Source organism: Zootoca vivipara, chromosome Z1, assembly GCF_965207765.1.
Source record: "Zootoca vivipara chromosome Z1, rZooViv2.hap1.1, whole genome shotgun sequence".
Taxonomy (NCBI): Eukaryota; Metazoa; Chordata; class Lepidosauria; order Squamata; family Lacertidae; genus Zootoca; species Zootoca vivipara.
Window position 1 is genome coordinate 50,850,254 of NC_142583.1, and position 134,125 is coordinate 50,984,378.

Below are 134,125 nucleotides of genomic sequence, written 5' to 3' on the forward strand. Positions count from 1 at the left end.
TCCAAGTGAAATCACTGGGACTTAAACTTTGTTTAACTTTGCCTTATTTGTGCCGAATAACAACTGAATCAATAAAAGGCCAGATATCATCTTATCTCTCTCTCCATTGTCTGCTCCTACACCCCCCCTCATCTGTTCCTTTCTGAAGGTTAAAAACAAAACAAAACAACAGAAATCCTTTCCGTAAACCTGTACGGATCACCCCCAACCCTCCAGCAGAAACTGAGAAACCAGAGCCTGCTGTGTCTAAAAGCGCCGCCAACGCCTCGCGTCGAGCTCCTCCAGAGGAATCCGGGAGAGGGTCGCTGGTTCTGGAGCGCCTCCTTTCAGGAGGCTTGTCCTGCAATCTGTAGCCGAGAGGGGAAAGGTCGCGCTCTTTGTGTTGGGCGCGTAGAGATATTGACCCATTCATTCTCAAACTGCTTGTTCGCCAAACGATGCGGGATTATAGTTTTCCAAGTCTGCGGGCGGGGGAAGCAAATCAAGATGAATTACAGCGCGCGCCCGGAGCTGGCAGCAGCAGTAGAGAGGGAGAAGAGAGATGGTTTTAAAAGAGTGGAAAGGGTTCCTTAGGTGCGCGTCGCAGGAGTTAAGCTGCTGGCGACCCTCTTCCCCCCTCCCACTCGTTCCCCAAGTCTCTGTCTCTCTTCCTCCCCGCCCTGCTGTAATCTTACCAATAGGTAGAACACACAAATGCGCCTTTGTTTTCCCGGTTTCAAAACATAGATTCCAGATAATGCGTTTTATTTATGATTGCCAGGAGCTGCACATTAACTTTCCCCCCCTTTCCGTCCCTCTCCCTTTTCTGCTTTTGGGGGGCAGAGGGCGTTACACTAGATCCCTCAAGTCTACAAAAGGCCCCCACCCAATGGAGACTGCAGAGAAGAGAGAGGTGAGGGAAGGGAAGGGCGAAGAGGACTCGGAATAGCCTGTGCACCTGAATTCACTTACAGAATCATATAATCGTAGAGATGAAGGGGACTCCAAGGGTCATCTAGTCTAACCCCCTGCAATGCAGGAATCTCAACTAAAGCATCCAAGGCGACTACAAACATATTTATTTTGTGTTATTCATTCAAATCGCACTTTCTCTCCAAGCAGCTCAAGGTGGAGTTCCTGGTTCTCCTTCACCTCCATTTTATCCTCACAAAGACCCTATGAGGTAGGTTAGGGTGAGAGGGAGTGACTAGCCCACTCTTTCCACTGCACCACCACGCTGGTTGACTTGGAAGTTCAGTTCCACTGAAACCCAGCAGAAGTAAAGGGTGGTAGGCAACTAAGTTTTTCTCAGAGTAGGCCCATGACTAAATTAGGCATATTCATTTCCATGGGTTTAATCCGAGTAAGATTTAGCTGGAGACCACCCAAATTATCTGCCATCCTCTGAACCACACTCGGATATTAGCAATCTGTTATTCATGTCCCCTCCAAAAAAGGGGGCGGAGAAGGGAATAGATTCGTCTCCGTCTCCCTCTCCTTACTTCTTGGGAATACCCATTAGAGAGAGAAGCCCAAGGAGTCCCTCAAAATAAAGAATTTCCTGCAAGGCCCAAGAAACCCCTGTTCCCTCCTTTGCGAGGGCCGATGGACCTTCCGAATATGCCAAGGTCCTTGACCCAAGGCCAGGTTTTTCAATCGATCGTGCCTCTCTTCGGGTCAACACTCCGACCGGAGCGTGAGGAGCCTGGCCGGCATTTCTTCGTGTGTGTCTGTGCGTGCTTGTGCGCCTTTGTGTTTAAACGAATGGTAATTATTAAGCCAATTGTTCTCAACGACTACCAACTTGCATTTCATAACAGACGGAGATCTCGCCCTATCTTAGCCAATTGATTCCGTCCATGCATTCAAAAATATTTTCGTGACCACAGACTTCGTATCTCATTTCCGGGCGGGCAGATTGACGATGATAATCGGGTCGTCTCTGGAGCTACGAACGGAACTACTCGGAAGTAAGTTCCTTTAAATTGCTTCTGCTTTGGGAGTGGTGGGGGGACGGGGGACGACGACCATACCGAGGAGCCTCTGCATACGTTTACTTCGAAGTATGCCCCATTGAATCCCTAGGTAAGCTTGGCTAGAACCGCACCAGAATTATTTTCTGCCTCCCTCTTCATCCCCCCCCCCCGGTTTGACAGAAAGGGAAAATGCCCTCGTTCTCCACAACACCCTTTAGTTATTTCCCACCAAAAAAACCCACAACACCCATCAAGCGACATTTCCCCTCCCAGGAGCCTCTGGCAGCTCCTCAGCTCAGCCAGAAATAGGGGGAGAAAGTACCCATTGCCTATCCCAGAAAACCCCTGAATTAAATCCCTCCCCGAGAGGGAGTGGAATTTCTTCTCTTCTTTCTGCCCCGTCTAATAAGATAAAAGCCCGAGGGAAAGCGCGGAGGGGGTTCATTTTTTCCTGAGAAGGAAAATAATAATAATGAGATTATATTTGGAGTAGGCAGTAAATCACAGAGGGGCCTTGGACGTCCGGGGGGTTGTGTTTCTGACGTTTTAAAGCAAAAAAAAAATGCAAAAAAAATCCCACACAGAATCGCGGCCCTCCTTGGAAGGTAAGACAACACGGTGTGTGGGTATGTGTGTGTGTGTGTGTGTGTGTGTGTGTGTGTGTGAGAGAGAGAGAGAGAGAGAGAGAGAGAGAGAGAGAGAGAGAGAGAGAGAGAATATGCAAGGCCAGAGAAGAGAGCTGGCTCAAAAGAAGAAAAGATCGCTTTCCCAAGTTGCAGGTCTTAAAGCCCCAAAGCCATAAATTAACCGGCTGGACTTGTGGCATCTCTCTCTCTCTCTCTCTCTTGAGGACTCTATTAGAAGTGCCGGCGAGCGATTCGAGCGGCTGACCCCAAAGGCGGGTGCGAGCAAACAGGGCTGTCTGGGTAGGAATCCACATCGCAATCCACAAAAAAAGAAGCCCGACTCTTTCCCCCGCCCTTCCCGTCGAGGGGCGTCACTTTCCGCACTGCTCCCTACCCCGCCTGGTTTCCCTGTAGGCAGGCAGCGTTTGAAGAGATATCTTGGCACGCCCCCCCTCCCCGCGTGCGTGCGTGTGTGGATGGACAGAAGTGGGCCTGTAAGAAGAGCGGATGTTTTGAAAGTTTTATGAATATAGACGGGCTATTGATTGCCTTCAGGAGCTCTGCTCGGCTGAACCCAGCACGTTTCGTCGGGGAAGGAATTAAAAGCTGGAAGTAGAAGAAAGCCAAGAGACTTGGGCGGCTTCTTGAAGTTTCTGCAACGGCAAACGACGAGCCGCTGCCTATTCCTCCATCTTCCCGGGCATTCGCCTACTCCTGAGGACGGAAAGAAAGAAAGATCGCCTCTGCACCTTCTAGGATTACTGGATCAATAAACTAAGATCGCTATATTTTAAAGCTTGTATGTACACACACTTGGGTGGGGGGGGTGAGTGTTAACTTTGTTGAACACGGGGGGGGGGCTGATTCCCGAGGAAACGTGCTTAGGATCGGGGCACACTTCAGGCATCCAAAAGCACGAAGAGAATCCAGTTTTAGGTCTCTCTTTGTCCCTCGCCCGTAAAACTGTTAGGATTACGTTCCTGGAAATACACTTCACATTTTAGCGGTGTTATTGTTTGCTGTTTTACAGCTTCAGTTCTTCGGCATTTTAACAGTCTGCACTTAACGGAAGGTAAAACGTCAAAGTGAGCTTGAAGAGCTAACCGATAATAAAGGGAAGAAAAACCAGAGGAACAGAATCTGCGAATGCCAGGGAATTTATTTCACAAAGGACAAAACGTACTTGCAAGGATTAGGGGAGGGACAAGGATAACTTTTCATTGGGTTGTTAAATGGATTAAAAATGTAAATTGTGCATTGCATTCCCACTAGCACGATATACACATCCACCCACTGGGGGTTTCACCAGGCAACAACTTTAACTATATTTTATCCAGCTCTATCTACAAGACTTCCAAACTTTGGACACGGGAAATGAAGTACGTATATAATCTCTGAATTGTTCCCAAATTGTGTTATCTCATTGACGGTCAATGAATATCGCTGAAGAAGTGTGTGTGGTTTTTGTGAGAGTTTTATTACCTTTTCACGCCAGCTTTAACGGTGCATGGCACACACAATGTCTACAGACAGACATACAGGATGTATACCTTAATATCTCTCGAAATACAAATCTTAGCAGAACCCTCCCACCCCAATTTGAAATATATGTCCGGAGAAATATGTGTCCAATCTTTAATCCAATTTCTATTCACAACCGTGCAAACTGACTTTAAATGTGCATTTAATGCAGTGATAGTTAAATATTTTAAGGACATATGATTTGCCTTGCTAAATGCCTCGTGTGATACGCAGACTAGACAGATGTAGCTCTCAATAGCCGCCCCCGGTAGGCCGGGACAGTTAATCTTCTACGAACCTGGAAAGATTTACGCTTTTCAAGATCCGTATGAAGACTGGGCTAATTAGATTGCTGAACCTCCTCACCCTCCCACAGGGTGACACACTTACCGAACACACACGCACCATTCCTGTCCCACCAGTGAGTCTCAAAACACACACACACACACACACACACAGAGAGAGAGAGAGAGAGAGAGAGAGAGAGAGAGAGAGAGAGAGAGAGAGAGAGATTTAAAGCGAACTGAGACTCGTTAAAGTGAAAAGACACAAATCAACTTAGATCAGGGTTACCTATTCTCAGATGGAGCCCTCTATCGCAAGCCAGTGTACTAAGTCCTAAGTAAACAGGCGCATGATCGGATGAAAAAGGTTGGGGTGAGGAAAACCAGGAGTGGATTTTTGAGTGACAAGACTGGGAGCTTTCAGTTTTGGAAACTGATTCTGAGCACTGAGTTCCTTAATTCTAAGATTATGTTGCCCCCTCTCCTAAGATACTGTTTTATACCAGTGTCTATGGACTGTAGCTTAAGAGTTAGGGGATCTCTGGTGTGTGTGTGTTTAAAGTAGTTTCCACAAGCCTAAACTCTGCCTGGCCCTGATCCCCATCAGAAAATCTAATGTGACAATTGAAACAGAAAAACTTGAGGCCTACACCCTCCCCTTTCTCCTCTCTATTGTTCTCCCCAGTTGCTTTGCCTTGCCAGGAGGAGACCTTTGCCCTGCATGGCCTAAAGAACATTGTCCTGTTCATTGTGGCCCCTTGATCGCTTAGGGCCTCTGATGTGTACAAACAAGAAGATGTTCCTTCCTGGGTTCAATTGTACAAATGATGAGCATATCACTGAGTAACCAGTAGATAGAGTCTCCTTTGGCTAACCTGAAACCAAAGGGCAGAACAATGGCCCTGTAAACAAATCAGTGATCTTGATTATTGAAATAGGCTTTTGGAGAGTAAGTGGTGAGCTGAAGGGTGAAATGTTGAGTTTGGAGGAAGTAGGGATATTCAGAAACAATTCTGGATGGAATAGGAAACACCTAAGCCAGTCTAAACCACAGAGCCTAGGGCTTGCCAATCAGAAGGTCAGCAGTTCGAATCCCCGTGATGGGATGAGCTCCTGTTGCTTGGTCCCTGCTCCTGCCAACCTAGCAGTTCAAAAGCACTTCAAAGTGCAAGTAGTTAAATAAGTACTGCTTTGGCGTTTCTGTGTGCTGCTCTGGTTTGCCAGAAGCGGCTTAGTCATGCTGGCCACATGACCCGGAAGCTGTACACCGGCTCCCTCAGCCAGTAAAGCGAGATGAGCGCTGCAACTCCAGAGTCGTCTGCGACTGGACCTAATGGTCAGGGGTCCCTTTACCTTTACCTTTAAGCCATTTCTCAGGACCAATTTTCTCTTCCCACTCGACTTCACAACAGGAGTAAGACTGCTTCAAATCCGACGGCTAGTGCTGAGTCTGAGTCTTACTCTGTGTAAGTATAGACTACAGCTTTAAACATGCTTAGAACGGATTCTATGATATCTGCCTCTATTCCACATTGCTCAGGAGGGCCCCCACTGTCTGAAGAAGCTTTTCAGAGGCATAGGTGGCCACTGGGGTGGGAAGGGGTGGGAAACGTTATTCCCACGAACTTCCTAAAGTTAACTTATCTTAGGATCCAAGCCATTATATGCATGTTTTCTTATATCATGCTGCTTTAATTTAGTTAAATAGATAAATTTGGAGAATATCAATAGTGACCAAGCATGTGAGCATGATTTATGAGATCATTGTTAGGTTCTAATATGTTATGTACTACTCTATGTAAATGAGAAAAAAAGAGTTCTACAGTATTTAATTTTAACATTCTTGGGTTAACTGCAAAGTGAAAGTCGGTGTATTCCTTGCCCCTGAGATTTACATTGACTAATCTTGTGGTACTGTACAGTACTTGTGACTCTAGGACATTCAGTCATATATACACATGGGATTAAGTCCCATTGAATTTTGCAGGGAAAAACTACACAAAACTGCCTGCACATGGAACACACGTGGGAAATCGAGCACATTGCTAACATTTCTCCACTTTAACCTCACCTTGGGACTCAAGACACAAACATTCAATACAAAACTCTGTACCAACCTGCAGGCTTTTTTTGGGGGGGGGAGTAAATCTCTGAAAGGTGGGATTAGGCTAGTTACTTTCACATGAGGAAAATAGTGCCTGTACATTTTGCCTTGTATCTTAGGTTCTACAAATACTAGAAACTTCTCTTCCCAGTTGTTGTTGTTTAGTTGAAAGCTGGGAATCTGCGTCTAGACTAAACCAATTTGCTTTAATACCCTTTCCAACCCAGAAGTGGGGAGGAAGTATACATTTGGGTAGCCAACACAGTGCCTTTTAGATACTGTTAGAATCCAGGGCCGGCCCTACGGCCAGGCTGGGTGGCGCAGGGCACCATGGCGCCAGCCCGCCAGGGGGGCACCATGAGCTGTGCCCGCCCGCTGGCCGGCCAGTCCGCAGGTCCGCCGCGCAGCTGCGGCCACAGCAACCGTGCTGTGCCTGCCTGCCCGCTGCACAGCAGCGCCTGTGGCAGCCGCGCTGCGCCCGCCCACCGCGCTGGAAAACGGGGCGGGGGGGTACCGGAGGGATCCGGCGCACCACGGCGCCAGGGGCGCTTAAGACGGCCCTGTTAGAATCCAACTCTTATCAACCCTGGTCAGCATAGCCAATGGTCAAAGATGATGGGAAGTGGAGTCCAATAACATATGGAGGGCACCATGATGACTATCCTGCTATAACTAATAGCAAGCACTCTACTTCTCCTTCTCCTTTACCTTTTTACCTGAGGTCCTCTTGCAACCTCCCTCCCTCCCTCCACAAATTTCTCCCAAATCCCTCCCACTGCCATGCTTCCTTGCCCTCCTTTCTCCCATGGGTGTCTGTCCCTGAGACTTCAGTCATAAGAACAGAAGAAGAACCCTGCTAGATCAGGCCAAAGGTTCATAGTCCAACATCCTGCCCTCGCAGTGGCCAACCAGATGCCTATGGGAAACCATCAAGCAGAACCATGAGCACAACTGGACCCCCCCTTGTGATTCCCTGCTCCTTAACCCATATGTCAAGAGTATCCTCTTCCACTAATACATCTGTGACTGTTTTCTCCTCCAAGTTCTCAGGAGCAATCCCTTGAAGAAAGGCTTTCTTGAACAACTTCTGGATCACATTACTGTTAAGACACCATCTCTCTGCAGACCACAAACCTATACAGTGGTACCGCTACTTACAAATAACTCTACTTATGAATTTTTCTACTTACAAATGGAGCTCTGTCCGCCATCTTGGATGCGGTTTAGATAGGATTTTTTCTACTTACGAATTTTTAGATAGGGTTGCTTCGACTTACGATTTTTTTTCTCCCAATGCATTCCTATGGGATTCGACTTACAATTTTTTTCGACTTACAAATGTGTGTTCGGAACGCATTAAATTCGTAAGTAGAGGTACCACTGTACTAGGTTTATGCCACTTTGAGGAAGAACCCTGAATAATATGGATGAAAGTTTGGAGACTTCTCTGTTCCCTTATCATTTCCCCTTATAGAGCTATAGTTTCCATGATTACTTCTGGGCAGTGTTATGTCTATAGGTCCTAATTTTCTCTGCCCCACACTCCATTCACCTACTCCTGAGTATTCTCCAGTCTCTTATCTTAACCTCAGAGCAAGGACCACGGCATTTCTGCTGTCTACAGCAAACACCTGGCACCCAGATGGTGCAATCCTAATACCCCTTGCCTGGGAGTAAGTTCTACTGAATTCAATGGGACTTCCTTCTGCATAGAAATGTAAAAGATTGCATTGTTGCCGATGAGTTTGGGGCACTGCATGGGAGGGGAATGGAACCCACTGGCTGCATTGCTTCATGCTTAAAGGTAAAGGGACCCCTGACCATTAGGTCCAGTCCTGACCGACTCTGGGGTTGCGGTGCTCATGCCTCATGCTTGGGAGGAGGTAAATGCCAGCAGTGGGTGGGGCCAGAGGCAAAGTGGGTGGGGCAACAGATGTGCCTTTGTATCAATAGATTACATTCCAGCCATGCAAAAGTCTCTCTCTCTCTCTCTCTCTCTCTCTCTCTCTCTCTCTCTCTCTCTCTCTCTCTCTCTCTCTCTGTGTGTGTGTGTGTGTGTGTGTGTTTTACAAACACCTTTCTTCATCCAAGTAAACAAGAGGCTTTATCACAGTTCAAGGACACATTCCAGCCAGGCCAAAACACTCAAGGAACCTTGGGCTGTCTCTGCTGCTGCTGGGCTGCAGCAGGGAAAAACAAGTATGACCCGAATAACGGATGTGGCCTGAGAAGTGTCCCGAGGGCTGGCTAGAGAGGCTTGGAGGCTTATATTTAGCCAGAAGCCTGAGGTTGTCTGCTGGGGCTGTACTGGATTTGGGTCCCTGTCCAGACTCTGATAGTCGTTAGACTGGAGGGCTTTTACCAAGAAATCCCGTTGCTATGGTACATGGTGTGCTCTCCGATGCATTACATATCTGCTCTGAAGCAGGCCTTACTGCGTGTGCATAGGATTGCAACTCAAGTCCCCCCCCCCAAATGTGAGGTCTACACTTAGTTCTATTGCCCAGTAGAATTTAGGGGAAAGCCTTTGAAGAGAGAAAGAGACCCCGAGCGAGAGCTTGTTGCCTAAGGTGAAAGGAAGGGGGTGCCTAGCATTTCAAGCCAGAATTGCCCTAGTCTTGACAGCAGTCTTTCTTCCGCCAGAATCAAAACACCGAGTCCCATAGCAGAGATGACTTTTTGCCTCGATCTCTTGACCGCCCAAGAGGCGCGTCTGCGTTCCCGCCCTCCTTCTCTTCCAAACTGACAGGGTGATGTGGTTTTTTGGGTTTCTTTTTTAAGTTTCCAGAGGAGCAGACAGCTTATCAGCCGAATTCCCAATGCATGATTCACAGCCAGCAATCCTAAATGCACTTACCAAAGCGTAAAACTACTGTCCTATACAAACGTAGTCTCATCGTACTCGGACTTAATACTGAATAGCTATGCATAGGATTGCGACGTAAGTGTCCAGGGAGTTACTGGAATTTACTACGCAGTTAAGTTGCAATCCTATGGTGTTTTGTTGAACTTGCAAGTTGATGTTTCCATTGAGATCAACGTCCCCTGGATCTCACAAGTTCGGGATGTGATTATGGAAGAACTGAACTCGATTGCAATACATTGATTTAAACGGGCCCCCACCTCACCCCTTTTTCCACCCGGTTTGATATATGTGTACGGTCCAGCTGCGCCTTTTCATGGGGAAGGGAATCCATTAGAGCCGCGGAGATTTAAATGTTTGTATCGGGAGGCAAATGGGACTTCAGGTTTCCAACGCTCTGTCTGGAATAAATTAAAACTTTCCACATTATTTCTGTCTCTGCAGCCAGGTAAGCGGTGGACGCCACGTGTTGTCTAGCTGCCACTCAGCGAGCAGGATGCTGGACTAGATGGGCCATTGGCCCGATCCAGCAGGCTCTTCGTATGTGTGAACTTCTTGAGCAGTTCACGTGGACTTCAACGTGCCTTGCGCAGGAGACCTTCCCCGAGGATTATGCGCTATGTCTGTAGTTGCTCCATAGCCTTAGCAGCGGAATATAATGTTACTTCAGAGTTGTCTGATTTTGCCTAGGCTGCGATTTAATTCCAGAAAATCAATGTCTTATGTGCTCCAATAGTAGTAGCCGGAGACAAGGTTACTTTCTTCTGAACATTGTTTCCTGCGTGCACCTGGAGTGAAACGTTCGGCCAGATTTCTGTCATTTTTCTCGGGGGATGTAAATTTTCCCACTCCATTCCCATCCTCTGAGACAGGAAATGTACGCAGTCCTATCGAAGTCCTAACAACCAAATGAATCTAACGCACCGCTTTTGCTTGGTTAACCTAAGGCAGCGATTGTACGGACATTTGCCTATAAGTAAGTCTCTGAAGAAGTGTTCATGCACACGAAAGCTCATACCTATGACAAACTTAGTTGGTCTCTAAGGTGCTACTGGAAGGGTTTTTTTTATTTGTTTTGACTACGTCAGACCAACACGGCTACCTACCTGTAATTTGCCTATAAATAAGTCTCGTATACGCGGGTGGCGCTGTGGGTTAAACCACAGAGCCTAGGGCTTGCGAATCAGAAGGTCGGCGGTTCGAATCCCCGCGAAGGGGTGAGCTCCCGTTGCTTGGTCCCTGCTCCTGCCAACCTAGCAGTTTGAAAGCATGTCAAAGTGCAAGTACTGTAGATAAATAGGTACCGCTCCGGTGGGAAGGTAAACGGCGTTTCCGTGCGCTGCTCTGGTTCACCAGAAGCGGCTTAGTCATGACCTGGAAGCTGTATGCCAGCTCCCTCGGCCAATAAAGCGAGATGAGCGCCGTAACCCCAGAGTCGGTCACGACTGGGCCCAATGGTCAGGGGTCCCTTTACCTTTAAGTCTCGTCGAACACAAAGGGGTTTCTTCATACATAGGGTTGCGGTGGCAGGCTGTAGACCTACCCAAGCTGTCTTAGAAAGCAGTCCCGGAGTATTTATTGGAACTTACTTCCGAGTAAACATAGAATCGGGTTGCGTTGGGCAAGTAACTCCTAATGAAAATAACGAGGTTGGCTTCTGATTAGATAAATGTCTGTGCTTTCCTGGAAGTAAGCCTCACTGAACGCAGCGGGACTTACTTCCAAGTAAACATGCACCTGGAATCATATGATACAACCGGGTGGTGTCCGGCGCCCCATCCTAAAAGCGCATTTACCGGGATTTTAATGGATGCTGCTTCAGATTACGATTAGGTGCAGGCTGATTCTATGGCAAATCCAGAGTAGGCTATTTAATAGGACAGTCTCAAGAATGCACGCCAAGGATGGCGTTTCCCAATTAAGCTTGATCATAATCTGCTTACCCCTCCCCCCCGACATTAGTTTCAAAGAGGAATCGCTTAAAGTGGTTGGCAGCCGTCAGACCAATCCAGCCTTCAGAAATTAAGCCCTAGCACCTACAGAACTGGGTGGAGAGACTGACCTCTCATTTTGTACCCTGGCCGTGTTTCCTTGGGACGAAGCCACTTTAATTTCACTGGAACTTTCGAAGTTAGTTTATGTTACTTAGCGCCCTAACTTCGAAGTGCCCCCGCCTCCAATTGGACTTGAACCCCCGCAGAAGGGCACTCATAATTATAGCCGCTCGTTTGAGTGTCTACTCGGAAGTAAGCCCACTTGCGCTCACTACGGCTTACAACAGGCCTTTGAAAACCTATGCATGTCTACTCAGAAGTAAGTCCTGTTGAATGCAATGAGTAAACACGCAACGGTTGAAGCTGCAAAAAAGGCGTGCCCCGTTAATTTCACATTGCCGCGCAATGAGATCCTAGGCTTCTATATTTATTAGGAAGGAAATCTTCAGAGCCCGGTGGAACTCCCCAGTGGAACTCTTTTGCGCGCAGGGACCGCAGCCTTAGTATCAGCCTTCAGGCTTACAGGTGGAAACTATTTTCTTTTTCATAATTCCTCTTTGAGGGGACCCGCCAGCCATGTAAACACAGGGGGAGGAAAAGAAAAACACAGTCTTGCTAACCCCTTAACCCTTTCGTGGAGTCCGCTAGTTGAAATGGTTTCCAAGGCGAAATAAAAGCCGACCTGTAAAAAAAAAAGTGTGTGTGTGTGTGTGTAGGAGTTCTTCTCCTGCCCCCAAACTCTGTTGAACATTAACAGCCTGGGAGCTGCATTGCGGTGTAAAATGTTACATATAAAAATGAATCATCTCTCAGTTTCTCGTAAAAGGTCCCAATAAAACTAGCTCCATAAATCTTGGTATGCACTTAATCCTTTCGACTTGACTTCTTACGTTTCCACTAAATATTTGCACCCGAAAAACAAGAAAGCTGCTGTTGCTGCTCGCTATTAAACGACTGTCTGAGGTTGTTTTGTCCCACTAAGGCCACAAAAGCTGAACGACACCATCAGTATTACTAACACCACCACAGCTCCGTTTAGACGCACAAAAGTCTTACGGAGGCTTCTCAACAGTCAATAAATTGGAAAGAAAATTTAAAACCCCAGAGTACGGTACCATAGCGATGCTGACAGAGAATTGCATCGAAGTGATTATGGGCTAGCCGCGGCTAGAGGATCCTGGGGCTACTCTGGAGTAGGCAGACAGGGCAGTCCACATCGGATTACTCACCACCACTACTTTAGAAGGAGAGTGTCCTTCCTTTCCTCCAATCCGTTCCTCTGGAGTAATAGTAGTGGCTTCAGTTCTAGACAACTGCACCATAAGGTGTCAACTATTTCATTGTCTGCCCCCCCATTCATTTTGGAAAGTTCTCTCTGCTAACCCCCACCCCTTTTGTTTCGGGGTACTTCCATAAAATCCCGTACTCGCAATCCGGATTAACTGTGAACTCTTGTAACTGTTTACTCAGAAGCAAGTCCCACTCCGCTGATTGTGGCTTGCACTCCCGCAAGTGTGCACAACTCTATTGCACGGAATTCGGGGAAACTTTAATTCGGAATAAACCCGCACAGAATTGGCTTTCGCCTAACTCAGAAGAATTACTGCAGATTCGTCTGCAGGGACCTGGGCGGGGGAGAGGGAGAGAATCATTCCTTCATCTTCAGTGAATGAACGTAAAAAGCTTGGATTCAAATTATTGGTTCTCCTAGAGTAGCTAAACTGACTTTTGTTAAGACTGCTCACCTCTGAATATAGAGTTTAAGAACTGCATATTCCAGATGTCCTGCATGGAGCCAAACTTGGATTTTCTGAGGCTCTTCCATCTCTAAAAACTTGTGCTTCTAATCAGGCTGTTAGGGAATGGAGTCTTGCTGAAACCCACTCGCATCCTATGAATGCTTGCTCCCAAATCAGTGTGCATAGGATTGCAAACGGACACCAAGGGTGCGCTCCTGTGCAGATGTAAGTACCTGGTAGTAAATTCCATTCAAAACCATGAGGATTATTTTTGAGTTGCATAGGATTGCGTTGCGCGGAGGAATTCGGTTTTACTGCCAAGGCTCAGAAATCTGCTTTGCTCGCATCCTTTCCCTAAAAATGACCCACTCACGCCGAGGACCGCAATCCTATGCACACTTTATTTGGACAAAACGAGATTTACTGCACAACACTCAGCGGCAAAATTCCTCCCAGCTGTTTTCTCCCATCGCATCTGAGGAAAACAAACCTCTAACAAGCCCAAGGTTAGTTAGGGATGTACAGTAATCGGCGCTAACACGTTTGAAAAAGACTTTCATGAATTACAGGCTTTTAACGGCGCCATCCAATCCGAAACATGCCTACTCGAAAGTAAGTCCTGCGGATTTCCGACAGAGCTCATTCCCGAGTAAGTGAATATGGGGCTGTAGCCTAAGCAGGCAAAGGACAAAGCTAATTTCTCCAGCGATCCTGTCTGGCTGGAGCGCCAATCAACTGAACTTGGAAGGGCAGTTCCATTTCCTTAAGTTTCCTCTGCTCGCGCTGACTGCCGGGCGGCGCGTTCTTTTCATCATCCTTATTAATTATCCCCAGCGTTCTATTATGAGCTTGCCCACCCATTCATGATAAGGGGAACTCTGCGCCGGCGCGCGCACGCACACGCGAAAAAAGTTGCAGCGGCGAAACCGGCGGAAGATGGGGAACTTCTCCCTCTTTCTGCATCAGCTCGGACCGATCTTCCTTAAAACTGCTAGGATTACGAAAGTCTCCCTCCTCCACCCGCCCCCTGCACCTGCAAGGCCTGATCCTTCCAAGGGATCGCTCGACTAAACCTTTCCGCCAAGGATCTAGCCTGGTTCAAGGTAAGAGCTATCCGCGTGGTTGGTTCCACCGTGGAACCTTCCTTCCTTCCTTCGTAATACCCACACCATCATTCTTTTTTTTTTTTTTACAGAAGACGCATCTTCTGCAGATGACTCAATACCAACGGTGATAAAGGAATAGCAAGAAATAGAACCCAGCCACCTTTTATTATTTATTCCCCCCTTCAGTGAATAAATCTGGTTACATTCAACGCAAGAAAAGGAATTAGATTATTGGCCTGCCTGGCTCGGCAGCATCTATGCTGACTGGCAGCAGCTGGAGGAGGGGGACTTTCTTTACCCTACCCGGAGTGTAGATCTGGAGGGATTAAATCTGGGATCTTTGAAATGCAAGACATATGCTCTGCCACAGAGCTACACTACCTAACGCTCAGCGCTCTTGTTACTAGCAAATTAATAATGCTCTTAATTTAACAAAGAATAGTGAGGATAACACAGGAATCTGCTTGTGCGCATCCCTCTGTCAGGGCTCTCCTGCCTTTAAATAGGTGCTCGATAGTTAGATAATGGGAGACAGCTACCTGAATGCATGCCATTCTTGCTTTTCCTGAATTATCCCAATTTTAGTACAGTAGATGTATTGTAGAAGCGAGAACAATTTCACCCATTTTCGCATCATTTCTACCTGCCGCAGCGGCACAAACTCCTCATGGAAAGAAAAACAGACTTTGACAGCCTTGCCTCCTCTTACAGGAATGAAATCACAGAGGTGGAATACATATTAGCAGCATTGGTTTGTATATTTACCAACAATATAATAATTGGTATGTATATTTACCAGCAGTTTATTAGAGTTTCCCCCCTATATCTCATCATTCATCCAGATGATCCCACAGTGGTTAGTAATGAAAGACCCCCCCCCCAAAATAAATAAAATAAAATAAAAACAAAACAATGTCATAATGAAAAGAAAGGTATTATATAATCCTCCATGTACAAGGGGTTGATTCGCTCACTGAAACCAATGTGTATAAGAAACAGTAGTATTTTTTTAACAGACTATAATGGCTATGAATGAGTGCAGAGCTTGGTTGTATAAACACTCCTGACAGGAGAGTGTAGAATCTAATTAGTGGTTACTACCTCTGTTATAACTACAGACAATTGGTGTGTTTATTAGGTCTGGATGTACGGTCCTGGCTCTCTCCGGCATCCACCCCTGCTTTGGAATAAGCAGCAGTCATGTGGTGATGACCACCCACAGGTAGGAAAACCAGGAGGAGTTGTTTTGCTAGGAAGAGTAGGAATAAGAGCACTCTTTGTCCTCTTCCTTATAGAAAAGAGCATTTCTCCAGCAGCCGTTGCGAAAGAGGCTCTTATTTTGACCCCAAACAAGCAACCAAGCAGATTTTGCTTTTAAAGAACCCAAACAAATACTAGCTTCCTCCTCTGTATTTATATGGTCCAGTTTGAGTTACAGCCTCCATTGCTTTCCCACTCTAGGATTATTTTGAGCAAAGGTTAGGAGCTTAACTTTCTGAGCTCAGGAGGTTAATTAGCTCTGGTAGGTTAAGTAATGCCTATTTAATGCACATTTTAAGTTAATAATTAGAGGGTTTGTCTATAGGGAAGGTTTGCCCACCACCACGAGTAATTAAGCTATGTTAGCTAATCTAGGTTAGCTAGCCCATTTTAAGGCTATTCAGACCATTTTAGCACTGATCAAAAGTAATGTGAACATACTGCATTTGACTCTTATTCAAACAAGGTTAAGACTGGCTCAACCCAAAACAGGCTCTCTTAATCCATATTAAGTATATTTTACTTGACACCCTAGTAAGGGCTGATTAACCCTACAGATGAAAACTCCACGACACAGGTCAGTAGCCAGCATGGACTATCAAAATGCATTCTATGCATAACCCTTTATCCACACAGCACACAGAAGTCCTCTTCAGTAGTTTTATTCTTTGTTGCTAGAGTATACAGTGCCTAAAATGGTCTGAGATTTAAACAAACAATGCTACTGCAACCTTTCTGCAAAAGCAAACATGCTTTAGAAGGTATGTAGCCAGCATATGAAAAGAAAAGAATGGGTTGTTTTTATAAGTACTGTATAATGACAGCTTGAATAGAACTGCCCTGCCTGGGTGTAAGCCCCTTTCTTCAGAGCAGATATGTATCAGTGAATAAGTTTTGCATCCCACTGATTTACAGCAGCTATAGTCAGCTTATGCTGGCACTTTGCAATACTCCCCGCTCAGAAATACACATGTTGACAGCTCACTAACACTCATCCCAAATATGAGGCTAGGGTTATAGACCCAAATGTTCTTCTCCAACTCAGCTTTGAATCAGCTTTTCCACTTTTCTTCCTCTCATATGCCCATGTTGCTTCATTGCTGCTTTCTTGTGTATCTTGAATTTTGCAGCATTCAGCTTCATTGAATGTCCACAACTTTTAGTGTTAGTATGATATAATTTTGCTGTAAACAAGTAAAAAGAGCAAGCAATTGTATTGGCGAGGCGACAGCCAGACTGCTAATTTGTGAACCCATGGAGGTTTCCAAACAGAGGCAAGCCTACGTATAACACTTTGCAGTCATCAAGCCTGGATGTTGGCAAAGCACAAAGGCCAGATAATTATTTTCACCCATACAGGAGGCTGGATGCACTGTGGAGGTTATGCACATTTTATAATGGGAAAGGGACTGGGATATGTTTGCACACAGCAACCTGCACAATCAGAGAAAGTGAATACCTTCTGCTGTGGCCGTGGTCCAGCACTAGAGCTCCATCCATGCAAGTTGGATTTCCTCATTGTCAAGAGCAGTGGAAATGGACTCAACAGCATCTGTGGTAATGGTTATTAGTAGAGGCCCACTCCCCTAGCAATAAAAGTCTCATATGCACATAGACTAATGAATGAGACACAGAAGTTCCCGTGGAAATAAATGGGATCAAAATGCTCAGTTAACATTCTTTGGATTGTGCCTATTACAATAAATCCTACTGGTAGAACTGATAGCTTGGACTCATATTGACACTGGCAGTAGTGTCATGGTCCACAGTTCTAAAGGCATTGCAATCTGAATCAATGGAGCACCATGCATAATGCAGGTCTATAGCCAGAGATGTATGACATGACTTCTTCTAGATGCTTCCCAGGGGTTTGTTGTTGGGACCAACCATCTGAGAAAGGTGTCACTTCCTTGTCACTTTGTTTGGAGGGGGACATGCAAGGGTTCACTGCTGACAAAACCACAGTCCAGAAATGAGGAAAAGCATGGCAATTTTGAATAGGAAAGAGTGAAACCGCTTGCTTTTGGCAGCATTCCCAAATGACTCTTCCAAAACAACTGATCGCTCTCACACCAAAGGAGTCCATTTACGTGGTCTTGCAGTGAAGTATGATGCATTTGGGCACAATAATGAGTTATATTCACCAAATGTAAGGCTTGTGTTTTCAGTTGTTCCTTCGTGACTGGAACGCGCCTTGCCTATAATTTATGTTGTCTGATGTCTGTCCTTACTGAATAGTACCTCATCCAAGTCATAATTCAGATCTATCTGACATAAATATCATGCACAACATGATGGTTTGGTTTCCCCCAGAAAGCAGAAACTTCTTTGGGAGGCTCTTTGCTCAGAATAAGGATTTGATTCATTGGGAAAATCTGTGGATCCTAAATCCATTATTTTGAAATGTTATCTTTGGACATAGTCTCTTGCCACTTAGTTATGGGAAAGAGTGATTTGGTGGGGGGGGGACACACTGAATGATGTCAATAAATTGCACTTCTGAATTCTAATACGTATAGAGAAATCATAGCCCCTCTACCATAGCTTGCTAAAAAGCAGCTACCAGTATATTTTACTCAACCTCTTTGTGTGGGAAAGGTTGATAAAGGAGCAACTGTTTCTATCCACCCCATTTAGGGATGGTGGAAAGCCATGAATTTTCCAGTTTGCCATCAGTCCAGCATTTGTTCTGGGGTTGATTTTGCGGTCTTGGTTGGAGGGGCATTGTGCTCTATGGATCCTATTATCTGCATGCTTTTATTTTCCAAAATGGGAAATTTAGGGGCAAATCTTATGAAAAGATCTCCTGGGATGAGCAGTTTTGGATGCAACAGATCTCTGGCTCAGCTGGTGTTAAGCTCCTAACCAGTGGTGGCCTTTGGGCTTTAAAATTTCTGTAGCACCTTGTGTGATGCCAAAATTCAGCGCGCCCCTGCCTCTCACCTTCCATTGTTCATCATTGTTGCAGTGCCCTTGTGGTGCCCTCTTGGCTCGGCACCCAGTGCAGGTGAACCATTCACACTCCCTTAAATTTGCCTCTCCTAACTCTGGCTCAGCCCAAGATATACTAGCATAACTTGCTCAGCTGGGCTTTAGCTGAGTGGAAGCCAGTGGAAGCCTTCCAAAATGGGCATTCTGGGTGTGTGGCATGGATGTGACCAGAGTGGGGGTACTTAATCTAGATCCTAAACCCATTCAGCTTGATATTGTAACCTGGCAATTTGTCATAAGACTATTTTAAAGGCTTGTTTTCCCTCTGCCAGGTTTGGGCAGAATAGCAGCAGCTCTGCTGCTGAGCAGGGTTTAGATCAGGTGTAGCTTTAGCTTCATTTACACCAGCTTCTGGTGCATCAGGTTGCTTCCTTATCTGGGAGAGCGTAAATTGTAAGTTTTAGGACTAAACAAAAACAATGCTTCTTATAGCTCACTGATAAATTGTGTACTGTAAGGTTTTCTACTGATTTTGGTTGGTTGAAATGTAGCAAGTTTTGGTGTTTATAAAAGCTTCATTTCTCCAGCGTATGGGTGAAATCTCACATTACATGACTAGACTTCTGCTGGCTCAATGGGACCTCCCCTTCCTTTCCTTTCCCCTTCGGCTTCCTATCCTGCAACCTGCTCTGAAGTAGCCAGAGGAGTAGATTTTGAGGCATGTGAGAAGCAGAGGAAAAGAAGGGAAACTCCCATTGAATGCGTCATCATTTAAAGTTTTAAACAAACAAAAATGTTAGGTGGTATGTAGTATGATCACATCTAGAACACATGTCTCTAAACCTTCTTTGGGTTGCATTGTCATTACTCATCTTTTTATTGGAGGGTTTCTTTCTTTCTGACCAGCAAAAGACTCCAAAATTGAAACAAAGCATGGCATTTATGGCTCGCTTAGCATATGGCCTTCTAGTCTTTTTTTGTAGATAAATATTACAGAAGGAACTTACTAGAGATCAGATCTCACTCTCATGCCCAGATTTTGCATCTCTGCCCATTTGGAGCCCTTGCCAATAAGTACAAAAGATAGAACAGTGGCCTAGAATAGATGATGGACTTTAGCAAAATGTTGGTAAGATAAAACTGTTTTCCCTCCCCTCTGCATTATCTTCGTGGAAAATAAGCTTTTTTTCCAATCAGACTGCAAATCCACTGAAGCAGTGAAGCAGATAGCCCAGTTTTAACTTGAAGGTTTGAGCATCCCTTGAAATAACTTTGGTCCACATTCATATGCTTTCAACCAACCTTAGCAACTTCAGCAGCTGATGACAGTCCTCCCTAAAATGTTCTTCAATGGAGAAAAATGGGTTATTTACAGTATTTATTTGTTACTGCTGTCCATAAAAAAACCCAAGCAGGGTATAAATGTAACACATAAAAATAGTGAACATAACAAATAAAAATGAAAAATTAATTAAAGTATTTTTGTCTGCTCTAATCCGGTGTTATTGTCATCTGGCTTCCTTGTTTGTGAATTAAAACCTACAAGTTAAAAAAAAAAACTGGAAAGGAAAGAGCACAAACAAGGCTGCAAGATGACAATGAAACCAGAAAAGAGCAGATAAAAATAGCAGCTAGATAAAAACATAATTAAAATCAAATTAGATTCAAAATGCAGAGTAGCAGAACAACAACAACAACCCATTAGGCCAAAATGCCTGATTAAATAAAAGGGGTTTTTCTTGAGTAGTCCCCAAAGATGCATCTGATGCTGACAGGAGAGATAGATAGATAGATAGATAGATAGATGGGCCTCTCCTTAAGGTCTCAACACCTAGGCAGATGGAAGTAGTTCTTCAGATGGCCCAATCCTAAACCTAGATTTTCACAATTGTAGTCTGTAGACTGCCAGATGTCCATGAGTTTTGTGGAGGTGGTCTGCAGAATGTACACATTAAATACACAAATTCAATTTTAATTGTATTTTCACTGCTTCTTTTATTTCTTATATTGTATTATAATTTGGATTTTATGGAATGCAGATTGCAATCAATAAAATATGATATAAGAAAAAAAGCAGCAATTAAAATACAGTTAAAATTGTACAGCATCTAGCACATTCCAGTTGGCTTTTTCGGGGCCACGATCTTGTGCAGCATCCTAAAATGCACAGCCCTGAAAAAAGTGTGTCTTTGGGGCTCTGTGACCTCACATGGGTCATGTGACTTGCATGGGAGCATGGACGGGAAGACACATATTCCAATATTGGAACTCAACAGGTTGGAAGGTGTGCAGTCATTGTAAAACAGTGCTGAGCTAGATGAACCATTGGTCTGACTCAGTATGAAGCAGTGAGCTTCCTGTGTTTCTGCGACTGACTATGAGCTAATTCTAGGAGGCCACACTGGGCAGGACAAAAGGTTTAACACCAACTTTTTAAAGAATATAGACCCTCTAGGTGTCCCTATTTTCCAGGGACGGTTCTAGAATGACAGAAGCCGTCCTGGTTTCTGATTTGAACCTGGAATGTCCCGCTTTTCCTTAGGATGTCCCTATTTTCACCAGCGAAATGTTGGAGGGTATGGAGTTATGCAACCCCTGAGCCAAGGAGACACCTGAAGGCAGCCCTGTATAGGGAAGTTTTTCAATGTTTAATATTTTGTGTTTTTTTTTAAACGTTGGAAGCCGCTCAGAGTGGCTGGGGCAACCCAGTCAAATGGGCGGGGTATAAATATGATGATAGTGGAATTGGACGTCCCTATTTTCATCAGAGAAATGTTGGAGGGTATGATAGCGCCGTGTGCAATCTACACTGCAGCACTTTTCCAGATCATATCAACTAGCCAGGCATGTTTTTGTTTCCGCAGGGAAAGCCCACAGTAGTATTTGAACGGGCTTCTTAAGCGCAGGCTGCATTGGCAGAGGTGCCAACCTCAACTTTCATTGTGGGTGGTCCATTGTGAAATCCCCCAAAGGCTTGGGATTTTGAGCTTCCCTGGGCCTCACGGGTAAGATCAAGTGTTTAAAATATTTTACGTGTAATCCAAGACCCAAGACTCCGTTTTGCAGGGAAAGGCAGGTTGAGATTTAACTCTTGGTAGCTCAGATGTTTTCATGTGAACAATTTAAAGAGCCTTCAGCACTTTTGATTTTCACTGAACTCCATGGCAAGTGTTCCCCCACCCCAACAAGTATAAACTTTAATTCAGTCCTTCTCTTCTGTGAGGGGGGCAAAGGAAGGTGGCTGCAGCACCGCCTACTAACCTGTTTTTTGTGTGCTTGGAGGTAAATGCACGGAAGGAAGCTGTCAATTTATTTTCTCATCCTGGCCTTTGGGGTTTTATGAATCATTATCAATACAGTTTCATATGAATTTATGAAACTGCCTTGCACTGAGTCAAGCTAGTTATGCTGTCTAGACCTGAATTGCCAGGCAACCTCTCATATCCATTGTTTGTGTGAGGTATGCCTTAGTCCATCCTCTAGGTCAGCCTTAAGGCAAACCTAACTCTGTCCAGTGCGATTTCATACCGGTATGTTTTCTTTCATTGGTATTCATGACTTTGCTATTGTCAATTCACAAATTCCACTCAGGAAGCGTTTTAGCTATTACTGACTCAAGATCTGGGTGAGGTTATCCAATTGAAAATATATAAGGGATAATTTCCTGCGTATCTTGTTTGCATAACTATGAAGATGCGTATGTTGGCATTCATAGAAGATTACTTGTATTACACACTCAATAGTTTGAATGCATAGATGTCGGTGCATTGTCCATATACATGTTTTCATATTTCAGGCTTTGAATTTCATGTGCATTTGGGGGGAAGTGGGAGACAATGCTGAATGAAAAGTGGCATATATTATTATTATTGTTTAGCCAGTGTGATGTAGTATTGCACTAGAATCTGTGATATCCGGGTTCAAATCCCCACTTAGCCATGAAGCGCATGGGTGATCTTGGGCTAGTCACACATTCTCAGCCTAACCTACCTCATAGGGTTGTTGGGAGGACAAAAGGAGGAGGAAGGGGAGCCATGTGAACCACCTTGAGCTCCTTGGAGGAAAGATGGGACATAAAGGTATTAATTAATTAATTAATTATCATATCTATATATGGTTTATTTAATACTAAAATAGTCTCTAAATAGCTTACAAAAATAACAGTTTTTATACAAACACACACATAACTGCCGCTGCCGCCACCACCACCAGCTCATTCATTTTGGAAACTTTAGAAAACTCGCTGTAAACAATAGCCCAATCTGTAGTCCAGTTTAATCTGGATTAAAACAATTTAGCCTGGACTGACTTTGATGGCTCTCAATTGCCTCTAAGCCCCCATACTTCACCTGAACTGGATTGTAGACCAGACTATTAGCCTTGAAAATGTTGCCTCAAAACAAGCAGCCATTTAGGGTATTGAACAATAAAACCAACATATTACCTCAGCAGTGGCCTTGCTTCTTAAAAGGCAGTCCTCCTCGAATGTTTACAGTAGTCATAAATGCCTAACATTTGACTAGAGGTTATAAAGTAAATGTTGACACACTCTCAATCCCATTGTTACTTAAAAGGGGTGGTGGTGGAAATCACTATTTGTGAATTTATTTTGATTTCCAAATGAGTCTTTGAAAGAACAGGACAACCAAAGCTTAAAATGTCCTTTCAGACAAATTATTTTCTTACAGCAGCGTAAGTTGTGGGAAACACGCACTCATAAGCAAAATGTTAACAGCAGGAGTCTTAGGATGGCAGTCTAAGGCTGCATACATAGAATCCCTCTCCTCCCTAGGAGGTTTTTAAGCAGAGGTTAGACAGCCATCTTTCACTGATGCTTTAGTCAAGATTCCTGCATTGTGGGACGTTGGACTAGATCAGTGTTTCTCAACCTTTTTGGGGCCACGGCACACTTGTTCCGTGAAAAAAATCACGAGGCACACCACCATTAAAAAAGTTAAAATTTTTAGCTCTGTGCCACCCTATATTATAATTATGACTGTAAGAAACACTTGCCAAATATTGCTTTCCGGCGGGTCAGTGTTGTGTATTGGCGGCCGCCAGGCTCGTTTGCACTGAGCTTTGGGAAAGAGGAGGAGAAATATTGCTTTCTGGCGGGTCAGTGGTGTGTATTGGCGGCCCCCAGGCTCGTTTGCACTGGGCTTTGGGAAAGAGGAGGAGAAATATTGCTTTCCGGCGGGTGAGTGCTGCTTATTGGCGGCCGCCAGGCACGTGACAATGCAAATTGCCCTTCTCGTCGCCGCACGTCGCGGCACACCAGCCAGCGTCTCGCGGCACACTAGTGTGCCGCAGAACAGCGGTTGAGAAACGCTGGACTAGATGACCCTTGGGTTCCTTCCAGCTCTAAGATTTTATGATTCTACCTTGAAAGCACGTTTGAAGCTCCTTCTTTTCCTCAAAGAATTCTGGGTAGTATAGGTTACTGGGAACCATTGAGGAGTGAGCTACAGTGCCCAGGATTGTTTGAGGGAAAGAATGTGTTCCAAATGCACTTGAAAGGTGTAGAGTGTATATAGCCAAACTTAGAAAGAATCTTATTTACAACTGATTTTTCTGGAGCCAGGAAGATTTCAGAAGCTTTTGAATGAATGTCATTATATTTTCCTTTACTGTTGCGCTCATCTCCCCCCTTCTCTCTCCTGCCTCCTCCCGATACTTCATTGTTTGCTTCAGAAATGTCTTCTGAGTTTTGACTCACAAGAGCTTTGGCTAAGCGCTGAGCTAATATTGACTAATATTTCAAAATAAATTTCTCCTTCTAGTGAGGACACAACAGAACCGATGCCTGTTAGGTGTGACGGTACCACTCACTTCTGCTTTGTTTTTATGAACCCACAATTCCCTCCTGCATGAATTATATCCAGAGGTCTCTTGTGGGGTTAAGATTTCCATTGGTGTCTAATAGAACATTACCTGCTTCTACTTAAACTTATATCCTGCAGCTGAGATGCAAAGAATTGTGTTTCAAGCTCTTTTGAGTCAATGGGCTTTAGGTGAGAACCCCATACTTAATTGAAAGTAAGCAGCCCTCATTTAATTCAGCAGGACTTACTTGTGAGTAAGCATCCCTAGGATAGTGCTGATGGACTTCCCCAAATAGAATCCTGTATGCCTCATGAGAGACTGCTTTGGAAATTGAGGGGAAGGGGATATTGAAAGCAGTGGCGTAGCATGGGTTGCCAGTGCCCAGGGCCATATGGAGGATGGTGGTGGGAGGGAGGGAAATGGATGAAGTACAAATGTGCTTTCAACTCCCTAACAGCATCTGCGTCACCCAGGAGATTGCAACCATAGAGATAAGATAAAAAGAGTCATTCGTTGTCTGGAGAGGTCACTTTCTGGTTCGCATGTAGAAGCCCAGTGACAGCTGTATTGAGGCTGCACCAGATGTTGAAATGTTGTGTCCCTAACAATTTTGCACCCCAGGCAACCACCCAGGCAAACCACTATACCACTGATTCAAAGCAGTTTTTGTATCTTGTATGGAGGCCACAGCAGCCAAGGTTTAGACACAGTGGCTATACTATTTATTACTGTCTGTATTTGGGGGGGAGGAGGATCTAGCTTGTGCTAAGATTGATAAAACAGATGTAACGAATCCTTAGCCACCTATAACAACTTTGCTCTTGCTGCAAAATCTTTGAAATAATGCAGGGAGCAATGCTAGCTCTTAAGGTCACCATGGCAATCTGCCTTTGAAGTATGTAGGCTTGTTGCAGCCAGTGCTGTACAAGTTGCAGATGGCACTTGTTTTCTACTGTTGGAATCTGGAAGGTGCTATGAAATGATTTTGATGTAAGGCCTATTTCCCGTGACTTTATGGGGATGCAGCCATTGTGCCGTTACCTTTGTGATTTGATTGGGCAGGATTGTCTAACCCTTTTCAGGGCTGCATTCACCCAGGAGCCAAAGTGCAGATGCCTAATAATAATAGTAGTATTAGTAGTACCGTAGTAGTAGTAGTAGTAGTAGTAATAATAATAATAATAATTTTTTATTTATACCCCGCCCTTCCCAGTCAAAACCAGGCTCAGGGCGGCTAACACCAATAAAATTACAATAAGACATAAAAGAAAAGAAAACAATTAATTAAAATACAGATTAAAATACAATATTAAAATTTAGAACTTAAAATGCAGCCTCATTTTAAGTAGTCCATAAATCAAAACCAAGAGGGAGGAAAACACAGGGGTCAGACTGAATCCAACCCAAAGGCCAGGCAGAACAGCTCTGTCTTGCAGGACCTGCGGAAAGATGACAAATCCCGCAGGGCCCTGGTCTCCTGTGAAAGAGCGTTCCACCAAGTTGGGGCCAATACTGAAAAGGCCCTGGCCCTAGTGGAGGCCAATCTAACCACTAGTAGTAGTATTTTAAATACCCCCCCCCCCCCAGTTTGTATGTGTGCATTTGTGTTTTGGAATCACGAAAGCCCTTTGGTATCATGGAATCACAGCAGATGAACTATGGATGGAAGAAGATGCTTTATCACTACCCTAAGGAGTCTCAAAGCGGCTCACAATCTCCTTTCCCTTCCTCCCCAACAACAAACACTCTGTGAGGTGAGTGAGGCTGAGAGACTTCAGAGAGAAGTGTGACTAGCCCAAGGTCACCCAGCAGTTGCATGTGGAGGAGCAGGGAATGAAACCCAGTTCACCAGTTTATGAGTCCATCGCTCTTAACCACTACACCACACTGGCCCTCCACACTGGTGGAGTCAGTGTGTGTGTGTGTGTGTGTGTGTGTGTGTGTGTGTGTGAGAGAGAGAGAGAGAGAGAGAGAGAGAGAGAGAGAGAGAGAGAGAGAGCATACTACGGTAGGGTTGTCATATTTTGAATAGCAACAAAGATGACACAGCTGCCAACTTCTACTTTTAACTACGGATCTCTATGATGACTCTCATCATGAAAAAGGGGGCATGTCCTGGAAAAAGAGGGCACATGGCAACCCAATTTTTTTAAAAAGGAAAGTTTTTTCTCCGGGGGGGGGGCTTTGATGTCACCGGAAAACCTCTTGACATCATGACATCACAGCAGGAGACCCATATGATCACTCAGTATTTCTTTGATTTTTTTTTTAAAAAAACAAATTGGGGAGGGACTGGGGGAATCACAAAAACTTCTTGGGGGACATATGTGTTGATGAAGGGGGTACATTCTTAGTCACATTCAATTTGAGACAGCTTTTACCCTCCCCACCAAGAAAAAGCCCTCTTATCTAATTTGGTTTTTTCCTTTGTTTATGTTTTGATGAAGTAATGATGACCTGGTACATCTCTGATTACTAGTTGCTAAGAATGGGGAGATTTCTATTGTGCTCAGCTCCTCCTTGTGGGATTCCCTTAGGCACCTGGCTGGCTGCTGTGAGAACAGAGTGACGGACTAGGTGGGTCTTTTGGCCTGATCCAGCAGGCTCTTATGTCCATTTTCTACTACTGGCTGGTGAGAAGAATCATCAATGCTGGTTGACAGAGATCCTCTGTTAGGAAGCCCCCAGGGAAATCAACACTGACTTCCATCAGGAGTTTCATCTACCAAAATTCAGCTGCCTTTCCATAATCAAAGAAAGCAATGACTGGTAAGGGAATTGTTTACTTCCCTGTGTCGAAGGGTTTCTGTTGTGGGTTGAGACACCAGGCAAAAAGCCCCTTTATTTTTTCAGTTCTTGTGGCATCGCTGATGCCAATAGATTGGATGAGATCTGGGGAGCGGGTGAACCCGGCTTCATTTAGAAGTGTGACTATTTTGGGGGAATTTGCTGGATTGCAGGGAGTATTGGGCAATGTCTATTGGTCTGTCTTTGCCAATGCTATTTTTGGTGCACTCAGAAATAATAGACACTCAGGTCTGAACTTTCAAACAAGTGAGCAAACACAGGATTCTTTATTGTCACCAATATCTGTACAGGCATATATTTAACCAAATGAAGACCTGAAATGGATTGGTTTGATTGGGACATTCTGGAATTCTGGCAAGGATGAAATAATGGATCCATGATAAAACACTCTGATTAGTGACCTGTAGAAAACTGGGCAACAAATGGCCAAGACAGTTTCTAGTGCATAAATCGTATCTGATGAAGTGAGCATGCACACGAAAGCTCATACCAAAATAAAAACTTAGTTGGTCTTTAAGGTGCTACTGAAGGAATTTTTTTATTTTGTTTCGGCTCAGATGGCTACCTACCTGTAACTAGTGCATAAATAATTATTGAACGTTTATCTGTAATGACTCCTGTTTGCCACTAGGGGCTGCTCTTCCTACATCATGATGAAAACTGACTAGATATTTTGCATTCTTCACCCATGTTAGTTAATTCCTGCCTTTGTTTACTAATTTAATTTGTAATACTGCTCATTATGTTTCCCCCCCCTTCTAGCAAATTTGTGTACACAACATTGGCTTTGGACATTTAGAACCATGAGAGAGTTGGTTATAAGAATTATACCCCCAAGAGGCTTCCACACTAGCTGATTTTGATACCGGCGTTATTTTCTGGCTCGGGTTCTCCAGAAAATGCATAAGGTTTTGCAGCCAAAATGTTACATTTTCCTTGTTGACGTTCTCTCTCTCTCTCTCTCTCTCTCTCTCTCTCTCTCTCTCTCTCTCTCTCTCTGTGTGTGTGTGTGTGTGTGTGAATACTAAGGAGTTTATGGGTAATAAGCAGGCACACACAAGAGCCAGTACCATCAAGCATGAATTAGTTTAAGTGTCCCAAGTTGGGAACTTAGTGTGGGCACAGCAGCCACACTGCAGTGAGCCCCCTGCAGCCTCCCCCCTCCAAGTGGGCCTGGGATAGCTCAGTTGGTAGAGCACAGGACTTTTAATCTCAGGGTCGTGGGTTCGAGCCCCACATTGGGCAAATGATTACTGCATTACAGGGGGGTTGGACTCGATGGCCCTCATGGTCCCTTCCAACTCTATAATTCTATGACTCTCAGTAAGTGGCAGCAATGTGCAGAACTGGGACGCCAGGTAAGCAGCACCCCACTACCTGCGTTTCCCTGCTTGGTCACTACTGTTGCCAGCAGCATGGCCAGCCATCAGGGGGGATGGGAGACGCAGGCAAAGAACATCCGGAGGGCACAATGTTGGCTTGCCATGACTTAATACATAGCAGGCAGTCTATTTTTCCTTCATTGCTTAATTGGGTGAGGAAGCCGAATTCTCACTGTGAGGGCAACATGCAGAAAAGGGAGGTTTTCCTTTCCTGTACTGGACTGGAAATTTCAGAAATGCTTTCACTATCCTGGTGCCCTCCAGATGTTTGTTTGTTGAACAGGTAAATTATAAAATATAAAAAATGCCCTTAAAATTACTGATGCAACCAGATATGGGTTAGAACAGTCTAACTTTTTTAAAAAAACAAAAATTAAATGAACAGTTTTTCAAAGATGTACATTAGAAAATAAAATTACATGTTAAAATACATGCCAAATTTACAGTTCTGGATACGCTCATTTAAGCAAACAAAAGAAAGTTTTTAGCATGCACTGAAAGCAGTATGGTGAAAATGTTTGCCTAAGATCAATGGGCAGGGAGTTCCATCGCATAGGAGCCACCACACTGAAGGATCAACTCCTTGCAGGTGCAGAATGAACAATATGCGACACTTGCGCTCTCTGGACATGGCTATGTGGGTAGGATTGGAACCACCATAACACAGCGCTCATGCTGGCCGGGGCTGGTGGAAGTTCAAAATACCTGGAGGGCACAAGGTCAGTTAAGGCTGCCGTAGGGCAATTTTTTTTTTTTTTGCTTTTGGTACCTAAGCCTTGTGGGGAGGGGCGATCTCCATTCTAATCTTAGTAGGTTTGTGCATTAAGGGAGAAGCTACCCCTTGCCACACACTGCCTTTAGAGGACTCTCCCACACCTGTAACCATTTAAGGAAAAACAAGATAGATAGCTGTCTGCTACGTAATTTGACTGCATGTTACATTCGGGCCTGAAATTCTTGAATGTGAGACCTTCTGTATGCGGATCAGGTACCCTCCCAGGGAGCTATGGCTTCTCCAGGGTCACTTGGGCAGATTCCACAGTCTGCTTTGTAGTGTCGTTTCACTGCCCTGCTTTCATTACAAAACGCTGCAAATGATTGGAAATAATAGGCTACCTGTATATACAGTGGAGGATAATGTGTTTGAGGATGGTTTTACAATCCTTAGAAGGAGAGAGAGATTCTCATCTAATTTTCCTCAGGAGAGCCAGAGGCAAAAATTCTAGATTTGGAATGGATTGCTGTTAAGGTACGTTTGGAAGGGTGCCCTGAGTACATGGAATAATGTGGGTTTGGGATAAACAAAGGACTCGTTTTCAAAGGAGTGTGTGTCTATGTGTGGTAAGGACACACACCAGTGATCCTCACAAAGAGGACTAGGATAATCTAATGAGCTATGTGAGCATGATAATTTTTCACTCTATAAGTAGCCCCACTAAAAGGAGAACAAATGTATTAATGGACATTCAATGTTTTGAGGACCTAGCATTGCAGTCTGGCTTATTTGAATATACATTTCAATAAATTACTCTATCCCAGTGTTGTTTCCTTTGACAGAACCGGCAGCTTTAACAGGGTCTGAAAGCAGAATTTCTACAAATCCTCATTTTGCTGTACTTTGAAAGTCCTAAAGATTTTGTTTAAGGTACAAAGGATGATCAAGTCTAATTCGAAAACCATGCTGCGATCTCTTCTCGGTACCGCTTTAACCATTCAATGTTGCCCTTCACCGTTTCAATACTCTGAATCCTGGATGCTGCTCCAGCTCCAGCATTAGGATATTTCTCAAAGAAGTTTTCCATCTTAAGAAAAACAAAACAAAACCATGTGCATTAATTTGCATGATAAAACTAGTTTGCTAGAAGAGGAAAAATTGTCTAACTTATCTCGGGTCTGCATATCAGATACATGTGAATATACAGCTGCCTTGTGCAATTTGAAACTGGGCTTTGCAACCATTGGCTTGGGTGATATGCATCTGAGCCACAGAATGAGTGACAGAAGGACCTGGCTACACCTGCAGTGTGGATCAGAGCTATGGATCAGATCAGATCAGATCATTTTATCGTATTGTAACCCTCTTCCTGCCGCTGTGTCTGGGGACAAACGACACATTCCAAGGTGTTCAGTGACTGATTTGGAACTTCCTACTATTTTCTTTCTTGAAAGAAAGAAACACTGAAATGGGAGTCTCCAGTTGAGACAGGAGCTGCAGCATGAGGCAGAGGGGGGTGGGGGGACAGGACTCTTATAGCCTTTTCTCCCTATGCAACAGCCACAATCTAAATTGCTCCTTCCCCAAATATGCTAATAACAGCTTCAGGAGGGAATATAAATGGAAGAACTGGCATAAGGGCAAAGGATTAGACCTGCTACTCCTGCCTTGGCCCTGATCCAAACCGGCTGATTTTAAAGAATGGAGCTCCTGGCCTAAATGAGCTGACCTGTTCAGGAGCATCATGCTAAACCATGGCTTGGTGCTACATGAATGAACCTTCTTGGGCTAATGTGCTTCCCCTTCCCTCTCTTCTTGCAGCTTGTCCACGAGGAGAAACATTTGCTTCCTGTTTAAAACTAGCCAAAGTTCATAATTAAATCTGAACTGGTAGAAACTCTGGTTAGTTTAAACTCTGATTTTGTTTTAGAAAGCCAGAGTGGCGGGGGGGATCTGGCCAGATGGGTGGGGTATAAATAATAATAAGGGTGAAGCTGTGGTTTATGGGTCATGGCTTGTTAACAAACCATAGTTCAAACACGCCAGAGTTCCCTGCTGCTCGAGCATAACCATGAACTCCAGTTTGTTTATAACAAGAAGGAGATGCTTTCAGCCTCCCTCTCATGGTTGTGCCACAGGCGGAGAGTGTACGCATGTCACTTCTGTTCATGCATGTGGCACTAAACTATGCTTTAGTGTTATATTCAAAATGGGTCAGTGAAAAGAGAGCTGGTATAGACTGTTGTTCTGCTGGTCTATGTAATCAAGAGTAAGTGCAGAACTATGCCCTCATTCAAGGATAGCCACTGTAATGCCCTCCTGATTGGACTATAGTTCTCATCATCTCAGACTATTGGCTATGCTGAATGATGCTGATGGGGGCCCAAAAACATCCAGAGGCTACCATGCTGGTTGTTCTTGCAATAAGAGATTTCTGTGTGAATGCTGTTTTTTGGAAGCAGCTCTTATCTTTCTGGCCTAGACGGCAGATGGATCTTTTTGAAACTACCAAATCAGTGAGGCTCCAGATGTAATCCTACCAATTTAGTATATATGTGGCTCAAGAATGACCCCATTAATGTGGACGGTCTAAAGATTTTCCAAAGTCTTATTACTTGTCAGAAATGTTCAAATGAATTGGTTTCACTAAACAGAGGTTAGCTATTGTGTTCCTCGTGTCTGTGAAAGGCACTTTAGTTTTGCCCAGGCAGCCTTTAAGTGATTTATGATTGCAATATAGTTCTATCACAATATACACAGACATCCTGGAGCATTATGGCATTCTGGTTTAACACTGAGGTAGCCAATGTGATGCCTGCCAGATATTGTTGGACTCCCAACAGCCCCATCCAGTGTAACTAATGGTCTGGGATGATGGACATTGTAATCCAATAACCGTTGGGAAAGTTCCACATTGACTATCCTCATTTTAGCTGGAAAGCTGGAAGGTCAGACTGCTCCCTTACCTGCCAAAGCTGGAGGTCTGTGTTGAAGGTTTCTGTTATTCTTGACACTAGGCGGCCAAGGTTTCTGTCACTGAGGGTGTATCTGAAAAGATAACAAAAGCCTGTTATAGATGCATCTAGATAAAGCTGGCAGAGGTGACCCTCTGAATGTTGTTGCTCTACAACTCTTATCCCCCTCGATCATTGTCCTTGTTGGTTGGGAGCTGGGCTGCAACAATATATGGAAGGCCAGGGGTTTTGAATTTCTGGCACAAAGTATATCAGCTTTAATTTTTCAAGCTGCATGGAACAGTGCATGGAAAGGGAGCAATAAATAATATCAGTGCTCTGCTTTCTGGAATATTTCATTTCCAGCTGTTATTCCTACCGGTATTTGCATCCAGCCATTTCCCAAAGAGTAAAGATAGGCATACAAGGAAGTTATCCTATTGTTTCTTCACAAAAACCCACCTAATGTCTTTAGAGTGGTAGCTATGTGCAGAGTGTAGCCTAGTGCCTCTGGAGTGGTAGATCTTAAAAGTGTCATTATAAACCACATTTCTTGCTTAATAATAATAATGGCAGGTGTGTGTTGAGGGGTGGGGAGGTGAATTTTGTTAGGATCACAACACATTGTTTTGTGGAACTCTTAACAGCTAAGGTTGCAATCCTATGCACACATATATGGTGTTAAGTCCCATTGGATTGAGTAGGGCTTCTTTCTGAGTAGCCAGGTATAGCATTGCACTGTAAGAGATTGTGGCACACATGTTTCTGGACCCCTTTTGTGGTGTTCACAAAGTATTGTTCTCTGTTGTCATATATATTTCTCCAATTCAAGTCAGAGAGCAAAGGCTCCCGAGATTATGGAAGTTTTGTGCATCTTCTCACATTTGTGACCTAGGACAATTTTCACTTGGATATTAGAAGTTATTGCTAAGGCTCTGTACCTTTTATGAAACCAAGTCAGTACTTTTAGACAGATCTGCCCTACAAAACCATTCAGTGCCAGTCAGGTTTGGCACCAGCATGTAGCATCCTTGGGCAGCAGCCAGGGCTTCACCACTACTAATGCCTGCCCTGGCAAGCAGCCATTTAAATTTCCCATAATGCCCTTGCTGTAGTGTTGCTCCTGCCCATTAGAGGAAAGTTCATGGAGGGTGAGGTGATCAGTGGCAGCTAGGCACAGTGGCTGTGTTTTACCTCTACAGTTATTACATTTACACATATCAACTTTTCCCAAAGGAGTTCAAGGTTGGTTTGCTGGAATTTCAGCCACATCTGAAGAGCACGGTGTTGGCTATTTATGCTATTTCAATATGATATTTTGCAGTACAGATGAGGAACTGGATGTTGTTGAACTACAACTCCCATCTCCCTTGACCACTGCCCATGTTGGCTGAGGCTGATGGGAGTTGGAGTCCAAAAGCATCTGGAAGACTACAGGTTCTCCAACCTTGCTCCAAAATATATTCTACAGCTTCCACAGCAGAAGCACCAGTGATTCAGAAATCTGGAGGCAGTGTGAAGAATAGGAATGGAAAGCTATTCTGTTTGTACCCCTAGGATCTGGGTCTCCATTGCATGACCAGTTTGTTCCACCTGCTGTTCCAGTATGGCCTTTATTGGGCCCTAGACTTTGATGCATATGCTCAGAGGCTCCCTTAATTTGATTTGGCAGATTTAGGGAAGAGGAACTGGTTTGGTTGCACTGGGAATGGAGCTTTTGGGGCACCGCAGGGGATGCCACAACTATGATTTAGAATAGAGCGTGAGAGGTGGGGAGGATGTGGCAGATTTTGGCATTTCACAGGGTGTTGCTGAAATTTGAGACTCCAAGGTCCGCCACTGGCAGCTTCTTCCCAACATGGGTTTTGCTCTTTAGGCATGCCGTGTCTGTGGCATTGCAGATTCTGGGGCATGGCTCTTGGATCAGGCAACAAAAATGTCTTGGGAAGGTCCTGCATAAACACTATTCCTAGATTTATTGTGCAAATATCATTATTCTTAGGGTGTGTTTGTTTTCACAAGAAGGGAGAGCAAAGCAGCACTTTTCTAGCTTCAGTGGCAAGTGGATATGGTAAAATGGAAGCCATTGCACATATATATTTCCCCCACTCCCAGTGCAAAAAACCTCAACCATACAGAGACTAAAAGAGAGAATAAAGAGAGGCTATGCACTTACCTGCTAACCAAATATTCCCAGTTGAGACGTACCCAGTCCCAAGCCATTGTTTTGCCGTAGCTGTTATAGGAGATGTATCTCAAGACAGTGAACACATCTTGACTTTTAATGAGATTTGGATCCGTGATGTTCTTTAAAAATCTAGGAGCAATCAGATATGAAGCAATTACACATGATGATTAGTATCTCATTAGGGCTGCATGAGAAATGAGCTGCAAACTGCGTCTTGAGATATGCTTCCGCCAAGACGAATTTGTAAGAAAAACACAAGTTCTTTTAAAAAGAAGATGAGGAAGAAGAAGAAGAAGAGGAGCCTGTTGTGTTTACAAAGCCAGAATGCCCAATAAATTGATCTGGAGCAGAGTAATGGGCATAGTGAATGGCAGGCAGTGGACTAAATAGACTTTGATGTTGCACAAAGTCTGTGGCCACATTCATGCCATACATTGAAAACACTGTGATACACTTTAAATGGTTATGGCTCCCCCTCCTGAAATCTGGGCAGTTTTTTTAAGGGTGCTGAGAGTTGTTAGGAAGGCCTATTCCACTCAAAGACCTACAATTACTAGATTTCTTTGTAAAGAGGGATTGATTGTTAAACCAATCAGAGATTTGTAGCTCAGAGGGGACAACTCTCAGCTTTTATTTGCCCGGGTCTTTTAGTTTTGTTATGATGTTTATGCTGGGCTTAAAACTGATTAAATTTACTACTTAAAAAAATTATATCATATGTTTTTATATGGCTGGGGAAACCCAGCCAGATGGGCGGGGTGTAAATAAAATTATTATTATTAATTATTATTATTATTATTATTTGCTCCAGGAGCTAACAGTGAAGAGCACCTAATACAGGGGTCCCCAAACTACGGCCCCCGGGCCGGATGCGGCCCAATCGGCCTTCCAATCCGGCCCGCGACGACTCCCGCCGCCCGCTGCCGCCGCCCGCTCTCACAGCGCGCGGCGCAGCGACGGTCTAAAAAATCGCCAAAAAAAATCGCTGAAAATCCTTTGTGCGCATGCGTATGGGCCTCTCCCGACCCGGAAGAGGTCATTTCTGGTGCACTTCCGGGTCGGGGGAGGCCCATACGCATGCGCACAAGCGATTTTTGGCGATTTTTCCCCCGCCCGTGTGCGTGTGCGCATGCGCACGGGCGCGCACTCCCCCGCCCTCCGGCCCGCTGCGCGCGCACTCCCCTACCCTCCGGCCCACCGCGCGGTCGGCGCGGCGGGCACCGGCCCGCCGCGCAGAAAGTCTGGGGACCCCTGACCTAATAAAAGCTTTTATATGGGAAACAAGTAAGATTCCAAACAAACCTGTCCAACAGGGTGACATTTTTCACTGATGCCAGGCCATATAGCAACTTCTCTTTTTCTTGAGCTAATGTTGTATTTTGGTACTTCTGAAACATATAATTCCAGGCATCCTCGTTGCCAGAGGTCTGCATCCCATAGCGATATACCAAAAGGCGGAGGTTTACATCTGGGCTAACATTTAAGAAAACAATACTATTAGGGGAGGTGGTACTGTTAGGATCTCCAACAAGTACAGCTTTCAGCTTACTCTGCATGTGAGTGTCACGTGCTTCTTTGAATGAAGTTCATACATAGAAAGATATTCACCTTGTTCCTTGTTGCCAGTCATTAAATAGCTTAGATGCATTGTTCAAAGTCTCTTGGTCACCCATGCTGCATGCAAACTCTAAAACTGTCACACGGAGGAGACTGGGGAGTAAAGGAGAAATAAAGTCTGTTTTATTTGTTTTGAATATGATATATTAAGTACAGTAATGTAAAATAGCAGTACAAGTAGATCTGTGCACCCAATAGGATTTGGACCATAGGTTTCTCAAACAGCTGCTCTGTATACCACATTGGGACGTGGGTGGCACTGTGAGTTAAACCACAGAGCCTAGGGCTTGCCAATCAGAAGGTTGGCGGTTCGAATCCCTGCGATGGGGTGATCTCCCGTTGCTCGGTCCCTGCTCCTGCCAACCTAGCAGTTCAAAAGCACGTCAAAGTGCAAGTAGATAAATAGGTACCACTCTGACGGGAAGTTAAAAGGCATTTCTGTGCACTGCTCTGGTTCGCCAGATCATGCTGGCCACATGATCCGGAAGCTGTATGCCGGCTTTCTCCGCCAGTAAAGCGAGATGAGCGCCGCAACCTGAGAGTCGTCTGTGACTGGACCTAATGGTCAGGGGTTCCTTTACCTTTACCTTTATACCACATATATGAAAGTGAAGGGACTTGGAAAAACAGGCATCTATTGCTAAAGGGGGAAGGGGATATAACCCCCCCCCCAATAGGCATGCCAAAGCTTTCATGTGTACCGTATATTCCGGTGTATAAGACGACTGGGTGTATAAGACGACCCCCCAACTTTTCCAGTTAAAATATAGAGTTTGGGATATACTCGCCATATAAGAAATACGACCTGGCATATAAGACGACCCCCGACTTTTGAGAAGATTTTCCTGGGTTAAAAAGTAGTCTTGTACTGGTACTCAGGAATATACAGTACTTAAAATACTTATTTGTATCCTGGCTTTTTTGCCTATATATGCATTCTATACCGTGATTACACTATACAAGATGAAATTCCTAGAATTCTACATACCCTTTTGGAAACATACAAGTGGCCTCCTGAAAAGGAGCATTAGAAAGTTGGAAGATCTTAGCATTTGTTAAAGAGTTTTAGTATTAAAGAGATGATCATTTGCTTAGCACTGACTGTGCAATGCAAATACGTTTGGCTGCTTCCAATTGTATAGTCAGAATGTTAACATCCCATTACTATGCACAGGGCTCCCAACATTTATCTGCAACTTCTGTTCTTCAAACAGAGAAGGGGACCCATGAACTTGAGAGAAATGGGAGACATAAGGCACACTTGAAATACAGAAATACAAATGAATTCTCAAAGAACAAGACTGAAACAAATGATTTACCTATTGATGTGGACTCCATCGTTGCCCCATCCCAGTTGACTTGCAAGGGGTCTAACCAGCTCACGGAAATATTCCTGGAAAACAGACATAGCAGCAGTGACCACTGGACGCTTCGGGTCGGGCCACAACATTTTCATGGATTCACTGCTATTTGTTTTAAACATTTGAATAACAAAGGAGCAAACATGTTCTCAGATAAATTGCTTAACAAACCAGGCATGCCACAGAGCATTTGCAAGGCCCTGGTTGTAGTTTTAGAGCTCTGTCCCCTGGTAAACTCACTGAAACGGGTGGGACTGAGTGAGAGCAGACTACAATTCTATGATTCAGCAGCTTGAATCACTGGTCTCTCCACTACAATTTGAAAAAACCAAAAGCAATGCTTATTGCAGAGACTAACATAATAGTGAAAAGAAATTGACGTAAGGTGTTACTTTTTTGTGGACTAATTGGTGAGCACAACTTAAAGCCTTTGCATTCAACAGATCCTTCTTAGAGAGGGAATTTCACTCAGATGGGTGTGGGCGAGGCTATAGCACAATGAGCAAGCTATTTCTCATCCCACTGTCATTGCGTCTGGCCAAACAGTCTCCCCACCGCATGCATTCCAGCTTCACCCATTGTTATCACAAAAGTCTGCATTCTGTTGTGTCAACAGAACTTGTTCCAGAGAAGTATTGCCTGTGTCGTCCTATCCTTGAGGACTGCTGGTAAGGATTCTCTCTTACATCACTGCTCATAAAGAGACATTCAAATGATTTGATAAGCTCTGCATTTATCAGAGTGGTCCCATCTGCCAATTATGACAGATGGACAAATACAGGACCACAGAACTAAATCCCCTTGCAAAAACATTATGCTGGCATGTGCATTTCAGACAGTGCAAAAGTACTGTTGCACCAGAAGACTGCTGGGTCAGCGCAACCCCTATGCCAGCAGATCACTGCCAGCACAAGGAGAGCAGGTGGGTAGAGATCAGTAGTGGATGGCGTTGTGGGATGGCAGTGCTCAGCTGAGCTCCAAAATGCTGCTGCTTCCTGGGAGAGAGATGGAGATAGGCAAGGCAGCAGGGAGATCTGCCTGATGCCATCTGGCACTCCTTCCAGTGTATCAGCACCTGCTAACCTCTCTGCTGGCTTTCCCTTCCCTCTCTACTTCCCACTAAGCAGCAGTATCTCAGCTGTCAGGAGGTCAGGTGAGCACCACAATGTTGTCAACCACTGGTAGAAATGGAGGAGTTACAGAAGAGGAGCTTAGCCAGAATCACATGCTGGCCCAGAGGTCTGTCCTATCTGAAGGCTCCTGTTTCTGTGCTTCTCAAGATTTTAGTCTGTTGTTGGTTTTTATCGAATTGCTTTTTGCTTTTCATGAATTATGCCACTTTGAGGGTCCTTTCTGGGATGGAAAAGTGGCTTATACATAAATCAAGACTGCAACAGAAATAAAAAATACACAAATAACATTGTGCCTGCAGATGGGAGCACCCTGTTTACAGTTGCTCTTGAAATCCTGCCCAAATAATGTTGCCAATGCACTTTTCCACTGAACCCTGACAACCATAGTTCCTTGAGGATATTGGGATTACTCAGCACTAGTACCAAGTCACAGTTCCAAGAACCTTTGGATGGAAACCATGATTGTTAAACCTATGCAAATCCACAATTAATGTAAACCTGCAATTATTTTATAGTGTAAATATGCCCAATGCATTCCCCAAATCATATATACTAATGTTGAACTCCAAATGCTGATCTACGCAGGCTTGGGAAAACACCAATGTTTTCAGAGGTATGGGGGGGGGGGGGAGAAGCACATACCAATGAGGGCTGAGCACACTGAATGTCTATTGCGGAAAGGAATGGAAAACCAGGGGGATGGGATTTAGAGGACAGCATGGCTGGCTGGCTGGCTGGCATGCATGGGTCTTTTCTGTGGTAGCTTTCCATTTGTGGAATGCTCTCCCCAGAGGGGCTTGCCTGGCACCTTCATTACATCTCTTTAGGCACCAGGCAAAAACATTCCTTTTATCCCAGGCCTTTAGCTAATTAAACAATCTATGGCCTTTTCAATTTTGTGGGGATTCTTTTTTGTTTCATAGCATGTTATGTATTTTTGTGTTTTTATGTTGTAAACTGCCCCATCGTCCTCAGATGATGAGTGGTATAGAAAACAGACAAACCAACTCTGACCATTAACAGTTCACATTGCAACGTTCTGTTGCAGGTCTAGAAGATTCAGAAATGTATTAATACTTACCAGGGTCAGCCTTGGAAGAACATTAAATCTACAACCTTCAAGGGCAACCTTGACATTTGCTTAATTATACATAGAAAGCAGCTACATATTTTGTTTGTACTTAAATAATTACAGGCATCCTGGGAGGCAGAAAGCAATGCACATGGAGGAAAGACTTTTCTCTTTGCTCCCCTGCCTCCTAAGAACCAAAATGGAAAACTCCTCTGCTTGTAGCTAGGAGGAGAAAATGAAGGCCAGGGTTACAGCCTTATTTTTATTATTATTAAATATATTATTGTTGACATATAGTTCTTTACTTCATTGGCAACCTTACCTGAAATTTGGGATAGAGTGTATTATCATCTGCAAGCATGTCTCTAAGATAGGATACAGCTACTATGGCTCTTTGCCATGGTATATATTCTTCCTCGTTTTTTAGATAACGTGTTAAGTTCAAGGCATGACTATAATTCAGAAGTCCAGCCCTGAGAAATAAATAAAAAAATGAGAAGTTTCAACAACTGCTTTATTGTAGAACTGTCTGATTTAGTATGGCTTATAGTTGCAGCTGTATTCCCCTCCTCCAACAGGTGGCACCAGAGGGGGGCAGTGGCAACGCTCCCATTGCTGAAATCCTTTAACATATATTGTTATTTTTCTTTAACATGTGGGACACAACTTGCCCATGTAGAAATATACTTTGCCCCTTATGTGCCTAACCCCCATATATATATATTTTTCTGGTGCCATCACTGGCCCTTTCCCCCATGCAGGGCCGTCTTAAGCTTTTCTGGCGCAGTGGTGCACAGATCCCTCCGGCCCCACCCCACCCCCAAGTTTCCCTCTGGTGGCTCCTCTGGTGGGACGGAGGCTGCAGCCGCAGCATGGCGTGGGGGAGGTGGCCGAGGGCGGCGCTGCCGGTGGGGCTGGAGGGCGGCTCCTCCAGCAGGGAGGAGAGGAGACTCCGGGCGCAGCGCGGCATGGCAGAGGCGGACAAGGGCAGCAAGCTGATGCCGGGAGGCGCCGCGTTCAGCCTCTACCTCTTCCCTGATGCCCTCCAGAACTTGGCGCCGTGGTTCCCCGCGCCACTAGCCTCTATGGCTAAGACGCCCCGCTCCCATGTATTTGCATTCTAAATTTAGCACCGTTCTGAGCAGAAGTGTTTAGAATCAAGCAAAGGCACTAATTTGCCACAGTCTGTCACAGCCTTTGAGCAATTCGTTTGTGGATGGAAAAAGCAGGGTATTCATTTTAAAAGCAATTCATAATGAACAATATGTGAAAGTGGCCTGAAAAGCTTGTGAGGTGGGGGGGTGGGAAATGCCTTTAAACAAATTCTGGGGATCTCCAAATTCCTGTGCTTTACAGGGCTAAACTGCATAGGGATGGATAAAGTCTTACTCCCAGTGAAACTCTGCCAATGTCAACTGCAGAGGAAATTTAAGGCATGTATATTTTAGGCAATGTATCAAAATCCTTCAGTCTCCCAAATACCACAAAGAGGAAGTAAGGCAGACTTTAACTGTCTTAATTCCTCATTCATATGGCATTTTCAGCTTGGACATTTTCAGGCACTCATGAGAATTCAGTTTATGTTGACTGGCTTTAAGATTAAATTGAGGCACATCAAAAACAAGCAACAGATCAGCACTGTGTCTGTTGGAGAACTTGTAATAACACAGCGATTGCCCTCAAAGCCTGCTCTGGAGGCATGCCAAGTTTCATGACAAAGCAGACCAGCATATATTTGGGAGGTGGGAGGAGGGAAGAGAAATCTATCCTGCATGTATTCTGCATCTCCCATCCCTCCCTAAATGAGAAAAGTCAGACGTTACGACAGCAATAATTCATTGAGGTTTGCATCAATGTAATTTCAGAACGTTTTGTCCTTTAGATGTCACAACAGTAATGCTTGGTGATAAGTTCATCTCCTCCTGCAATAGCACTAGATGCTTAAAAGGCTCGTTTGTGTGCAGGATTTGGAATGCTGTCAACAAGGATGCAAAAAGGAATGAGGAAAGACACCAAGACCTGTGCTGCCTGTGAGATAGATATCCCTTAACAGCATCAATTGTGTTTTGTCCCATACCAAAAGTTACTTTTGGAAGGGAGGTGGGATGGCAATAAAAAGTCATTAGCATTTTAGTGTGAATTTCTCCTAATAAACACATGTGTAATATACATTTTTGACTGGTGTACACTTGTTTGCAAGTTGTTTTATGCACACTTTCTCCTAATACCTGCATTTTTTGCAAACATTGGTTAGAGAACTGTATCAAAAAATTTGGATAAGTGTAAATTCTGGATAGCAGTGTTTTGGTTTGTGTAGCGGCGTAGCGAGCTGCCACGACACCCGGGGTGGCAAATTGCCATGCACCCGGGGGGGAGGGGCGTCGTCGCTACGTAACAACACATGCAGCATTACGTGGCAGGGTATCGTTGCCCCCCTGCGCATCCGAAGCCACACGCCTCCAGCTCCAAACTCCAGGTAAAAAGTGCGCTTGAGCGGGTGCCGAACAGACTTTTTACCGGGAGGCTGGAGGCTTGGCTTGGGAGTCATTGGGGGGGGGTGCCAAGTGGCACCCCTCCCCGAGTGGAACCCGAGGCGGACCACCCCCATCGCCCCCTCATTGTGATGCCCCTGGGTTCATGCATTGTTTTGGAAAGTGCAAATGTGTTAGATTCGGCTTGAAATGCGTACTGAATCGAATTTCTCCTCCCTCTCTAATCCCCTGCTGCCCTGGCCTCTAGAAGTACAACTGAATCTGCTCTTACAACCTGAGAATGTGTCTCTGGGGAATGCTATTTCTTTCTCTTTTTTTGTGGTGGGGGATGGACAGCTATCTGAGTAGCTCCAAGCAACTTAGGAACAAAACTTTGATTCTGCCTTCATTTTGTTATTCCAGATCCATGCCTAACGGATTTAGCAACGAGTTTCAAGTTGCCTTTATGTTCTCTTGACTTTCTACAAGATTTCTATGAAGAGTCTCCCCAGTTGTCTGCATTTATCCTTTCTGTACACAGTTACTTAGTTCTACTCTTACAAGAGCTCTTCATCTTCATTCCCTAGCAAAAGCAATTGCCTGTACTGGGTCATAATAGACAGGAAGCTCCTCAAACTTTCATCACAGCGGCATGCAATATGATCCTGGGGTACTTCTGGATGGAAGCCCCCGCCCCACCTTGCAAGTGTCAGGAGTATTGATTCAATGTGTCTGATATTCACAAGCAAGATAGGAATTGAGATTATCCCCGTTAGATGGGAATCTAGCAAACCAGGGGAGGTGCTACGATTCAAGAGTCTTGTGCAAACCTGTTACAGTCGTCAGGCTCAGGGCTGCAGCTTTAAATCAATTATAAGTTAACCTCCTGCCTAGATCCAGTCATATAATAAAACCTGAGGAAAGAAGGCACTTGCCAGAGTTCTAAGGAACCATTATGGCTCTGTGGAGACAATATATCTGCTGCTATTGAAGCTGTGAAGGATCAGTGATCAGTGGTACCCACCATATGCTGTCAGATCCCAACTCTCACCAGTGGTCAGTTACTCCTGGCTTTGATTGTGAAATGTAAGAATGCCATGATTCTGGATCAGGGAAGAAAAACCTGTGGTGCTACAGATGTTGCCTCTGACCATTGGCCACTTGGCTGAGGCTGCTAGAAGTTGAAGTCCAACATCTGGAGGGCCACAGGTTCATCTCTCCTGTCCTAGATGCTACTTTGTCACTCCCTTCCTAGAACAGGTAAGCCTTCAATCACATGAAAGGGGTCCCTCAGTCATGCTGCCTGCTCCCCTGCATATCTATTCTGAAGTGAGTTCCACTGAAAAATGGGTTTTTGCTCCTAAGGAAGTAAGCCTGGGATTGCAGCCTTAAGACAGGGAGGACAAAAGTTACTGCAACAATATACTTATAAAACACAATTTCTATATTTTTCCTTCCGTTAAATAGAATGACGACTAACCAAATTTCAGTGTGGTGTGGTACAAATAATAAGATGACACGTCTACTTGAGTTCCTTTGATTATGACACTCACCTGGCCAATGAAAATGCATCCTCCAAAAAGCCAGCGCGATCCGCCAGACTAAATTGCTTATGGGAGAAAAAGGAAATAAGCAGGTGAGTTCTGGTGGCGAAACCAAAGGATGAAATAAAAACATAGCTGTTCAACACCACACTCTTCTGACCATCCCATCATTCCTTCTCCTCCCCCTGTGTGCCATTCTGGGTTCCCCCCCAATGCTCCAGAGTGGATTGGGGGGAAGTGCAGGGAGCACCCAACAGCACACAGCGGGAGGGGAGAAAGCATGACTGCAGTAGTGGAAGCTGTTGTGCTGGTTGCTACTAGGGCACTGGGTTAGTTGAATCTGGCCCTGAGTGATCATCTTTCTATACATCCCATAATAAAGCAACAGTTCAGCAGACTGACCTTGTGGCTGCCCACCATAATCCTGGCTAAGCCTTCCCAGGCTTGTGTTTCATAGTTGACACGATAGAACCCAACATGATCCTGGTTCACTTTCAAGAAAGAATTGGGACCAGGATTGTTGGGTCGCGTAATAGTAATTCCTGTGGTGGTTAAAAACAAACAAACAGTGGTGAAGGACTTCTGAACATGTGACTAGATGACATATCAACTCTCCAAATTATGTTAGTTTCAAACTGGAACAAGGAAGAACCACAATTATATGTGATGGACAAATTAGATGGGTCATTCAAAACATGTTTGCCTTTCTGTGCACATTTTTTTTAATGCAGGTGTTTATTATTAATGTTGGATGCAACCTTGGCATTATCAGCACCATGCTCTAACCAACTGAGCTATCCAGGTTCAATGTTGTGTGAGCAGTGTTAGACTATGCACCCTCAAAATCTGCTTCAGAGGGTATCACAACTCTGTGATCCTGATTTTGAGGATGCTTTAGAGCAGTGTTTCCCAACCTTGTGCCTCCAGCTGCTTTCGGACTACAATTCCCATCATTCCTGACCACTGGTCTTGCTAGCTAGGGATGATGGGAGTTGTAGTCCCAAAACATCTGGAGGCACAAGGTTGGGAAACACTGCTTTAGAGGGAGGGGACAGGAGAATGAAGTTTTATTGTGTGCATCAAAGTCCGTTGGGTGAACTTACATACTTCTCCTTTCAGGTGACTCTCACAATGCTTCTTTACATATAAATATTAAAACAACAAACATTAATTAAACCTATATAATCGAACAGCCAAGGCGGTGGTGGTGGAGGAGAGTACTTGAAAACTAGATCTGTTGGCAGGACAAAGATGGACCCAGAGCCAGTTAAAGGAGGAACATCTCGGCTGGAGATTCAGGAGCTGGGTGCTTGGGCATCTGCCTTCTCCATTTCTTTCCCACAGGAGAAAGCAGTCCTCTGATAACCTCTGATAAAGGCCAGGTGTGTGGTGCCGACCCTCCTCCCCGACCACTCCTGCTGCCAACATACATTTCAACCAGTCAGTTCCAGTCAATAGTCTGGCTGCCATGTTATGAACCAACCGAAGTTCCCAGGGCAGCTGCACACGCAACATATGGTAGTAATCAAGTCTGGATGTTATCAGCAGAATTAGGTATCAGTGGCAAGGCTACCTCTCTCCTTAACTTCCCCCAACATTCTTCCTGTTCTAGTACCTCCTGAAGACAACGCAAGTCCAACAGTTACACACTGTGTTCAGAAGAAATTTGAGCCAATTTAATTAAAATCAGTTTGGAAGGTTCTCTAGCTACGTAACCTTTGCCATCCCATCTTAGAAAGCATTTCATTGTGATAACAGGACTTTAAAAAAAAAAGCTGAAATGAACTTTACTGATTTAATGAAATGTAGTTTAATTGGCAATTTTCACATGCAGACAGGATGTTAATTGGAAGTATTTATCACCCCGTGATAAATGGGGCAGTGTTTTGTTTTGCTTTTTTGTTAACATTTATTATTGGTTTTAGGGGCTGCATGATTCTGTTTACTTGGAAGCCAGCTACACTGTGTTAAATAGGGATGTATCTGACTACTGTATTGAGTAGTCTACAGACTCACTAAGATCACTGGACTTTGGATTTTAGCTATTTACAAATCAGATTTCTCCCCTGTCTTTTGTCATATGTTGTTGTTGTTTAGTCGTTTAGTCGTGTCCGACTCTTCGTGACCCCATGGACCATAGCACGCCAGGCACTCCTGTCTTCCACTGCCTCCCGTAGTTTGGTCAAACTCATGTTCGTAGCTTCGAGAACACTGTCCAACCATCTTGTCCTCTGTCGTCCCCTTCTCCTAGTGCCCTCAATCTTTCCCAACATCAGGGTCTTTTCCAAGGATTCTTCTCTTCTCATGAGGTGGCCAAAGTATTGGAGCCTCAGCTTCACGATCTGTCCTTCCAGGGAGCACTCAGGGCTGATTTCCTTAAGAATGGATAGGTTTGATCTTCTAGCAGTCCATGGGACTCTCAAGAGTCTCCTCCAGCACCATAATTCAAAAGCATCAATTCTTCGGCGATCAGCCTTCTTTATGGTCCAGCTCTCACTTCCATACATCACTACTGGGAAAACCATAGCTTTAACTATACGGACCTTTGTCGGCAAGGTGATGTCTCTGCTTTTTAAGATGCTGTCTAGGTTTGTCATTGCTTTTCTCCCAAGAAGCAGGCGTCTTTTAATTTCGTGACTGCTGTCACCATCTGCAGTGATCAAGGAGCCCAAGAAAGTAAAATCTCTCACTGCCTCCATTTCTTCCCCTTCTATTTGCCAGGAGGTGATGGGACCAGTGGCCATGATCTTGGTTTTTTTGATGTTGAGCTTCAGACCATATTTTGCGCTCTCCTCTTTCACCCTCATTAAAAGGTTCTTTAATTCCTCCTCACTTTCTGCCATCAAGGTTGTGTCATCTGCATATCTGAGGTTGTTGATATTTCTTCCGGCAATCTTAATTCCTGCTTGGGATTCATCTAGTCCAGCCTTTCGCATGATGAATTCTGCATATAAGTTAAATAAGCAGGGAGACAATATACAACCTTGTCGTACTCCTTTCCCAATTTTGAACCAATCCGTTGTTCCATATCCAGTTCTAACTGTAGCTTCTTGTCCCACATAGAGATTTCTCAGGAGACAGATGAGGTGATCAGGCACTCCCATTTCTTTAAGAACTTGCCATAGTTTGCTGTGGTCGACACAGTCAAAGGCTTTTGCATAGTCAATGAAGCAGAAGTAGACGTTTTTCTGGAACTCTCTAGCTTTCTCCATAATCCAGCGCATGTTTGCTATTTGGTCTCTGGTTCCTCTGCCCTTTCGAAATCCAGCTTGCACTTCTGGGAGTTCTCGGTCCACATACTGCCTAAGCCTGCCTTGTAGAATTTTAAGCATAACCTTGCTAGCGTGTGAAATGAGGGCAATTGTGCGGTAGTTGGAGCATTCTTTGGCACTGCCCTTCTTTGGAATTGGGATGTAGACTGATCTTCTCCAATCCTCTGGCCATTGCTGAGTTTTCCAAACTTGCTGGCATATTGGGTGTAGCACCTTAACAGCATCATCTTTTAAAATTTTAAATAGTTCAGCTGGAATATCATCACTTCCACTGGCCTTGTTATTAGCAGTGCTTTCTAAGGCCCATTTGACTTCACTCTCCAAGATGTCTGGCTCAAGGTCAGCAACCACACTACCTGGGGTGTACGAGACCTCCATATCTTTCTGGTATAATTCCTCTGTGTATTCTTGCCACCTCTTCTTGATGTCTTCTGCTTCTGTTAGGTCCTTACCACTTTTGTCCTTGATTATGGTAATCTTTGTACGAAATGTTCCTTTCATATCTCCAATTTTCTTGAACAGATCTCTGGTTTTCCCCATTCTATTGTTTTCCTCTATTTCTTTGCATTGCTCATTTAAGAAGACCCTCTTGTCTCTCCTTGCTGTTTTTTGGAAATCTGCATTCAGTTTCCTGTATCTTTCCCTATCTCCCTTGCATTTTGCTTGCCTCCTCTCCTCCGCTATTTGTAAGGCCTCGTTGGACAGCCATTTTGCTTTCTTGCATTTCCTTTTCCTTGGGATGGTTTTCGTTGCTGCCTCCTGTATAATGTTACGAGCCTCCATCCATAGTTCTTCAGGCCCTCTGTCCACCAAATCTAAATCCTTAAACCTGTTCCTCACTTCCACTGTGTATTCATAAGGGATTTGATTCAGATTGTATCTTACTGGCCCAGTGGTTTTTCCTACTTTCTTCAGTTTAAGCTGGAATTTTGCTATAAGAAGCTGATGATCTGAGTTACAGTCAGCTCCAGGTCTTGTTTTTGCTGACTGTATAGAGCTTCTCCATCTTTGGCTGCAGAGAATATAATCAATCTGATTTCGATGCTGCCCATTTGGTGATATCCATGTGTAGAGTCGTCTCTTGTGTTGTTGGAAGAGAGTGTTTGTGATGACCAGCTTGTTCTCTTGACAGAACTCTATTAGCCTTTGCCCTGCTTCATTTTGAACTCCAAGGCCAAACTTGCCAGTTGTTCCTTTTATCTCTTGATTCCCTACTTTAGCATTCCAATCCCCTGTAATGAGAAGAACATCCTTCTTTGGTGTCATTTCTAGAAGGTGTTGTAGGTCTTCATAGAATTGGTCAATTTCACTTTCTTCAGCACCGGTAGTTGGTGCATAAACTTGGATTACTGTGATGTTAAAAGGTCTGCCTTGGATTCGTATCGAGATCATTCTGTCATTTTTGAGATTGCATCCCATCACAGCTTTTGCCACTCTTTTGTTGACTATGAGGGCCACTCCATTTCTTCCACAGGATTCTTGCCCACAGTAGTAGATATGATAGTCACCCGAACTGAATTCACCCATTCCCTTCCATTTTAGTTCACTGATGCCCAGCATGTCGATATTTATTCTTGTCATCTCATTTTTGACCACATCCAGCTTACCTCTATTCATGGTTCTTACATTCCAGGTTCCTATGCAATATTTTTCTTTACAGCATCGGACTTTCCTTTCGCTTCCAGGCATATCCGCAACTGAGCGTCCTTTCGGCTTTGGCCCAGCCACTTCATCAGCTCTGAATCTACTTGTACTTGTCCTCCGCTCTTCCTCAGTAGCATGTTGGACGCCTTCCGACCTGAGGGGCTCATCTTCCAGCGTCATAACTTTTATATGCCTTTTGTCATATACTTGATTGCAATACTCATTTATCACTCTTCTGTTGTCACATACTCAGCCACCAAGTCAAAAGCACTTCAGTCTTATGACAATGCCCTTATTATGGTGGCATTCAATGCTCCTGTGTGAGTGAACTGCTGGCAAATAATTATCTGATTGCTCCATTATAAATCTAGAACACATCTTATGTTCAGCAATGCACAACTTTCAGTCAGCTTCCTTGCAAGGTTTTTCAGAAGCACCTTCTGTGTTTGGGCCTCATGATGAAACATTCAAAAAATTTCTTGGCTGTGGTTTGACCCTAGATTTAGTGCTTATCACTTGTCCAGTTAGGGCCAATTTGATGGGATTTGGGCAGAATGATTTTGTGATTCCTCTGCTGTTTTACCTGCCTATAATCCAACATGTTATTATTGGTATTTCAGAGTACTTATGTCCCACTTTTCTACAAAAGTGCACAAGGCAGCTTACACAAAATTAGCACAACAAGAGAAGCACAACCTAAAAAGGAAACAAACAAGCAAACCCAACAGCAGTTAAGAATAAGCAGCAGATTTAAAAGCAGCATGCCACACAAAAAAAGACTGGGAGATGAGTTCAGCAAATCACATTTGTAGGACAGTACAGTAAACATTGCTGTTTTTTTACCCAGATCAAATACAGTATTTACTATGCCAGCTTGTGGAGCACAAAAGACTAATGTTTAACATGAAGCTTGATAAACTTTATTGCATAGAGAGCTATTGTCTGCTAATGAGGATTACCTGCTAAATTTGATTTATTGTAGAATATTGTATCATTGTCAGCTCCCTCATACCATTTCACTGGGATATTCCACCTATAGCTGAACATTTGGAAAAGAGAGAGATTTCACATTTTTTTAAAAACAAACACCACCACCAAAATATTTTTTAAAACAGCATCGATGAAATGTACTGTAGCAATGGCCCAAAGTTTGGCTAGATTAAATAAGTGACACCAACAAAAAAGATCAAGGCACACATCTGCTGTGGTGAGTTGAGTCCAGTGCTACCAAGGTGGCAGAGTACTTACATAGACCCAACTCCAATGCAGCTTAAAAAAAATTATGCACAGCTCTTCACAGGGGGTGGGGATTTGTTTTATTTAAACCCTTTGGAGAAGCAGAACATCTCCATTTGGACCCTGACCGGCACTGCAAAATGCATACTCATCTACTGGAGAAACTGTACCCGAATTCAGAAGCCGGCTGGGAAGGGTCTGCTGTGGGATCCAGGAGAAAGCGCTGTTGTGTGATCATTGAGTTTGGAAGAACATTCAGCACAGGGTAGCCCATCTGCCTGGTCCAGGTGTCCATCACTTCTTGGACAGGATAACCACTTACCTAAGAATAAGAGTGGGTGATCATGGTGAGAACGCCAAAAGGAGACTGAAGAAGGATGTTACTCTTCTGCTCAGGAGGTGAGAACCTACAGTTTTCTCTTCTAAATGCTGGCTTTAGAAAACGCATGGGCATAGCTGGTCTAAATAACAGTATTTATTGATTGTAAACAACAAGGAAAAGCCAGTCAGTCATTATACACTGTTTCCATAGATGGCAACCTTTTGGAGTTCCTGCAGAGGTGAATGCTCAAGGTATCACAAGCCACCTTAGGTGACAGCATTCAATATCTATCATATTTTCCTTCCATAAAAGTTGTGGGGGGGGGGAAGTATAGCAAATTCAATATGAAGATGTTTGCTATGATTGGTATAACGAAAGGAAAGAGAGGGATTTGGACATTGCCAGATACAGTACAAGAAGAAATCTCATCCCCACCCCACCCCCAAATAAAAGCTCTGGCTCTGGAAAAAAGTTCTGTAGGCAACAACCTCACCCACCCAAGTGTGCCACAGTGATGGGAGAAAGTGCCAAGGCTACTTGTCTGCATGCATTGTGGTTACGGAAGCCACAGGGAATTTGCCTGAGATGCTGTCTGACAGCTTCATTCTAAACACATGCACACATGATTAATGGTCCTAAAGGGGAAAAAATGGGTTTCAAAGGACCTGGGAATCCAACTGGGGTTGATAAGAAGAGAGTATCCTTGCTTAGCACTTTTAGTCAAACTGCTTCTATTCCCTCCCAAAAAGATAGAAGAATAAAATAATCTCAAGACTGCCAGCAGACATCCATTCCTAGTGATCTGTGCTCTTGATTCATTCATGTTCTCTTTTCTCCTCTCCATAATTTTGCAATCAGGACAGCAAGGACTGCACTGATAAAAGGCAATGGGCCAGAGGGGAGCAGTCTTCAGGCTCATTAGAACCAATTCACTGGAACCACTGGAGCTTCAAGACCAGAGCCAGGAGCAAAAATATATATGCGTGTTCACATGTTCCATTCAACAAATGTACAACTCTGTACACAAACAGTTGAGCTGAATACTTGCACAGTAACATCCAACAAGCGTACAGTCGGTGCATCTGTGCATACAACAGCTGAGCTGCACAAAACTGTACACTCTTTCACAAAAACACTTGTGTAATGTGTGAACAAGCTTATGGTCAGAACTAAAGAACAAGGTGCCTCTGAGCACATTCTGAACCCGGGAATTTGTTCTCAGAACCAGAACTGAGCTGGTACTTTCACAAAAGTACACTCCCGGTTAACCCAAGCTTTCTTCACTTCAGCAGTCTTATTTAAGAGGTGTAAGTTACTTGATGTTGCTCTTGCAGGAGAATTTCACATAGTGGGGTGGAGCTGCAGCATAAGCCTCCTGACAGTGGGGCAGTGCCACTTACTAGCAGGGACAAGGTGGCAGATGCACCAGCAGAGCCAATCCTGCAGGTTGTCTGTGGAGCTCTGACCTTGCCACCTCCTCACCCTTCCCACTAGGCGCTACTGCTGCAAAAGGCCTGTTGTGCACTTCCGCACCACCAGGTGAGCCACTTCCTTGTTTAAAAATAGCAGGGCAGATTATGGATGAAGCATGCTGAACAGATATGCCCAATACGTTGAAATTCTTTTGCAGTTTGTTTTCATTATGGCTTTATTCTTATCCACCTGCCTTGAGGCATTTTCTTACTGAAAAATGCTGTCGCGCTTAGTGGGAGTTTGTGTGAGCCAGAAGCAATACATTCAAGATGTATGGAGAGAAGTTGTTCTTAAGATTCGATTTCCTAGCCAAACAGAAAGTTGGGAGAAGTGGGACTAGGAGGCCGTCCCCCATAAAATAATACAAACATTTGAACTGATTCATAGTCATACAAACACATACCTCTCCCAGTGCTTTCCAGAAGTCACTTGTTTTTGCATTTTTGAATTCATAGTCTTTTAAATATTTCTGTTGGAGAAAATGGAAACAGTTACTCAATATTAGTATGAACACCCACCTCAACAGCTTTAATGGTCTGATCTTAGAAGTTCTGCAGTTGCCACCCTCCTGACTCTGTGGATCAGCAACTGCAACTTTGCAGTCTGCATTGGCTTCCTGTTGTTTCATGGGCGTGATTCAAAAATCTGAGGGTGGCTTTGAATAACGTAACTGAGGTGCCTCTTAATCTCCTTCCTTCTTGCTTATTCCAGCTATGCACCAACTTCATGCAGAGACCTTCTGAGCAGTGTGGCGTCATGTCTTTGGCCAGCGTGTGAGTGTCACTGTTGGTATATCTCACTTACGTACTGCTGCAGTCAGTTTAAGACCTGCATGCAACCAACAGGCAAGTTTCCAAAACACAGAGAGGGCTAAAGGAAATAACATTCCTGTTTTATTCTTATTCTTATGAAGATTTGTACACTGCCCTTCATCTGCAGATCTAAGGCAATTCACAATATAAAAATGAAACATAAAAGCACAAAATATGTGATAAAAGCAAAAGCAAAACCAAAAAACACAAACCAATAAACCCTGCTACCTTTAGTGCTCAATTGGAGAAAATGGCAATTTGGGTTTCCCCCGATTGCCATTTGTTCCAGTCTATTGCTAAAGAGCAGTTTTCCCTTGGTAAGGAGAGGGGCAAAGGGAAAACCGCTCAGAACCGTGCTTTCTAGACACAGCGGAAGTGTGAACCAACCCTTGACATCCAAGAAGTGTATACAATTCCAAGGCATGAAGAAAGTGGACAGAGAATGCTTTTCTCTCCTCTCCTAACGTTAGAACTCATGGGCACCCAATGAAGCTGGAGGTTTGTTGGAGGATACTGGACAGGCAAAAGAAAGTGCTTCTTCGCCGAGCGCAAAGTTAAACCATTTGCTCCCACAGGAGGCATTTGCGGCCCAAAACATGGATGACTTAAAAAGAGGATGAGACAAATTCACGGAGGAGAGGGCCCTTCGCCATGATGCCTATGCTCTGCCTCCCTGGTCAGAGGCAGCATGTGTCTCGGTACCAGCTGCTGGGAATGGCAGGAGGACTATTGCACTCAGGTTCTGCTTGAGGGGAGAACAGGATGCTTCCCTTGATGGGCCACTGGCCTGAATCATCAAGTTCTTTCTCACATAACATTGAACTGTATGGATGCTTCCTAAACATATTCAGTCAGATGTAAATTCCAATGAACAAACTGCTGCTGCAGGAGAGGGACTGTGCGCAACATCTCAGGAAGGGTGTTTCTAGGACTAAAGTGAAACTGTGCAACTCCCTCCCCCCCCCTTCTTGCGGAGGGAAAGCCAGCCAAACGCTTTGCGCGGCTCTGGGGCTTTCCCTCCACCCGCCCCACAGCCAGCCAGGGAGAAGGGAGACGGCACCGGGCGGCGGCGGGCAGCGGGGCAGGCTGGCCACCAGCGGCCCTGCTTCTGGGGGGGCAACTGCCCCCTCCTGCCCCTCCTGCCTACGCCCATGTTGAGCATTATTCTTTTGTGGAAATAACATGAATGACTGTGTGTGCCAAGCTGAAGAACTTGTGGCCCTCCAAATGTTGGAGCACAACACCCCTCAACCTCAGCAGCCACAGACGCTGGTTAAGTAGGATAGGATCAGGGACAGACTTTGGTAATATGGCACCCTGAATGAGGACAAAATGTTGGGCCTTCCCTAAATATTTCTCATGTTCATGCCCTCCTCCCTCTCACTTTCTATTCTGTGCATGCTCTCAAGTGCAGTACAGTGTATTTTCTACCCCCTTGGCTCAGAGCCTTGTGAGGAGGAACTTCCTGCCAGAGGTGTAGGAAGGGAGGGGCGATGGGGGCGCTCTGCCCCGGGTAGTGCAATCCCTAAATCTGGTGCTGATGAGAGTTGTAGTCCTCCAACATCTGGAGAGTTCTAAGTCCCCCAGCCTTGATGTGCAAGATCCAGGCGTAGGATACTGAACTTCCAAGATCACCGGGTGTAAGATGCTGGTCGTCCAAGTATTTCATCTGTGACCAAAATGATTATAGAAAAGTTGTCCAAGATGAATGAAAGGGATCTGAGATTTTTTGAGGTTTTTTTTTTAAATCTGTCCTTGATTAAACAGTTACAAATATAATTCTCATTGACCTTAATTATTCCCCCCAATTAAAAGCTATTTATGTAAGAGAGCAGATTGTTCTCATTATACCCTGGTTGAGCTCATATTCCCATTATTCGAGAACACATCTTAAAATAACACTCATCCATTTACCAAGACAGGAATTTATAATCCAGGTACACCATGTGGGCCTCAGTAAACAAGAGAGAACACAGCCAGAGTGTGTTCTCGTTTCCCCCCCCCCTCTCTCTCTCTCTCTCTCTCTTTCAGCTCCTGCCTAGTAAATGTATCAGGCTGGAAAATGCTGACTCTCAATGTCACTGCTGGATAAAAAATAGATCTGTCCTTTGAAGAGCGTTGAAACTTGCTTTCAGGGACCAAAGAATGGATCCTGCAGACATGCAAGATTGGAGCATGGAGAGAAGTTTATTTTTCACTCTAGATTGTATTGTCAGGGAACACAGCTGTGTTTCTGCTGAATTGTCTTTTTAAAATCACCCCCCTCCCCTGTGCTTTTGTTTTTAATTGAGATGGGTGTGTTTTCCCCCTCCTCTTCTAAATCGTATACCTGAGGTCAGGTTTAATGTGATGTTTGGAAGTGGAAGTGAGAGCTGGACCATAAAGAAGGCTGATCGCCGAAGGATTGATGCTTTTGAATCTGGTGCTGGAGGAGAGACTCTTGTGAGTCCCATGGACTGCAAGAAGATCAAACCTATCCATTCTGAAGGAAATCAGCCCTGAGTGCTCACTGGAAGGACAGATCCTGAAGCTGAGGCTCCAATACTTTGGCCACCTCATGAGAAGAGAAGACTCCCTGGAAAAGACCCTGATGTTGGGAAAGATGGAGGGCACAAGGAGAAGGGGACAGAGGACGAGATGGTTGGACAGTGTTCTTGAAGCTACCAACATGAGTCTGGCCAAACTGTGGGAGGCAGTGGAAGACAGGAGTGCCTGGCATGCTCTGGTCCATGGGGTCACAAAGAGTCGGACACGACGAGACGACTAAACAACCACAAGTTGATAAGGAGGATGTGTGGGAACCACTTTGTTGCATGATACATTTTTGGTGGCTATACTTACATGCGCAGCTTGCTATTATTACAGGGTGCTTGTAACCACATGGGCTGATGGCTGATCATATTTGCCAAGAGGCAAAGGAAATCTTGTCATGTCTTTGCTTCTTCAAGTTAATGATAAAGTGTAGGTGCTTTTGATGATGATGATGATGATGATAAAATAATCAGATTCTTACCACTTGGTAGGATGCCATAGCTGGCAAATATGTCAGGTGGTTACAGGAACACCATGGTAAGTCACCACTCATTGAACACCTAGCCTACTTCTGGGCTTCTCGTTCCCATGAGTTTGGCCACTGTGGGAGCAGAATGCTGGACTAGATGTGTCTGATCCAGCAGGGTTTATCTCATACTCCTGTGTTCTCCTTATGTGTTATACAAGCTCATATGCTTGGATAATAGCTATTTGTGGACTGTGCTCCCTAAATGTACGCCTGGTTGGCGTGGCTTCTGCAGTTGCTCCTGCATCACTCCCAGGAATGTGTATGAAAGCTTCTGCCCATGTAGTTGGTTGGTTTTTCTACCACGGAAGGTTAACTGCATGGAGGAGGGTTTTATTTAGAGATTCCTGAGAATCTCTACAGTAAGAGTGATGGTGTATTAGTGGCAGGGGAGAGCTAGAGAAACGCTGTCTTTCATATTTCTGTTTTGTGATTGTCTGAAGATGGCTTAGATGCTTCTGAAACTCTCTGGTATACTTATTTATTTCATTAAAAAGTTTTACGCTGCTTGATTGCAAGAACCCCCCCCCCCAAAAAAAACCCCAAACCCTCAAAGCAGTTTACAAAATAAAATAAAATTATTGGCATAAGCAGTTTAAAAACAGCTACTTAAAACATTCCAAGAAATCAGAAATAAACTAAAAGCATATTAAAACACACACCACCTTTCTACATATCTGGGTAGGCTTGTCTAAAGAAAAGCATTTTTAGTAGGTGCCAAAGAGAGAACATTGAATGTACCTGCCTGGTCAATAGGAAGAGAGTTCCTGTGTGTGTGTGTGTGTGTGTGTGTGTGTGTGTGTGTGTGTGTTTGTGTGTGGCAGCAGCACTGGATCTCTCTACCACTACTACCACCTCAGTTAATATGGATGACTTTGACTGAAAAAGTCATCCATTTCTCTACATTAGAATTGCTATTTGACAGATAGGCTACATTGGGTACCGATACAGTCAAACCTCAGTTTACGTGTATACAGTATACTGTAACATCATCCATTTCTTCCTGGTACCTTCCTGACTTAGCTGTAGTGGGACAGTAGATGGCGCTGTTTGTCTCACTCTCAGCTACTTCTGTACTTTCAGTGTATACATAGGACACAAACTTGCATTACGGCAGACTGCAAATTATACCGTGTTTCCCCCTTTTTAAGACACCGTCTTATAACTTTTTTTACTCAAAAAAACAGACGGTGTCTTATTTTCAGGGGATGCCTTGTACCTTAAGGCCTCCTCGGAAGGGCCAGGCCACTGGCTCGGGGTGCTGCTGGGCGCTCTGCGCGGCACCGAGGCGGCAGGCTGCTGGCTCGGCGCTCCGCCCAGCGCTGCTGGGCGCTCCGGGCGCTCGGCGCTGCAGACCGCTGGTTCCGGCGGCGGGGGGCAGGCCTCGGGCAGCTCTCCCCCCAAAAGAAGAGGCCAGGCGCTGCAGGGGGCTCCGAGCGCTCGGCGCTTCGGAGCGCTCCGCTCTGCAGCCGCCGGCCTCGGGCAGCCAAACAAAAAGAGAAGAGGCCAGGCGCTGCAGGGCGCTCCGAGCGCTCGGCGCTTCGGAGTGCTCCGCTCTGCAGCCGCCGGTTCCGGCGGCGGGGCGGCAGGCCTTGGGCAGCTCCTCCCCCCCCCCCAAAAAAAGAAGAGGCCAGGCGCTGCAGGGCGCTCCGAGCGCTCGGCGCTTCGGAGTGCTCCGCTCTGCAGCCGCCGGTTTCGGCGGCGGGGCGGCAGGCCTCGGGCAGCTCCTCCCCCCCAAAAAAAGAAGAGGCCAGGCGCTGCAGGGCGCTCCGAGCGCTCGGCGCTTCGGAGCGCTCTGCTCTGCAGCCGCCGGTTTCGGCGGCGGGGCGGCAGGCCTCGGGCAGCTCCTCCCCCCCAAAAAAAGAAGAGGCCAGGCGCTGCAGGGCGCTCCGAGCGCTCGGCGCTTCGGAGCGCTCTGCTCTGCAGCCGCCGGTTCCGGCGGCGGGGCGGCAGGCCTCGGGCAGCTCCCCCCCCCCGCAAAAGAAGAAGCCAGGTGCTGCAGGGCGCTCCGAGCGCTCGCTGTTTCGGAGCGCTCCGCTCTGCAGCCGCCGGTTCCGGTGGCGGGGCGGCAGGCCTCGGGCAGCCCAAAAAAAAGAAAAGAAAAAAAGAGGCCAGGTGCTGCAGGGCGCTCCATGCGTTCACTGCAGCAACAGCAGCCGGTTCCAGGCCCCTCTGGCTGGCTGGGGCGCTTGGCGGTCTCGCATGGAGGTATGTCTTATTTTCGGGGGGTGTCTTAGATTTCACTAATGATAAAAAATGCTGCCATGGCTTACTTTCTGACTACGTCTTAAAAAAGGGGAAACACGGTAAGTGCAAATGGATTGCAACCACGGTACAGAAATAAGGGTGGGAGGCTACCTTCATGCCAATGGTGACCTTTCTCTATTAGCATAAGAACCGTGATGGCAGAATGCAATATCCTAAAGGCTTGGATGCCTTTATCACTTTGATCTCAGTTCTGTCAGTGGGCACTAGATGCACCTGTGATATAACAGTGAGCAGTGATGCAATATAATGGATGCACAGAGAAGACCAAGACCTGTTTTGTGAACCAAAATGGATTGTGCCATCTGGCTTTACAGGGAAGTAAGTGAAATAATTCTCTAAAATTCTGACCAAAATTCCGTACAATGATCCACACCACAACCCTAAACAACTTTACTCAGAAGTAAGGCCCGTTGTTTTCAGTGGGACCTATTCTCTCAAGGAAGTGTGCCTAGGATTGCACACTAATCACTAAGCATTTCCCTATTTTCCTGTTCTACACCAATCTGAGTAGACCATACCTGACACCCAGCTTGGAATTTTTCTGGTGAGATCCAGTCTTCCAGCATTCTGAGAATCGATGCTCCCTAAGAAAGCAGAGATTGGGATCATCAGCAATTATCAGTTGATACTATACCAGTTTCAATCAAGCCATGTTCTTGAAACTTGAAAAAGTCTGACTGACTGAGCAAAATACATGGATAAAATATTGACTCCCTTATTTGTGCACAACCCAGCAACATATCATTCATATTTTAATGCCTTACATTTATGAACTGCTCTCCTTAGCCCATAGCCTCCCTCCTTACTGTGTGAGAGTCAACACAACCCAGAATGAAGCAACAACCACAGAACGCAAGAAGTAGGCACAAATCACCCAGTTTCAGCCATAAGCAATTCATAGCCTGCATCTTACCTTAAATGCCGCCTGTGTTAAGGCAGATGGCTTGGTAGCAAAGGAAGCCCTGCTCTGCCTGCCTCAAATAGCTCTGCCTGCGACTTTGTTTTCCATGGATTTAAGAGATCCTGCCTGCAGATGCTTTTCAAAATGTTTGGCCACTTCTGACAATACTAAGAAAAGCCAAAGTTCTCAGAAATCCTAGTCTGAAGAAGATTCTAGCCCCATACAACACTACATACCTACGTATACAAGGAAGCAGTGTAGGCACTTTAGTTTGCACATGAGGCTGTTGTTGTTGTTTTAAAAAAAGATTCCTGAGTTAAGACATTCTCTAGCAAACATGAGCCAGGCTCACATGGCATGCTGACCTTCTGCATTTGTGTTCAGGCAAGGTCCAGTTCACATAACCCTTTGGCTTATGGTCATTTGCTTGCTCTCCCCACCCTTGCTTGTGGCAATCTGATTGGGAAAGAGAGCTGTATGTCGGGAAGGACAGATCTGTCAATTTCAGGTACTTTCGGTTTCTCTCTCAGTTATAAGTTCAGTTTTCCACATTTCCACATCAGTTTGCATTTTTTAAAAACAACAACAACACACACAAATTCATTAGTGCAAATTTCTCCTAACATATACATTTGTGTATGACATTTTCCCCGAATGTACACACTTTCTACTCCAATTTTCTCCTACTACAGGTCTGTTAATGCAGCTGTAACTCCAGATTTCCCTGCTCTGGACCATCTGGATATTAAAGAAACCACCTTTTCCACTCGTCCCAGTGTCTTCTGCATTGAAGCCAAAGCACATGGTCATAAAATGCTATAAAACCCTCAACCCCCCCCCCCAACAAACAGGGACTCTTACAAGTTACTGAAAATACTAAAAAACAAGGGCCTCTATGACGTCTGGGGTGAACAAAACCCAGGAGACACCACCCATACATTCCAATCTGGACGCCATGGTACAAAGTCCAGACTGGTGGACAGCATTCTGCTCACACAGGGCCTGATCCCTTTAGTGGAATCAACAAACATAGGCAACATCAAAATCACAGATCACGCCCCAGTAGAAGCCACGGTTAGAATAGGAGAAGGAACGCAAACCACCCCATCATGGTCCTTCAGCCCCATCCTAACCACAAACAAACAAATTAGAGAGAGGCTCACAAAAACCCTCCAAAACTACTTCAAGGAAAACGACATAGACAATACCTCAACCCCCCTCTTATGGGACGCAATGAAAGCGGTCACCAGAGGAGTGTGCATAAAAGAAAAAGCACTCCTCAAAAAACAAATAAAATGCTATAAAAACCAACTTCTTCCAAGCTTCATCTCCTGACCTCTCCTAAAGAGCCACATATCAACTCAAACACTATTGACTTTGTGCCTGCCTTTTGACATTGTATCAAAGAGAAGACAAGTTCTTCCTTACTTTGCTGTAGGATATGCCATCAAACACAGAGGTTATTTCATCAGGAGAAGACACATTCACTACAATAGCATGGGAGGAGATCAAAGAGTCCTCCTTCAGAACAGGGAACAGATCCTCAATCAAAATTTGGTCCATCTGTAAAGAAAAAGGAAGGAAAAATGGAGCAAAATACACTGAATAAGATTACAAGAAATGATTATGCCTCTCTGTTTATTATTTCTACTCGTCTGTCATCATGTTGTGATGACAACCTCAAGGGGTGAAAGAGGCACACAGATTGAGCCAAGATTTGGAAAGTGGCTCTTGTAGGAATCTACCTCAGAGCCTGAATGGACCATCTTGGGAAGAAAAGGACAGGAAGGGGAGGTGCCTCCATAACCCCCCCAGAGCTCTCCTCCCTCCCTCCCTCCCTCCCTTTCTTTCTCCCTGGCACTGAGGGAAGCTTTTTCTGACTGGAGTGGGGGGAAATAGGGAGGGATATGAAGAGATATGTTGTTTTCCTTCTGCTGGAAAACTAGATTGGAGAGAGGATGGTCTGCAGGCTGGGGGAGGGTTTGTGACCCTTTGTGAAGAAGAAAGAACTCATAGTGGTCTTGGGGGAGGAAAAATGAAAAAGACATGGTCATAGTGGGTGGTTTGGTAGCACTCCATGGCTTTAAAAAAACATGCTTTATTCTACACCAGGGACGTCCAACTCCCAATAGACTGCAATCTACTCACATTATAAAAAACCTGGCAGAGATCTACCAGAGTTGTTGAGCATTTTTTTAAGGAATACAAGGTTGTTGAGCTTTTTTTTGGAAAAGCAAAGTTGTTGATCTTCTTTTGGAAAGGCAATGTTGTTGAGCTTTTAGGAAGCCAGGGATGCGGAGGTTTTTTTTGGAAGCCATAATTTTTGAGCTTTTTTGGGAAAGCTGAAGTTGTTGAGAATTTTTTGGGCGGAGGGGATCACTGAGGGGCCAGAAATCTACCAGGATCTTCCAGGAACATCCCACAATCTACCTGTTGGACATGCCTGTTCTACACTATACCTGTGGCTTGTTTTGAGTTTTTGATAAAATATTTTCCCCCATGTTATCAGTCCAAAAAACTACATAAATCAGTAATAATAATGCCTCTGCTCCACATCATAATATAAACATGTAATGTAATGTAACACATTAGTAACGTAACGTAACGTAGCGTAGCGTAGCGTAGCGTAACGTAACGTAACGTAACGTAACACATTAGTAATGTAATGTAATGTAATGCAATACGGTAACATAATGTTAGCATGTTAATATTTACCATTTGCCAATCTCCTTCTGTAGCATTTACCCCCAGAAATTCAAAGAAGCTGGCAAATCCTTCATTCAGCCACAAGTCTTCCCACCACTCCATGGTCACAATGTTCCCAAACCACTACAATGGGAAGCAGGGGGGAAATAGCAGCATTATTTATACAGGTTATAGCTCTATGGTAACTTAGCAAATATTTACATAATACAGCTATTGTGCAGATCTTTCTGTGTCAAAATTAATAGATGAAAGGGTTCCTTATATGGAGATATGCTGTCCACTTCACTGATGACTTTTAGGCGCCAACTTAAAACAGATATGTTAATGGAGGCATTGGGGTATTGGATATTTTTGAGACCGTTGCTGAACTGTTCTGTTGTGCTCTTTTTACTGGGTTTTAATCTAACTATGTCTATATTTTATCTTCTCTGTTTATATTTTGTTTGTTAGGACCCTGACGTCCTGTGGGATGAAGGGTGGTTGAGAAAAATAACTAATAAATAAATGACTAAATAAATGTTATTTTCACCAATGCATGCATTTTATGTACACTTTCCCCTAAATACATTTTTTGTACACATTAGTTCAAGAACTGTATCCAAAATTTGGAGAAGTGTGAATTTCACAGAATAGCTGTGTGACACTTCGCTTATTGGTTCTAGAAGTGTGAATTAGGCAATTGCTCATTAAAATGCAATCAAAATTGAATTCTGGCCCAACGTCCTTGCACAAAGCTCTGTCTACTATCTGCAGCCCCAGGACATGCCACCTGAGGTACCCAGATTCACTCTGCCTAATAGTAGGGCTGGCTCTGGGGTGAACTAAATCATCTGACAAGTGAGATGTTGCTCAAACCACAGTGGTATTGATTCCCAAAGGTTTCTCATGTTGTTTCCTTTCTCTTCCACTTTCCCATGGGAGAAGATTGCTCCTGCAATTTATCATTATTTGCAGCAGCGAAAAGGGGTGTGGGAAGCCATGGTCTCACTACAGCTTTGTGTTGTAGTAGCCCCCGACAGTAAATCTCCAGCAAATGAAGTGCTGTTGATACAGGATGAAAATGAGACAAAACCATTATCTGAAATATGTTTCAGTACTTCGAAGCTTTAAAACGAATCCACTTATTTTGCAGCTGAAAGGGAAGCAGAAAAATCTGACAGAATAAAATAGATGGGATAAATGAATCATTATTTCCTTGACTTAAATATTATCATTTGATGCCTTTGTGAGAAGATGCTTTGCAAGCTGTACCTGGTGAACAAGTTCATGGGCAACCACAGCCGCTACTCTTTGCTTGTTTGAAGCAGCAGACTCATTTGGATCATAAAGGAGATTAGTTTCTCTGTAAGTGATCAACCCCCAGTTCTCCATGGCCCCAGTGCCAAAATCTGGAATGGCAATTTTGTCTAGATAGAAAAAGAGAGATGTTTACCCTGAGTGTTCAAGCTCATTCATCTTATTCAAGTCACAGAACTGCTGCATCTAACAGAAATACTTCAGCTTGTTGCTTGTGCCCCCCTGCACCATTGAAATGCATAAGGTCCTGGAGTTCAACCCTCTGAGAGATGCTGCAAGTCAGTATAGGCAATGGTGAACCCTTGGTCTGACTCAGCAGAACATTCAACATGTGTCTGGACTGCTGAAATGCCAGGATGATGCTGGTGAACCAGGTTCTTCTGCTCCATGTTTCACATTCCCCCTTATGACAGCATGGGTGCAACTATGCTTAACATTTTGGAGAGCTTATGAAATTTAATAGGTGAGAGCATGTGGAGCTGGGTATGTGGACCTTGAGTCATGGTGTTTGCAGGGCAGCCCCTGGCTGTATGCACTTACATGTTCACCTTCCCACTGAAATGTTTCCAATGGGAAGAGCCAGGGAAGGAGAGACAATGAGATAAGGAGGCACTAACATCAGGAGGAAAGACGGCAAGAAGGTTAGGTGTCCTCCATTGACACCTATTGCCTAGGTACAGTATGTGTACAAATTGTTGCAATCATAGAACTGAAGAATTGGAAGGGATATTGGAGAACATTTAGTCCACCACCACCTTGATCAACACAGGATTCACACTGTAGGAGGCAGCTGTAGCATCCCTGGCAGATGGCTGTCCAACCTCTGCTGAAATATATTCAATGAAAGATGTACTCCTGAGGCGCCACCCAAAATTGAAGCTTGCCTGGTCAGTACAGAGTCCTGGATGAAAGTAAATATCTCAGTTGGCTTCCTCTAACTCCTTCAAACCTGTACCTATTTTCCTCAGTCAAACAAAGGGTGATGAAGAAGAGAAAGGAGCTATGCCAGGTACATGTCCTAACAGGAATGTAAGAAGACACCAGCTGGATGAAACCAATGACCCATCTAGTCCAACATTATGTACCATAAGTGGCCAACCAGATGCGTCTGGGAAGGCCATAGGCAGTAGAGGTGTGTAGTACCTCTCTCCCACAGAAAATAGGCTCCAGACACATATGGTTTCTGATATCAGAGGTAGTACACAGCCATCATGACTAGTAGCCATTGATAGTCTTATCCTCTGTGAATTTGTAAACACCATTTCAAGCCATTCAAGTTTGTGACCATCACTAGAGTCTGTGGTAGTAATATGTGCTGTGTGAAGTACTTCCTTTCATCTGCCCTGAATCTCCAACCATTTACAAGGTATATATTGGGTGAGCTTGGATCTGGGTACTATAAGAGAGGGGGAATATTCTCTCTCTCCACTTTCTCCATACCTTGCAAAGCAACTGAACCATGATTGCCATTTTAATGCCCATTCACCCAGTTTGGAGACACCCCTTTGGACCTCTTCCCAATGCCTCAATAGGGCACTTGGCAGGCTCTTCCCCTGCCAGAGGGGATGCTTTCTGCTGCCTGATTGGTAATGCCAAACTAATCTTTACAATGTCTTCCTGCAATTAGGTTGTAAAGGGATTTCGTAAATGGGACTAAGAAATATTTATTGGCAAATTAAGTAAACTAAATCCCCATGTAATGAAGAACATCTGCTTCTACTCCCCACAACATGGAGGGTCATGTCTTCACGGCTGGCAATCAATACCAGCTTAAATGAGAATTATGGACGCTAGGTTCCTCTGAGAGGCTGAACAGCCCCGCTACTTAGCCTCGCATAGAATTCAAATTGATTCTGAGATGGGCAATGCTAAAGCATGACCCACTGGTTCAAAAGCCAGAAACCACTGCTTTCTGTTTAATTTTGGTCAAAATGGGTTTCATTTGGGGACTGTGCAGGGCAGCATGTTTATAATTGCAGTTCAACCTTTCTGAACCGTACTTCACCTCTGAGTAGTTTACCACCTACCATTGTTCAGGTGGAATTGTATACACTGAGAAATAAACACACACACACACACACACACACACTTCAATCACTTCTGTATTTCAGGTGAGTATTAACAGATAGATCACAGCTCCTTTACTTGTGAACAGGAACATAGTAAGTTGCCTTATAATGGTTGGGACATGTGAGCATAAGAAGAGTCTAATGGATCAGGCCAATGGCCCACCTAGTCTAGCATCCTGTTCTCACAGTGCGCACCCAGATGCCTCAAAAGCAGGACCCGAGCATAAGAGCACTCTTCCCTTCTGTGGTTTCCTGCAGTTGGTGTTCAGAAGCATCACTGCCTCTAACCATGGAGGCAGAGCGCAGCCATTGTGCCCAGAAGCCTTTACTGAGTCAGATTCATCTAGCTCAGTAACTGTGTACATTGACTGGCAACAGCTCTCCAGGGTTTTCGGGGACGGTACATTGTCACTCCTACTTGGAGATGCTAGGAACTGATTCCGGGACCTTTTCCATGCAAAGCAGACACTCTATCCTAGAGCTCCTCCCTTAGGGCAGTGGCCTCCTGAAATAGCTGAAGCAGGGGGAAATTCCAGAGGGACCCATTGAAAATGCACATGTGATTTTGGCCTGTGTGTTGCTGTTGTATGCGCCGGTCTAGGCAATGTAGGTTTTGCAGTCATGTGTGTGCAATATCACGAATACCGTGATAGAGGGTCAGAGGGGATTTGAAGACTCTTGTGTGAAAACTGGGGCTATGCAGTCAAATCCCAGATTCTGACTTGAATTGGGCTCATTTGGGTCAACATAGGATTTGGCTAGGGTGGGTTGAGGCAACCCTGGATCCCCTTAGGTAGAATCAGATTAACCTGGAGTGATCTAGGGCTGCCTGGTGGCAAGGATTGGCAGGGGAGGAGATTCATGCAGGCAGTCTGGGCATGTCCCTTGCCCTCTCCTGACAGCATCTTTAATTAGGGGTTTTAACACTATTTATACACTGTGAAAGAACCCACCCCCAAATCACTTTGGGTCCTGGATCTGGGTGGTTCGGGGTCTCTCCAAAATGCTGTATCAGACCCCAAATTGGATTGAGCAGGGCTGTGCACGGGTCTAGTTAAAATGCCCTCAGTGAAGCAGCCATTGTCCTTCTCAGGACTGAACAGAACACATGCTCCAGGGATCTCTTAGGCAGGCTATTTGCAAGGTTTGGAGCCACAGTAGGTCTGTATTTTGCCTTTGGGCAAAACTTTGGAAATATGACATTTCTCAAAGTTCATGTGGGGAACGGCGCTACTCAGGCCAAAACCATCCTAAATAGGCACATCTGCTGCTCCCAACCAACCTTTCCATGTAGGGAAGCCACACAAATATAATCAAAATAGAAGAAATGCATCAACAGGAAAAGGACAACGGAGGGTACAGATTTGAATGAAATTTGCCTATTCTGATTAATATGTATAGAAGTAAATATAATAGAAATACAGCATAACTCAACCTGCTGCCTGGGTGCTGTTGGTGGGGCAACTTAAGACACTGGCACTCACTTCCTATGGTTTTTAAATTTTTAAACTAGACTTGGACTGGATGGCTTTTCAAATTGACACATTGCCAGTGTCAATTTGTGTTGTTTAGCCACTGATCATTGGTTTGTTATAAACCGCAGCCCCATATTTGTACATAACGCTAAGCCAAGGCTAATTGAAAGTAATATTCAACTGCAATCTTGACAATTTGGTTGGGTTTGTGGAAAGGCATTGACATAGTGCTAAACTATGGTTTAGCCTGATGTGTGTACAGTGGTACCTTGAGTTACAAACGCCTCAGGTTACAAACACCTCAGGTTACAAACTCCGTTAACCTGGAAGAGTTACCTCGAGTTGAGAACTTTGCCTCAGGATGAGAATGGAAATCATGTGCCAGCGGCGCAGCAGCACCAAGAGACCCCCATTAGCGAAAGCACGCCTCTAGTTAAGAACAGTTTCCGGTTAAGAATGGACCTCCGGAATGAATTAAGTTCGTAACTAGAGGTACCACTGTACATGCCCTTTATAAGGCAGCTTCATCTGCCCGTCAAAGCATGCTAATATACCGTTAAGGCGCAAGCACAGCAGCTAAACACCACAACTTCAAACATCATACTTCCTGTCAATTTTCAGGTGATTCAGTGACTGGCAACAAAATCCTGAAAGCAAATGAACATCAATGTTAATAATTTGTTACCGAGTTTAGGAAGAGAATAGTTCATGTTGAAGTATCCTTCAAAGAAATCAAATATCTCTTTAGTTATATTTGCTGCGTATTCTGCTGTGTGTATCTGCTGGGGCTGGGCATAAACACGGAGCTGTAAAACAGAGCAAAGTTATTATCAGAGGAGTTTCTTGCTGGACATAATTACCGTATATTCCGGCGTATAACACGGACCGGGCATATAAGACGACCCCCAACTTTTCCAGTTAAAATATAGAGTTTGGGATATACTCGCCGTATAAGAAATACGACCCGGCGTACAAGACAACCCCCGACTTTTGAGAAGATTTTCCTGGGTTAAAAAGTAGTCTTATAGGCAGGAATATACAGTATTGTTTAGCACCAGGATACATTTGGTTAATTCACAGAGCTAAAAGGATTAACTTGTCTTGCCCTGAAAGGCAGAAGCACCTTCTCATACATTTTACCCTATAGCACTTTGGCTTCATTGACTAGTTCTACACTTGTTCCATCAAACATTTAACTCCCTCCCCAACATATCTTAGGGGTGATTTATCCCAGATAAGATGTTCCCCAGCGCCTGTTAACTTTCCCCACCAATCCGTTGAAAAGTGCATTTCATGTGATCAGGCTGATGAAAGAGATGAATGATTTTGGCAGTGGAGTAGTAGATAGACATAAGGGGACCAACGTGAGAGGATGGAAGACCAGAGAGGAGAAACTCGCAGTAGTCTAGGTGAGAGATGAGCAGGGCATGCTGCAACGCTTTAGCCAATGGGACAGAAAGGCATGGCTATATTTTGCAATGTTCTAAGTAAAGAAGCAAAGTGAATTGGAACAAAGGAGAAAGGGGAGTCAAAGAGTAAGTCCAGGTCACATGTCTGTCCAACAAAGGGAAGGGTAATAATGTCAATGGAGAGAAGAGCTTTGGAGGAAAGAGGGCAAATTTGGTCTCTAGTCCTGAGGCAGGGCTTCCTTTCCAAGTATCTCACACTGGGGGCTTAAGGTGATCATGTTTCTTGGTTTACAGAAGACAGACCTCCATCTGTCAGAGGACAGTCCTGCATCTGAAATTATCCTCTGCTTGAGGATTATCCAGCCCAAAGTCTGGTTTAAAGAGAAGGAACCATACAAAGAGAGAACAGAAACCATACAAAGAGCCCATCCCTGGCCAGCAGACTGAGCTAGCTCCTAAGTTACCTGGTGTAATTGCTACTGTGGTGAGATGTATGTATTTCTATTTAAATTATAGTAATTTCTTTTAAAATTTGCATCTAGACATATACACTATCATATACAAATTGTATGCAAATATATGATGCAAATCCTCCCTTTTGGCAAAGCATAACTGGTCGCTCTAGGAGGGGTGTATCATGATGCTATGTTTCCTCTGTTCCAGCTGCTGTGGCTCACAGATGTACTCAGCTCCTTTTGAAGCATGGGCCATTGAGGATCAGACTTTCCCTTCACAAATGGGTGTCTCTGGGGATTCTTTCAATAGCCAATGCTCTCATTGTGGTACGTTTAGTATGAACAGCATCCAGGTGGTATTAAGTGGCCTTCTGAGTCCAAAGCCATTTAAACTCGGCAAGAGACTTTTCATTGCTGTAGATGACAGCGTGAAACCTATTCTGCCATAAAATCCCTCACCAAAATATCAAGCTTCCGAAAGTCAATGTTTAAGAAGGTGCTGTGGTCCCAGGATAGTAAAAATTAAAAGAAATATAATTCAAATACATTTTGCTGTACATTAACAGGGTGCTTTTAAATATACAGTGGTACCTCTACTTACGAATAACTCTACTTATGAATGTTTCTACTTACGAATGGAGCTCCATCCGCCATCTTGGATGCGGTTTAGATAGGATTTTTTCTACTTACGAATTTTTAGATAGGATTTTTTCTACTTACGAATTTTTTCTCTCAATGCATTCCTATGGGATTTGACTTACAATTTTTTTCTACTTACAAATGTGTGTTTGGAACGCATAAAATTCGTAAGTAGAGGTACCACTGTAGTGTTGTGGGTTTGTAGGAGGCAACTACTCCCTTAAATTCCTGGGTGCCAGACATTAGATTTGAAATTCAGGCTAAACCAGAAAATAGCCTGGGGAGAAGAGCCATCAGGGTGTAATGACCGGACAATGGCCAGTCATTGACCCTCTGCCTGAGCTATGGGTAAATAGCAGAGTTGGGAAGGAGGGAGTGTTACAGGAAGCATGACGTGAGAATAGGAAAGAAAGGTGTTCTTTTAAAAAATGAGGCTTGAAATAGCGGGAGATCAGAGGGGTGAGCAGGCAGATGGGGAGGAGTTATAATAATTTCTATATTAATTGTTATAAATATAAAAATATATACCCCCCTCTCATAGGCACATGCTTAACTTTTTGCAGTAGCACATTTGTGATTAGTGCTGAAAACCAGTGTGGTGTAGCAGTTGGAGTAGGACCTGGGAGAACAGGGTTCAAACCCCCACTCGGGCATGAGTAAGTAAGTAAAACCTTTATTGGCATCAAACAAACTCACAGACAAAATAATAACAGATTAAAACTGTCACTGTGGCAAACGCTGTGTTAAGAGAGAGAAGGGAATAATCCGCTATCCGCTTTCATGACAATGGGGCTTCTAATAATTCAGACGACTGCAGAGTACAACGACAAGAAAATAGTAAATTAAGATATTGAGCCATCATCTTGGTGAGGACCTGGTCCTTCCCCAGCAAAAGAAATTGTAAGATTTCCCGCTCTGGTCTCCTTCTGGGGATGCCGAGCCGGTCCAGGAATTGTTGACGAAGGTCAACGTAAAGATTACAATGAAAAACCATATGTAGAAGGCTTTTCACCTGAGGGTCATGACACGGACAGAACCTCTCGTCCTTCGCCCTGCCACTCGGGCATGAATAAGAGGGGGGAGAACTATGTATTAGGGTTGCCATATGTCCAGGGAAACCTGGACATGTCCTCTTTTAGGGCAGATTTTTAAATTTTTAAATTTTAAAGGAAATGTCTGGGTTTTGGAGGTTTGGGATACAAATGCAATAAATAATTGCCTTAACACCCACAGTGGTGCAAGGAACCATTTGCAAGAAACAGGCACAGATTACATATATATCCTGGTATTGGTGAACTAATTTAGTTCCAGAACTAAAACAAAGAACCCCAACGCAAAAATGTAATGTGAAATAGCTGGATTACAATTCATCAAAAAGTTCAATGCCATCACTTGTGGGTTAAACAGAAACAAAGATATTTATGCCACCCAACTGATGCCAGGGTATCCGCTAAAAGGTTAAAGGTGTGGCATGTTAACCTGCCCTGGCCCAAGAAATTTTAGCACTTGAGGCAAACCACAAAATGGGAAGAAGGAGTGAGTGAAGATCTCCATCAAGAACAAGGGGGGAATGAAAAGCTACATTGGGAATGAGGGGGTGAGTGAAGTTTTACATTGTGAACAAGGTGGGGGGGAAAATAAAATCAACCTTACCCAATGGTTGATGTGGGAATCAAAGACCATTATAGGGGGAAAGGGGTCTGCTCTGAATCACATCAGGTGCCAAGGAGGTGGCAGATCTAACCTCCAAGTACTGCAGCAACAGCCATTGCTGCTAGCACAGCAGCAGCGTGGGTGATACATTCCTTGTAGGCTGCCCCTGCTGCCCCTGTGGATCCTGCCACCCAAGGCAGTAGCCTCACCTTGTCTCATGGGTGGGTCGGCTCTGTAGTTGACACACTTAAGCTCCAATTATCACTGACTTTAATTTTTACATCTCACAGCCATTCAACTCCTACCTCGCATTCTTCTATTTTACATTCCTGCCAACTACTATTTCACTTCATACCTCCGATGAAGCAGGCTTGAGTCCATGAAAGCTTAGGCCATAATAAATGTGTTAGTCTTTAAGGCGACTATTAGAACATTATGCTAAAAGGCTAATTATTGGCTGAAGTTTCCGTCCAAGTTTTTCTCCGCCTATGTTTTCCATAAGCCCCAAAGACATTCTAATTTCACAGAGACTTTTTTCCAAAACTGTGTTTGGGCCAGATAATACTAATACTAAAAACATGAAGAATGAAGCATCTGACAGCTGCTATTAATCCCATGAATTGCCACCCCCCCCCCACTAATGACTGGGTGACCCTTTGCCTCTATTTTTAAATGAGCAATTAATACACAAACACCATGAGGAGGGGAATTAAGGCTATTTGATCACTATGCTCACTTCCTTGGATGAATGGCAGCTTGACTTCCACTATCTTTTTCAAAAATGTAGCATAAAAAACATTATAGAATGAAATGGTTTGAGAGCTATGAAATATTTATGTACTAAGTCTTCAGGGAGAGGTCCCTAGGGATGTGGAGGAAACTGCAGATCAGTGAAATGATGCAGTAAATAAAATGCCCTTATTTTCAGATAAGGAACCGGAGGCATACAAGTTTAGTAATTTGGTAGGGAAGCTTAGCTGGGAAGGAGCCAGCTATATTCCTGGCAGGAGAGCTAAACTAGTCAAATGAAACATTACAATTAACAAGAGTCTTGCCACAGGTTCATAGATTCTATGATACCATCTGAAGCAGTCATGGCATCCCCCCCAAAGAATTCTGGGAGTTGTGGTTTGTTAAGGGTATGGAGGATTAACAGGAGGCCCCTATTCCCTTCTCAGAACTACAATTTCCAAAGGTCTCTGTGAGGTGGGATTGAGAGCTAAACCTCTCTGAGAAAGCCATACCTGGAGATGCCAGGGATTGAACCTGGAACCTTCTGTATGGAAAACTGATGCTGTAACACTGAGCTATATCTTCCCCCTAAATTACCATCACCGTGGGACATCTGGCTTGGCTATTATCAGAGACAGAACATTGGACTATTGGAGATAGACCTTTGGTCTGGTCTAGTCAAGCATTTCTTTTGCTTTTCTGCATTTAATAATCCCCCCATGGGGGACTGACAATATGCAGACTGGCCAAGATTCAGCTAAATTTAGATCTGACCAAAATGTTTCTCAGATTTTCTCTTTCATGCCTAAACGTGAAGCTGCTGCATCCCGCTCATACCACCCATGATCTCTGCACACAGAGCCACACAAAGACCACCCGAGGTCTGACAAAGGGATGCCTGAAAAACCACAGCGAGCCGTGTGATCCTTCTCCCTTTTGCATGGATTCACTCTCCCTATGGAGGAGAATGTCTGAAAAGAGATCTTGGCTGCCATCCTATGAACACTTATCTGACAATATGTCCCGATTTCACATAGTAGAACTTACTCCCGAGTAGACATGTGCTACACTACTAAGACACATCAAATTCCGTGGCTCAGTTGATAACAACTAAGTTAAATCCCATTGATTTAGGCTGCATAAATGGCATACATTTGATGAATTCTGGGAACTGTCATTTATCCCCCACAGGGCTGTAATTCCCAGCACCCTTAACAAACTACAGTTCCCAGGATTCTTTGGATGAAAAATGTCCTTTAAAAGTATGGTATGTACACAGCATTAATTAAATTAATCCAGTTACATCCCATTGTTTCAATAAACTATAGCTAAAATAAGGCCAGCATGTTCAACCTAGACCAAAGGATTATGATTTTTATTTTTATTTTAAAAAAAGAGGCCTTCACAACATAAATTACTGGAGGGGGGTTTGTTTTCAGTGCACAAAGCAAAAAATCACCAAGAAACATTACGTAAATTTGATAAGAATTAGCATAGGACTTACAGGAATTCCTCGGTTTGATATTTTTTCTATAAACTTAAACTGGTGTACAGCCCAAGCCACTAAGTAAGTGCTCATTGGAACAGATTTTTGGAATGTCGTTACAGTCCAGCCGTTGCCCAGTGGACGTTTTTGCTGCGGGGAAAGTGAGGAAAAAATAATCACAATGATGCATTGTTTACAAGTAAAAAACTTTCCCAAGACAATTGTCTTTATGTACAGAATGGGAGCAGGAACGTTGTTGTTGCTGCTGCTGTTGTTGTTACTTTGGTTACACATATAATGTCCCCTTTTCAGTGTTAATGCATTATTACTATTATAATAAATATATAATACCACCTCTTTCTAAAGGCACACTTTCCTAATAGCAAAGAAGGCATAGTCACCGGTATGTCACTAGAAGGTAAATAATGTACTGCCCTCATGAAGTTACTTCTGAAGAAAACACAAGATGTCATAACAGTTATCAGCCCTGTTCACACTAGCGATGGGCAAATCTGTCAGTTTCAGTTCTCTCAGCTTCTCATTTCTCCAGTCTTAAATTCAGTTATCTGCATATCCAGAATAATTCTTTTTTAAAAATTACAAATAAGGACCTCATAAAAATTAATCAGCAGGTTAGTCGAAATTTCTCCCAATATACATATATTTGTATGCAGTTTTACCTAAAAATTTCTGCAAAGCAAATTTCCCTAATAGCACACAACATTTTTGTATGTTTCACTAATATGCATTTTTAACAACATTTCACCCCACTGTGTGCATTTTGGAACACATCATTTGGCTGAAGAATTGCATTGCAACATTCAGAGATGTGTGAATTTTGAAGGCTGGCTGTGCTCAGTCTGCATATTGTTTTGGAATGTGCGAATTTGGTAGGTTCACCTTGAAATGTGAACTGAATTGAATTTTTCTTCCCCACCCCTAATTCACACGTTACTCATGTGTCAGGCACTCCCAGTTTATAGCCAGGGGAGGCTATGCTTTTCACCCCCTGATTCTGCATCGCTGTGCTACCTCAACCTCTAATGACAACACACTGAGTAAGGTACATAGGGAACTCTTCATAAGAGAACCATGCTCAACATGCGGTCATTGGCAAGCAATAATAATAATAATAATAATAATAATAATAATAATAATAATAATAATTTATTATTTATACCCCGCCCATCTGGCTGGGTTTCCCCAGCCACTCTGGGCGGCTTCCAACAGAAATATTAAAATACACTAATTTCTTAAAGATTAAAAGCTTCCCTAAACAGGGCTGCCTTCAGATGTCCTCTAAAAGTCTGGTACCGGGTAGTAGGTTTTCTTTTTGACATCTGGTGGGAGGGCGTTCCACAGGGCGGGTGCCACTACCGAGAAGGCCCTCTGCCTGGCTCCCTGTAACTTGGCTTCTCACAGCGAGGGAACCGCCAGAAGGCCCTCGGCACTGGGCCTCAGTGTCCGGGCAGAGCGATGGAGGTGGAGACCCTCCTTCAGGTATACTGGACCGAGGCCGTTTAGGGCTTTAAAGGTCAGCACCAACAATTTGAGGGTTCACTGAAATTACTAGAAACTTATTGTGCAGTTTTACTTCAAACTTTCACATCTCTTCAACAGAAGCCACAACTTCAGTGTAGACAACTGCTGTTGAGGACTGGGTTTCACAGTTCAAATGTACTTATATTTTTAAAATTTTGGGTAGATTTGAGAGAAAACATTGCAATGAGTAACATTATTTCGAGACAATCACTGTCTCCCTTAAAACACAAAAAACGTAGTGTGGAGGAAATGTGGTAAGGTTATCTATAGTAGGGTTGCCATATTTCAAGAGGTGAAAATCTGGACACAAAAAGTTGTTGAGCTTTTTCAGGGCAATTTCACATTTGCTTAAAAATGTAAAATCCCCCCAGATTTGCATTTAGAACCCCACCAAAGAGGACATGTCCAGGAATTCCTGGATGTATGGCAACCCTAATCTATAGGCTAACTTTGGATATGTCAGATCAGTTATGTTTATTACTGTGTAGAAGAAAATACTGCAATAGCTACTGATTTTTCAACCACAAATTGAAACAGTGGGAGCTGTATGGCAATCATAAGTTGATGGGCAGAATCCAGTCCATAATTATGTCATAGCTGCCAAGTTTTCACTTTTCTCGCGAGGAAGCCTATTCAGCATAAGGGAAAATCCCTGTAAAAAAGGGATAACTTGGCAGCTATGAATTATGTGCTCTAAAATCCCAAGGAAATAAATGGGATGGATTCTGGGCATTTTCACTGTGGCATCTCAAAGCCCCATATCATAAAGAGGATATTTTACCTTAACAGAAATATTAAAAAGATATTGATATGGTATGATTTTTGCATATTTCATCTTTGACTTCTGTTAACAGTACTACAAAGTTTCTAGAACTTTGTACTAAAGCTGATGTTTAGGTGAACTAACTTGGGAAATGTCTTTAGCCAGAAGTTTGCTGGGCTGGAATTTGCATTTTAATTGTGCACTTAATTTGGAAATTTAGAAACTATTCATTCAAAGTTATGTGTTGGCTTTGACTTTCAACTAGGCTATTCACTGGACATTCTTTTGGCCAAGATCCATAAAATCATTTTCCGCTTCAAATCCCAGAGGCAGAGAACTTATGCCATTGACTTCCATAGAAAATTTGGAATTTAAGCCAAAGGAACTAAATATAACCATTTGTGAACCTATGGCCTTTGCCTAGGAAAGGATTTTGACAAACATCCACATCTAAGATTTAACAAAAAAGGGAATATATTTCATAATGCCAAATGTTTTGCTCTTAATGCCCACTAACTTTTGATATGAATTCCTCTAACAGACTACAACCCACCTACTCCAAAGTCATTTTTAGAGAATACTAATGGCCTGCACCAACAGGCCATGTGATTTGGTAATCAATGCCACCAGGTTTCATGTATCATATGTGCATATAGACATAGATGATAGAATGCATACGGTACCTCCACTGGCATGTTGGACAGAGCTTCATATGTGTCTTCATGGAAAATGGATATATTATAAGTTGCCTTTATGTTAGGTTCATCAAAGCAAGGAAATGATTTCCGTGCATCTGTTGGCTCATGATCAGTGGCTGCTATACTCCTTTGGAAAGAAACGACAGTTACATCAAACCATTATTTGCAAATAGATAATTAGACCAAGTATGAAAGCAATAAAATGAATTTTTCATATGAAAGAAATGGGATAATCTTTCTCCTATGGCTCACATCAGAACCTGTGGGATCACCTTACCCAATATATGTCTGCTCGACCACTTCAATCTGCAGAACTGCTATGGGTGCCACATAATACTGGTTCTGCATTTGTAATAAATCAATTTTTTTTAGTCTGGCAGCACCTACACTGTGGAACTCCCTGCCTGTTGACATGAGGCAGGCACCTTCACTGTACTCATTTTGGTGTCTGCTAAAAGCATTTTTGCTTAGACGAGCCTATTCAGATGTGTAGAATGTGAATGTATGCTTTAGTCTGTTTTTAGTTTACTTGTTTTTATTTGTTTTTTATTTTATTTTAATTTATTTCTTAAAAAATCGTCTGTTTTTAGTTTACTGCTGGTTTTTATGTTTTGAACAATTTACAAAATTGTTTTACTGATAATTTTATTGCTTTATTCTTTTTGTAAACCATTTTGAGTTGCGTGTATTTTTTAAAACAATACAGCAGTGTATAAATTTAATGAAATAAAAACAAATAAAAAATAGTCTTAAGACAAAGTAACACTTGAAAGTGTAATTATCCTGCATAACCTGTGAACCCACAAGCCAAATACAGTATAGCTAATAAGCCCCTTATGGTGTTTGACAAATGCCTTGATTATTTATTCCCAGTCAGCCAGGAAAACAGGTATTGCCTGCATTCGATTAGGTTGTGAAGGCCTAGAGAAGAAGAAGAAGAAGAAGAAGAAGAAGAAGAAGAAGAAGAAGAAGAAGAAGAAGAAGAAGAAGAAGAAGGTGAGGAGGAGTCATCATCTGGATTTGATATCCCGCTTTATCACTACCCTAAGGATTCTCAAAGCGGCTAACATTCTCCTTTCCCTTTCTCCCCCACAACAAACACTCTGTGAGGTAAGTGGGGCTGAGAGACTTCAAAGAAGTGTGACTAGCCCAAAGTGTGACTAGCCCAAGGTCACCCAGCAGCTGCATGTGGAGGAGCGGTTCCCCCATATTATGAGTCTATCGCTCTTAACCACTACACCACATACGTAGATAAAACTATGATGACATGATCCATAGGTTTGCTGTGACTAGGAATGGATGAAACTGACATACAGCATTTCAGCATTTCTCAGTTTCTCAGATCTTCAATCTTAAACTCAGCTCACCCCATTTCCACATCAGTTTGCAATTCTCCACAACACATGAAAATCCCTAAGCATCTAACTGCACATTTATCTGCATATACACATTTTTGTGTGCAATTTTGCCAAATACACAGATTTTTGCAAGTTCCCCCAAAGGATTACATTTTTCTTTATTATTTTTACCAATATATTTTTATGCACACTTTCTCCTAACATACTTACTTTGTACACATTGTTTTGGTGGAGAACTGCATTGCAAAATTCAAAGAAGTACATTTTTTTTAAGGATAGGGGAAGATTTGGTTTGACTTCTGCGGTTTTGGGAAGCATGGGTTAGTTAGGCTCTCATTCAAATGCAAATTGAATAATAATAATAAAATCTCTTCCCAGCCAACCCAGCCAACCAAATGGGCCAACCGAATTAATGTTTTGAGATGGTGAATTTGGACCCATGCAAAATTCTGTGTGTGCTGAAACATTTATGTGATTGCACCCACCTGGTTTGCTACTTACCACACATCTACCACCTCACAGCTCCCTCCACATTCAAAACTTTATGCTCACATTTATTAATTTCTGGCATTTTAAACCTGCCCATCACCATATGGTCCCAGGGCAGGAATGGTTAAAACAACAAGAAATAACAGTAAAACTCAAATCACATGAATATAAATTTAAGTCCTCATTGTTATAAACATCACTTAAAATCATTGTTGCATGACTTAAACATCACTTAAAATCAGAATTAAACCTAACACTATACTGCTACAGGTAAACACACAATTTCATATCTGGTAAATATGGGCTGGGCAAACTGTTGGTGTCTCATGGATGAAGAACCTAAGAGGAGCCAATTGGATCAGGCCAATGGCCCATCTAGTCCAGCATCTTGGTCTTACAGTGACTGACCAGATGCCTCTGAGAATCCTGCAAGCACAAGAGCACTCTGCCCAACTGCAATTCCCTGCAACTGATATCCAGAGGCACAATGCACACATTTTCAGCAAACATTCATCATATGAATGTCCCAATGTCAACTACCAAATGAACCCCCACTGTATTGGTCCATATTGAGTCTCATCACCAGAAAGGCTGCTGTCCCCCCACCCCTCCTCTTCTGTGCACACGCACCTGTATAGGTCTCTTGGTAAGGAGCTTGTCAAATGCTAGCTGTAAGAAGCACATTCATAACAGGGACATTGATCACTCTGAGATAACCTTGCACATCTGCCTTTCCTTGTTCATGGACAAGAGTATAATGGCAATCTTGGTGGTCTGGAATACTGATAGGATGCAGCAAAATAAATGGCTGTGGAACACCATTGCTATAAATTGATATGGTGATATTTGCCTTAACAGCTGGTACTAGAACATTTTACCTGCCTGGGATATAAATGACTGAGGAAAATAGGGTCATTAAAATTGTTGCCAAGGTTTACATAAAATATCTGCTCCCTAAATGGAATCAAGCTCTTCTTATCAACATAGCGTTCAATGATGGAGCATGATTGATGGGAGAACACAACTAAGTTGTCTCTTCAATTAATTCAGAATGCTGGTAGCTTTCCAACCACACGTCTGTAAATACGTTTGAGTTACATAAAAGTAGTCGTATCCCCCCCTTTAAAAAAAGATATAAAGCAAAAACAAGAAGTAATTAAGAGTGAAGGAACATAGCTTGTAACATTCCTGAAGATCTATAAGTTATCTCGACAGTCAATTTGTCAATGTCCTAGTGTCCTTGGCATTTTCCTATGACTCCCTAAATGCTTAACTTAATCATAAAGAACTTATAATGGCACATTCAAACCTGGGAAAAAATGTACATCTAGGATTTTGACAATGTATTAGTGAGATACCAAGCAAATGAGATTTTTTTTTAAATGTGGGCATAAAAAAGGGCTGTACAGACTTCAAGGTCAGACCTCTCTCTGCACCTACAGAAAGGGAAATATGCAATATCCTATATGCCTTGAAAATCTTCTCAGAAATACTACACAGTCGTACCTTAGTTTTTGAACAGCTTACGGTAGTTCCCAAATGTTTTGGCTCCCAAACGTCACAAACCTGGAAGTGATTGTTCCATTCTGTGAAAAAATTTGGAATCCGAATGTGCTACAGGGCTTCCGCAGCTTCTAATTGGCTGCAGGAGCTTTCTGCAACCAATCAGAAGCTGCGATTTGGTTTTCAAACGTTTTGGAAGTTGAATGGACTTCCGGAACGGAATCCATTCGATTACCAAAGTACGACTGTACTTACAAGAAGGCAGACTAAAAAGCAAATATATTGTTGCATGTCACCCTAATCTCCAGCGGTTCAAGGCGCTTACCCAGGGTTCCCTTTCCTTGGAATGAAGGACAGCAGAGACAGTGGCATCTTTCATATGTGGTTTATTTACACACACATGGGCGTAGGCAGGGGGGCAGTTGCCCCCCCTAGAAGCAAAAGGCTGAGGGGCGCAGTGTGGCGGCCCCAGGCTTACGCTCCCTGTGCGCCTCTGGAGCTTCATGCGGGGAGCGAGAGCCTGGGGCCGCCTCATCGGAACAGCTGGGAGGCGCAGAGGTGGCAGCCACAGGCTCGCACTCCCCGCGCACCTCCAGAGCTTCTTGCGGGGAGCGGGAGCCTGGGGCCGCTTCCTCTGAACAGCTGAAAGGCGCAGGCCATGTAGCCCTGCCCACATTCCCACTGTGGCCCCTCCCCTCCCGTGCCTTGGCCCCGCCCCTTGCCCCCCTAATTTTGATCCTGGGTACGCCCCTGTACACACACATATACAATGTGAGTCAATGAGGGAGGGGCTCGCAACAGTAACAGCTCAGAAGGTCCAACAGTCACATCCTCAGATTCAAACAGAAATCAAGCATGTCTCTCCCTCTTAGGCTTCTGCCTACTACAGCCTGCTTCTAGCTTCTAGCTCACACACTCTAGCTCTGGCTTCTGTCTTTCTAACTACCAGCCAGTTGAGGGGGGGGGCATCCATTTGTCCTCTGGCACAGAACCACTTCCTTTGTCACCTTAACGACCCCAAAGTGGGGGCTATTATGTCACCAAGAAGATGGCCTAGCTATTCCAACAACTGAATCCTTGCTGGATCAAGGAATTAGTAGGGGCTCAGGCATACAGCATAACTACTCCCCCTCACAACAATATTTTCAGAAAGATGGCTTATGTCAATTAACTGTTGAACTAGTGAAACATTGTTCACATGAGAAATTGCATTTATTTAAGATTATTTAAATTTACTGCAACTAGTTTAGGTATTGCTTACATCATGTTCTATTTATATAGATGTTTACAATTCAACAGCATAAATACACTAAATTCTTAATCACAGAAGCAGCAGCACACATCTTCACTCATGCCATAATGGTGTTTCAGTTGTTTATTGCTCCTTTCTCTTCATTGTGGGTTTACAGAATGCTCCAATATTATGTCAGCAGCTAGCTAAAGGGCGATATTTTATAAGCGACTGCTTTTGAAGCAGGACTCAAAACACTCCAAGTGTCCCTTTTTTCCAGGGACATCCTTGATTTAGAGTAGCTGTCCTGGTTTCTGATTTGATCCCAGAATATCCCACTTTTCCTTAAGATGTCCCTATTTTCATTTGAGAAATGTTGGAGGGTATGGAGTTATCTAACTGCCATCTGAAGGCAATCCTGTATAGGGAAGGGTTTTTGTTAATGTTTAATGTGGTATTATGTTTTATTATGTCTTTATATAGGTTGAAAGCTGCCCAGAGTGCTGGGGCAACCCAATAAGATGTGTGGGATATAAATAATAAAATTGTCATTATGGAATGGTACGTCCCTATTTTCATCGGAGAAATGTTGGAGGGTATGGGACTGGTGGCGCTGCAACAAGGAGGCGCCCCACCGTGGTAGCATGAGCAGCCATCACGCAGCTGCATGCGGAGGATCCCGGCACTGTCTGAATGTACTGAAGACAAAGCAAATGGCTCTCATTCATTTCAGTGAATGCAGAAAAACTGCCCATTAGATGATGCCCAATGAGAACAGTAAAAAGATCTCTAGGTTGTACAGTATTTGTTAAGGGCTTCATACATAATAATAATTGACGCTGTGTTCTCTTTGTATTGAGAAAATGGCAATAGAAGATGAAATATTCACTTTCAAAATGAGTTATGTTGTGTTACAATAAAACTCTGCCTTTTCTTCAAGGCTTGTCCTGCCCCCATCATTTGCATCCTAGTGTCTAGGCCTTACAAATGAGAACCAGAAGCAAGAAACGTGTAAAGACACTGAATATTTACGTGCATCTGTGACTGCTTCCAGCTGTTGTTCCCAAAATAAAACATGACCGAAGCTGTGATGAATTGCCTTTTTTAAAAAAATTGGCCAAACACATACTTTCAGAGAAATTGTCAGCCTAGTATAGAAGGCAATCCAATTTTGGCTTTAAACACACACTTAAAGCACAGTTAAACCATGTTACTTCCCCCAAATCATCCTGGGAGCTTTAGTTTGTTAAGGGTGCTGGGAACTGTAGCTCTCTGTAGTACAGTTCCCAGTATTCTTTGCGGAAAGCCATGCACGTTAAATATATGGGATGAACACAGCTGAAGTACAAATTAGAAGAAGAAAAAAATTAGCTCAACTGATATTGAAAATACATTCCTCAAGTCATTTCAATGGGAAAACTGATATCAATGAATGGCTAGCTTGTTTTTCACCTCCATCATTTGTATCCATAGCTGCCACCTCCTCAGCAGATTTCTTTTGAAATAAGGATGTGTCTTCTGCTGCTGTTGCCTGCTATTAAAAGGTAAAGGGACCCCTGACCATTAGGTCCAGTCGTGACCGACTCTGGGGTTGCGCGCTCATCTCGCATTATTGGCCGAGGGAGCCGGCGTACAGCTTCCAGGTCATGTGGCCAGCATGACAAAGCCGCTTCTGGCAAACCAGAGCAGCACAGGGAAACGCCGTTTACCTTCCCGCTGTAGCGGTTCCTATTTATCTACTTGCACTTTGACGTGCTTTCGAACTGCTAGGTTGGCAGGAGCTGGGACCGAGCAACGGGAGCTCACCCCGTCACAGGGATTTGAACCTCCGACCTTCTGATCAGCAAGCCCTAGGCTCAGTGGTTTAACCACAGCGCCACCTGGGTCCCTGTTGCCTGCTATTATATCCTGCTAATTCTCGTATCAAGTTGGGACCTAGTTACCCGTCAGTAAGAGGGTTGATTAGGGAAATTTGCCAAGGAGTATTAATTCAATGTCCATTGATATAGGTAGCCCCCCACCCACCCACCCACCTAGTTTTCCTGAATGGCATCTACATTCAGCATTCTGCAGACAGATTGACTGAAGACACAGATGGGGAGTGTTTCAAGATGTGCTTGCTGTGAGTCAGTCATCTGTTACATAAAATAAACGCTGCTTTCAAAAAACCAACAACCCTGTTTGCTGAATCTTCTCTTCCCTTTGTCTATCCACCTCTGTTTCAGGGTATGCCAATTCGCATTCTGATTGCCATTTCTTACTTTAAAGTTCACCATCCTTTTAAAGCACCCTTATACCACTTTAACAGTCATGGATTTCCCCAAATAATCCTGGGAACTGGAGGGTTTCTTTAAAAGCTTCTTTTTAACTCGATGGGTATGCATCTTTTTTTTAAAAAAATATATATATACACATCATGGATATGGTAAGTATACAAAAGAGGGGGGGGAGCAGAAATATAGAATGTACAATTATATACTGCCCTTCATTCAAGGACCCCCGGGCAGTTTTTAACATAAAAAAGCACAATAATACGTGACACGATAACAAACAAAACCCCACCCATATATAAACATTAATATCTAATTGTAAGGAGAGGGACGCCATGGTTTGTTTGTTTTTAAGTTCCTTTTATATATTTATGATTCGGCAACCCTCTCTGGAATGCAAGACAGAAAGAACTTTACAAGTGAGGAAGGGGCGTTGGAGTAATACTTATATTAACAAGTAAAAATGGAAACTGTGTGTGATCTGAAATGAATAAAGGAGGGGGAGGGGAAGGTCAAGTATGACTTCGTTGGAAAGACTGAGTAATTCCCCTCACCTCCGTTTAAAAACAACAGACAAGGAAAAAGAAACTGAGATTTGTTTGTTATATTGACGGAATGAAATCTAAGATTTTAATTGGGTCATAAATCCTTAGCTGGAAGGAAAAGAATTTGGGGGCTGTGATAATGCTGTGATAATGCTGCAGAGATTCTGGGAGTCAGAAAGGAGTATTAAATCTTCAGTGTGTTCAAAAATAGCCCACCTTTTCCTAGGCTGAGGGGAAAATGATGAAGATCTGCAAAATGTTTTACTAGACAGAATGGTTTCTAGCCGATAGTCACCTGTTCCAAGACATCAAAGCAAGGGATGGAGAGATATGACCTCTGAGAAACTTTGAGATTTAGTTCCACCCCAAGTCACGAGGGGAGAAAACACCAACTGGGAAGTGAAAGAGACAACACCATATATGGACAGAAGAAATCTCCATGGACAGAACAGTTTTCACATACAGGGCAGAATAAAGATAATAGTTTGAGTTTCTCACTTAAAGTTTTATAAATGTATATATTATAACATCAGAAATGAAAATCATTATTTATGTAGCTGTTGAATAAGGGATCATTATTATAACTGAAATGTAACTGATGTTAATTAAGAGTATGGAACATAGTGATATAAGATTGGAAATGCACCCAGTCCACCATGCGGAAAGCCACTTTAATTAAAATGTATTAATTGGAAGTTGATTGGCATTTTGATAATTGTATAATTTGGGAATTAATTGTTACTATTGTTATAATTTGACTATTATTGAGGGTATATTGGAAAACGAATAATAAAATAATTCACAGAGATGACGAATGAGTCATCAATTGTGAAATTTGAACCATCTTGCCAGCCCTTTCAATCACAGAGCTACAATTCCCAGCACCCTTTAAAAAGTACAGTTCCCAGGATTCTCCATGTCTGTTAAAGTGGTAGACACAAGAATGCTTTACATGGATGATGTGGATGTGACCTTGGTGTCTTACGTTGGTGTCACTGAGTTATTTTGCTTTTCTATTCAGAATGATCTGTTAGATATTCTAAACTCTCGCAGAACTACAGTTCTCAGGGAAGACTGAAAATGTCAAGCCTGTAGTCTACACGTTTTCTTTTCTGGCAGTAAAATGGTGCTGCCAAATTTACAATATATGATCAAGATGCATCATTCTGAAGCATCAATTAGAGTCTCGTATAAAGGAGGGCCAGAACAGGCAGTTTATCTCTTGTCTACCTAAATAAGGGCATGGAGACCTAAACCTGACTTTGTTTCTGGTTGGTGCACTTTTGGCTTTGACAATAGGGAACAAAAATATCTCCAATCATACTCACTCTCCTGTCTTCAGGCTTGCCTACCTATATTCAAAGCAGATGGGGGAGTAAAGGTCAAAATCTCCCTCAGATACATCTGGTTCTTAGGCTAGCAAAATGATTCACCCTGATGCTACTCTGATTTTAATATAGCATGGGGCTGGGTTCAAGATTTACAGTGCCATTCCATGCAGTCTCCCTGTGTTCTCTGGGGCTTATTCCTATGAAAGTCTGTTCAGGATTGCAGCCTTATGCATTAGTAACTTCGTATTGATGCAACATTTTTTATAAGTAACTGTATTTTTGTAATATTTTGTTTCAGTTGTCTATTGTTGCTTCTTCTTCTTTGTACACTGGAACCTGGGTTTATGAACACCTCGGTTTACGAATTTTCGGTTTACAAACGCCGCGGACCCATCTGGAACGGATTAATTCACTTTCCATTACTTTCAATGGGAAAGTTCGCTTCAGTTTATGAACACTTCAGTTTATGAACAGACTTCCGGAACCAATTACTGTACACCCATGCTTCGGGTTAAGTACGCTTCAGGTTGAGTACTCTGCCGACCCGTCTGGAACGGATTAATCCGCTTTCTATTACTTTCAATGGGAAAGTTCGCTTCAGTTTATGAACAGACTTCCAGAACCAATTGTGTTCATAAACCGAGGTACCACTGTACACCGCTTAGAGATATTTTGGGACGTGGGTGGTGCTGTGGTCTAAACCACTCAGCCTAGGACTTGCTGATCGGAAGGTCGGTGGTTCGAATCCCCACAACGGCGTGGGCTCCCGTTGCTCTGTCCTAGCTCCTGCCAACCTAGCAGTTCGAAAGCACTAAGTAGATAAATAGGTACCGCTCTGGCGGGAAGGTAAACGGTGTTTCCACACATTCTGGTTTCTGTCATGGTGTTCCGTTGCACCAGAAGCGGTTTAGTCATGCTGGCCACATGACCTGGAAAGCTGTTTGTGGACAAACACTGGCTCCCTCGGCCTGAAAGTGAGATGAGCACCACAACCCCATAGTTGCCTCTGACTGGACTTAACCGTCTAGGAGTCCTTTACCTTTTTACTTTTACCTTCTTTTACCTTTTACTTTTACTTCTACCCTCTCCAGGGTTTTAGACAAGAGCCTCTCCCAGTCCTGCCTGGAGATGCCAGCAATTGAAGCTAGTACCTTCTAGTATTGATATTTCACACAGGACCAGTTTGAAGGCCAGAGCACGATGGTGCACCATCACACTTTGGCCCTCAAACTGAGGGAGGAATGAGACACAAGATGCTAGAGCCGATGCAACTTGTTTTTCCCCTCGACACCCCAGGTGCTGGTGACTCCCTCCGTTACCAGTGGCCAGCACATGGAGGAACCTGCAAGGTGCCATGGCCAATGGAGCTTGTTCCTCCCTTGTTGCCTGGGCACTGGCAGAGGAGGGAGCTGAGGCGGTTTCACCCCTGTGCCTCGTGGCACCAGGCTCAATGCAGCTTGTTCCTTCCTCCATTTTTCAACATCGTGATGTATCACTATATCCTATAGCTGTCAACTTTCAGAATTGAAAATAAGGGATCAGCAGCCTCACCTGTCCCGGGGACAGTCTACGGCAGGCACCCCCAAACTTCGGCCCTCCAGATATTTTGGACTACTTTTCCCATCTTCCCCAACCACTGGTCCTGTTAGCTAGGGATCATGGGAGTTGTAGGCCAAAACATCTGGAGGGCCGCAGTTTGGGGATGCCTGGTCTATGGTATATCTAACAATCCAGGATAGCAGCGGGAAACGGCGCTGGAATAAGGGAAATTCCAGCAAAAAAAAAAAAGGGAAGGTTGACAGCTGTGGCTTGGAATAAGGGAGTTTCCTGCAAAAAAGGGAGGGTTGACAGCTATGCTATATCCCAATGTTTGGCTGGTGATACATCACGTTGTTGAAAAGCTGATATCACCCAGCCCTAGTACCTTCTGGTATGCATAGCAAATGCTCCTCCTCTGAGCAGCATCCCTTCCCCACAAAATTCAAATTGTTCAGCCCGAGAGGCACATTCTTTTAACAGTAAGCTTCTGAAGGCCATAAGCTAATTTTTACACACGCTCACATACTCCCCCCTGTCCTGCATTCAGACAAGCGAAAAGCATTATCAAAGTTCAGTGATAAATTTCAGCCAGGCACTCAGAATGCAAAGCAGGATCAAGAGAAGAGTTCCAAGGGCCAAACTGAGAGGGCTGGTGGGCCATATTAGGGTCCTGGACCTGAGATCACCTACCATGAAGGAGGTGCTAATATTTTTAATGGCCTGAACTGGATACATTTGCTATAGAGAAAAAATGAATGTAGAATGTCTAACAGATGCGATTCCGGACTAGGCTATGTGGCCAGGAGATTCAATAACAGGCAGTGAAACGAAGTAGGAACTACACACTCAATTCAATATACTGGTCCCATTGTCAGCACAGAAGGAAGTCGATGTGGAACACAGGTTCTAACTTTAAGCACATGTAGTTCAGAAAAGCACATCCAAAATGATCAAGGGGCTTGAGCTCCCCTGTGAGTAACCGTTACAACAGTTTGCATGTTTCCATTTAGGCGGGTAATTGCTGGACAGGATAGAGGTACAGTATATAAAATTATATTGATGCTTTTGAATTATGGTGCTGGAGGAGACTCTTGAGAGTCCCATGGACTGCTAGAAGATCAAACCTATCTATTCTTAAGGAAATCAGCCCTGAGTGCTCCCTGGAAGGACAGATCGTGAAGCTGAGGCTCCAATACTTTGGCCACCTCATGAGAAGAGAAGAATCCTTGGAAAAGACCCTGATGTTGGGAAAGATTGAGGGCACTAGGAGAAGGGGACGACAGAGGACAAGATGGTTGGACAGTGTTCTCGAAGCTACGAACATGAGTTTGACCAAACTGCGGGAGGCAGTGCAAGACAGGAGTGCCTGGCGTGCTATGGTCCAGGGGGTCACGAAGAGTCGGACACGACTAAACGACTAAACAACAACATATAAAATTATGTAGTGTGTTAGAAGTGGATAGAAGTTTTCCATCATTCTAGAACCCAGGGTCATCCGATGAAGCTGAATGTTGGACTCTTGAAAGGAAATAGTTCTTTACTTAGCTAAACTAAGGGGTTTGTTACCGCCGGAGGTGACAATGGTCACTAACTCAGTCAGCTTTAAAAGGTGATTGGACAAATTCATGGAGGATAAGGCTAACAATGGCTTTTAGCCATGACTGTGGTGTCCTACTTATGATACCAGAGACAGCATGCCTCTGAATACCAGTTGCCAAGGAGTACTAAGCAGGAGGAGTGCTGTCACACTCAAGTTCTGTTTCAGAGTTTCCCATAAGCATCTGCTTGGCCACTGTCCACGGGATGATGGACTAGATGAGCTTTGAATCAGATCTGACAGGGCTCTATTGCTGCAGCCGAGTCCAGCTGAAAACACCAATCCTGCCTCAGAAGTTAACTGCCCTCTTGAAGTTGCTGCAGTAATGAGGATGGGAAGCAGCAGCCAAGATGCCACCCATCCAGCCTCTGATGGATTTCAGCATGCAGCAATGCATATTGCTGCCAATCCATTATACGTAAAATAAAAAGAATTCCTTCCAGTAGCACCTTAGAGACCAACCAAGTTTGCCATTGGTATGAGCTTCCGTGTGCATGAAGACAGGCATATGGAACATAGACAGCTGCCACATACTGAATGCATCTAGCGGACTATTGTCTACACTGACAGACTCTCCAGGATTTCAGAAAGGAGTCTCTCCTACCCCTACCTAGAGACATTGAGAGTGGAATCTGATATCTTCTCTACGAAAAGCTGATGGTGCTCAACTCCTGATCTATGGCCCGTCCCTGCAGATATTTTGCAGGCAATAAAAAGAGAGCCTTTTTGCTTTTTTTCAGAGTTCTTTTGAGCACCTTTCTGTAAACATAAGGCAGAAATTTATAGGAAAAATACAATGAACTATCCTTACAACTTTCAAATACAGTCATACCTCGATTTAAGTATGCCTCGGTTTGAGTATTTTCAGTTTAAGTACTCCACGGACCTGTCTGGAACAGATTAATCCACTTTCCATTACTTTCAATGGGAAAGTTCACTTCAGGTTAAGTACGCTTTAGGTTAAGTACGGACTTTCAGAACCAATTACACTCATACCTAGAATTAAGTACGCTTCAGGTTGAGTACTCCATGGACCCGTCCGGAACAGATTAATCCACTTTCCATTACTTTCAATGGGAAAATTCGCTTCAGGTTAAGTACGCTTCAGTTTAAGTACTCCACGGACCATCTGGAACGGATTAATCCACTTTCCATTACTTTCAATGGGAAATTTCGCTTCAGGTTAAGTACGCTTCAGGTTAAGTACAGACTTCCGGAACCAATTGTGTTTGTAAACTGAGGTACCACGTTAGACGTATTTAAATTAGACTGATCAGGAAAAGATTTTGGTCCATTAACTTAGAGAGAACTTAAGTCTTCATTGTCTTACAACATTTAAATGCACATTGAATTCTGTATATATGGGTTGAAATGGTAAGCAAAGGTAAACACTCTCCACAAAATTCGGAATGACATTATAAATCATCTACCTGACAACCATCCAATTGCCATCTTTTTTAATATTCACTAAATTCATTTGAAAATATGCAGTATAAGTTGAGAAAAAGGAAGATTAGAGAGAGCAGAAGGGAGACAGAGACAGAGAGAAACTTGCAGCAAAAATTAATAGCAGAAATATGTTGAAAAAAAGAGAGATTTACTTGTTTTTTCCATCTTCCACGTAGGTTGTTCTATAAAAGCCAACCAGGGATCCATTTAAACGGCCTTGGAACATCATGGTCAGTAAATAGGTGTCATTTCCACTGGTGGGAGCCAGCTCTTCTTCTGCCTCTACCACCACATATTCCTGTGGTTTGTACTCGAAGCAATGCTTTAGGGTAATTGACTGGCCGGATGATTTCATGAGCAAGGGCATCTTGGTAATCTTAGTCTCTCGGAGGTGAAGCCACAAGTGCCTGGTCGGGCTTCCCAACTGGATGGTGATCATGACTGTTCCATCGTACAGATCCGCTTCCATCTCAGGCTTCAGTATCAGGTCATAATGAACTGGACTGACGTAGGTGGGTAGCCTGAAATTTTTCCAATCTCCACTTTCATTATTTTCAGCCGGGCAAGGATCTGTCTCACCTGGAGCAGGGCTCGCGGTGGGTGATGCAGTTGACACTGTAGTGGGTGATGCAGTTGACACTTTCCCATTTTCTTCTGAAGGACAGTCCTGCGGTTTTAATCCCAGGCCCAGGCCCAGGCCCAAAATTAAACCTACAGCAGCTATCACGCCACAGATAATGGCCACATGTTTGCTCTTCATGCAGTACCTTTTGGGTGACTTATCGTCCATATCCATTCTCTGCATCTCCTCTCCCCCTGGACCAAAGCTATATTTCCAACATTAAAAAGGCTGATTAAACAACGGTGCTGTAGCCTTTAAAAATATATGCGCACCTATTGGTTTAGCAAGCTCTGCTTATGTTTAATAGCTTTCTTCTCTCTCCCTCACCCCCTTGCTCACTTACTTTTCCGTTCTCTCTGTCTCACTCTCCAGCCACTTCTCTCCTACAGAAACTCAGTTAACTTCTTTTTTCTTTTTTTTAAAGAAAGTTTATCCGTAGGAAAGTGAACGGTAAAGAAGGATTTGTCTAGAGAGCGGAGACAGAGGAAATTAACACAGAAGAACATTGTAGCTGCTGCAAACGCTTCTTATAAGCAGTTGCAACCCCACCCCCAACTCCTCCTGCTCTGGTCAGAGTTAAATATAAAACAGCGCTGTGTTAATCAGCAGTTGGAGATGATCAAATGCCAAGGCTCGGTCAGCAGCTTTCCAAAAGAGAGATCACAGACTGAGAGGTGTGTGCAACTGCTCAGAAACCTCAACCTTTGTCACTACCTGTGGTTTCCCCTCCCTGGTGTCTTTTATGAGCAAAGATTTCCTTGAACTTCCACCTCAGATATTTGTGCGAGGAAAAAATGCCATGGTTCTCCCCCCTATTTCCCCCCCTCTCTTAAAAACCCCCGCATGTGTCATTATGTTTGGGTTTCCTCTTTCTGAGTTATGGAGTTTTTATTCCCCCTCTCCCTCTTTGTTCTGTTATTCCATGTGCTTAAAGAAGGAACACTTGGCCATAAAAGAAATATCTTTTTGCTCAAGACTGTAAACACTGGCTTTTGGTGTGCGTACAGAGCCAAATGCAATCTTCAAGTGTCCCTTCTGCTTTGCATACCAAGCAGGCAATCAGCAGTGGATGTACATCCCCAATTTTGCTATTTATGGTTAGTTCATTTTGTGTAAACAGATAACTAGGACCCTGGGAGAAATGGATAGCACAAAATGATCTGTGTAAGCTAGTTCTCATGTTGTAATATCTAGTTTTGAAATGGTATTGTATTAGACTTCCTATCGTGCACTCCTAGGCTTCCACTTTGAGGAAGGCAAGGGGGCAGTTGCCCCCTTCCCAGATTAACAAAAATCCTCAGATTGCAAGCTTTCTTTCATTCTTTTTTAAAGAGGAGTTCTCTAGCATTTGCAAAACCTGAACTATTATTTATTTTTTTATTACTTCTTTCATTTCTACACTGCTTTATATTCTTAAGAACAAAAAAAATCTCAAAGTAGTTTACAAACTACATTAAAACATCAAATAAAGCAGTCCAGAAGAAAACATTACAGAATAAAGTTAAATATAAAGTATACATTCAAAGGAAACACAATTAAGAGGGAACTAAAATATTATCTTGAAGATAATCAAAATAAAACATTACAAAGGCGGTCAAGTACAGAATATACATTTAATGCAGCAAAGTTTACAAAAAAAAAGTCATGAGACTTAATGTACAGTCCTATGGGGGGAATTTGCACACTCCCCTGAATGCACTCCTAAATATTTACTCAGAAGTAAATCATGTTAAATTCAGTAGGGCTACTCACAAGTGTCTATAGGACTGGACACAATGGGATTTACTTCCCCGTTATCATATGATAGAATCGGATTCCACATTTCATAGGATCATAGAATCATAGAGTTGGAAGAGACCACAAGGGCCACCCAGTCCAACCCCCTGCCGAGCATTTTTACCAAATGTTTTTTTACCAAATGTTTGGTAAAACATTTGATTTTACCAATGAAAACCCTTTGGAGATTTTTGTTACTTTTACTAATCTCACTGCCCCACCTCCCCCCATGAATACATTTAGCAGCATATCACTTCAATGCTGGTAAGAGGTCAAAGAAAAGCTGTGGACAAACCATTTATAACCCTCCTGTCCCCACACACCAAACAGATTGCTAAGCTCGCCCCATACATCAGAAAAATTCCTGACATGTCCTGGTTTTCAGGTGTAAAAATGGCATCAGCGGGGAATTTTGACAAATCGGCAAAATATCAGGGGAAACCTGAGCGTATGGCAACGCGACGGAAAAAGCAGCGGAAACAGTTCCAAAAGCCTACAATCACTATTTTTGGGTTAGGTTTCCCAAAGGAAGCTCAACAATTTTGGTGGCTGTCAGAAAACCCTAAGATTGTGGCATGATCCATGGCTGCATAACACCATGGCCATAGCAGATTAGACATTAAAATGAATCTAAGGGCTGTTCTGTGCACTGTCAAATTCCCATAGAGAAGCCATTTCTGTATAAAAATGTGACTGCTCTCATAGCCCAGCAGAAAGGAGCACTTAAGCCAATTTAAAAGAAATGTAAAAGGTAAAGGTAGATTGTCACAAAGCACAAAAATTTGCACACGTGGAGATCACACTGATCTACATGAAATATTCACACAAACAACCACAAGGGAATTCCCTGCATATACCGTGTTTCTCCAAAAATAAGACACCGTCTTATATTTATTTTTCCTCAAAAAAACACACCAAACCACTGTGGCTTATTTTCAGGGGATGTCTTTTTTTAAAAAATTAAGTATGGTACAGTTTAACCTACAAGGTTAAACTGCCTATGACTATGGCTTATTTTGGGGGTATGGCTTATTTTCGGAGAAACACGGTAGGAATTCTGTAATGAACAAAGCTGATCCTCCCAAATTTGTTGTGGCTTCTCCTTGCCCCATGTGTGGTTGCTACTGAAATTCCTCTAAAGTTTCCACTGAAATCAATAGGACATAAGTCATGACAAGCTTTTAACATTGATTTCAGTTAGTGGAGTAGTAGTAGAGCCAGTGTGGTGTAGTGGTTAAGAATGGTGGACTCGTAATCTGGTGAACCGGGTTCGCGTCTCCGCTTCTCCACATGCAGCTGCTGGGTGACCTTGGGCTAGTCACACTTCTCTGAAGTCTCTCAGACTCACTCACCTCACAGAGTGTTTGTTGTGGGGGAGGAAGGGCAAGGAGAATGTTAGCCGCTTTGAGACTCCTTGTTGTTGTTTAGTTGTTTAGTCATGTCCGACTCTTCATGACCCCATGGACCAGGGCTGTCTCAAGCAGGTTGGGCGTCCGGGCGCCCTGGCGCGGAGATCGCTCCGGCGCCCCCGCCCTAGTGGGCGGGCGCAGCGCGCAGCACGGCTTCCACGCGGCTTTGCCATGCAGCGCCCTCCTACTGGCCCGGCGCCCTGGCACCCCACGCCACCGAGACTACCCCTAGAGCCAGGCCTGCCATGGACCAGAACACGCCAGGCACTCCTGTCTTCCACTGCCTCCCGCAGTTTGGTCAGACTCATATTGGTAGCTTTGAGAACACTGTCCAACCATCTCATCCTCTGTCGTACATACCACCCTAAAAGCCAAAGTGCTTACTAAATAGAATGTCTTTGCTCCCAACTGGACAGTCTCTAGAAAACTTGTTGTGTCTCCCTTAGCAAGGAATTTCAGAGCCTAGGAGAAGCCACTGAGAAGGCCCTCTATCATAGGTGCCAACTCCCTGGGGCCATGAGTGCCCGAGCACCCACAAAATTCCCTGTGAAGGGGCCGGGCACCCGCAAATTTTGTTGCCAGGGCACACTGTATGGCACCCATGGCCCTGGGCACCCACAGTCGCAGAGCCAAGTTTGGACTCCTGCCCTCCATGTAGTTCCTGCCAAATGTGTTTCAGGTGTTGGTGGGACAGAAAGAAGGGCCTCTGCTGAGGAGATTAAAAAGCAGCCACATTCTCCCATACAAGTTTGTCTGGTTTTTAATCTCCTCAGCAGAGGAGAATTGTGCCCAGATTTAAATGTGTGTGGCATGGAATGAAGGAAATCATGACAAATTTGTTTTATCTCTTTGTTATTCTTCACATTCTTGTAATCCCGATTAGAGAAATATGAAACTGACGCATTATGTGTGTCAATACTGAACTCAGTGAACCAGGATGTAAATGCTTCACTTCTTCCTATGTCATGTCTTACGACTTTCCTTTTGTTACTTCCATGGTATGTCCTATTTTGTTCTAGCAAAAGTCTCAATAAATATATTGATTAAAATAAAAAGGTAAAGGACCCCAGATGGTTAAGTCCAGGTGAATTTGACTATGGGGTGCAGCATTCATCTCCGCTTTCAGGGCAAGGGAGCTGGCATTTGTCCGCAGACAGCTTTTCTGGGTCATGTGGCCAGCATGACTAAATCGCTTCTGGTGCACAGAGCACCATGACGAGTGCCAGAGTGGATCATTAATTAGCATTCTTCAAGTTTTATTGCCTTGCTAATTTTCATAGGATAAGTCACTGAAATCATGCAAATTTGTAGAATGCCATTACTTATCTTTGAACCCAAACATCAAGTAAACCAACAAGGCCTCAAGTATAGGTTGTATGAATTTTTTTTAAAAAATAGTCATGATGGCTAAATATAGTCTTCATTTATCTGAATGAAGAAAAAGAAATGATTTTGCAATGAGGGAAAGAACCATAATTTCAAAATCATAGGAGCCAATACAGACTAAGCAGATGACTTTATTTTATTTTATTTAAATGACTTCATTATGGGAAATTACAAAAGCTGGGAAGTTTTGAGTTGCCACAGTGAAGCATTTTGTTCCAATGTTGTTCATGAAGCTGCCAGGAAAAATGAATTGCAGCCCATAATTTTATATTTATATTGTTTCTATTCCAGAAAGTCATAGATACTTGCTGGCACAGGCTAGGTGTCCTGTATTCTTCATTCTGCTGTGGTGGTTGGTTTTTCCCCTATTTTCTCTCCCCATCTCACTTGGTTCCTGATCCAGCCATGAAGGGCATGGTCTCACCTGTACACTTCACACTTGGCCTCCTGTGGTGCTGCTTACTTTTTATACTGCTGTGTTTTTATGATCCTAGTTTTTCTTGATAGTTCCCTACTGAGACCAATCGCAGCTGCCAGCTGGACAAACCTTTAGTATTACGATACTCCAGATCATGCATGAGACCTGACCAGCTATTTTCTCCACTTTGCCCCTGCTATATAAGATCACATGTAAGAAATTCTATGTAAACTGAACTATACCTGAAAAGAGTTCACAGCAGCCTGCAACCACTTCTGGTATTTAGGGTCTGAAGGGATCATGTGGTCACAGGACTAATTCAGTCGCATGTCAAGGGATACCTGCTCATTCAGGGGGAGTGTAACCCAGAGGCGTAGCAAGCCCAGGTGGTACCCGGTGCGGAATTTATTTTGTCAAACCCCCCCACGCGGCTCTGGCTCTGGTGAAAAGTGAAAAACATGAATTGCAAAAAAAGAAACCTCTAGAGCTTACAGAACAAAACTGACTTCAGATATGAAATCAGCATTGAAAGAACATATAAGAACAGTTGAAAAATCTCATGCAACAGAAAAAAATGTTTCCCAGTTGGGGGGGGCTCCAAGTGTCACCCCCTCCAGGGTGGCACCTGGGGCGACCCACCCCCATCGCCCCCCCTTGCTACACCACTGGTGTAACCCCATTGAGAGCAGGCCACTTCCCACCCATCCAATCTAGGGAACTGCCCACAGTGCCTCAGTCTTATCTGGACTGTTAGCCTTCATCCAATCCATTTCCAAGGCAAGAAAATGGTCCAGCACATTTGTAGTGTAAAGGAGAAGTAGAGCTGTGTGTCATCAGCATATTGCTGACAACATAGCTGACAACATACAGTGGTACCTCGCTAGATGAACGCCTCGCGGCACAAAAAAATTGCAAGACGAAACCGCTTTGCGATTTTTTGGCAGACTCGCAAGATGAAGTTTTCTATGGCCATGCCATAGAAAACTTCGCAAGACGAAGCAGGGCAGGGGTGCTGAAAGGAGGAGAAAGTCAGACCGAGCCTCCTCCAGGGAGCCTCCACGCCTCGCGCTTCTGCCACAGCTATTGCCCGGCTTCCGCAGGGACATGGTGATTGGAGATTGGTGCCGCCGCACCGAAACGGCCGCCAGCAGCCAAGCAGCAGCCGGATCCCCCCTCACTCTCACCTTAAGCCGCCTGCGCGCGAATGGGAGAGGTCAACCAGACAGCTTGCCTGCCTGCGTGCGAATGGGCTGTCTGTCTGGTTGGGCGCGAGGGTCCGGCTGCTGGAGAAGGAGGGAGGGAGCCTCTCTCTGGCCCTCCTCCTGCTTCCCCCTCCCCAGAGCCTTAAAACTTCCGGAGTGGGCGTGGCGCTTGGGGGCAATGTGGCTGCTGTGGCTGCTCCTGGGCTTGGCGGATGAGTCGAGGTTTGTGAGCGCTGGATTGTGCCTTAAGCTGCTTTGCTATGGCGCCATTTCATTGAAAGGAGAGCTCTCTTTTTTTGCCCATAGGAACGCATTAATTAAATTTCAATGCATTCCTATGGGAAACCGTGCTTCGCAAGACGAAATTTTCGCAAGACGAAACGACTCATGGAACGAATTAATTCCATTTTGTGAGGTACCACCGTACTCTGAAACTCCAGATAACCCTGCTCAGCGGTTTCATGAAGATGATGAACAGTATGGTCGATAAAATTAAACCCTGAGGAACCTCACACTGAAGGCTCTATGAGGCTGAGCACTCCTCAAGCATCACCCTCTGGAAATGACCATCCAAATAGGACTGGAACTACAGCAAATGGTGCCACCTACTCCTAACATGGACAGCCACTGCAGAAGGACACTATGGTATCAAAATTTGCTGAGAGGTCAAGGGGAATTAACAGAGACACATTTCCCCATTTCTCTCCCAACAGAGGTCATCATGCAGAGTGGCCAAAGCAAAACCAGACCTAAACTCCAAATGGAATTAGAAAATCAGTTTCCTCCAAAAGGGCCTGGATCTGGTCTACAACATCTGCTCAAGAATCTCCCATCTCCACTTGCCTACCACCTGCATCAGAAAAGGAATATTAGACCTTACCAGTAGCTTTGGACAGTGATTCTGATTCATTTGTGTGGTTAGGAGGTTGAAATAAAATGTAGCCATTTGCTTGATTTCTGCTGACAGGGCATAGGAGCTACTCTGGAAAGACTCAAAGAAGTCAACAAAGGAAAGAAGAAAAAAGGAGTAGGACAAATCACAGAGAACATAAATGGAGCTGGGACAAGTTCTGCTCTGTTGTAAGGCTAACAAACTTTGTGGAATCAGAACGGAAGACCAGTTGGTTCCCTGTTTTGGAACATAAGAGTGCAATGGGTTAAGTGGCTCCCATGAATAGACCCCCATTCTTAGCCTTTGGAGTCTTAAATTTCCATTCCCCAGCTGCCGCCAAACCCGTTTCCTGTAAACTCTGCAATCCAGGCTTCATCAACTTGGTGCTGTTCAGATATTTTGGACTACAACCCCCATCATCCCCAACAAACACATCTGGGAAGGTTGGCAAAGGCTGGGGTAATCAGGACACTACAGTTTGCATTCAGGCAATGTTACTATATACCAGCTCCAGAAAGCATTCTATGCCTTGGTTTTAGCTGTTTATTTAATTTAAGAAACGTCAAGCTCGCCTTTTCATTTCTTAAGCAAATAAACAAACAAACCTCAGGGTAGTTTACAGTGCAAATTGGGGGAAACAGGACTGGGAACGTTAGGACGGTTGGAAAAACCCTCAAATGACTGAGTCCAGACTCATAAGCTTTACAAAGTCCAGCTTTACAAAGCTAGAGGCATATGTCACTTGTTTGGCTCACTATAAGACTCGATCATTGTATCAGTCCTCGGATTCATTCTATGAACAGATTTTTTCCTGAAGGAAAGGAAAGGCATTGCAATGCTCAGAGTTTGATGAGATCCAATCCTTTCAGACTCAGAAGTGTGTGTGTGTGTGTAAGAGGGAGGGAGGGAGGGAAATGAGTTTTCCCCCAATCCTATCTGGGGTTCCTAGGGTCCTAGGGATTGAACCTGGGACCTTCTACATGCCAAGCACTGAGCTCTGGCTCTTCCCTGATTTCCCTATAAAATAAATTGTTGATCTATGCTACAGGCTGAAAGGCATTCAAACCTGCCACCTTCAGGGAGAAGCGGTCACTGCCCTAACTACTTAACTATTTCACCTCCATCAAAGCTCACTGCAGGGAAATTTAAGCATCTTTAAGAATGAGGAGGAAATATGGAACTGATTGTCCTGAAAATTTAAGACCCCAAAGAAATACAATAGAAATAATTCCCCTGGCTCCATATTTCCTGTGGAGTTGAATACTGACCTCTTCATCTCAGCTCTTAATGCTGTCAAGTGATCATTAATTCTTAGAACTGCCTAGGGTGTAAACATTGCTGCTTTATGGAGAGCCTTAGTTTATTTAAAAACATTTTCTTTTGCCATAATTCTCCCTTGCAACTTATAAGTGTTGTCCTCTTGGAATTGTACATTTTGGAAACACAGGGACTTTGCTCTGAGTGCATGTAATGAAATCCATTTGTAATTTCTCTTCCAGCTTTCAGACTGAAATGCTTGCAAACTGGCTCATTCTGTAACTCGATCTTTACTACATTTTCTTAAAAAGTCACATTATTCCCGAACAAGCCTGATTAATTCAGAACATAATAGCCCTGCCAGTGCTGGATTGATCTATCTATTATGCTTCCAAAAGGTGGCCAGCCAGATGTTTTTGGGAAGGTAACAACCACCCAGCTGTTTGTCCTCAAAATCTGATATTCAGAAGCATACTGCATCGGAACAGAGGGATTCCATTTGGTGAATAATTTAATTACCTCCCTGTCCAAAAGCCCTCTAGAAAACTGAAGTTTTTGCACATGTGAAAATTGGCAGACATGAGCTGCTACATCAGATCTAGTCCAGTATTCTGTTTCCCACAGTGATCAGTCGGATGCCTCTGGGAATCCCACAAGCAGGACACACGACCAATAGCTCTCTTCTCTTATTGTTTGCCACAGCTGGTGCTCAGAGATCTGATGCCTCTGAGAGTGAAGTAGCCATTCAGAGCAGGCTTCCTCAAACTCGGCCCTCCAGATGTTTTGAGGCTACAATTCCCATCATCCCTGACCACTGGTCCTGGTAGCTAGGGATCATGGGAATTGTAGGGCAAAAACATCTGGAGGACCGAGTTTGAGGAAGCCTGCATTCAGAGACATGCTTCCTCCCATCCAAGTGGCCATTGATAGCCTTATCCTCCATCAATTTATCTAATCCTCTTTTAAAGCCATCTAAGCTGATGGACAGGGACCCAGGTGGCGCTGTGGGCTAAACCACTGAGCCTAGGGCTTGCTGATCAGAAGGCCGGCGGTTCGAATCCCTGTGACAGGGTGAGCTCCCGTTGCTTGGTCCCAGCTCCTGCCAACCTAGCAGTTCGAAAGCACATCAAAATGCAAGTAGATAAATAGGAACCGCTATAGCGGGAAGGTAAACGGCGTTTCCATGTGCTGCTCTGGTTTGCCAGAAGCGGCTTTGTCATGCTGGCCACATGACCTGGAAGCTATACGCCGACTCCCTCAGCCAATAATGCAAGCTGAGCGCGCAACCCCAGAGTCGGTCATGACTGGACCTAATGGTCAGGGGTCCCTTTACCTTACCTTTACCTTTTTAAGCTGGTGGACATAGCCACATCTTGTGCCAACGGATTCTACAGAGAACAGCATAGGAAGTGGGTCTGAGAGCTGTCTGCAGAGGATAGGGAAATCTAGAAAAAAACCAGCTCCACTGGAAGCCTCTGATGAACATGGGGTCTGGGTTCAACCTTTGGAATTTTCTTTAAGGGCTCTTGAGTAACAGGAATATCAGACTTCATTTCTATCGATGAGGGGGAAACCCGGAGAGTTAAGTCTATTTAGTATACAGATGTGCCCTGCTATATCTTCTTAATAAGCATTCTGTGTTATCTGGGGCCAATTAAAACCTGGCTTCAGGGCAGGGGTTAAGGAAATATACGGTAGTGTGACTTCTGAGCGGCAATTGCATTTGCAAAAAATATCAGTACAGAGATGCTCTGCACATGAAAGAAGCTTCAGTGTGGATTGTACCCATGCCATTAAACAGACATTTACAGGCTTGTGAGAAACTCTTGACATTTTGTGTACAGGGAACTTTCTTTCCTGCAATATGTAAAGGAAGAGAATACTTGGCTTGGTTTTCACACAGCTCTATCAAGTGGCCTAACCTGTTTACAAATGTGATTGACTACTCCATGCAAAGACCACAGATCTCTCTGTCTCTCCTCATTTATTAACTTAGTGAAGTTATTGCCAAGCAATTGTGATGAGGGTTTTATGATTTCTTTGAGGCAAGTAATACGGGGACAAAGTTATCCGGAATAAGTGACCTTATAAAGGTGTGGGTGGAATTCAACCTCTCATTATGACAATCATTCCATCAGCACAAGCATCTCTCCTGATCTCCTCCTCTCCTCCCCCTGTGCACTGTTCTGGGAGTTTTCTTGACCCTCCAGAATGGATTTGGGGGAAGCATGGGGGTGAGGAGGGGGAGGGGGAAGCCCTATTATGCCAGCAGGAGTCTGCACACTGGATTCTGCTGGCAGGACAGCTCAGTTAAATCTGGCCTTGCATGACAAAGATGGGCTTTAAGACTTCATGGTGTGCATAAGTAAGCCTGCATAACTATACCCACTTACCTGAGAGAAAGTCTCACTGAATTCAATGGGATTTACTTCTGAGACATAAGGGTAAAAGTCAGTTCACAAAGGCCCTTCAAGGGAAAAATGGAAGCAGGAGCAGAGGATTTACAGTGAGTTGGCAAATGTTTCTATGAATTATTTTTTTTTTACGTTCACCACTTGGTCCAGAAATGCTGCCCACAATATGTAAAAAAAAAAAAAGACACAATACCCAGAAGAGAGCCACCAGATCCTTAAAGAGGAAAGCCCACAATTTTCACATACTGTCCGTTGTCCTGTAAGTAGACAGAAGCCCCCAAGGACAGTGTTTATGTGCTGGGGATTGCATAAAACTATCTGCTAAGAACAGTTTCTGTAGTTTGCGCCACGTGCTTAAGTAAATTTAAGCTCCCCTAATCTTTTAATACAGTTTTGTCCTGTTTGTACTCTTGTTAATCCACTGGCTTCCACAGGGCCGCCAATATTTTATCAGTTCTAACAGGTGCAAGTCAAGGTATGAAGGTACTGGGCTTCTGAGACAGGGAAATGAAACAGGAGAAGGCAAATGGAGAGTCGAGAGGGAGATAACAAATTTGTCAAAAGATTTAAGTGTTGCAGGAAACGCCTGCAGTTCAGCTCTCTTAAACTCTGCTTGTTTGCACCCTCTTTTAACTTCTGTTTAGCCTCTTTTTCACTTTCTGTTTTGATACTGTATTTACTGAGTTTTATAAATGCTGTATAATCAAGAGGTGCAGCTAAATGTTTAGTAATGATGATGGATATTTGTTGTAAGAAAGAAAATCAATAAAAAATATTTTTTAAAAAAAAATAGGAAAAAAGAGAGAGAGAAAAGAGGTGTAGTTAATGCAAGGAGCAATGGACCAAATATAGAAACCAAAACACAAGCCACTCAGGCAGACAACCCAAGTTATATAGTATGTACAGTGGCGGGTGGCGGGGTGAGGCACAACCATGGAGACAGCCTTCCTTCATTGGTGTCATTGCAGCTTGTCTGGATGGTGCTGGGGCAGGGAAGGGTCATGACAAAGTCAGGGCTACAAAGTACAGGTGGAGCATCCACATAGCCCTGACCTCACCTCCATCCTGCCCCACTCCTGCAGTCAGGTAAACTGCAGTCAGGCCAATGGCAGGTTGTCACAGCATACCTGCTATTGAGTTCATAGCTACAGGAAAACAGAGGTAAATGAAACTGGAGAAACCATGTCCATCAGAAAGATACAACGCAAGTGCAGAAGACACACTGCCACAGCCACCAATGAACTGAAATAACTGGTCCAGTCAGGGTCTTCCCTTCCATCAGTAGAAGGGAACCAGCATCACATGCTAGCCAAATGCACAGACAGTGAGAGCATGAATGCTGCATGCATGAGAGCAGGGCTAGCCCGCAGGGCTCCACAAGCTCTGCATTCATTTCTATCAATACATTGGGAATCATCTTTAACCCTTTAAGTTTGTGTGGATGGGAGTAAATCTATGTGAAGTTTGTTTCTGTATTGTTATGAGTTTGTGGGGTGCTGGGGCTCCCCTTCTAATTCCTAGATGTTAGAATTTATTCAGTGCTTGGAGTATTGAAGTGAACCACTAAGATAAGAGGTGTGTGTTTGTGTGTGTGCTCATGGGCGTAGCCAGGATCAAAACTAGGGGGGGGCAAGCCATGGTTGTTCAGGGGCAGGGCCAAGGCACGGAAGGGGAGGGGACACAAAGTGGGTGGGGCTAAAGGGCCAGCGGGCCTGATGACATCGTGGCGGTGGCAGCAGCGGCCACCTTGTGCTTCTGGGGTTGGTAGCGTTGGCGGCTACCCTGCTTGGCTGGAGAGGACGGGAGGGTCGGGCAGGCGAGAGGGGGTGGCAGGGCGGGCGAGGGCGAGGCAAGACACGGCAGCAGCCACGACGGCTCCGAGGCATTGCTGCATATCAGCATAATATTTCAACCATGGTTCAAGCCCCACCTTAGGAAAAAATTCCTGCATTGCAGGGGGTTGGACTAGATGACCCTTTGTGGTCCCTTCCGACTACAATTCTATGATTTTATTGATATATTACCATAGCATATGCATCATTCTGCTTTCTTGAATTGTCCTACTCCTAGGCATAGCATCCAACTCCTAGAGGCCTAGGTGCCCCCCCCCCAATTACTGGTAAATACCGTATTTGAAAGAGTCATCCCCCCATGTTGATGGGCTTTCTATGTGGGGCTTATCTCCCCCCCCCCCGTATTAAGGATGGAAGAGGGAGGGAAGGAAGGAAGAAATAGAGAGAGAGATAACTCATATTTGTGGGTGTCTCTGGATGACGCTGTGATGCTGGAACTCTGCAGCAAGAGGACAGGAGGGTCGGGCAGGCGAGAGGGGGTGGAAGGGCGGGCGAGGGCAGGGCAAGGCATGGCCGCAGCCACGACGGCTCCGAGGCGTTGCTGCATATCAGCATAATATTTCAACCATGGTTCAAGCCCCACCTTAGGAAAAAAATCCTGCATTGCAGCGGGTTGGACTAGATGACCCTTGTGGTCCCTTCCGACTACAATTCTACGATTCTATTGATATATTACCATACCATATGCATCGTTCTGCTTTCTTGAATTGTCCTACTCCTAGGCATAGCAGCCAACTCCTAGAGGCCTAGGTGCCTCCCCCCCCCAATTACTGGTAAATACCGTATTTGAAAGAGTCATCCCCCCATGTTGATGGGCTTTCTATGTGGGGCTTATCTCCCCCCCCCCCGTATTAAGGATGGAAGAGGGAGGGAAGGAAGGAAGAAATAGAGAGAGAGATAACTCATATTTGTGGGTGTCTCTGGATGACGCTGTGATGCTGGAACTCTGCAGCAAGAGGACAGGAGGGTCGGGCAGGCGAGAGGGGGTGGAAGGGCGGGCGAGGGCAGGGCAAGGCATGGCCGCAGCCACGACGGCTCCGAGGCGTTGCTGCATATCAGCATAATATTTCAACCATGGTTCAAGCCCCACCTTAGGAAAAAAATCCTGCATTGCAGCGGGTTGGACTAGATGACCCTTGTGGTCCCTTCCGACTACAATTCTACGATTCTATTGATATATTACCATACCATATGCATCGTTCTGCTTTCTTGAATTGTCCTACTCCTAGGCATAGCAGCCAACTCCTAGAGGCCTAGGTGCCTCCCCCCCCCCCCAATTACTGGTAAATACCGTATTTGAAAGAGTCATCCCCCCATGTTGATGGGCTTTCTATGTGGGGCTTATCTGCCTCCCCCCGTATTTTATTAAGGATGGAAGAGGGAGGGAAGGAAGAAAGAAATAGAGAGAGAGATAACTCATATTTGTGGGTGTCTCTGGATGACGCTGTGATGCTGGAACTCTGCAGCAAGAGGACGGGAGGGTCGGGCAGGCGAGAGGGGGTGGCAGGGCGGGCGAGGGCGAGGCAAGGCATGGCCGCAGCCACGACGGCTCCGAGGCGTTGCTGCATATCAGCATAATATTTCAACCATGGTTCAAGCCCCACCTTAGGAAAAAAATCCTGCATTGCAGCGGGTTGGACTAGATGACCCTTGTGGTCCCTTCCGACTACAATTCTACGATTCTATTGATATATTACCATACCATATGCATCGTTCTGCTTTCTTGAATTGTCCTACTCCTAGGCAAAGCAGCCAACTCCTAGAGGCCTAGGTGCCTCCCCCCCCCAATTACTGGTAAATACCGTATTTGAAAGAGTCATCCCCCCATGTTGATGGGCTTTCTATGTGGGGCTTATCTGCCTCCCCCCGTATTTTATTAAGGATGGAAGAGGGAGGGAAGGAAGGAAGAAATAGAGAGAGGGATAACTCATATTTGTGGGTGCCTCTGGGTGACGCTGTGATGCTGGAACTCTGCATGTACAGGAGCCTTGTAAGCAGCTTTCTCTCTGCTTGACTTACAGCAGGCACGTCCAACAGGTAGATTGTGATCTACCAGTAGATCACTGGATGTCTGTGGTAGATCACTGGTAGGTCACTGGCACCCCTAAAAAAAGCTCACCCAAAATTTTCCTCCTCCCTCAAAAAAGTTGAACTATGACCTGAAGCCCTAAACAAAAATGGGCCTCCCTCCCTCCCTCCTAAAAGAAGCTCAACAAGTTTGACCTAAACCCCAAAAAACAGGGCTTCCCTTCCTTAAAAAAAAACTCAACAGCTTTGACCTGAACCCCCCAAAAGGGGGTAGATCACCCCCAGTTTTAAACTCTGAGTAGATCAGAGTCTCTTGGGAGGTGGCCACCCCTGATTTACAGTATACAGATGCAGGAGGAGGGGCAGACTGGAACACCAATGCTTTTTATAAACATCACTGTGTCTGTCAAAGCTACAGCCCCCCCTTTCTTATTCACTTCTTTTTAGCCTTGCAGAGCCACCTTAGTCAAATTGAATCCTCTGAGTCTGCACCCTCATTAAATCGCCAATAGAACTCTTAATCCTCCTGAATGCTCATTAACAACTCCCACTTAAGAACAATAGGGTGAAATGGTCAGCTATCGAATCTTGCCTGGGGATATATGCTCCATTGTCTTAACTGCTTAACTACTGGTAGCCACTTTGCTTTATTTATTTGATGTGTTTTTGTTACTGCTGTGTGTCCCCCCCCCCCAGCAAGCGGAGACTTAGCTGCTCTTGCTAAAGCAAAGCCCTTTCCACTTCAGTTTTTGGAGCGGAAAAGTGCTGGTTATGGTCTGTAAAATACATTAATTTTTTTTGCTTCTAGGGGGGGGCAGCTGCCCCCTCCTGCCCCCCTGCCTACGCCCATGTGTGTGCTTTTAAATAGCTTGAATTTAACCAAAGTCAGTGAGTTCCATTGTGTGGTGCAGATTTGCACATCTGCAAAATGCAAATCTATGCAAATCTATGATACTGTCGTGGGCACAGACCACAAACCCATTTCACAGAGGAAAAATGGGAAAAGTTCAAATGAAAACCTACTCCCCCACCCAATATAAAACAGATTAAAAAAGAGACAATTTCTCCTTCTTCACAAAATATAAACATGCAACTGAACACTCCCCTAAAACTAGTTTAAAACATGGGAGAAGCAAAGAACTTTGGTGGGTTCTCTGAGGATGCTGTGATACCCATGGATGTCATGTTGGGGACTCCAGGGCTAGATCATGTCAGAAATGGAAGTTTTGAACCTAATGCCTCCTATTTTCACATCAGTTAGTGAGATCTGAGTGAGATCTGAGCAGACTTTACAAGGTCAGAGACTCACAGCAGGTACAAGGTGGTCTTGCCTCCATTCACATTCAGCTTCTACCCAGTATGGATTTGGCCACAGGCCCTGTTGTCTCCTGCTACTTGGCAACCCACAAATAATTCAATGTTATGCCTCAAACAGGATCCAAATTGGCAGATGGCGCTGCGGCCTCATTTTAGCAAACAGACAAGTTCTTGGTACAGTCGGCCGATCATTTGGCTCCCAGCCACTGCCACCTTCCGCAGGGTGTCTGTCTCCAAACTGGGCCAACTCTCATTCTGTAGCACAGCAGTCAAAATTAGGAGGCATACCATGTGCATCAGGCAGCAAAATGCTCTTTTGAAATATTCTGGAAAAAGCTCTAAGCTCAAGGAAACTGATGATGCCGCAGTTCATCTGGATGACCCATAGGTCATTTAATAGGTGTATTATCTTCTGTCTTCTAGTACTTACGTTATCAGATTAGAATTATGTGCAGTGTGCAGGGAATGACTGTGATAGCTAGATGTTTTTTAACAGCTGGAAAGGAAACGTTGCAATGGACCAGAAATCCATAACAAGTGGCAGCGTCTTGCTTTTTGGAAGAGCTCCCATCCATAGGCATAAATATTAGTCTTTGAGAATATTTTATTTGAGTCAGCTGTTCAGGGTCTTGTTAGACCAGTGGTTTGCAAACCTTTTATTAGGGACCATTCTATAAATATTGTTACAAGCACCCAAATCTCCACGCAGTGAAATATTTCAAGCATGCCAGCACATTCCTTGTGTTTGGTATCCTTAGAAAGAAGGTCAAAGGAGATGGCAATGTCTTTGTGATATATGGGGTTTTTTTATGCATATGTTTAGGCTGAGCGTAGGTGGAAGGGCTCACAGCATCAACGTTCCTTGCTGCCCTATTGTTTCTAGGAGGATCCCCAAAACCATAGCTTTGAATTCCAAACAGAGAGCAAGGAAACCTCTACTCAACCCAGGTCTGTTTTTACACTCACTGATGACATCACCTCCAGACAGTAGACAAGGGAAGGCCTGTCCTGTTTAGTCCATGGAAGCATCTCCAGCTAGTTTCCAACCCGTTAGTCTACACTTTCGTCATGCAAAGAGATACTTTACAGACTTGCTAGAGTCATCAACTTAACCAAGACACTGTTTTGACATTTAATTTCCTGTGAGGAACCCCTTAAGCTTCTACTTTAGCGACCCCTCTTTCTAGAGAATCCCACCTCAGAGATATAAAACTGCAGACTTGGAGGGGATCCAAATATAACACCAGGTATTGTCACCTCAGAGCTCTTGGTTCCTCTTCTTGATCTCATGGACCATAAAATGGCAGCACTGACATGGTTATGTATTAAGCTAAATGAAAGGCCACCTCTAGGCTCTTTGGGAAGGAAAGGCAGGATCTCAATTTGATAAATAAACAATGTCAGGCATTTCATACAATCACGCAGTGCAACATTAAACTATGAACTTCGCTCCCACGGGAGGCAGTGATGGCCACCAGTCTAGATGGCTTTAAAAGTGGATTGAACAAATTCATGGGTAATAAGGCTATTGATGACTACTAGCCATGATGCCTGTGCTTTGCCTCCATAGTTGAAGGCAGCAATGCTTCTGAATACCAGTTGCTGGAAACCACAGGAGGGGAGAGTGCTGTTGTGCTTGAATCCTGATCATAGGTTTCCCACAGGCATCTGCTTGGCCACTGTGAGAACAGGATGCTGGACTGTATGGGCCACTGGTCTGATCCATCAGACTATTATTATGCTCCTATGTTTCATTGTAAAGCAACTTTCTATGTTCTCTCCCGACACCCCATGCATCCTGAACATTTGTTCTAGGGGTTCCCCTAGTCCAGGCATCCCCAAACTGCGGCCCTCCAGATGTTTTGGCCTACAACTCCCATGATCCCTAGCTAACAGGCCCAGTGGTTGGGGAAGATGGGGATTGTAGTCTAAAACATCTGGAGGGCCGAAGTTTGGGGATGCCCGCCCTAGCCCTCTGGAGCAGATTTGTTGAGGGTGCAGGGCATATGCAGGGGTAGGAGAAAGGGAGAAGTCCCCTTGCTCAAGCAGAAATCCTTACATTGATGGGATACATTAACTGGATACCACCCCTAGGAAGCTTCCAACAATTATAACAAAAGCTCAAACCAATGTCTGTCCCTGGCACCCCTCTGACATGGTACCATGTCTGTCTGTAAGTCATGGTTACTGGTTTCCTGTGAATGTGTAAACTGCCCCCACTTGTTGTCTCTCTGCTAGTGAGCAAAAGCAACAAGCCACGTAGAAAGCTATCTTATACTGAGTCTGACCGCTGGTACACCTACAGTAGCTCAGTATTGTCTACTACCTGGCAGTGGCTGTCCAGGGTTTCAGACAGGGGTCTCTCTTAGCTGTAACTGAAGATGCTGAGTCTCTGCATGCAACAGAGATGCTCTAATACTGAGCCTTGACCATTCCCCAAGAAGCTATCCCACCCAGCTCTCATATGTGTTTGCCAACATTTCATGTACCAAAGAGTATTTATGGTCCAATCCTGCAGTCAAATAGCCTCTTACTTTCATATTTTTTTTTACTCAAGTGCCTTCGTATTGTGACATTTTAAAAGTAATACTCAATAATAGCTTTAATCAATACATGAGCTAGCAGGTGTGGATGGACTTGGACCTGACACTGAAGTTGTACTTAGTATCCCTAAAAAGATAACAAATGCCATAAAAGTCCCCAAAGATTTAATCTCTTCTGGAATTCACAGTGGGACATAAATTCTGATAAAGAGGGTGAGGTTTATTGCTCTGTATAAAGTCTTGATCGTGCACATTGTTTAATTGATGAGATGATAAGATAGCTGAAAATCTTGAAATTGCTCCGAATTGAAACTGCTTCAAGGAAGAGACAGTCAAGAAACATAGTCCTGAGTTTCGATGAAGACATTTTTTGTGAGCACCATGTTAATCAGAAGTTTAGGATTCTGAGAATCTCAGCATTCATTGAAAATCTTTAGCTAGAGACACATGGTATTTTACAAAGAGGACCGAAAGCGGTCTACTAGAGCTTTTCTTTGTATATCCTGTTGTAGATCTGGAATACCAGAGTCTGTTAGAGAATGGTAGAATTGAATAAACAGTAGTATTAGATAATATTTGGGATGTGAAGGGATAGAGTAGTTGCTTTGGAAGACGATCATCAGGCATCCACACAACATGACCAGTCCAACGAAGTTGATGTTGAAGAATCATTGCTTCAACACTGGTGATCTTTGCTTCTTCCAGTACACTGATATTAGTTCGCCTGTCTTCCCATGTGATGTGTAAAAATTTTCGGAGACACCGTTGATGGAATCTTTTGAGCAGTTGGAGATGGCGTTTATAAGTGGTCCATGTTTCACAAGCATATAGTAAGGTTGGTAGTACAATAGCTTTGTAAACAAGGATTTTGGTTTCCCTGCGAAGGTCCCGGTCCTCAAATACTCTGCACTTCAATCAGGAGAAAGCCCCACTCGCAGAGCTCAGGCGATGCTGAATTTCGGCATCAATGTTGGCCCTTGTGGAAAGGTAACTGCCTAGGTAGGAGAAGTGATCAACATTTTTCAACGTTACACCACTGAGTTGGATGAGCAGCATGGCAATGGGATATTATGGGCCATTTGCAACGCAAAAAGCTATCCTTCCTCCCTGCTTGGAGGAGTGGACAGAGACAGGATATTTGGGAGATTGCAAAGGTGACAGGAGTGTGATGCTATAGGAAAATGTCTCGGTCTAACAACATCTGGAGGGCCATGGGTCCTTCATCCATGCTATACAGAGCAGAAGTCTAGTGTGGGCACCTCAAGTTATTTGGTTATCTGGGTTTCTGTGAAGCACATTGAAGACAAGTGTGCAGAGCTTTGATCATCTACATCTTCAGGTCACATTGGAGTTACTTCCTATATAGACCTTAATCCTCTTAGGCCAGAGCTCCTGGTAAGGGTTGCTAAAAAGGGATTCCAGTGTAGCAATATTGCTATGGATTGGGTTGGTGTTGAGAAGAAGAGTGAACCTGGAGGGGCTAAGGGAAACAGTGGCCACAGGAGAACAGGGCACCCAAGGATATAAGAGCAGGTTGGGGGGGGGTGAAAATTAGGATGCAGTGGCAATGAGCAAAGACAACAAGAAGACCAGAAACATAAGAGGATAAGAGTCCATAACATACTTAGAGGATAAGAGTCCATAACATACTTAGAATACTCCAGAATTTGTTGGCTGGGCTGGCATTAGTATCTGCTATCTCTGACAGATGCTTAGACCATAACATGCTGGTAGAGCCCACTGCCAATAACTGTGCTGGGGACCTCTCTCTTTTAAATTGGCCAGTCAGTCGAAGCAGTGCCATGTTGCTGCGTCTAGTCACTATTCTGATTTCCCACAATGCCCAAGACTGATGCTACATTGTGGGAAATTAAAATGGCGACTCGACCCAGGAACATGGCACTGCTTGGGGTGTGCAGATTCCGTCCACTGTCACCAGGTAAGAAAACAAAAAAACATGAAGAGCTCTGATGCACGAAACTAAAAGCTCATTTAATCTAGCTAGGGCCAGTGAATTGAATAGTCTTGCTGCATGATTCAGATTCCAATTTCTATCTTCATCTATCCACCCTACTCTAAGGTTCTGTCTTTAGAGTGGGGCCACATCACCCCTCATGAAAATGAAAATGCCCCATATTATTACTATTACTATTATTATTATTATTATTATTATTAATCATCATCATCATCATCATCTGAGCTCATGTAGATGGATGCCTTATACCAAGTCAGCCCAATGAACCCTTAAAAATAGATTACACATACATGCACGCACACCTTTATCGATTTCTTTAACTTGAAGTACCTTTTCATTGCTTCAGCTTGAAATAAGAAACAGCTTGATACTTTAATCAGAAAAGTAAGCAGATTTTCCAAAAGGAATGGAACCGTATGTTCCCCAACAATAGTGCCAACACCTGGAAATCAGTGATGGAAATGCCTGTCCTTTGAGACGGAATTTGCTGCAGAGGTGCAGAATGGCAGTTTTAGTTCCTTGCGAAAGTGCAGATTGCTCTGAACAGGCAGAATGAAAGCATAAAGCAATTGATTATAATGGGGCCACGGCAATTTCTGGATCTCCAGTTGTTTAGAAAATGAGCTACCAAAGAAGAGCTTTAGGCAGGAAGTGCTGAATCACTAAAGGATAGTGATGGTTAAAAAAAGCTTAAAAGCACAATGCCATGAGTCGTCAAAAGAAAAAAAGTAGTTAGCGACACGCAAGGAAGTCAGTGGGAAATGCATAGGCAAGACGCTAGCCCACTATGAGCAATGCAGGGTGCACACCTATAGTACCAATTCAGTGAAGCCTTTTCTGGGTGCACAATGCATGGAACATCAGGCAGGCAGGCAAGAAGGAAGGGAGGGAAGTTTCAAAAAGAAATTGATTCTCACAATATACATTTACATACGGTATGAGATATTGGAATAAAAAAGGAAGCAGTGCATATTTCATTACCTGGGTCGTTAACTTCTGCCAAGCAACAGCTCCTCATTTCCCAAACTTTGATGTGGTTCAGGTTACTGCTGTCAGAAAAATAATTCCAGCTAAAGATGGTCCTTCGTGCAATTGGGTCCATCTACATGTCATGCTTTATAAGCCTTTTCCTGAGCAACCTTAACGACTGGGGATCTTCCAGCTCCACAGTCAGCTTTGCAGTCCACCCCTGGTGTCCCAGCAATAGCTCTACTGCATTCAAAGCTTGGGAAGGAGGGAGAATAAGGGAAGGTGTGGTGAGAGGGGGCAATCTTAATTTTATCATGCTCTTTCATAGTAGAGACAATGGGAAGGGACCAGCTTAAGCCAGGTCCTGCCCTGACATGGGATGGGGGGTTATGATTGAGCGCAGGTGTGTTCCTCCTCCAAAAGGGCTATAGCTCTGTGGTACAGCATCTGTTTACGTGCAGCCTTGGCATCTCTAGGTAGGGCTGGGAGAGATCCTTGCCTGAAAACTTAGAGAACTCCTACCAACACGGAGACAGAGTCAGTATAAGGTAGCTTCCTATGTCCATATTTCCGAGGTCTTGTAGGTGAAGAAAAGCGATGTAGGGAAATGTTTTAGTTTAGTAATAAGAACACTACTCCTATTAGCCTCATTTGCACATCACAGAAGTTTATTGTGAGTATGTGGGTTGCTCCCACTTTGTTCCTCTCTGCCAGGGAGCAAGAGCAGCAAGCCACTGCCAGTCAGTGTAGACAATGCTGAGCTAGATGGGCCAATGAGACTGACTCAGTATAATAGGGATGCCCTATTTTCAAAAGTGAAAATACGGACACAAAAGTTGTGGAGCAAAATCTTCACAACAAATGAAGTTTTTGAGCTATTTCAAATGCATATCTTTTTTCAATGCATTTTCTTTTTTCCACGGAACTGCAGCAGATATGCACTCCAGCTTGCCATAACAACCCTCAGCCACTTCCTTAATGTTATTTCATCTCTCCTCCCCCCTCCCCCGCTCTCTTGCAGGTTTGTGTTATCTTTGCAGCAGGCCACATTCTGTCCACTCCATTTGGAAACTCAGTATCTATAGGCAAATCCCTGTGACGTCTCCATGACCTTGGCAGTAGGACAATAACCATTTACAGCCTTCCAAATTATAGTCATAATACCGGGTTGCTATAGCAATGAAGGATGAGTTAGAAGGAGTGTTGAATCACTTTGCTCTGCAATTGTAGCTGCCTTGATCAGGATTGCTTCTATTCCCTTAGTTAAGGCCTTTGAACTTCTCGGTGCCCTAAGATTATTATTTTTAATTTCAAGAATGCTGTCTTAACTAGACAGCTTGACAGCTGCATTGCTGAATGTTTTCAAACCCACATCTAATGTAATAGGGGGGGGTGGTCCTCATCCTTATAGAAGCCAGACTCTCTGCAAGTGCAGCTGGAGCTAATGGCAACTCACATAGGAAACCATCCTATACCAAATCAGAGCATTGGCTCACCTGATTTAGTGTTGTCTATACCACAAGGAGGGAATCTTTTGCAGTTCAAGGGTCCCCATTCCCTTGTGGACCACCATCTGTGGTTGGTGGTTAGCATAAGAGATAAAAAGTGCATGGAGCAACAGACACAACACTTGCTTTTGTACAACAGACCACCACACATTCCAACCATGCAAAAGTCAGAGGTTTCTGCATCCCCACAAACATCCATTCATAAAATCACAGACTCATTCATTATACTAGTTCAAGGATGCTTTCCAGCCAGGCAGAAGCACTCAAGGAGCAGGGGGAGCAGCAGGGCCAGTGAGAGGTAGATTTTGGGGACAGTTAATAGTCTAGAGCAGGCACCCCCAACCTCTGGCCCTCCAGATGTTTTGGCCTACAACTCCCATGATCCCTAGCTAAGAGGACCAATGGTCAGGGGTGATGGGAATTGTAGTCCGAAAGATCTGGAGGACCGAAGGTTGGGGATACCTAGTCTAGAGCAGCTCTGGGAGATGCTTGGCCCTTTGGATATTGCTGAACTACAACTCCCATCATCCCTTTTTGTTGGCCAAGATGTCTGGGGTTGGTGGTAGCAGGAGTCCAACAGCATTTGGAGGGGCAAAGGTTCTCCAGCCCTGGTCAAGAGAAGCCTGGACTTCTCCACTTCTGATATGCACGGACTGAGTACAGCTCTCCTGGGTTTCAGACATGGGTCCTTCTCAGCCCAGGAAATGAACTTGGAACCTTGGTGCTGGCAAAGCAATTTCTAGCACAGAGCAGAGCCTGTGACCCACCAAGTCAAATGCAGGCCACCATGGCTTGATAGATGACTGATACTTTCTCCACCACCATGTTTCTGCAGCCCCAAGAAAGCAGCAAAATGAGGAGCTTTGTGTGAGATCACCATACATGGTTACTGTACTGTCAGAGGCAGATTTAGAGGAACGTGACTGGTGTTCCTGCACTGGGAGCCAGCGCCACAGGGGATGCTCCAACACAGTCCACCAATGGTGCTTGGGTTTCTTGGCTGCAGTCTATTCCCTTACATGTAAATTTAGCACTTTTGCTACATATACATAGCAATCTATAGTCCCCTTCGGGCAGCCACCGAGAACTGGGGCAGGTGCATCCTAGCCCTGCTGTCAGCCCCCCTGTCCTTGCTGGCTGTGGCCTTAGGCCTTGAGACTTTTGGCAGGAAGGTCTGAAAGGAGGACCTTTCCTTGTCCAGCTGAAAACACTTGGAATCTTCCGCACAGGAAGGAACTTATGTGAACTTGATTCCTGCTCATTTGAGAGATTCTAAGCATGTTCAGCTGAACAAACCTTCCCATTCAATGTGTGAGGGTTGAGGGAAGGAACTGGCAGAAACATGGATATTAATCGCCAGGCTAAATGACCTGCTTTTCCTCCACCCTGCTTTTCCTCCACACATACTGAAAATGTACAGGTCTTACACCTGAACAGAGTTTCTGTTGCAGCTGCAATGAACCAGATCAGTGGTTCCCAAAGTGGACAGTACTGCCCCCTGGTGAGCAGTGGGTTTACCTTGCAGTGGCACTAAGAGGCAAGAAGGTGCTGGAGGTCGGGCCTTCTGAGGGTGTTGATCGCTTATTTATAATTGACTAGGCTAGAGCCTAGAGTGAAACTCCTTTCTCACTTGGTTCTTATCACTTTCAAAGCTATTGCATTTGGACATTGTATTGCCAATTCTGAGTTGTCACAAGATAGCCAAGTATTGATTTTCTTAAAAATTAGTTATCATGCATGTTTGGTAAGACTGCTCACCTTCCCGGGGGGGGGGGGGCAGAGTTGTGGGAGGGCACCCAGGACCTCCCTGTGACCTGGCTGTGGGTGAAGGGATGCCGCCCACATCATTGGGACTCCCAGCCGCGCCGCGCCCCCTGGCTGCCCAATCAGCTTAGCCGGGGGCGTAGCTGCTTGCCATTTAAACTGTGGTGTGGCTGGGGGAGGCCTCCATTCGCCTCCTTGTTTGATCTCCCAGCCCACCCACCCTCTTTTTCTGGGTTGCTTGACTTTGGCCTTGCTATGGACTAACATCGGCCGCCTTATTGTTGGGACCAGGTAGGATTTTTTTTCCACTTGGCAAATTGGCACCAGCCATTTGGTTTTCGCCTACCTTGTAGCAATCACCACAACTTTGTAAGGTTAGGCATTCGGTGAGCCTTGTTCATGGCAGGGGAGGTTGTTGCCTCTGCCTGTCCCTCCTTGTTAAGGGTATCCCGTTAAAGGTGTGGATCCTGTCTGAAGCCTGGGTGTGGGCTAGGGTCATGCCATGACACCATTGGGGACCCTGGGGGTGCTCTTAATTGATGTATATCATAGGGCATCCCCTACCAGTGGTTGGCCCTTAAGAGACTTCCTGTGGATGTGCAGGAGTCAGGATATAGTCTGGTTTCATGCAATGCCTAAGCCAAACCGCTCACATCTGGAACCAATAAAGTTGTGGCCTAATTTATCCCATTAACCCAAAATATTGGTGTCTGTGTATTTACTATTTAAGGGAACTGTGGGCCCGGGGCCTGGGGCCTTGCCACACAAGGAGTTATATATAAATAAAGCTATGGTTTTCCCAGTAGTGATGTATGGAAGTGAGAGCTGGACCATAAAGAAGGATGATCACCGAAGAATTGATGCTTTTGAATTATGGTGCTGGAGGAGACTCTTGAGAGTCCCATGGACTGCACAAGAAGATCAAACCTATCCATTCTGAAGGAAATCAGCCCTGAGTGCTCACTGGAAGGACAGATCCTGAAGCTGAGGCTCCAATACTTTGGCCACCTCATGAGAAGAGAAGACTCCCTGGAAAAGACCCTGATGGTGGGAAAGATTGAGGGCACTAGGAGAAAGGGATGATAGAGGACAAGATGGTTGGACAGTGTTCTCAAAGCTACCAACATGAGTCTGACCAAACTGTGGGAGGCAGTGGAAGACAGGAGTGCCTGGCGTGCTCTGGTCCATGGGGTCACAAAGAGTCGGACACGACTAAATGACTAAACAACAACAACAACAACAATAACAACATGGTTACAAAGTTGGGTGCCCACTCTCTGCAAGGCTCCAGGGGGTTCCAGGCACTCACCCAGGGTCTGTGTTCCTTTGGAGAATTGAGACATGGCGGAGACTGTTGTAGCTTTAAGCAATATGGTTTATCCATCTATTTACACTTTCAGTCTGCATGGAGGGAGTCCAGATTTTACAGCATGGTCATATCGAGAGGGGCTTGTTCCCCACAGCAGCGCAGCCATGGAGTCCAAGGCATCTTTCTCAGGCAGCTGCCCAAGATGGATCCCACTTTTTCTTCTTTCTTCTTCCTCCTTCTTCCCAGAACAACCTGCTAAAAATTCTCTTTTCCTGTCACCTCACACCCAGTTACCCTGGCAACCTTCCAAATCCCCAGTCTCTGTTCACACTTCAGGGCAAGGAGGGGAGGACAGTTCTCTTGCGTTGCCAATGGCTCTCAATGGCCCTGCATTGTTTCTTAATGGTCCTAGCTTGGCCAGGTTCTTTTTGCATAGGCTAGTTTGGGAACTCCTCTGCAGCTTGAATTTCTCCCTCCATATCCCAAATAATCAAAATCCTACCATTTATTAATTTCTAGGGTTTAGGAGTTGCCACCCCCTAATCTTTAAAAATACTTTTTGCTATAAATTTCCTTCTCCCCCCCCTACATTTTCATTGGTAGAAATGTGTGGGAACCTCATGCCCAGTGGTCAGCGATTGCGACCTTCCATGCCCCTCTCTAGCCAGCCCATGGGGCTCTTCTAGGCCACCCCCTTTCTCCTCAGGCCAACCCCTCACCAGTCATCTTCCATGGCCTTCCCAAGTGCTTTTGTCTGGCTGGAACACATGCTCTTGAGCAGCAGTAATGCATCTTGTTTGCCTGGATGTATGGAGGGTGTAGGGTGTGTGTAAACCTGTGATGTTTGTGCAGCTGGAATGTAGCCTTCTGAACAAAGATAAGAGTCCCATTCGTTGCTCCAGTCTTTGCTTCTGCCCCTCACCATCACGTGGCCCTTGAAAGGGTGCAAATGAGGGTATGTAGCCCCTAAGCTGAAAAAGGTTCTGCATCCCTGGCTGGAAGGTTTATAGCTAAAAATAAAAAGGGAAATGTTTTCCCTACCCAACAACCATGTTATTCCCTCCCCTTTGCTGAACAAGGTCATCATTGGTATTTTGTGGTTTGTCTACCTCTGATGTTAGAGCTCTGGGTGCTATAATTAAACATAAGTATTCTCTCATGAATATTAAAGGAACTGACTTCCTTCAGTGTTTCCTGGCATTTGCATAATTATAATCTCTGCAATGCCTGTCAGATTTGAGCTGTCAAGTCTGTTTACACTGCAGTGGGAAACTATTTACTGGGACGTACAAATGTAACATTTGCATTTGTAACAGCTTGAACTCTATTATGGTAAAAAGATTCATTTCCTGGGTGTCGTTTTTTGAAGTCAGATGTATTCAGATTTGGCCTTTTCACATCCCATCAACAAACATACATCCGTATTTCCTCCTGGTCTTTCGCTCGGTTGCCAAATCTTTGGGGAAGGGCTATAGCTCAACGGTAGAGCACACAGTTTGGAGGCAGAAGGTCCCAGGTTTGATCCTTGGCATCTCCTAGCAGGGCTGGGAATGTCCTTTGTCTGAAAGCCTGGAGAACCACTACCAGTCAACATTGGCAATACAGACTCACTACGAGGGTCATTCATTAAAGATTTCCCCTGACCCACTTCTGCTTATTATAGGAGGATGAAATTGCACATGTATAATGATGCATCTCTCCATAGGTAACGTGGTAGTTTGTAGCTCTGAACACCTAACAGTTTCTCTGTTACTGGTGCTAACATGGAGTAACATCTGATAATGGAACCAGTTGAATGCAGAGCGGTCATCAGGTTCCTGTACTTGAAAGGGCACACACCACGGGAGATATTTGATGAGATGAAAGGGACTTATGGGGAAGATGCCCCATCGTATAATGTAGTCAAACACTGGCATCATCAGTTCAAGTGTGGTCGGACTTTGGTGGAACGGCTCACATTCCTGGGTGACCACAGTCTGCCATTGATGAAGACACCATCCAGCAAGTGAAGGCCGCCATTTTGGAGGATCGCCACATAACCATTCGCCAGCTAGCTGCAGATGTCAAGATCAGTGTGGGCTCTGCAGAAAAAATCATCCATGACCATTTGCACACAGGAAAAGTGTCCGCATAGTGGGTTCTCCAGCTGCTGATGCCTTTCCAGAAGCAGGAAAGAGTCACATGCTCACAGGCTCTTTTGGCCATGTGTCACAAAAACCATGATACTTCTTTGCCAGACTAATTACTCAGGATGAAACATGGCTCCATCATGATGACACAGAGACTAAATCCCAGTCGAAACAATGGAAGCACTCTGCCTCACCACCTCCAAAGTAGGCATGTGTCCAACCGTCAGCGGGCAAGGTCATGCTCACGGTCTTTTGGGACCAGCACAGAGTAGAAGAGAAGAGGAGTTTGGATTTGATATCCCGCTTTATCACTACCCGAAGGAGTCTCAAAGCGGCTAACAATCTCCTTTCCCCTCCTCCTCCACAACAGACACCCTGTGAGGTGGGTGGGGCTGAGAGACTTCAAAGAAGTGTGACTAGCCCAAGGTCACCCAGCAGCTGCATGTGGAGGAGCGGAGACGCGAACCCGGTTCCCCAGATTAAGAGTCTACCGCTCTTAACCACTACTCCAGTGATGATGGATTTCCTGGGTACCACAATTACTGGGACATAGTATGCTTCACTGCTACAGATATTGCAAGAGGCCATCAAAATAGAGAAGCATGGTATGCTGACCAAAGGTGTCTGCATCCTGCAGGTTAATGCCCCAGTTCACAACTCAGATGGAAGCATGGTCCTGTGGCTATGAGATCCTTCCTCACACCCCCTCTTATTCTCCCAACCTTGTACCATCGGACCTCCACCTCTTTCCAACCATGAAGTTATTTTTGAAGGGGAAGCTTTTTCCAGATGATGAAATGCTGGTTTCTGAGGTCAAGTCGTGGCTTCTGACGCAACCGGCCAATGTCTACAGACGAGGTCTCCACAGCTGCATAAAGGAATAGGAGAAGTGTTTGACTCTTGCTAAAGCACATAGAATCATAGAGTTGGAAGAGACCACAAGGGCCATCCAGTCCAACCCCCGGGGCCAAGCAGGAAACAACACCAAAGCATTCCTGACAGATGGCTGTCAAGCCTCTGCTTAAAGACCTCCAAAGAAGGAGACTCCACCACACTCCTTGGCAGCAAATTCCACTGCCGAACAGCTCTTACTGTCAGGAAGTTCTTCCCAATGTTTTGGTGGAATCTTCTTTCTTGTAGCTTGAATCCATTGCTCCGTGTCCGCTTCTCTAGAGCAGCAGAAAACAGCCTTTCACCCTCTTCTATATGACATCCTTTTATATATTTGAACATGGCTATCATATCACCCCTTAACCTTCTCTTCTCCAGGCTAAACATACCCAGCTCCCTAAGCCGTTCCTCATAAGGCATTGTTTCCAGGCCTTTGACCATTTTGGTTGCCCTCCTCTGGACACGTTCCAGCTTGTCAATATCCTTCTTGAACTGTGGTGCCCAGAACTGGACACAGTATTCCAGGTGAGGTCTGACCAGTGGTACTATTACTTCCTTTGATTCTAGATGCTATACTCCTATTGATGCAGCCCAGAATTGCATTGGTTTTTTTAGCTGCTGTATCACACTGTTGACTCATGTCAAGTTTGTGGTCTACACTAGGCTCTACTAGGAAGGCTCCCATGCACAAAGTCAGACCCTTGGTCCATCTAGCTCATTTTTGTCAGCACTGACAAGTAGCTGCTCTCCAGGGTTTCAGACATGGGTCCTTCCAGCCCTAAATGGGGATGCTGAGGATTGAATACATGTCCTCTACTGCTAAGCTGCATCCCTCTAAGCTGGCGAAGTTACAAGTAGCATTCTTTAAGAAGAGAAATGTTTCTGGGACTTGAAATTTCTGTACTATTTTGTGCATGATAGAAAATGAAGCATTTTTATTTTTCCTTAAAACCTACGTTTTGATGTTTTTACAATCCTCGTTATTTTTTTAAGCAGTGGCAGGAAAAGATCAACAATTTTTTAAAAAATGAATCCAGTAAAACATGGGTCAGAAGCATAGCTGCCAAGTATCCTGTATCCGCCGGGAAAACCCCTTTTTTCTTACCGTTTCCCGGCGGTCTCCCGTTTGGTGAAAAATCCCGGTATTGTCCCTTAAATTGGCTTTTGCCCGGCGGCCATTTTTCTGGTGCCGCTTTGCCCTTCTATGGGCACCAGAAAATGGCGGCGCCGGTGCCGGAAGTCGCTTCCGCGCATGACCAGAAGTTGCGTGACGCGACTTCCGGTGGCGCTTTGCCCTTCTATGGGCATCAGAAAATGGCGGCGCCGGCGCTGGAAGTCGCTTTTATGTGTTTCCGGTCATGCGCGGAAGCGACTTCCGGTGCCGCCGCCGCCATTTTTTGGTGCCCATAGAAGGGCGCCGCGCCAACGGAAGTTGTGTCATGCAACTTCCGGTCATGCACGCGCTGCCGATCCCGGATCTTTATGACCTGGACTTGGCAGCTATGGTCAGAAGCATAATGCAGAATAATAACTACACTTTTCAAGGTATAATACTCTTTCTGCTTATAATGTCATCTTTGCCCTTTGACTACCAGGGAAGGGCCCTGAAATCTGTTGTAGTTTATATCTCTCACTCTTGCACAACTCTCATTCATGTCAGTGGCTCTTTGAAGACAAAGCAGCAGCAGTTCTTGATGGATCATTGCTATGCTTTGGAGGGCGAGAGGTTTGTGTAAGATGGTGGAGCTTCAGCCAGAGGTAGATTGCAGGCAGGAGTTGTGGGTGAGGCAGCTAGCACAGAATAGGACCATCGTACAGTAAATAATAAAACTGCTTTCTGATTGCAAAACCAACGAAACATTATACTGATGAAATCTGCTATCTGTCTTTACTGGTGCAACTGAGGGAACACCGCAGACCATGCTTGTGTATGGGCATGTTCTTTGTGGGTAGAAAAACAGCTGCCATTCAGCAAGTTCCTATCACCCAGTGCTCGGCAGAACACCAGGTTCAAATTGCACCCTTCAGCATCCTTCTGTACCTTCTGTACTCAAGAAGGCTGTACCCATGCCAGAGCTCAATTTAAGACAGCGATCATCAGAGCTGAGCCATGGACTTTTGAACTGAGCCCTGAAACCTGTTTTTACTGTGCCAACTTGTAACGTGTGAAGTAAGAAGAAGAGGTTGCGTCTGAGCAGGTGCATATTTACCTCCCCAATAAGTAACTGCAGTGCATCCCAATTCACATGGCTGGCTCTAAAGCAGGCATCCCCAAACTGCGGCCCTCCAGATGTTTTGGCCTACAACTCCCATGATCCCTAGCTAACAGGACCAGTGGTTGGGGAAGATGGGAATTGTAGTCCAAAACATCTGGAGGGCCAAAGTTTGGGGGTGCCTGCTCTAAAGGATGGACCTGTTGAAGTTTGATCTGGCACTCACAGGGAAAAGAAGGAATTTGGCAGAGGTATGGTGCTTCCAGACAACCTGTTCGTTAAGCTACCACCCTGGATTCACTTGTGGGGAGAGCAGACAACATTCTCTGATTTGTTCTCATTAGTTGGATGGTGTTGCATCAAAGCAAACATTGTCCCATCCTTCCCAGTGCATTTTCCTTATCACAAAAAGTCCCATTTTGGGGGAAGCAGGTTTGTTGTGCAGGACCTCTCAATCCACTAGCATTGCGCAACCTGATTTTCCCACTATGTGACTGAATCCAACGCAGAAACAGCGAAAGTCTGCGACTGCCCTGACTCTGGAGAGATTAAAATAACAAGGCCTTTTAGTTTGGTTCGTAATGAAATTTGCTTTTGTACAAACACCAAATTCATTATGTAAACTCTCTCATTAAAATATCGTTCAGTTCCCCGTGCATTTGATGAAGATACACCCCATTTGCTACTCATATTCACATCTGTTTCAGTTTGTAGTTCTATTTGTTTTAAAAGTTAAATAAATATGGAGCACTGGCTTTGATCACTGTTCCCGACAGCCTCCATTTTTTCTCCACCCCAGATAACCTGGACATTGTAATTGTTCTGGGGCACTGAGGGGAAGGGAAAATGGTTCACACACCAGACACACAGCAGCTGTCATTTGTGTGTGTGTGTGGTTGATAACCCACCCCCATCTGAAAGCCCCAGGATAGCATGATTTCTGGGCGTCTGCAGACTGGTGGGGGTGGATAGAAACCCAAAGCATTCTCTGAAGCTGGCTCTCCTGCTGCCTCAGCTGTTACCAGGAAAGTAAATCCCCTTGCATCCTGAATGGTGTGAATGGATAAAGGGAGTCTTGATTGGGAGTCCCATTCATTCCCATTCATACTTCTGTGCATTCATCTCAGAAGGGATGAAAACTGAACCGAAAGGTCCTCTCGCCCATTCATGCACAGCCCTATAAAGAATCTCTCCCCTTCCATCTATATGGTGTCCCACCTCCCTTCAATGAAAATTGCTAGTTGTGAAGCAGATTGGGGACAGTAACTGGAACGGCTCATTTCTCTCAAAATAAACAAATGGTTTCTCATAAGCTGCGACAAACTGATGGATCCAAAAGGGATTTCACCCATATTCAGTTAATAATATGAGAAAAATTTGTTTGGGCCTTTTGATGATTTGGAGTTTATCGTTTTACATTTGTTTAATATCATACATTGCTTCAGAGATTGTCAAAAATGACTCAGACATTCCGAGGGAAAACAAAAACAAATGGATAATATCCATATAGGATCGATCTCTTAATAAAAAAAAAATGTTTCCACATCATTGACTGCCTTTTCTGTTTTAGTTAGTTTAGTTAGTTTATTTTTATATAGCTTCAATTTTCTACAAAAATCTCTAAGTGATTTATAATTCTAAAAGAAAATGATTTTTAAAGCCAGTTCCTTATATGTTAAGTTTCTTGTTTTAGTATTTTTTTAAAAAATATTGTTAACTCAGTAAGTATCCCGACTGTAAAGCCATGCATCATAGAAACACCTAGCTAGAACATCCAACTGGTAGGGAATGTGTTTTCTTTTATGAAATGTAATGGCATTTCCTCTACTACCTACCACAATCAATCAATCAATCAATGGAATCAAAATGTCCCTTTTTATATCATGCCTTATGCCATAGCTGCCAAGTTATCCCTTTTTTACAGGGATTTTCCCTTATGCTGAATAGGCTTCCTCGCAAGAAAAGGGAAAACTTGGCAGCTATGCCTTATGCCCCTTTTATGTTACTAATGCATTGCCCAGTCCCAACAATGCTTACTTACACAGTAGTACCTTGGTTTACGAACTTAATCTGTTCCGGAAGTCTGTTCTTAAACGGAAACCATTCTTAAACTGAGGCACACTTTCCCTAATGAGGCCTCCCACTGCCAGTGCCCTTCAACCGTCCGGCTTCGGTTCTTAGACCGAGGTAAAGTTCTCAAACCGGGACACTATTTCTGGTTTTGCGGAATTTGTAAACCAAATCGTTCTTAAACAGGACTGTTTTTAAACCGAGGTACCACTGTAATCATTACCATCCATTTTACAATGTGTTTAAGGACTGCAGTGGTTTTCTTCAGAGTATAACTCTCTATAAATCTGGCCACGAGGGGGCAGATTCATCCAAAAAAGAAAGAAAGAAAGAAAATGAACACTCTCCACAATATGGGAGAAACTTAGGAAACAGTAAACTAGTGATGTTGTGTGTAACATGGAATAATCTCACATTTTTATCATCGTGTCTGAAAAGCTTAACAATTCATTGTGTGCAGTTTTTAAAATTTATCTTCAGAGGCTGTGCAATTCCCCCTCTCTAGCACTAGGGTGTTTATTTCGCAGATTGCTATTATGAGGGGATGGAGATCTGACCTCTTATTCTTTGATGATGGATTAGTAGCATCACAAGGACACAAATATAGGTAAAGGTTTATCCTTTTACATTTGTTTTACAAAGCATTTCAAAGAACTCCATGGTACACACACACACACACACACACACACACAGAGAGAGAGAGAGAGAGAGAGAGAGAGAGAGAGAGAGAGAGAGAGAGAGAGATTTTCTCCACCCATCCAAGTTATAACTATTCCAAGTTATTACATGCAGTACTGTCATTTTATAGCTGGGGGCGGATGGACAATTTTGTTAATACACACCAGCCGCAATGTAATTTTGCCAGTGTCTAGTGGTTGTGTCAAACTAAGTTGTACTCAGAGTAGACCGACTGAAATCAATAGACTCAAGTTAATCATGTTCCTTAATTTTAATGGGTCTACTCTGAGGCTGCGCACACACCATACATTTAAAGCAGGCATAGGCAAACTCGGCCCTCCAGATGTTTTGGGACTACAACTCCTATCATCCCTGACCACTGGTCCTGTTAGCTAGGGATGACGGGAGTTGTAGTCCCAAAACATCTGGAGCGCCGAGTTTGCCTGTGCCTGATTTAAAGCGTATTTCCCCTTCCCGAAGAATCCTGGGATCTGTAGTTTGTTTAGGGAACTGTAGCTCTGTAAGGAGTAAAGTACAGTTCTTGCTTGTGGGGGGAATGTGCTTTAAATTTGTGGTGTATACGCAGCCCAAGACTAACTTAGGAGACAACCCTAAGAGAGGGCAATGACGATCATGTTGCAGAAGGACGTCAAAGGAACTCTGTGCAACTAGAAACCTACCTTTAAGAAAGTAGCTACATAACATATACTGTACCAAACACAGCAAAAGTAGCCCCCTGGTGGAGCTAAAAAGCACAGAACAGAAAACCCTCCTTTGTCATGTCTGTGGCTTAGTTCTTTTTCTTTTGTTATCTCCCAAGTAATGTGCTTCTTGTTGGGCCAAAAATGTTGCAAATGTAGCACAAGCTTGAAACAATCACCTTACAAGAAATACAATCTTTGATTTTTGTTTCTAAAATAATGATCATAATTCTACCAAGCGGACTGAAGATCTTGTACCTACCATGCAGGCCAGAAAAGCTGTCACTGCGACAATTACAGAGCGAGAGAACATATTGTCCTATAGGAAAATTAAGAAATGTCACTGATGAAAAATGTAGCTCCTGAAGAAAAAATCCTTCTTTTAAGGAGAGGTGAAAAAAGCAAAAATAGAAATCCAGAGCACAGCAAGATTTCCAGTTTTTCTGTGATGTTCATCAAAATTGAAACAGCTCACGCATTAATTAATTTAACCTCACATCACCCCTGAGAAATAGGGTGTATCAAGAGTGCATTGCACTTACCCCAGGCAGGAGAGAGGATGAGGTTGTGTTGTGCACAGCTGGAGAGCAGAGAGTTGGGCCTGCTCGTACATGCAAGACCAGGGATGGAGGAGAAAGCCATTCAGTCTGCATTTTGGGGCAAACCAACCCAATTTTCCACTCCTAGACTTGTATGCAAATCAGAACATAACTATTATTAATCAAAATGTACACACCTCCAAAATTTTGCAATGCAGTTTCAATCACAAAAACTGCAGAAAGCCTGACATTTTATGGAGGTGGAATGTGCACAAAATGCATATTTTAGGGGAATTCACACTGAAAACAGCTAAAGGGCACCCTTGCAGTTTTCTTCTTCTTTGGCTATCACTCATAGCCGAGTAAGATTGTCTTCCATGAACACGATCTTAACAGTGAGTCTGTAAGTAATGTGGAGGCCGATTCTGGATCCACACGTCCTTCCACAGTGGGGACATAAGTTGATCACAGTGAGATTTGCCAAATGTGTCTTCCTCTTAGCTCATTTTTGCCCTGAATTCGTGCTTCTTCAAAGTCCATAACACCTTTGGTAAAGGCTGTTCTCCAGTTGGCGTGTGTACAGGCCAGTGTTTCTCAGTTATCAGTGCTTCTGTTACATTTTTTAGATATGCCTAGATATGTCTTTGAACCTCTTTTGTTGTCCACTGGTATTTTGTTTTCCATTCTTGAGTTGGGAATAGAGTGGTTGCTTTGGAAGGTGATAATCAGGCATCAGAACAACATGACCAGTCCAATGAAGTTGATGTTGAAGAATCATTCCCTCGACAATCACTCTGAGCGAAAACCCATGGCAAGGGTGGCCAGGTACTTTTCTGCACCTGAACTGATATCTCAGATTTAAAAGTACTCATGCAAATGTTAGTCATCATTATTTTAATGATTTTTTGTAACAAAAGTAACAGGTGTGTGTGTGAGAGAGAAAAACAGAGAGGGAAAAGGGGGGGTGGAAACATCAGCTCATATTAATGCAATAACCACCTATATATCCAGCTTGATCTAAATAACTAAATTAACATAAGCTTACCCAAATGGGACCCAGGTGGCGCTGTGGGCTAAACCACTGAGCCTAGGGCTTGCTGATCAGAAGGTTGGCGGTTCGAATCCCTGTGACGGGGTGAGCTCCCGTTGCTTGGTCCCAGCTCCTGCCAACCTAGCAGTTCGAAAGCACATCAAAATGCAAGTAGATAAATAGGAACCGCTATAGCGTCAAAATGCAAGTAGATAAATAGGAACCGCTACAGCGGGAAGGTAAACGGCATTTCCATGTGCTGCTATGGTTTGCCAGAGGTGGCTTTGTCATGCTGGCCACATGACCGGAAGCTATACGCCGGCTCCCTCGGCCAATAATGCGAGATGAGCGCGCAACCCCAGAGTTGGTCATGACTGGACCTAATGGTCAGGCGTCCCTTTACCTTTATCTTACCCAAATGCTCAAGTACATGAAACTGAGGTTTATGAGAAATGTGTTCAAATGTGGGGGCAGTGAGGTCCTCAGACTATTGTGTGATAGATGGTGAGTGTTTATGCTTCCAAGGTTCATAAGGCTCATAAAATCCAATGTAATGGGTTCTTTGAGTCTTGGACAGATTTCATTTCTCACAAGAGCATAGAGAACTGCCTTATACTGAGTCAGACCATTGGTCCATCAAGCTCAGTACTGTCTACACTGATTGGCCAATGGCTCTCCATGTTTTCAGAGACTCTCCCAGCCCTACCAGATGTTGAGGATTGGACCTGGAACTTCTGCCTGCAAAGCAGTTGCTCTGTCCGAGCCTTCCCTGACTCAGAAGACTGGACTTTGTCACTTTTGAATTCCTGTTTTATAAGGCTGTTTTACTGTTTTCATAACACCGATTTATTACTTTTGTATCCTGCTTAGAGATTTCAGAATAGTAAGCCAAGCCCAGAAATGCTTTTAAATAAATAAATAAATAAGGCCAGAGTTATGTTGTTATTATTAGCATTATTAACGTCATCGTCATCGTCATTTAATGGTAACTAGTAATCTTTGTAAAAATAGCCCCTAAACTGGAACATCTTATGCAAGAGTTTGCATCATCCTTGTTATCTTTCTTATTAATTGGAACTGACAAGCCCATATTGTTCAGTGAGGTGTTCAGAATGCAGGCATCTTGCCAGTTTTAGTATCCTACCAGAGCACCATAAGAAGGCCAGCCAGGAAAACAGGGAGGCCGGGCAGGGGGGGGCGGGGGAGCAGGCAGAAGATGTGCTCTTTCATTTACTGCTCTCAGGTCAGGTCATTCAGTTGAGTACAACTTTGCAGCTGTCACTCATGAAGCAAAGCAGCCATCTCCTGTTGATATGCCCCAGATTGCCCCTGGAAACAATTTCTGAGATGGTGCAAATAGGCCACTTGTAACAGAGCAAGCTCACAGATTTTCCAAGATGCTATAGCCATTTGTAGCAGCCTGAGCCTGCAACGATAAAAGAAAAAAGTCTCTTCAAGATGTATGATGATGACGATGATGATGATGATGACTATTATTATTATTCCAGCTAAGTAGATCTACTAGTGCTGGACTTTTGGCTTCACAAGAATCTCACTTCCCTTTCCCTGTGTGTGCCTGTGCACCTCTTCCCAAACTTGTTCTGGTGGTTCCTCACCACCCCACCACCACCACCACCCCAAGCAGATATGGGATGGGAATGTGGAAAGAGCAGGCAGAGGAAAGGAAGAGAAAAATTCCATTGCACAAGAGAAAATCCTTGCGCTACTGGATCTGCTTAGTTGGATCCTGTCCATTATTATTTATATCATTTATGATTTACTTCCCACAAGGCATTTTTAAATACTTTATAATAAAGCATATATAAAACAGGAACATATTTAAAAACAGTTAAAACAATTAGAAAACATTTTTTTAAACGCACACACACACACATTTTTATTTATAAAAAGAGTTTAAAACTCAGCACATACATAAAATTTATTTATTGGCCCTCTTCCATCCCATTACCAAATCCAGCCACTGGTTCAGCACTTGTTCAGAGATGAAGTATCATCACTGATTCAGCACTTGTTAAGCTTCACCTGTCTCAGGTAGCAAAGATGGTGCTCAGTCTTTGAAACCAGACTTGGAGCAGGCAGGCTTTCAGATAGAGGATGCCTTCAAATAAAGGACTGTCCTTTGACAGCCCTTCAAGCAGAGAGTTGTTCTCTAGAAAATTAGGCAACGAAGAAACCTTGTCTCCTTCTGCTTCCCAAACTCCCCCTACTGTGATACTATGTGGAAAGAAGAAATATGAATTCAGACGTTGCACCTTTCACATAGTGAACAATACATGACAAGAGTAGAAATATGCAAACTAGCCCCATTGCTAATCTGCCCAATGACCATGACTTTGCCATCCATGTGTTTGGCTGGCATGTGAATTAACTCTAGGAGCATATCAATGAACATGCACAGAACGTTTTCACATGCCGGTCAAACATGCAGATGACATGGAGGGGATGAGGTCTAGCTGCTGGGACACATTTAGTACAGTGTTTTCTGAGTTAAGAATTGGATAGTTTACAGAGTCATCCCTCTTCTCTGCTCTCTCCCCACATTCCCTGTAACCTCCAGCAAGTCTCTCCTGCCTGCTATGGGGGGGGGGGAATGAAAGAGAAATTAATGAGTTTCAAAAGAATAACAAATGGGTAGATGATATGCATTAGTGACTCTGGCCTTTGCCAGTTATTCGTGTGCCATGTGGAACAAGCCATTTCCTCCACACCACTGTCAACGTAACCAGATAAAGCTTCACAGTGTGTGAGCGAGAGATAAAATGGCAGCACCTCTACCCTGCCTTGAGAGAAAATGCTTCCCACAATGTCATGGTAATGCCCAACATGGCAGAGACTGCATCCTATATCAGCCTGAGGGCCACATTCCTGTCCATGTAAGCTTTTGAGGGGCCACATTCCACTGGTGGGCAGAGCCAGAGTCAAAGGTGGGCAGAGAAATGGTTGTAAAAATGACCTCTGTAGACTAGACTAGTTTTTAAACATCCTCACCCACTCTTTATCCTGCATTCAGGCAACCAAGTCACCACCAGAGTCCAAGGACACATTCCAGCTAGGCAAAAACACCCATGTGAAGCAGGACCAGTGAGAGGTGTGGCTAGGGAGGGGTGAGGTTGGCGAGAGCCAAACCAAAGCAGGAGCACATTCAGCCCCTGCGCCTAAGATCCCCCACCATTTAACTGAATGTTGCAGAGATCATTCTCTCCAACTCACATGTAACTTTCAAAATGAAAAGTGCACCCTCATTTGTAGAATTTGCACCTGTATTGTGTTTGAAATTGTTTTAACCTATGAAATTGTGTCTATCTATGACATGGTGTTTATGACATTGATTTTTGTTTTTATTGTTAAGTCACTTTGAGATGTTTTATAGCAGGGGTGTCAAACACAAATTCATCGGGGGCCGCATCAGCAGTTTGGTCACCCTCAAAGGGCCGGTTGTGTCTGTAGGACTATGTGTCCACTCTTTATTATCATAAATTATTGTCACTGCATTCAATTATTACTGTTTTTTGTAATAATGTAAGGTCATTCCCACCCCCACGCGGATCACATTCCTGTGTCATGGCACGTGTGTGGGAGGGGATGTAAATGAGGGAAATTTGAACAAAAGGTGGGGATCGATGGCTTCCGGGGGGGGGGGCTCAACTAAACCTTCGGCAGGAAGGAGAAAGCCACTGCTGGGATTAAAAACCTGCAGATGGAAAGAGGGCTTCCCTCTCCCGCCCTGCGCACACCCAAACCCCGCTAGGCAGGATGCCACACGCTGCAACCCACCCCATGCTTTGGAGAGGGGCAGGAACATGCTGTGCAGCGCCAACTCCCTGCTTTGCTTTTGCATCTTCCCTCCTCAGCGCCAGAGTCCCTTCCCCTCGCGCTGAGGGAGGGCAGTGGGTTTCCCGAGGAGGAAGGCGGTGGCAGCCCCAGCGGACGTGCATCTTCGCCTCAGAGCTGCTCTTCCCCCCACCCGCACTGTTGTCGTCTTCGCCGCCGCCTCTCCCTACCGGGACTGCAGGCAGAGGGGCTTGAAAACCTCCCCCCCCCAAAAAAATTCCCCTCCCACCTACTCAAACCGCGAGGCGACTCCATCTGGAGCCCTACATCACGAGGGGCTGAGAGGAGGTGGCGGCAGAGCGGGAAGAGCAGGAACCCGTGCCGTCGTCGCCGCCTCCCTCCCGGCCGCCCCCCGGGGAGCAGCTCCACCGGAACTGAGAAGCCAAAGGGCAGCTCGGGGTGGGGGGCAGAGCAAAGGCCAGGGACCCTCCCGAGTGTCTATGAGGAGAAAACGGGGGAAGAGGGAAGAGAAACCCGGATCCATCAAGAGAGCGGCTGTTGCGCTTCGCCCTCAGGCTCACTCCGCGTCCCTTTTGCCCGCTCGCTTGCCCACCTCCCGGATGCAGCCGAGGAGAGGAAGGGAAGCGGCGGGCGGCGGCTCCCCAGTGCCACCTCACTCGCTCTTGGAGACAACAGCAAAGCCCGCCAAAAAAAATGCAACGCTGCTCCGTCCTGGCACCAACTTTGCCGGCGGCGCCTGTAGGGCTTTCCTACCTCCTCGGCGGGCTTCCTCCTCCTCCTCCTGCATCTCACTTCCCCGTCTGGCTGCTTTGCCACCGCCTCCCTCAGCCTCATTCGAAATTGAAATTCCCTGGCCAAGGCCGTCAGCGCGGCTCCAGCGCCCCGGCCTCCGCCTGCAGCCCCGCTCCCGGTTTTGACCCTCGGCCAATCGCAGGCTCCAGAACTACTGTCAGCGGCTACTGTCGGCAGCGGCTACGCGGGCCACATGACGAGGTCTGGCGGGCCGGATTAGGCCCCCGGGCCTTGTGTTTGACACCCGTGTTTTATAGGATGTGATTGGAAGGAAATAAATAAAACAGAATAGAATAGAATAGAATAGAATAGAATAGAATAGAATGTATGAACAAGAGGCCTGCATTTGTGTGACCAGGTGAAATATGGGAGGTTGTCAGCTGTGGCAACATGATCCTCTTTTTGTTCAATAAAATATTGTCATGCTGCCAACTTTCCTCTAATAGCACTTGTGTGCGTTGCTAAGAAGGATTGATTCTTGATGGGAAAGGACAGTTTTCCCTTGCTCTTTTAGAAAATCAGTTTCCTTGACATGCAGCATAGACCAGCAGCCAGCAAGGGAGAAAGTTGTCATCTGCAGTAAGTCTTGTGAAATAGGCAGTTACCCAACGGAACAGTTATTATCACCTCCAATTTTGCACAGGCCACTAAGCAGCCAAAGGAAGTCACTAGGGATGATTTCTTCATGTACTCTGCTTTGGATAATACCCATGGATCTGTCACGTAGTTTAATGCTCTGCCCAGCCAAAATAAACTTCGTGGCAACTACCGCTTGGAATGCTTCTCACCACATAAGAGAAAGGAAGCAAACTTTCCAGCTGAAGAATTCTGAAGTAGTTTATATGCAGGAGTTTATATGCTCACTACGTAAAAAACAACAACACTGCTGGTTTCCTGGTGGGATTGATTGCATTAAAACTCACACCTTGACCCTATAATTCGAGGTCCTTTTCCAGGTGTGGTGTGCCTGCCTTCTGAAGTGTAGCTAGTGAGGAACAGAGAGAGGGCCACCATGAGGGTGCTGAATTAAATGGGACACTACTTACATTCTTATGAACTAGGCCTGTGTCCATAGAGGAAAATCTGGAGGCTCAGTTGAGAATATTAAAATTTCAAAGAGTTCATAGCCAGTGAGCTAGCAGGTCCAATTCAAGGTGTTTGTACTAGCATATAAAGCCTTAAATGGCTTGAGACCCAAGTTCCTAAAAGACTGCCTTCCCCAGTATCAGCCATATTGAACTCTACAATTGACAGGTGAAGCCTTGTTGGTGGCGCCTCCCACAGGGAGCTACATGCTGACCCATGACAGGGCCTTTTCAGTGGTGGTTCCTCAGTTGTAGAAATGCCCTCCGTAGTGAGTGATTTGAAAACACTTACCCAGACATTGGTGACTGAAACATACTGTTCCTGGCAACCACAAGATCACCAGATTGAATAATGTTTTTAACTGAAACTGCTTTTAGAATGTTTTGACTGTTTTAAAGTGTTTCTGTTTCATTTCTGTTTTAAATTGCAGATGCATTTGCCACCCTGGACTCCTTTGGTGGGGCTGGGATATTAAATAAATAAATAAATAAACAAACAAATAAATAAATTGCGAGTTACCAATTCATTTGCAGGTGGGATTTGTTGTGCTCAGAGACCAGATCCACACATAATGCTAAGCTATACCATGACTTAGTCCTGGATAGTGTTAAATTAGTAGAACTGGGGCATGGGCTTCTCTGGGAACATGAAACATTTACTCATTTCCACTAAACCGTGGTTTGGCTTAGCGTTCTGTGGAAACTGAACCAGAGTAAATTGCAGGCCTCAGAATATTGGAACAGGGGACTGGACCAGATTTCAAACAGGTGATTTCCAATGTTATTGAATACTTAAGCAGGGGCAAATATAAGTGCATAAGAAGAGCCCTGCTGGATCCTGAATTTGTCAAATCCTCTTTTAATGCCATTCAAAACTATCCCCTTTCAAAACAAGGCAAGCTCCGTTGCAGATATACGCTGGTCTTTATGAACAGAAACAATGGAGAAAGATTTGGATTTCCAACTGAACAAGGACAGTTTAGTGTGTAGAAGTTGGAGCCAGGTGAGGAGGAGGAGAAGCCACATAGATAAGGACAGATCTCCGAGAACATTCTGTCTCCAGGAATTGAATCGCATCGTGATCAAAGGGCTAGGTGTGAATAATTTGCTTCCCATGCACTTTCCAGAACAAAGGCCACCTCTGTCTGAATATTTAACCTTTTGCAGTTACAAGCTTGGCATTTTCTATACAGTCATACCTCGGTTTAAGTACGCCTCGGTTTGAGTATTTTCGGTTTAAGTACTCCGCAGAGCTGTCTTGAAAGGATTACCGTAATCCACTTTCCATTACTTTCAATGGGAAAGTTCACTTCAGGTTAAGTAAGCTTCAGGTTAAGTACGGACTTCCGGAACCAATTACACTCATACCTTGGGTTAAGTGCGCTTTAGGTTGAGTACTCTGCGGACCCGTCTGGAACAGATTAATCCACTTTCCATTACGGTACTTTCAATGGGAAAGTTCGCTTCAGGTTAAGTAAGCTTCAGTTTAAGTACTCCTTGGACCGTGTGGAACGGATTAATCCACTTTCCATTACTTTCAATGGGAAAGTTCGCTTCAGGTTAAGTACGCTTCAGGTTAAGTACAGACTTCTGGAACCAATTGTGTTTGTAAACCGAGGTACCACTGTATACAGAAACAGCTATGTTTCCTCCCCTCCGTAAGCATTATACATGGCAAAGAGGCATTGGGTGAGATAATGGGATCAGTACGGCGTGTCCCCAATCTCAATGCAGCAACGAGGCCTCTGGATTGAAAAGAACATGTCCAGGGGCTGTCACTGTCTGGCATCTATAACATATGAAAGCTACACCAGTAAGATAAACAACAACTGGTTTTATTTCTTGGCTTCTGTTGTGCAGTTTTTAGTCTGGCATCCGTCTTGGAACCACAGGATTCGAGCTTGCAGAGTTCCACCTTTATTCAAGAAACGCTGCTGCCTTTTGGTCACTAGGTGGCAGCCACACAAACACATCTTGCAGCATCTGCAAACACCTGCACTACAATGGAGGAGGTACAGTCCATTGTCAGACACCAGCACTGTGGCCCCTGCTATTCTTTTAATTCTTCACCTTTCCTAGCCAAGCAGGTGAGTGGTAACAAAAGCAAGGAAAGAGCATAAGAGCGCAAGGAGGAGACCTGTTGAATTAAGCCAATGGCCCAACACATGCAGCAGGGCGGCACCAAAAGACGGGCCTCCCAATTTTCATCAGGGGATTATTGGGTACAAGAGAGCAATTCTTCATCAAGAGTCCTGCACAATCTGGACACGGGGACATGTTGCCATCTAACAACAACAACAACAACAACAACAACAACAAGCAGAGCAATAAGCCTGCATGAAATTTCTCTGTGCCCAAATAACAGCGACAACAAAATTGGGAGAGCACTGTAGCCACCAGTTTCAATGCTACCGGTAGATTAAGAGGGAGCAAAGGGGGATATGTGCCCCAGGCAGCAGATTGGGAGACAGTGGGCAGCGAGCAGCACCCCGCTCTGAGCTTTGTGGGTGACAAAGGGGTAGTCCTGCAAAGCAGATTCTCTGCCTCTGAGCTATAGACCTTTATCACTAATCCTAAATCAAGTCTTCTATATCCTGTGCCTCCCTCCCCAAAGCATATTGCCAGGGACCGTAGATTTCACCCTAAGCCTGAGTCACCTTCTTACTTCCCCATGTATCATTATGGGCTGGGCCCACTGCAATTCCTTTTAGCATCAGTTCAATAGACTATGTATGAAGCTTGCCCACTCAGCAGCAGCAGCAGCAGCAGCAGCAGCAGCAGCAGCAGCAGCAGCACCTTTTGCCCTGTTGTCGACTTGTAAGTACTAGCCTCTCTCTGGGAGAAATACGAAAACAATAACTGAAAAAACC

General features: G+C 44.4%; 1 protein-coding gene and 1 long non-coding RNA gene across 2 annotated transcripts; one reads left to right on the forward strand and one right to left on the reverse strand.

Moving 5' to 3' along the window:
* The first annotated feature begins 1,613 nt into the window (after nucleotides 1-1,613).
* LOC148687378 (uncharacterized) lies at nucleotides 1,614-3,720 on the forward strand. The gene is made up of 2 exons (XR_015947911.1): nucleotides 1,614-1,949; nucleotides 3,137-3,720. It is a non-coding gene; the product is annotated as an uncharacterized LOC148687378 (long non-coding RNA).
* Nucleotides 3,721-27,261: 23,541 nt separating this feature from the next.
* Nucleotides 27,262-89,866, reverse strand: ENPEP (glutamyl aminopeptidase). The gene is made up of 20 exons (XM_088660444.1): nucleotides 88,825-89,866; nucleotides 75,346-75,487; nucleotides 72,376-72,507; nucleotides 66,669-66,789; nucleotides 62,395-62,549; nucleotides 61,153-61,266; nucleotides 59,866-60,000; nucleotides 58,055-58,120; nucleotides 51,802-51,867; nucleotides 49,774-49,925; nucleotides 49,327-49,406; nucleotides 43,854-43,993; nucleotides 43,461-43,516; nucleotides 39,759-39,909; nucleotides 37,190-37,263; nucleotides 35,862-35,963; nucleotides 35,556-35,726; nucleotides 34,242-34,382; nucleotides 32,078-32,159; nucleotides 27,262-30,198 (listed from the first exon to the last, which is right to left on the reverse strand). Exons 1-20 carry the CDS (start codon nucleotides 89,475-89,477, stop codon nucleotides 30,061-30,063), a joined length of 2,871 nt encoding a protein of 956 aa, XP_088516570.1. The 5' UTR covers nucleotides 89,478-89,866; the 3' UTR covers nucleotides 27,262-30,060.
* Nucleotides 89,867-134,125: the final 44,259 nt, after the last annotated feature.

Bases quoted from the DNA above. Each gene is read 5' to 3' on its own strand.
- ENPEP (XM_088660444.1), bottom strand. From the start codon at position 89,477: ATGCAGAGAATGGATATGGACGATAAGTCACCCAAAAGGTACTGCATG. The intron at 51,868-58,054 runs GTATGGTCTACT...TTTCTCCAACAG, and splicing joins AATTCCAAGCTGGGTGTCAG to AAATATTTAAAAGACTATGA. The intron at 35,964-37,189 runs GTAAATCATTTG...TTTACTCCCCAG, and splicing joins GATGGAGTCCACATCAATAG to TCTCCTCCGTGTGACAGTTT.